The sequence below is a fragment of the Melopsittacus undulatus genome, chromosome 7 (genome assembly GCF_012275295.1).
Source record: "Melopsittacus undulatus isolate bMelUnd1 chromosome 7, bMelUnd1.mat.Z, whole genome shotgun sequence".
Lineage (NCBI taxonomy): Eukaryota > Metazoa > Chordata > Aves > Psittaciformes > Psittaculidae > Melopsittacus > Melopsittacus undulatus.
Window position 1 is genome coordinate 15775349 of NC_047533.1, and position 114401 is coordinate 15889749.

The 114401-nt window shown below is 39.9% G+C and overlaps 3 protein-coding genes across 4 annotated transcripts; all 3 read right to left on the reverse strand.

The window, feature by feature from the left end:
• Positions 1 to 448: 448 nt before the first annotated feature.
• On the reverse strand, positions 449 to 3013 carry FGFBP1 (fibroblast growth factor binding protein 1). 2 transcript variants are annotated; one of them, XM_031048469.2, is made up of 2 exons: positions 2864 to 3013; positions 449 to 1549 (listed from the first exon to the last, which is right to left on the reverse strand). In XM_031048469.2, the coding sequence occupies exon 2, from the start codon at positions 1522 to 1524 to the stop codon at positions 808 to 810; it is 717 nt and encodes a 238-aa protein (XP_030904329.2). In that variant the 5' UTR covers positions 1525 to 1549; positions 2864 to 3013; the 3' UTR covers positions 449 to 807. The 2 variants fall into 2 exon arrangements, with proteins under 2 accessions (XP_030904329.2, XP_005148535.2); XM_005148478.3 differs by having other exon boundaries at positions 449 to 1545; positions 2864 to 3002.
• Positions 3014 to 18433: 15420 nt separating this feature from the next.
• FGFBP2 (fibroblast growth factor binding protein 2) lies at positions 18434 to 19775 on the reverse strand. The gene has a single exon (XM_005148477.3). It carries the CDS (start codon positions 19752 to 19754, stop codon positions 19128 to 19130), a length of 627 nt encoding a protein of 208 aa, XP_005148534.1. The 5' UTR covers positions 19755 to 19775; the 3' UTR covers positions 18434 to 19127.
• Positions 19776 to 22368: 2593 nt separating this feature from the next.
• PROM1 (prominin 1) lies at positions 22369 to 88953 on the reverse strand. Its single transcript, XM_034064912.1, has 25 exons — positions 88832 to 88953; positions 81332 to 81742; positions 63268 to 63326; positions 57528 to 57733; positions 51919 to 52039; positions 49664 to 49727; positions 47307 to 47396; positions 45780 to 45997; positions 45291 to 45365; positions 44062 to 44125; positions 42110 to 42269; positions 39925 to 40077; positions 38411 to 38534; positions 37881 to 37984; positions 37480 to 37564; positions 35747 to 35893; positions 35412 to 35483; positions 32700 to 32792; positions 31333 to 31386; positions 29794 to 29874; positions 29632 to 29700; positions 29004 to 29096; positions 27364 to 27479; positions 24060 to 24100; positions 22369 to 23829 (listed from the first exon to the last, which is right to left on the reverse strand). The coding sequence occupies exons 2-24, from the start codon at positions 81549 to 81551 to the stop codon at positions 24082 to 24084; spliced, it is 2487 nt and encodes an 828-aa protein (XP_033920803.1). The 5' UTR covers positions 81552 to 81742; positions 88832 to 88953; the 3' UTR covers positions 22369 to 23829; positions 24060 to 24081.
• Positions 88954 to 114401: the final 25448 nt, after the last annotated feature.

The window sequence follows — 114401 nt, forward strand, 5'->3', positions numbered from 1 at the left end:
GAGCTCAAGTGCTTTAGCTGCTCAAGTAAGGGTTCTGATTCTGGGTCTATGTACAAACTATATGAGTGATTTTATCTCTGCAGCTCTGTTTAGCTGCCAGAAAACGTGTAATATGTGCTTCATACTATAGGAGAAAAGAGAGAACCAAAGTTTGCAAAGTTTTCGGACATCCTTTGATGATATTGGAAAGCTGAGGTTCTCTAAAATTATGGAAAAAATCTGGAAATCTTGTCTGTCTTCATTATCACAATGACAACAAACTAACAATAATGTAGTTCCCTAGCAAAATGTTGCTTGCACTGCCTGAGAAAGCTGAAGTCCAGAAAGCTCTGGAAGTCTTTTAAAAACTGCTTTATAAGCAACCCTGCCTACATCCTGTGAGAGATCAATCTTTGACAAAAACTTTCTTAGCACTTATGGAGAAACAAAGTTAAACAGAAAGAGGGAATATTTTGAATATATTTTTAAGTTTATTTTTCTTAACAATTTTTAGGTCAAAATATATGGTACATAACCAAGAAGTGCATAGCACTGAATTCATCACTTTGGCTAGCACAGCTCAAAGAGGGGCAAGGAGGTTACTTGTATACTTGTGGGTAGCATATGTAACATCTGTCGGTAACACCTGTGTAGTAATCTATGTGCAAATAATATCTATAACATCTTCAACTATGTGTATATACAAAATCAGAAAAATATATTCATTTTTTTCTTATATACACTATATAACATGAGAATAAAATGTGCAGTTTGCAGTAACTTATATGAGACCAGGCTTCCATGACTCAGAGCTTTATAAACATTTCCTCAGCACTTTTTGTCTTGGACCATTGTGATAAAAAAGTTGCAGAAAGAAAGCAAGCTTTCTGGACAGTATTCCTCAGCCACCTTTTTCTGATCGATATAATCTATGTCTTCTACACAGTCTTCAGGGCTGTGTTCTAGCTTTTTTTTGGTCACAGAGACAGCTGGTGGAGTCTGAACAACTTCTTTTGCGTGATGCATTGTGTTCCCATTTGCAGGACCCACTGATGTTAGTAGGCTTGAGCTGGTCAGCTTGAGATGAGCACTTTGTGGGCCTTTTCTACATACTTTAGATTTTAGGACAGTTTTGGGGTCTTGGCAGATCTGCTTCTGCTTCCTTAGGGATCGGGAGATTTGCTTCCAATAGGATTTCTGGTTTGCTGCATACTGTGCACAGGTGGATGGATCTCCAGAGAATTCGCACCAGAACTCACTATCACCGTGCTTGCATTCTACACGCACAGTAGGAGCATTCACATCGGTCACTGCCCAGGTGCATTCAGCATTTTCTTTGGTTTTAAACTTGCCTTTAGGAGATGATTTCCCTCCTCTTGATTTTCGCCCTTTTTCATTCTCTTGGTTAGATTCAGTTCGTTTTTTTCCACTGTCTTCTATGCCTTGTCTTCTCTTTTTTCTATCCTTCTCTCTTTCACAGTTGGTCAGTACCATCTGGGAGACCAGAATCAGCACACAAAGAAGTCCAAAGCTTTTGATCCTCATGGTCTCTGTGTTGCTTTCTATCTGCCTTCAAAACAAAAAAAGAAACTCACTTAATGCTAAGCTCCATTTGACAGTTGCAGTATTTCAGACATGGTATTACACTGCTCTTTACACCCATTAAAAAGATGTTACCAGCAAAATCCTCGGTCTTTTGCTTAGATAATACCTGGTTTCTACAACCATTATGTACTATGTTTGAGAACTGTAGATGGCTGTGGAGTCAGTCCTTCTGTTCCAGTTACTTAGTTATCTATACAATGTGGAACAGAAGGTAGTCACTCCCAGGACATGTTATAGCCCAGTGATGAAGGTACCTTGATTAAAATCTCTTCTGCAGTCAGAGAAGGAATTTGAACATGGGCTTTGTCAGTCATCTCAGATGGATATCTGAAGTTACAGCATACAAAGCAGTTGTGGTTCCCATGATCTCCTATTTTATAAATGGCACATAAGTGATTTTGACTTCAACCTCTTGTTATTTTTCAAAAATATGCCACACAGAAAATAAACCATTTGGTTCAAGTTAAGCAAAATTATATCTTAGGCATCTTGAAAATGGCTTTAATTCCCTGGTTACGCCAGCATTCAGTTTAGTGGTAGAAAAAACAGGGTGGAAGTCTTTCCAGACACCAAAAAGTAACTATTGATGCTTTGCCGCCTTGACTGTTAAACAAACAGAATTACCTTTTGTTTTTGAAGTATCTGCAGTGTCTAAATCTCCCAAATTCAAGGGATAAATATGTAACATCCGTTTAGAAATGTAGCTGGTTAGCGCTGGCTAACAAACAATTATCAAGCTGATCCCTGTGTCTGCACAGAGCACATTTGTTTCTGTAGGTGTTTCTCTTTAGGAAGCAGCTTTCAGGATCAGATCATAGCATAATGGGGGGGGAAGGAGTGGAGTAGGGAGTGGGTTAAATTTGTCATTTAATTGGTTAAATCTGTAAATGTATGTTTCAGATGTTTCCATCATAGCCATTTCTGTGGCCAAGTTTCCCTGTTAGAAAGCAGAAAATCATGTGGAGGCATGCTAATGAGGAACCTATTTCAGCACTCAATTATCTGCAAATATCTTTAGTTACAGAAATTTAGAATCTAGGATGCATAGACAGCAGCAGATGTGAGCAGGTCCTACTCTTGCATTGTTCTTACTTGACTTCCTTCATGCCTTATACTGCACAGGGATTTTCTCTCCATAAAATCCTCTTTAGAGAACATCATGTAGTATTTACAGTTCTGTTGCAATTACAGCAATTAATATCATTAAAATAAATAATGATGTAACATTAGCCTTCTGTTGCAAGCAAGACAGTGCAGAAGTAAGATAACTAAGACATACCTTGCACAGGGCTTGGAGATATCCAAATGCAACTCCTGATCTTCAAAAGACTCAAGAACTACTTGTAAAAGCAGCGCGGTATTTATAAAGGCAAAGGCACACCTTCAGGTCTCCAGCAAGTCTATTACAACACAGTAAGGTACTCCAGTGCCACGCTCATTTGCCTCTGACACACCTTCTTGGGAAAGTGCCAGCTCTTATTCTTAGCACAAAAAAGGCAGCAACTGGTGGAGTACAAGGTATGCTTGCGTAATTTGGATGGTGCTTTGGCCAAGCCCTTCCCTCTTCATAAGCAATGATAAGAACTTTATTAGATCCTAAACTTCTCTACAAGAGCTTTTCCCAGCCACTGAGGGATGTATTCTGCAACGCCCTCAACAAGTTGCACCACATTGTGTTTAGCAGACTTTGGGTAGTAGAGTTCAGTGATTTTTGTGAAATTAAAACAATTCCACAATGCATTTCAAAACTACCTTTTGAACATTTTGTTACCTCCTGTCACAGCAGCGTATTGGAGAACATTTAAAATCAATGTAACTATGAAGTATTCTGCATTAAGGACAGCATTCATTACGGTGAGATGCTTATGAGTGCAAAGCTCAGACACAAATTCAAGCTATCTGAAAATTAGTGACTCTCTGGGGTCTAAGAGCTGGGATCAACTGCACAGCGCTGATGGATCCATGCTTCTCCCTCTCTCTGCCAGCTTTTGCACATGGAAACAAGCAGGTTACCTCATGAGATCTCATTATGGGACTATGTCTAATGAGTATTAACGTGAAAAAGGTGGTGACAGCAAAAGAACAAGTATTAGACAAGTTGGGAATAGGTGTCCCTTAAAGAATGGATGGAGCACCTAGTGCCTTGCTAGTAGCATCCTACTAGTAGCTTCCTAGCACCTAGTAGCTCAGTTGCTTAAGGTGGTTTTACTGGAGAAAAGTAAGTGGGACATTTGTTACATATACTTGGGAAATACAAGATTAAAAGGTGGGATGCCAGAATCCATAAAAGTAGAAATTGGTGTAAGATACAGGCAGGTCTTCCTCTTTGACTCTTTCCCATCAGATAGAAATGGAACAAGACAAAGAGACAAAGCTATAGGCAAGGCATTGTCTGGACAGGTTTGGTGATGAGGAGACTGTTAACTTTCTGTAAAAAAAAACCACAGAAGCCAAAGAAAGAAGAAAAGTGTAATTCTGCAGCAAGTGCAAGACAGAAATGTGGGATCTGATCTGTATGCTGGGATTACCTCCTTATCTATGTATGTTCAGCTACCTTTGATGCTTTCCAATCGAGTTCAGCCATCAGGTCTGTCTTGTGCACCTTTAATTGGCATGACTTGGTATGAAACTACTCACAACAGTCCCCTAAGTGTGAAGGATTTGTGATTAGCCCTGGCAAAGACTAATGAATAAGGGTAAAATGATTCAAGGATCTGAAAATATTTAACGGTGTGTCAGGCAGGACAGGAATCAGAGAATGAGGACAATATAAGAGATAAGCAAGAGAGGGACTATCTTGCTCAGGAATCCTACATTAACACGACATAGTATGCAGAATATCATCTGAAATATCAGCATTTAGCATGGATCCTCAAAATTGTGCAGCTGCACTAATGTGGCTATGTGACCTACTAATCAGGGCTAATTACTTTGGGAACAGCATTAAGCCAAAGTGGTGGCTACACTACCTCAGGTTCTGGCTTTAATTCATGTATGGTTTTATTGTGCCATATTGTCTTGTGTAAGCAGATAAAAATCGACTTTTTTGCGACAGATTGAGGGTAGTTCAGATGTATCACAAAAGAGCCCCAAACAACCAACACCAAACCACCAGCACACACCTACCTCTATTGTTCTGTGGCTGAACAATAAATATCTACAAGTAAGGAAGAGAGGTAGGCTCCAATGTAGGGAAACAGGTTTACAGTGAGGAATTCCTGTCCCAGTTCTGCCACAGACTTTTTCAGACGTTCACTAGGAGATGCCAGATGTTCTTTACCTAGAAAGGCAATATTCTTGTAGATAAAGTTGCAATGATTTTTTTTTGTTTTTGTTTACAAAATGCCATTTACTGGTCAAACTAATCACAATGTTTAGAAGATATTTAAGCCCTACATCATTCATCACTTCTAAAATTACCTGTTTTGACAGTTTTGTAAAGCAAAATCAGTTTCAATGTCAGTCTCAGTTCAGCTGCTGATGCTCAGTTCAACATTATTGATGGGACATATCAGCCTAGCCTTCCTACTTCATAAAAATAGGGGAGGACAGGGAGAGAAAAGGCTGCATGAGACAAGATTTGCCTTTCTGCTGCTTTGATATTCCTTTCCTGAGGCCATGGCAGACTGGACAAACATTAACTATTTCTGTCTTCAGCATGCAGAAACCTCTATAGAGAATTCTGCATTCAAGTGGTTATTGATATGGGTGATTACATCTTTGAGATGATCCATCTTGGCCCAGCTGGAATTCTTGCCTACTCAGATTATTTCAAAATCACAGTAAACTAGGATTTACTTATTTTAGTAAGTGAAGTATCATCTCAGAAGGGGGAGGCTGGCCGGGATACACTGCAGGTTTTCTGCTATGTTCCCAGAATATCTTTTTGTTTTGTTTTAATTAGACATGAACTGATGTTTTATGGATGTCCTTTACCTACCTGGGCATAGAGTGTATATTCATGCTGTACCCCGATAATCAATGCTGGGAGTTACCCCATCAGATGATCAGAACATCCCTTTTCTTCAAATTTCATCTTGAAAAGAAAGTACACACAGTTAAAGTATGGACCTCTGTTTCATAGGTGCTTAATTAACACTTAAACATCACCAAATAATTGCTGCAAAACCAAAATGAACACTTCTTCATACGGTGGTTACATATGGGTGAAACTAACAGCTTAATCATTTTATCCTCATCTGTAACCCCAGTCTGACTGATTACTTTCTTCATCTACAAAATCAGTAGTTTTTACTTGGAGTGTTATTCTTAATTTACTTGCTGCATTATGTTGGCAACATGTTGATTAAAATAACCTGAAATTCATTACTGCCAATGTATAGTTTATCTTCACCAGAGATCTAACCCTCTTGACTCCCAGCTCATACCTGGCAGTCAGCAGCTGTTAATCTATTACCCAGTTACATATTGAACAGTCATAAAAGGGAGAGTTTGTTTTCAGGCCTGCAGAGTATTGCTTTATCTTGATAGGCAAGGACAGTGGTATTTTCAGTAAGTGGCTTTAATTAATCCAAGGAGATCCAGGCCAGTGGTGGAACACAACCATTAGGAACATGTTTCTGAGACGATGAGGAAACCCCTCTTGTTTTAATTGGTTAATACAGATAATGACAGAGTCACCAAAGAAGAGATGGGATTTGATAAATACAAAAAAGAACCTCAAAACCCAAACCCAACCCAAATCCAAAAAAAACCAACTGTTTTTTCTTCTTTAGGATTTAGCTTTGACAGAAGACAAAGGCTATATTCTATGAAGGAAAAAAATTTGGAAGAAAAATCATGTAAAACAGAGGGATGCTATACTGAAGTGCGTGTTTCATACTGATTTTTCCAATATCAGGAAGTACTTAACCTCAAAATCAGAGTTTCATGTATTTTCATTTAATTTTGGCTCTAATGGAAGTTGGCATTTGTCTGCCTCAGTAACAGCTACAGACTGTACGAGCACAATCATTTCTTTGTCCTGTGGTTTTATTTGAGCAGGCTGCCTGCTTGATTTATTAGCATAGATATTCCCTATATTCAGGACATATCAAGTTGTTTTGGCAGCCAGGGGAAGCAACTATTGACTAATTGCCATCTTAGCCTGCTAAAACTTCTATAGCTTAGAGCAGTGCAAGAGCCCGTCTGTCTGACCAGAAAAGCTCCAGGAACACAACCAGACAAAGGATTCTTCTCTTACAGAGAGATAAAATGAGTAAGATAATAAAAGATGTTATTATACATTACTGCCTGCCACTAGACTAGCATCTACCCAGGGTAACAGCGTCATGCATATCTATAAGAAGGAAGAATTTGACACATGACATGAAATCATCAGACACATCTTGCTAAAACACAAGGGACTCTCTTATGGACAGTGATGTTTACCAAAAACTTCTTTCATCTGTCATGGATGCCTGGTCTCTCATGAAAGCATTGCAGTAAAAAATTCCCCATATGCTTATTCAGAGGAGCAGCTAAAAAATGACTTTGCATCAAGGCAATATTGGTAGATTTACTACAGGCAAACAGAGGTAAAAAATGAGATTCAGCCCTCTTCTAGTTCTACTCCACCTTCTCACAAAGGTAAGATATCTTTTCCTAGTGGAAACTTGAAAAGATTGAGGCACTGTTCTAGGTTTTTTTTCTGGTGTATACGCAGTGGTCTCCACTGAATTACTTTCTTTACATGCATCAAAAATACCAATTGATCCTGTACAGGTGAAGGGAACCAAGATCAGCTGAGGCTATAGTGCTGTTTGGAACATCTAAAATATTGCCTAGATCAGTGGTGAAATTCTGCGGCACCTTGCTGTGGTTGCAGACTGATACAGGATGAACATGAATGGAATTGAAGAGTATGAAGATGTTGTATATTAGAAAGTCAATCTTTCCTAGCTGCTGACCACATTTTTGAGGTTGTGTCTGGGCTTTTGTAAACCACATCTGATCTGAACTGATACAATCAAGAGTATTTTTTTCCAAGGAAGATGCAGCAATTGTCTTTCCAAATTTACTTTAAGAAATTAAGTCAACTTAGACTTCAAGTTTTTCTCCGATGTAGACCTGGTCAGAATAGATGGACTTTCAGAAGTCTGGTTTTGATATCAGTGATAGCAGTGGTCTTAGCCTGCTCTCATAAAGTTTAAAGCTGCTCTGTAAATAAATTAAGCTGTACCAGTAAATATACATGCGCATATATACATAGATGTATACAAAACAGGTAAACATTGAATAGCTTTCTCCCTTCTGTTATAGTTGAATGGATCTGCCCTAAGAAAGTATATTGTGTGAAGTCTAACAAGTTTACCAGTGCCTGGTAATTTTGTGGGGTTTAGCTATCACAGCAAGATGTTTCTAGCACTTGTTATGAAATAAATACTCATTTCATGTACACTTTTTAAATATAGTGGGAAAATGGAAGCACAAACCAAGAAATTGTTCCAGGAAAACAAAACTGGGAACCAGGAATGGAAACCCACAGATTTTATGGTGTAGGAGACTGTCCTGGGTCTGGCTGGGATGGAATTATTTTTTTATATCAGCCCATACCGTGCTGTGTTTTACATTTGTGACTAGGACAGTGCTAATAACACACTGATGTTTTAGCTAAACAGCATCAAGGCCTTCTCTGATCCTCAGTCTGCCCCATCTCCAGAGAGTAGGCTGCAGATGGGCAAGAGACTGGAAGGGGTCAGATGACCCCAGCTGATCAAAGGGACCTATAGGATATTCCTTACCACATGATGTTGCATGCAGCAATAAAACTGGGGGTAGACTTTCCAGAACAGCTGTTACTTGTTTACTGGGTGGGCATCAGCCTTCTTGTGAGAGGTGTAGAGTAGACATCTCTGCATCACTTAGTGGGTGTTTTCTTCCCCTCTTCACTTGTTAAGATGTCTTTATCTTGACCAACATATTGTTCTCTCTTTTGCTGTTCTGATTCTCTCCTGCATCATGCTGAAAAGGAGGGGTGAGTGGCTGTCAGGTGCTCCATTGCTGTCTTGGGTCAACCACCCAGAGACTTCAATCCTGCAAATAACTAACAGAAATCTTTATTTTTGCGGATTTCAGTTGGAAATAAACCAACAGGGAGTTCAGTCCATGTATAGAACTTCCCCTTTGCTAGAAATACTGATGGCCAAGCTACAGGAACAGTGCCTTGCTCCATGCCTTTAAGCCACAACAGTTTTCACAGTATGAGCAAAAAGAAGGCACAGTCACACTTGTGACAACTCCTTTGTTGATTTAGATTACTATCTTTAGAAGAAACTATTCCAGCTACATGGAAAAGGTAATCTTGGGCTAACACAAGCTATTCCTCTACAAGTCATGTCAGCCATCATGGGCTGACCTATGCACTGACATTATTAGCCGTAATGTCTATCCTCCATCATTTTATGGGTTATCCTTGAAACATAGTATAAGCATCATTTAAATGCACTTAGGCTGTAAGGCTCAAGAGCTCACATATGGAAGAGGCTCTGAAGAGTCCTGCTGAAAACTCAGCAAGTCAGAAGAATGACTATATAGGTGTGCATTTCACAGCTACACTGTGAACTGGTAGCTCTCAGCATTTTCACATCTGACATAGGTCTCTGAAGGCACAGAGAAAAGACAAAGAAAATGAACAAATCTTATCTACCATTTTCATTGTACTGAGATCAGCGTGTTTGGATATATAGCAAAGAGAAGACATTAGCAAAGAAAAAGGTTTCTTGGCCTTTCCAGGTTCTACTGCAACTCGTCATGGTTACCAAAAGCTGACAGGACACGCATCCTTCAGCATTTATGATAGACTTGGGGTTTGACTAGTTAACCAAGAGGAGATACGCTGTCTCTGACTACTTTGTTCTTTCAAGGTTTGGTGTTTTTCTTGGATCATTTCTAACTCCACAGCTCCTCCATGTGGAGATCGGTAACAAATAAGAAATCAGTGATTATAAACACCAGGTGTTAATACTTCCCTTATTTTTAGTAGGTTTGCAGAGGACTAGCAGTATTCTAATTATTTAGTACATCCTTTAGAAGCATTCAACCCTGTTTAGCCAGAAGCCCATTTTCTGTAATGAGGTGAAAAGTAATGCAGTAGTTCTGTAGATCGTGATGCTACTGCTCATGCTGCGGCGTTACAATTCCAGTTCTGGTTTAAGTTACTGTTTTTCCTCTGCTACCACTTAAATTACACAAACTAGCTTTTCAGTCATGTTTAATTCCATTTGTTCCTGTGTGCCTGTGTAAGAATCTCATGTCTATGTCCTACTTCATGCTATTGGGGAATTTGGGGATTTTCTCGAGTACTTTGGAAAGAGGACCTAAATCCTGGTTAACTAACCTGCTGGTTGGGAACAGAGCTGAAGGCTGTATTGAGCAAAGAACAGCCTTCCCTTATCCCTTCCCACACTGTCTGTCCACAGCCTCTGGAAACTGAGTCCTAGATTATTCAATATCTTGTATTATCTGTGTGCTGATGATCACACAGTCCAAAGGACTTCATTAAACGCTAATAAGCACTAGGCCTGGGGCAAACAGTTGCTGTTCAGTAGTGCTGCATGAAGAGTATAGTCAGTTGCCAGTCACGATCAGTAAGAACTGTCATGACTCTGTATTCACAAATAGTGCAGTTTATTGAAGCAACACAGGTTCGAATTGCAATTTGAATTGAAGCAACACGGGTTCGAATTGCTGTTGATGCATTCACTAACCACATTAGTGCTAAAATCCAAAGCCCGCCAATGACTGAGCTCATCTAGATGAAGAAAACAATTGGCGATTCATTAAAGTTAGTTCCCACCTAGTCAGAGGCGCAAATTTTGCCAAAGAGGCATCCCTGCTTTGTGGAGGGGAGAGGAGCGAGCCCCTCGACTTGTCCCAGAGTGGGGTCATATTCTCATCCTCTGCCATGGAGGAGTTCAAATGCCCAATTTATACTTCTGAGAGAAGTGGAGATAAGGCTGCAGTCAAATTACCAATTGCTGCCATCACAAATGGGGAGGTAAGGGGAAGGGAGGAGAACATCCACTGCCTCACTTGGTGTATTTATTACCTGTAAATGAGAGCTAAGAAGTGTGCCAATCACCTTTGGTCATGCTGCTCCAGGGCTGTGGGACTTGGGAATAGAACCATGAAACTTTCACATCACTCCCTCTTCCACCCCGCTGAGCAGCCCATCATCCCCATCAGGGGGTTGTAACTAGCACACCTCGTTAATGCCTTCACCACATATCTCAGGGCCTCAGGTCTCATTCCTACAAGCAGCACTCACCTTAACCAAGGACTTTTCTGTGTTTCAAGCTCTGCCAGTGAGGAGGGGCACAAGGAGCCAAGAGAGAGCAAAAACAGGATACCTGACCCTAACAAGCTGAAGGCATATTCACAGCACATCATGCCCACACCATGCCTTTCTTCTCACAGTGGTTTTGTACACCACTTTCTAGTGCTTGACAATGTATTTCCTTTGCTCATGTAAATGTTGCTGAGTCTGCAAAGGAGTCCTGTACTGCTCTTTGCTACTGGAGTTCAACAAACACATAGACGTTTAAAAAGGGACATGATATACCCAATAGAATAATTTGTCTGGTGGTAAGGATTTAAGGTACTATTTAATTTTGGATACTGGGTTCTTTCCAAGTCATAAACACTTCTAACACAATCCTCCCCCCAGAACAGAAAGATTAATAGTAAGGAAGGGAAAACAAGTTTGCCTGTTCCATCAGATCCCTGTGATTTATCAATTGGATTTCATTTGAAGTATGCTCCTGCTGAAGGGCACTGCTGCTGCTGATGTGAAATATTTAGCGTTCAATAAAATGTTTTATAGTTCCCTAAGCTGAAGGAAAAGTGTTTCTGATTTCTTTCAGTTGTTAACTCACCCTGAGCCAACAAGATGTCCAGACGCCATGCGATCAGTATGAAGCAAAACCAAAGGTTATTGAGTTGATTCCAACTGCACGAAAGGCTTCAGGCCCCAAAAGGCAAGGGGAGGCAGATGGCTACAGATGATGTTCCTTGTGGGTGCTACTCCACGGCTCTTAACTCTTCTGGTATCCTGTGAAAAACATCTCCTGGCATCCCAGTGTAGCCTACATTCATGGCAGATAAAATACAGGTTTCTATGGATGGATTTAAGCAACAGATCTTGGAACATCTTCCTGATAAAATGGAGTGGAGCAGGACAGGTTATGTGGACAGCAGTGTTTGAGGCAGGTGTTGGGGAAAGATGGAGATCTTGCCTGGTGAACCATGTCTCCAGAGCCTGCTCCAGCATCCACCCCTGGGCAAACCCACCATCTCATGGCCTGAGTTCACCAACATGACATGAAAGTCATTGGTGTCCATCCCACTCAGGCTGTGGCCCCTGGCAGGGTCCTGCCAGATACACTCCCTGAGCACTGCTGCTCCCAGCTGGAGTGGGAGCCAGAATGCCTGCATTCTGCAGAGCAGTCAAAATGCCTGTATCTGCAAACCACCCTCCTCAGCACTGCCCAGAGCCCCAGCCCAACCCCAGCACTGCTACATGGCCCCACCACACAGGAGCATGCACTGGGGCTATGGGCACCTCACTCAGGAGATGACACTCACAGGGGCCATGCAACTTTTCCCCCATGTAAAAACAGGCACTGCTCAAAAGCTCGACCTCCAGCTTCAGTGATGTTCATCTGAGGCATCAAAGAGCCTTGGTGGTCTCAAGCAATACTTTCAGCACACAGACATGGAAACTGTTCTCTGTGCTTCCTCCTGTCACCTTCCCTCACAGACCAGGTCTCTCACATTATTGCAAGGGCACTAGATAACCTTCCCCACCTGCACACATGAATTTGTGGATTCCCATGTTAGAATCATTGAATATTCATGGTTGGAAAAGACCTTAAGATCACCTAGCTCCAGCCCCCTGCCATGGGCAGGGACACCTCACACTAAACCATGTCACCCAAGGCTTCATCTAACCTGGTCTTGAACACTGCCAGGGATGGAGCATTCACAGCTTCCTTGGACAACCCATTCCAGTGCCTCACCACCCTTACAGTAAAGAATTTCCTTCTATCTAACCTGAACTTTCCCTGGTTAAGTTTTAACCCATTACCCCTTGTCTTATTGCTACAATCTCTGATGAAGAGTCCCTCTCTGATACACTTGTAGGTCCCCTTCAGATACTGGAAGGCTGCTATGAGGTCTCCACGCAGCCTTCTCTTCTCCAGGCTGAACAGCCCCAACTTTCTTATCCTGACATCATACAAGAGGTGCTCCAGCCCCCTGATCATCCTCCTGGCCTCCTCTGGACTTGCTCCAACTGCTCCATGTCCTTAAGTGTTAACTTTCTGGAGTACAGAAGACAGGATCATCTTAGTGCCTTGGTGACAGCACCCATACAGCCTGTGCCTGCCTTGAAGGGGTTTGAGAGGGAAGAATGGTGGGCAGCACTCCTGCCTGTCTGCTGATAAGGATTTTGGCAGAGGAAGTGGTGAGGCCCCTCTGGCAGAGTTTGGGGCCAAATTCTGCTCACCATTTCCTTAGGCAGGAAGTCTCTATCCCTCTTAAGTTCCTAGGCAAGTTCTTCATTTTATTCCAGCCGCAAATGTGGGGAGGGCTCCCTCACACACCACATGACGCTGGTAAGACAAATAGAGGGGCAACCTATTTCACCATCTGCACATTAATTTTTATGTATGGCGGCAGTAACAACAGAGTCATGCAGTTTTCTACATCTGCAGCCAGCAGACCTGAAAGCACACCTCTGTTTCCCCTCCTGACTATGAGCATTGTAAGGCTGGAGGCAGCAGCATGCCACAGGATGGATGCCTATAGCGAGCTGCTGGTTGTGCAAACAGCTTTTGAGGGAGGTGAGGAGGGGAACACGGACTTCCACTCTGCATCAGGCATCAGCTTTGTGTTTTTCTTGCTCTATTCATACTGTATTATAGCTACTTTGGAAATTCAGCACCTGGCCTCCTGCCTAATGTTTATGCAGTTAACTTTGTATACAAGATGTGAAAGTGAAATGAATGGATTCTCAGTACATCTAATATGAAGTGTACATGAGATAACACTGATGTCTTGTCACCATACTAACTTCATCTCTTCCACTTTGCTTTCTTATTCCTGTTTTGTATATATATCACATACTGTAATTCTAAAATGATCTGTGAAGTCTCATGAGAACAATTCTCCTGTTTGAGAGCCAAAAGAAACCTCCTGTGCTGCATCTGACTCCTTTCAAGAGAAGAAAGCAGAGATTGGGAAAAGTAACAGCAAGAGAAACAGAAAAAAGAAAACAATACTAAAGTTCCTGAAAAAGAAGGAATGGCAATGGGCAACTTTGGGAAATTTTAGCTTTTCCTTTGTCTTCTTGGTTTTGTGGAATATCTCTGTCCCTATAATCCAATCCATCTATCAACTATAACACCTACTGAAGTCAAGAATGCAAAACATAAGACTGCAAATCATGCAAAAATAACCAGATAACACACCTAAACAATTCTCTCAGAAAACACCAGAGTGCACTACTGCATAGTTGAGATGATTTACGGGCAGAATAAACATTATTATTGTCATGTGCATTTGGTCTACTTTACACACTGCAAATGGTGATTTTCTTAGTTTTGGGTACTTGCTTTTAAAGCAAACAGACCTGATGCTCAGTGTTCCTTCACACCTGAACTTCTTGGTGTTTTTCTCTGCTGTCAAAACCAGACTAAATGAAAATAGGTATCAAAAGAGAGTGGTACTGAACATGAAGTTATCCAAGATGATGCACTCGACTTAATGGTATTTGCCATCAGAAGATTCGTAAGAAAATTGTCTCTCTTGTTTGATAGATCATCCAAGAGCATTTTTCATACTCTAAGGAGACATGGAAGCTAACAGAAATGTTCATTATTAAATAACCAGAACTTTTGGTTATACAAAATTAACCATAAAATTATACAAATTAAACATAGAAGAACATTTCTTCTATATTTCCACTGTAAACCATATAATCATTCAGGCCAGAAGGCATCTTGTGAGGTTTGTAGTCCAACCTTCTGCTTAAAGCAGGGTCACAGTGAATTCAGACTATGCTGCTTAAACTGTGTCTAGCTGGTCCTGAAAATCTCTGCAGACAGAGATTCCAGAGCTGCTCTGGGGAGCCTGATCATGTATTTATCCTCCTCACAGTGAATGTTTTTCCTCACACCAAGTCAGAACCCTACCTGCATCAAGTTGCAACCATGATTTCTTTTTCTCCTATCACAAAAGCCAGTGAAGACCTCATCATACATATGATACGTAGGATACACCTCATCATACATATCAGGGTGTAGCTATAAGGTCCCCCCCAAAGCCTCCTCCAGGCTGAACAAGACACACCCCCTTGGCTTTTCCTACCAGGAGTGTGCTCCAGTCCTGACTATTCTGATGGCTTTCCACTTACACTCACTCCAGTCTTTCTTGGATCATAACTATGTGTGTTACATACATATCCTTTTACACACGGGTTCTCCAAATGCATAATTCTACTTTTCTTTGAGGCTTAGTTTGTCAAAGTGGTGAATATTCATGATGTCTCTGTGGGAACCTAAACGTGAGGCTCTTGAAGGAGGTGGACTGCCTCACATTGCACCAAATTAGCAGCAGAAGCAGTTGGGTATCAGGGCTCCCTGGTTGCAGGATTCCAGACAAATGTTTTTGCCTGCTGTTTCTGTCAAATAAATAAAGACAAATTCTACCTCCAACTTGAGCGGATTTCCTGAGGTGCTTACGTATATGGGGACTAACAGGTTAAACTAAAATGAATGGAACAGCAGGTTTCATTCATGCATGAGGTACTGGAAGGTTGCATTAGACTCGCCACAAACACCTCTCAATTCATTCTTTCATTAATGAACAGCACTTTCATACCAAGAAGGTTACTGAAATGTCGTAACTGTATGTTTCTAGTGCTAAACACAATTAAATAGTAATGTAGCTGATACAGTCACAGCACTGTTACAACTAATGTGGGAGACTTCACATACCATCCAGATTTTAAGCATTTTTAAAGTAAGATCATAAAACTGACTTGCTGAGGGTGCATAGTATCACCTAATGAAATGCAGTCCAAGTCATGCATCACTTTGGTCCCAAAACCTTAACCTATTTGAAAAATTTAGTGCTTGTATTTTGGACCCTGAATGTTTTACAAAAAGTATTTCATGAAAGAGGGGCCTTTGGTGCAAGTCCGTTCGATTTCTGGTTCTAACAGTGAAGCTTCAGGTGGTCATTTCAGACCACAGAGTGCCAAGTGCAGAGCCCTGTGCAGCAGAACTCTGCTCTAGTGAAATGTGATAAAAGTTCCTCAGGAATCACAGAATCCCGAGGGTTGGAAGGGACCTCAAAAGATCACCTAGTCCAACTCCCCTGCAAGAGCAGGGTAACCTAAAGTACATCACACAGGAACTTGTTCAGGCGGGCCTTGAATATCTCCAATGTAGGAGACTCCACAACCCCCCTGGACAACCTGTTCCAGTGCTCTGTCACTCTCACAGTAAAGAAGCTCTTTCTGATGTTAATGTGGAACCTCCTATGCTCCAGTTTACACCCATTGCCCCTTGTCCTATCACTGGATATCACTGAAAAAAGCCCAGCTCCATCATCCTGACACCCACCCTTTATATATTTGTAAACACTGATGAGGTCACCCCTCAGTCTCCTCTTCTCCAAGCTAAAGAGACCCAGCTCCCTCAGCCTCTCCTCATAAGGGAGGTGTTCCACTCCCTTCATCATCTTTGTGGCTCTGCGCTGGACTCTTTCAAGCAATTCCCTGTCCTTCTTGAACTGAGGGGCCCAGAACTGGACACAATATTCCAGATGCGGCCTCACCAAGGCAGAGTAGAGGGGGAGGAGAACCTCTCTTGCCCTACTAACCACACCCTTTCTAATGCACCCTAGGATGCCATTTACCTTTTTGGCCACAAGGGCACATTGCTGGCTCATAGTCATCCTCCTGTCCACCAGGACCCAATAGTGCACTAGCAGTTTTGATCTCTACTAAGTGGAATCAACAATGGCCACATACTAAGGACTGTATTATCAAGAGTTCTACAAGTGTCAGACAACTTTGCTGCCTTCTGTGCTCCATGCATATACATAAAAGAGTCTTCTGTTCGTAAACCAATGAAACCTTCTCTTTTCTGCTGCTATCAGTACAGTGGGTGACGGATTCTGCCAGACTTCTCTAAATGCAAAGCACTGTCTCATTTTTGAGGGCATTACTGTTGTAGTGGATACTGTTGCAGAACAGTCACTCTCTAGAGTCGGTATGCATCATACAAGAAAAGTTTTAAAATGTTTTAAAAGCACATCCCAAGGAAATCCTCAGCCTCCCCTTAGTGTTTCCAAATAGTTCCAATTGTAGCTGAAGAATGTAACTGATGTTTGCAAATGGATTACGTTAATTTCTATGACAAAAAGTGAATAGGGGTACTGCTACACTTTTTATATATTCACTGCACAAGAGCCTGGCAAGGCTTATAATTGAAGTTATAAATGAAGATCAACCACATTAGATTTAAGGCTGACAAAAATACAGACTTGAGTTTGCATGTTATCAGCAGCCAAGCTCTATTTCTACACTGATCCCGTGTTCACTGCTTGCTGTTCCTTTTCATATCTTTTCAAGAGGTTTGGGAACTGAAAATTATTCCAGTTTTGGTATAAGGTACAAACTTTAGTGATTTGACAATTACAATCTGGAATTATCAAGTGAGAATTACAAATCTGTGAGTAAAATTGGAGTACTTTAAGTACCCTGCAGAAACTGTTAACGGTAAATATAGAGCACCACTAATTTGTGTGGTAGGAAGTTTTTCCAGTTATATCCCTGCTGTGAAGCTCCCTTGGGAACAGAAGGGATTACTCTTAAAAAATAAACTGAATATAAATCTCTGACAACAGGCTACTAGGTCTGTTTTGAGTTTTGATGAGATTTATGCAAGTGCCCAAGTGAATAGATATGAATTACCTTTCAGAATGTTTACTGAACCCAAACAGTACGATTTCCACTAACAGATGCTAGTAACAGTGAACTCTGCAGATGCATCACAGACGAACACTTCTGATCCACTGTGTTTGGAAATTCTTACATTACTCTTCTATTTCTCCAATCCTTCCTCCCTGCTGTCTGTAACTTATCATTGCAATATAAATGTAATCACACTGAAATATTAATATTAATGAAAACATGTTCACAGTGGGAAAATAATGACTCAGGCTTGTAACTTCTCTTACATATTCCACCAATGATCTCTTAAGAAACAAGCATCAAATACTATGATTTTATACAAGTAGCACCATTTAAAATTGTAAGAAAGCACACTGCATATGTTTTTATACATTTTATTGCTTCTAATAACTGTAGCATCGTTTACAGCTTTCATCTCCAACACATTGAAGAGAATCAGCACAAAAAACTATTCAAGTTCAGCACTCCTGAAGTGGAACTTTGGTTACAGAAGCGCTGTACACCTTGGTGTGTAACAGACCTAAGAACAGTCAGCTCATCCAAACACTTTAAGTACAGTCACTCCTGCTTCATGCATTTTTCAGGGCTGTCTGAAGCTTCATTTTAGGGGTGTAAAAAGAAGAAAAAGCTACAAGATTTACAGAGATGACTAATTTTTAAACCAAAGTTCTTATATCTAAATTATTAAACTACAGCAGGGGCCCTTCTTCAGCTGTAAAAATTTTGCTCTGCAAAACAAAGAAGAAAACAAGATTATTCACTTTGCTGTATCAAGTACAAGGAAGATCAGCAGCAGCCTAAAGACTTGCTGGTTCATACTGCCTCTATTCCCATTTCTGTCAAAATCGGGCCAGATTCAGCCACCAGCTCCTGAGCTGAAATGGAAGTGGATATAAACCCAACCAGTTCTGCGAGGGCTTTGCCTTTTTAAATCCTGGCTGAAAACCTGAGAAGTGCCAGACAAGCATCTGCATGCAATCCCCTATTGTCTCCACAGAAACTTGCAGACTCACAAACCAAGACAGTCCATTTGGTTTTACTCATTTCTTTTAGTTGCTTATGAACTACTTCTTAAAGTGAAAATTGTTAATAATTAACTAGCCATTGTGATGAACAAGCTTTATCCTCTGAATTTCTGAATGTAGGTTTAAATTGTTCTAGCTGATGCATTTGTTATTTGGCTTACTTCACTGGCTTAAATATGAAAGCACAAGAGGGAAGGAGTAACAGAAGGCAGAAAACAAGCCCAATTTAAACAGGTAGAACTGAAATACCATAGAATTAATAATACATAGAACAAACATCTCAGTACACACTGAAAACCTCACAGGAGGCTGTGAGGTAGTCCTTAAGTAGCAACCATCACTGAAGTTTAAGTTCTCCAGCCCCTCAGAAACCACAGTACAGGCTTTGCCATGTTAGATTTCAGTAAATGAGCCTAGAACCTCCCTCCACAGCCCTGAAAGACCCCCGGGATCAAAATAAAACAAAATTACAACAGGATTATGCTTAGGTGTATTCTGCTGTGCTTCAAGGTGGGAGTTTTACCTGAAGTGAACCCTTAACCTCTGAAGAGTCCAATAATGTAGGAGCAGAAACCATGCAGGGATTCCCAGCAATGTTCCCGGGCCAGCTTCATTGCTTCTGTTTCATTTTCAGACCCTTGACTATGTTGGGTTGGTTTTATAAGTGGTAGTATTGGAGGTTTTAGTATTTTCTTAATAGAGCTTTTCCCTGCTCCCCTTCCAGAAGTGGAAGTTCTCTGGGCTGATTTGACCTGGTTTGCTGCATCTCCTGGTTCCATACCAGCAGCTATTTGCTTCATGAGAGCTGCTGAGGGAGCCTTCTGGCACATGGTGATCTTCAACACCTGTGTGGATTCACAGGCGTGTGGGAGCTTTCTAAGTTCCATGGCGATCTGGTTCCAGTAAATCTTTGGGTTGTTTATGAAAGCACGACAGACTGATGGCTTGCCAGTGAATTCACACCAGTAGGTCATGCCTTGGCTTTTGCATTCAATTCTAAGTTTCATCTCCTCATCCCCATTCATGGTCATTGTGCAGACATCTTTGGTTTTAGTCCGAAAATTGATTACTTCACCATTGCTTCTTTTCTTTGGCTTCAACTTCTGTCCCAGTCCTCCCGTGCTACAGATCACTACTAGGAAAAGAAGAGCAAAACTTTTCATGGTGAGAGGTGACTGAGATCCTTGAGCAACACGATCCAAAATAACTGAAAGCATGAAGTGGCTGCTCACAATTTAAAGGCTTGGTGCACAAAGGAGCCTCTTACCAGGGGAACATGGGATGGAAGGTTTATTTTTTTTAAATAAAAATAATAAATCACACTTCAGTAAGCATGTGCCATAATTTATAGCCTGAGGGAGTGTCGAATAACCTGTGAACTCCCAAGAAGGTAACAGGACAAACCTTGTAAATGCAGTTAAATATAGAGTGATAGTTGTATAACAGAGAAGCACATTCCTATCCAGGATGAACATGTCATATTTGATTTGAACAGATATTTTCCATTTTCCACCTGCTTTATAGCCAGCTATCTTCATGCCAGAGCTTGTAAGACCATATTGAAGTAAAAAAAGATAGAAGTGCCAAAGCAATCTATACAGCTACATCTGGGTGATTAGAATGTGTCTTACTAATAAAGGCTGATTTGTGGAATGGGTTTTCTGTGGATTTGTACAGTAAGGATCCAACGTTAACACTTCATCAGAACATGACAAATGTCAGCACAGTGGGGGACACGTTGAAGAATCAACTACACATACTTTGAGCTGTGAAAGACTTTTAGACTTGCAGTTTTCAAGCATGGTAAGGAATAAAGGTTTAGCAAAATAAGGTATTACAGGCCTAAACATAAACCAAACATTTGGAAGTGTATCATCATTGTCACACCATGGGTTGTTTCCAGCCAACAGAGCAAGACAACAGAGCTAGCTTATCATGGGTCTCAGCAGCAGTGAAGAGACCCCAGAGTATGTCAGATATTTGTGTTTCATCATCTTCCACTTCTTTTCCTAAACAGATATTTTCCTCCTCATAATAAATGTGCTGTAAAACTGCCATAAAACAAAGGCAAGAGAACAGAAATGTATTACTGCAGAGTCCTGTACTAGCAGTTTCTGCTGTAGCAAGTAAAAGCAGAGCTAAGGAAAATCATGGTAACTCTCTTGGCATCCAGGAGGTCATGTGAAGAATCCCTTCCACACTTCTGCAAGTCACAGGACATTTCTGACTAATAAGACCCCAGCAGACATGTATGATACACCAAGTCTGACCTGAACAGCTTCCGGAATGGTGAGCATATAATTTAAGTATGCTTGAATAACTGGCATGCTAGAAACCCTGAGTGTAAGAATGGCCATACACAATGGAATAGAACACCATTTTGTATACCTACCAGTTCAATAGGCATCAATAAAGAAAATAACAAGGTAAAACCATTCATTTAACACAAACAGCGAAGCAGAATGGAAAAATAAAATTGCAAAAGGGGCTTCTCTAACACTTGACAGTAGAGTCCCTGGCTGCTGTGGCATCCCAGCTTGTCCGGGAGTTGTCTGCTTGAAGATAGAACCACTTGGAACAGCCATTTTGGGTAGCCTGAACCTCATTCTTCCAGTAAGCGTGCCATGAAGTTCCCCATGACTAAACACCATTTGTCAGAGAGAACAACATAGCTTTCTTTCCATCTCCTCTCTAAGGTGATTTTAATAACATTTTTAGTAGAGGTCTCATTTCTAGCTTCTTGCCATTTGTTCCCCCAACTGTCTCTTTCAAAGGACAATGATGAGCCTCCCCAGCCTTAGAGTCTCAAGTTTTAGAAGAAACAGCAATGGTACAAACCTACTTCAGATTCACAATTCACTCTTCTATTGTTTTCTGGAGGTCTTCTCGCCCATCATCCATCCAGCCAGAAGAATCTTGTTGCCTACCTCACACTTCATTTCACCGCACCTTTATTTCAAGAATTTCAAATCCCTACTGCAAGCAGTAAAATAACTATTAATATCTGACAAACAAATGTATTACTTACACTTGGTTATGCATAACAGCAGTGACAGTTCCTAGGTTAGAAACTAAGCCATTCATCTCTCTTGTTCTAATAATTGTCAGAATTCAAAACTACTTAAAAGTTACTTTATACCAGTTTCAGATCTCTTGTTCTGAAAGTTTTTAAAGTGCAATAATGGAAATAAAACAGACTACAGGGACAAATACCAAAGCTTGGACTCAAGAGCACTGCTATATTTATGTATTAGAGCTAATATGTTAATGCTCAGTGTTTGTCTTGCTCCCATCTGGCATGTACGTCCCCTGTCTGCCTGTGCATCACATGAAACAGCTCACAGTCTGTTGTATCAGTGGAAAACAACTGTCCTTTTAAAGTTAAGCCAGGATGCCAGAAGTGAATTACAGGAGCAGAAGAACTGGCAAATATTTAATTCTGCTGTCACTGCTACAGCACCACCAACAACAGGCAAGTGGTAACACCTTGAACACTTGCAGGTTATACCGGTACCCTCTACAACTCATTAGCTCAAATCCTTCCATCTCTGCATAATCTCTGTGGAAGCTGGAAGCTCCCCCACTCAATATTTTTTCAGTTCTTCCTGTTCCAGTTCTTAGTCTCTTGTGTTGCTTAAGCTAAAGTCATTAAAAGAAGTCAAATATAGCAGAAATATTTAATCATGGTAAAAAAAATAATTTTCATAAGAAGTTAACTCAGTGCATGTCTTCTGAGACAGGTCTACGCAACAAAACAATTGAGAACCAAACACCAGGTAGTTAAGCAACTTCTTTTTTATTTAAATGAACTGGGAAACTGGGAATTTTCTCAAATTAAAAATAGAAACTTTTAAAAATCTGCAGTTCTGAACATTACATATACACATATGCTACATACTGGCAATTAGAAATGTTTCCATTTATGACCTAAAACTGAAAACTTTAAGGTTATTCCAGGTTAAAGACTGGTATCACTTTTCAGCAAGTCTTAACAATTACATGACTGTTTGACAGAATTACCCCTACTTCAAGCCAATGAAACTTGTTGGTGACAAAGTTAACAATGCTGATATATGAAGAGACAATATTTTAGATCAATATGTGCAATTAATTCACCCACCTTAATGTTTTACTCTAGTAACAGAGATACTTTTGGGCCCTGTTGATGAATTCTGCTGTTAATTCACCAATGCAACTGTATGCCTAAATTCAAGGCAGTAACTTTAGTAGTAAACATGTTAACTCCAATTGTGAAACACATTTGAGTTTCAGTATTAGAAATCATATTTTTAAATTATTTAGCAAAAAAATAATATTGCTGCCCCCTGAAAGAGTCACAGCTTAACAGTGGTGCTATTAAGAACATCACAGAAGTGAGTGTGAATGAGGAAAAGGGAGGCAGAAAACGTAAAGCATTATAAAAATCACCCACATGTGGCATTTCTCATGCTCTTTTTGAGTACTACTGAACTCTAGAAAGCTTAGCTTTTGCACTATATTATGCATCACGGACACTCCCAACCCTCCCACCCAAAGAGTTTCAAAACAAACTTCTCCAAAAAATTCCCTTTTAGGTCTACACTGTGAAACCCACTAAATATTAAATAATTAAAAAAAAGAGAGGAAGCAAAACAAAACTGCAACTGAAGTTTTCAGAGACACAAAGAGACACTGTGGATCCCATTACACTTCAAATTTAGTCCAAAGTGATCATTCAAGAGCACCAAATAGCAACACTGATCATGCTGGTAAATTTGTGAAGACCACTATACAAGATTAAAATCTTAACTAAACACTTAAGTCTTAAGAAAAATGTATATACAAAAGTCTCTGTATACAAAATGCATTTTTATGTAAACGTGTATGTACTGTGTTTAACACAAATCAACAATTTAAGATAAGAACTTGACCAGTTGTCAGAGGATTGCTAGGCAAAGACTGTTAATCTAATTAATTTATATTCTGTGATGTAAGGTAAAAAGCCCAGTGTAAAAAAGTAAAAAACAAAAACTGTTTTAATTCAAGCTTTGAACAGTGGTATTTAAGAGGCAGTGCCCTGATTGCAAAATATTCTGTACAGTAGTTTATGGCATAACATTCAATAGTACAATTGGGATTTACAGTACGGGCGACATAAAACAAGTGGCTCAGGATTTAGAAGATGAATGCAAATGCCAGTACACTTGGAAGAATAATGATATATTCCCACAGAAGAATCTCGAGCCTCATTTATATAGCCTGGAAATAAACACAAAAATAATTCAGGGAATCTTTATGAAGACAGAATTATAATGTAATTTAAGTAGAATTAGGCATAGGTTTTCACATGGATATCAATATGGTTCAATAAGTAGCTTATTTTTTACTTTTACAACTTAAAATACTCATGTTACGGAAGGCAGAGAAGCCTTCTTAAAAATAGTAAAGTAGTAATAACCTAGAATTGGCTTTAAAAGCTCATTACTTACCCCTTCATGTTTCCAGTATGTGTTACCACTGTTCCACAGAGCTATACAAGAAAAAAACACAAACCAAAACCATCATTTTCTTTTGCCCGCCTTTGGAACAGAAATACGGTGTCTGACTTAGGCGAGACAAGCTCAGTTGGCATGAACTGTTCTCAAACTTGTACCCACTTAAGCAAGAATTGTTCCAAAGAGGATGAAATAGATTCATGGTTTTCTCGACCAACCTTTCTTTGTTATCTTTATTTCATGATAGAAAGAAATGCTTGGATTACTATTCACCACCACTACTTTGAGAACTTAACCTAGCCTCCCATTTTGCTCTCATAAAAACGATGGCAGTATTTGAGGTTATTTGTATCTTTGGCATGTATATAAAAACACCAGTGTGAGATACATATATAATAATAAATATACCTTATAGACATCTCATACTTGTATTTACGTATTTCATATATATAAAGAAAAATATTGGCTTCTCTTTCCAACAAAATAATCCATCTGATTCTGAAGGACAAAAAACCCCTATGGGATTCTTCACACCTGCAAAAGTGCAGGTGTACAGAAATCTATTTGAATTCATGTCTCAAAGTATCTCCCAAAATAATTCATAGGAAATGAGAAAAAGGAAGGGTAGCATAAGAGTGAAGAGTTTGCCAAAATGAAAATTAGAAACAAGACTCTATTTGCTGTGGGAATCCCAGATTGAGGAATTTAAAAAGCATGGTTCTCTCAATTAGCAGTTTTTCAAATTATCTCAGCATACAGAAGTCAGCATTGCTGAATCTCTACATTTTATTATGGCAGCCCATTTTGAGTAACTTAAAACTTAAGATTTAGGAAAATAAAGTCAAGACTGAACTAGTGGGTCTTTGTTTAAATTATTATTTTAGGTTAGTAATTTTTAGCTAGTAATTTTTAGCTTATTCAGAAGCACTGTATTAACTATTCATCAACCACTGAAATATCACAGAAAACATACCATGAATGTCAAGAATATTAACATTCATATTAAAGATTCAAAGATCAGAAAGGCACTTCTAAGACCTGAACAATTATTAGTTTCCTCTTCTGTAAAATATCTACAATTCTTTGCACTGAGAGCCCTTAGATATGCCAGAAGAAAGTATTCTTGAATTAAGCACACTGTAGGTTTTAATACCCAGAGAGTACCCTTAAGTTGAGGAACATATCATGACAATTGTAACCGCAAGTATCCCTAAAAATATTGTTATATATAAAAATTTCCTTCAGAAGTAATCAAGATTTGGTCAGCAAATTAATTATTGTTAAATAGAGTTCTAATAAATAATAACATACACTTGATTCAGCCATAAAATATGGCATGACTTCCAAACTGTGAGTTCTCTTGGTATTTTACCCATTATGGAAGGAACTTCTCTACCAATACTCAACCTATACTTTCAGTCACAAGGTAACAAGTTAAGGCACAGTGAGCACAGATTTCAATTGTAAGTTAGAGCCTTCCTTAAGCAACTCAGATATTTTGCAACCTTGAATATCAAAGCTGTGGGACCCGCTATGCTATCCCTATGGAAACTGAAAGTCTCACAGTAGCTAAGGTTTTACAGCACAGAAGTTGCAGATAGAGAAAAGAACTCACACCCCTCCTTTGTAAACAAAACTCAACTTTCTTATTTTGTGACATTACACTAGTTCCACCCATGCAGAAACACCCACTTTCTCTGTTCATGCTTTCTGCATACCCTGCATCACTTGCCTTTTCCACAGGAAAAGCTCCTCTTGTCACAATCCAAGAACTGAAACAATTTGGGATTAAGAATGCACTCCATCCTAACACTTTCAACGACTATCAGAGTATTTTGATGTGTTTATCAATTTAGGACCATCCACCAGTCTAGATAAATACCTAATCACCTGTATTTTAAGATCTAATTTTGGCAATTGCTTTGTTAAGTTGCTAGAAATGATGGCAATATCTGCTGCTATGTAAAGAATATTGGAGAAATATAAATCATACAGCATTTGCTATAGTGAGTAACCATGCAAAAAAACCCCCACATAAATAAGTGATTCTCTTTAAAACGTGCAGAAAAGTGGATAGGTGATTAATATAGTAGATTAAGTAAGGACACATGAAGGCATGCAGTTTCAGACTTGGTTTACCTTGTAAAAACAGGATTGTGTATACCATATAAATGCTCTTTATGATAACCATTATTACCATTTTCCGTACTGTAATAAAATAAATACACCAAGAAAGACCATGTTAACTATAAAATGTGCTATATACAGTATGGCTTCTAAGACATGTACATGGATGTCAGTATTATATGCAAAGATAAACTGTGTCTGTACAATAGAGCATACTTTTCCTTTATAACATTCAGGAGTTGTGGCATAATTATAATTTTATATTTTTTAAATACTTTTATATATTCTCCAAAAATTAAGTATTTTGGTATTCTTGAGTTGGAAACTCTAATATAATCTATATTGTCTGGTGAAACAGAACACGTTACCTCATTTGAAGTAACAAGTTATGTGAAAAATATAAACCCTCCCACCAGAATAATATAATTGTAACAAATACCAGCAAAAATGTCTTACGTTTTCATGGGTATAGTTTCACCACTAAAAAAAACACAGAAAAGGAGGAGTAATTAACTAGACACTAATAAGTGAGTAATTTTAGCTGTACATGCCTGTTTCTGCTCCACTGACTAGTGAATGTGTAATGAAAAATGACCAGTGTGAAAACTGAAAAATGCAGTGCACAGGCTAACTGAACAATGAGCAAAACCAAAGAGCAGAAAACAGTGAAAACAAAACTGGTGGGAAAATGTGCAAGAACAGTTATCATAAAGTAAAATGCCAAGTCCCTGAGACAGAGGAACTGCAATTGAAAAAGGAAAGACTCGTTAGGAATAACTAAGACAGAAAGAAAGCAAAAAGTTAATTCAAGAAGATTACAAAGCAGGCATAATTCACCTTAACTGGTTGCTTAGCAAAGCTAACCACTTGTACATTTAGAATACATTTATAAAATCACTGCATACAAAACTCTGAAAACCTCATTCTGAAATAAGTTTCTCAAAGTCAGGGCTGACACTATCTGCACAGAGTCATAGCAAGTCAAGGCAACCACATCCCACCTGCACAAAGCACTGTGCAGGCACCAACCCAAACCTGCAATACTTTACAAGAACATTCAGTCCTAATCTGACCACGCAGAAGGTTTCAGGATTATAGTGCCTCTATGTGAGATACTACAAAAATATTTCAACCCATGTGCCATTTAGCTTACTTAGGAGTATATACTTACTCATCATATACATCCTCTGTATCCATTCTACGATAGTATTTGGAGAGTTTCACAGCAAAAATTATGGCAGGAATTAAAAATATTGAAGAGCCTCCCAAACCAAACCAGAAGGTATTCTGAAACAAAGCAGAATCCAGGAAAAAGACATTGATATTCTAATCATTATTACTGGAAGAACACAGCCAAAATTAGTGGCACTGGTATTATGGATTAACTGAAGCTCCTTATACTAGCATTGAGCAAGGCATGTTAAGTATCCTCTACTGTCAATGTGAACTAAAGTAAGAACAGCACTGTCCTCAAATGTAGCCAAATAGAAATGTGTCTGAAGTTGCTCTAAGCTATACAGCCATAGTGCCCCAAGAAGTTATTTCAATGTACTCAGCCTTGGGCGAGAAAGTAATTTTGCGTCTCAGCATTAATTTACCAGTCACATTTTTTATTTCTCCATTCTTGGTATTTTAAAGTATTCATCTTTCTCATGGTTGTTTCTCAAAATCCAAGTTTCCAGCACTTTCTCAAGGTACTTTTAAACTTGCTAACTGCAGCCTGTTTGTGTAACTCATTTCATTATCATACAGTTGAACTGAGTTATCACCAGATGTTAAAAAGATAATTTTTCAAATTTGATTTGTATTGGCTGGAGGCATTTTGACTTTTAAGTGACTCAGCTAAGTTCTATCATCAGGAAAATCATGGTCCATCTCCCACCAGATGGCTAGTCTAGGGCTACACAAAGAAGAACAGAAGCTCTGTAATGTGCAAGATAATCGATGATTCTGCCAGGTTAGGAGGTTTATGTGGTTAAGCATTATCAAGGTTAAGCATTTTGTGGTTAAAGTACTATCAGGGTTTGAATGCTTTGGCTTTGATTTATTATACACATTTACTCTTGGTATAATTAGGACCTTGTTACTAGTGCCATAAAGCTAAGCAATAGCTAGGAGATATTTTAGGTAGTTTCCAGGCATGTGGCTTCTTATGCTCTCTTTAATACATACTGCCCTCTTGCCAAGGTCTTTTGGCACGATGAAAAGCCAATACTGCCCTTATATATTGCAACCAGTCACGCTCCAAGTCTCCATTGTATACAAATGAATCAAGGTCTGCTACATGTCAAGTGATAAAACCTCATTCAGGTTTTCTAGATTCCAGGGAAGATACCTGAGAGAGTTTTCCCTTCCTATTTCTCACTTCCTTCCCCCACTCCCTCTCCTTAAGTCAGAAACAGTTACAGCTGAAACTTCAGATCTTTATGCTTTTCCATTTCAAGGTCATTCAGAATCAAGTAATCAAGCAATCAAACAGAAACCCAGCTATTTTTTCCATAACTTTTATTCCAAACCAGTAGTACTGTATTTACTTTGCAATTCAAGTTGTAAGAAATTTAATAAGAACAGTTAATTTTACAGCATTCTCGCTAATAGAAGCCTAAGTTTACAGGGAACATAAAACAAGTCCAGAACTGCTTTGGCTTTGGATTTGATCCAGATCTGAACATTTTTTCCCCCCTGCATAACTTCGAACATGACACTTTATTATCGTACTTCAGAACAGTCTAGCCAGAATAATTAAATGCAGATGTACGTTCAAAGAATTTCCCACTGCCCCAATTCTGAATAACAGAAAATATTCCTTACCACAGAATCAGTTATATAGCTGCATAGAAAAATATCTACTGCTGTATCTATCACATTGGCAATAGGCTTGCATGCTGCTACCTCCATGGCAATCTGAAAGACATTAAAAAAGTATCTAGTTCAAAGTATGTAACAGAATAAAATAAGAATCTCAAAACTTGCTTATAGTTACAGATGCTGTTGATTAAATTGTTTTCCCTCACCCCATCCAAACTCCAGTGGGGGTATGCTATCAACTGAACATCTCTAAAACCTCAGCTTACTTTCTTAAAGGCTACAGCTGAAGAAAGAAAAATAAAACAAGATGCTAATGACATCAATTTGAACTAAGCAGGGACATGCTCAGTGCAGTATTAGCACAAATGCTAATGGCAGATTTCAGACTAGCCCTGGAAAAAAATACAGTTTTTACATCTTATTCCAATCAACACAACTCATCATTTCTGTTCTATTTCAAACACAACAGAACTATTTACAGAAGACAAGTTTTCCCCTCCATAGTACGTACATATCTCTTACAAACTGAAACTATAAAACATACTATTAAAGTAACACGATGATTATTATCATCCAGATTTTTCACATTCTTTCAAACACAGCTTCTCTCAATGAAGTTAATGCATCTTACCGACTCCTTGACCCACTCAACGTACTGCTCAAAGTAGCCAACAATGGTATCCATGTACTTTTTTGTCTCCTAGGAACAGAAAAAAGTGAAGTGAATAAAAGTAAGTGAAACTTTATCTCCATAACATCATAAATTAGTGTACTTTAATTAACTAAAGCTCACCTGTACAATAACTAGAGAAGCGTTGTTATTTATGAGAAGCTGGGCAGCATTAACAGCACTTATGACATTTTTCACCTTAACCTGGAGAGGAAGAGTCAGTGTTTAACATAAATAATTCCTTTTCAGGCTGTTACAATGGCTCTGCAGACATTTTTGGGACCCTATTCTCTTTAAAAACCAATGTTACTGTCCTGTCAAAACATGCAAATCCAGACAGAACATGAGCCGGCCTATAGATTCAAGATCACCTGTCAAAATTCTCTCACTACTATAAAAGGAAGACATTGGTGGTTATAAACAGTATCTTTTCCTGAATCCTATGTTACCAACTTATACACTAGATCAGCTTTCTCTTTCATTCTCTTTTCTTTCTGTAAAAGTAGAAACACATACACTGCACAGCAAGAATACAGTGCCCATATACTATTACAACTCTTATTTACTACAGTATGATTCTATACAGCTAGAACATAATCAATATGTAAAAGAATGGAGACACTTCTTCAATGCATGTGTAATCCTATCAAGTCTCTCAAAGAACACACACAAAGTATAATGTACATACAGCTTGAAACTGCAGAGGTGTTTCCCAAATATACTTACAGGTCAAACACTTTGTTATCAGCACCTGATTTCATGGCTTCTTAGCATCACCTTCGAGGTTCAAATCACAGATTCTAGAGGAAACCTAGCTCACCTGCTACTGTGGATGGCTGAAAACCATAATGGGAAGAACTGGGGTAGGTATGGCCCATCAAGCTGTTGCGACTATGACTTAAATGCTAGCTAGTGTGGCTGGATTCTTGCTAGCAGAGTCAAGGGAGGCTGGTGGCAACAGAAAGCTTTGCTGCCAGAAAAGTAACCATCCTGCTGCTTATTCTCCCAAGTCTAGCAGACTGTGAAAGCAGTGGTCCCATTATGTGGACATGAGCTGCTACCTAGAGGGGAAACATGGCTGTCCTGGGGAAGCCTCTACACAGGTCCAGGCTCCCAGCAGCAAGGCTGAAGCTGCAGAAGCAGGAAGGTAACAAGTCCAGTGCTAAAGAAACAGGCCCTTGGGAGCTGGATGTTGGACAAGAGGTAGCTGGACAAGACATGTTAAGCTCTCTTTTCTCAGCTGTATTTTTGTGGCTTACTTCTTGGTTGTCTTCCCCCCCCCAACTCCCCAAGTTTTGCGTTCAAGGATTCTAGAAAAAACAACTACAGTTTTAGGAAAATGAGTAACACACCATATGGAGCTGTGCTGAAGGCTAGTTTACCATGTGACAATTCAGTTTACAACTCATGCTTAAAAAAAAAACTCCCAACTTTTTCTTTTCTTTTTTTTTTCCCCTCTGTAAGGAAGGGAAAGCCAGGGTAGAAAAAGCTGTGCACAAGAAATATCTGAATCCCTGCTATTACCTCAATGCATTACAATCTTTCCCAATAACAGAACAGCTAGAAATAGAAATAGCTGTACTGAAAATATATGCCCTGCATATGCGGTGAATGGACTTAAAAGACATTAAAATGTTCCCATTGCCAGAAAGAAAAGTCTACCATAAGTTCAGATGATGTCCTCTTCAGTAACCGGATGCTCTGATTTAAAGTGCTCTATTAGAAAGAAGGGGAGAAAAAAACAAACATTCAAGTCATTGCTACGGGTAAGAGCCCATCTCTTTTAATGTTATATGCATACTTTGATCTTCTCTAGATTACTTCATATAATACAATATATCACACTATATATAGTAACAACAGTTGTATTAAAATGAATATGACTTTTTATAAGAGCAAGTAGTGACAGAACAAGAGGTAATGGCTTTAAATTGAAAGAAGGTAGATTTAGATTAGATATAAAGTTCCTCCCTGTGAGGATGGTGAGGCACTGGCACAGGTTGCCCAGAGAAGTTGTGGCTGCTCCATCTCTGGAAGTGTTCAAGGCCAGGTTGGATGGGGCTTTGAGCAACCTGGTCTAGTGGAAGCTGTACCTGCCCCTAGTGGGGGGTTGGAACTATATTATCTCTAATAATCCCTTCCAAACCAAACCATTCTATGACTCTTACACACTGTGTACTAGAAGACTCTAGATTTAACTAAGATTTATTTTGAGTGAAAACAGTTAAAATCAGAACCAAGCATTCAGAGAATTCTATAATGTGCAATTTCAGAAGGGAAAAAGCACTTACCCTAGCTTTAACATATTTCTTGACAGTCGGTTTTGTAAAAGGAAAAAGAGATGAGAATAATTAGGAGTTAAGTCAGAAAGAACAGCATAGAAGTAGACTGGAAGATAAGACTTAACACTTTTCTACCGGAGGGCTTTGATAGGGCAGGAACACTGTATCAGATGATAGGATAAACTAAAAGTCATCATGTTACCTAGAAGAAAAAGCAGCACCTAGCATCTACACAGCTTGATACTTAAAAGCCTGGGAAAATAAGGCAGAAGCAGCCCTTTCACATCTTTTATGGCATCAATAAAAAATACTTTTCTTTGGCTCTAGATACTCCTGTCAGGATTTTCCAATTCTAATTAACACCATTAGGTGATTGCTAATTCCAAGAAATAAAGTGTGAAAATGGTAACTGCTTTTAGTAATGAAGACAAATGCTAAGCAAAAAAGAAAATGAGTGAATTAGGTTAAGGTTTTGTAAATTTCTCCCATTTCCTACTTTATTCATATATAATCAAAAATAGATATAGAAAAAATATGGGGAGGAAAAGGTCATTATTTTAGAAAGCATTATAAAGTAGTAGTATTACAAGTAGGAAAACTATTTATTAAACATGTACTTTAACGAGATTACTCTTCAGTGACACAGTCTGTGCTTATGTACTAGCAAAAGTCCAGCTTTCTGTATTTAAGAGAATTAAAGATTCATATTTTCTGTAACTACATTTTAGTATTGCTTTAATATTTTACCATAGCTTGCTCTAGTGGAATGACTTGCTGGTTATGAATCATTCGAATGTTGTTTGCATGTCCTTTTAAGGCATTTTCCAGTGCTCCTTTTGGCTGTAAAAAACACAATTATGCAGTATTGTTCACTAGTCTCAAAGCTTCCCAACAAAGCAAGAAATAACGAAAGTTGCACATTATCCTCATCCATTGCAGAACAGCTGATGCTAACAACGAGATATGGCAAATTGAATTCCGCAACACAAAAGAAAGGAAAAATCACCATATTAATAATTCAAACCTTAGTAACCAAACCAGATACATTATATTGCTTTTCTGGCTATAACATTATCAGCACAGATTTAACTGGAGAGAATTTTCACATGGTGCACCAAGTCACTTTAAATACAGAGGAGCTAGCACATCCCCGTCTAACTCACTGCAAGAACCCTGCAAGCATGACACTGCAGCTGGGATGAACATTGCCCAGGCACAGGTACTTGCTTTTGTTTTAGGCACTGTGGTCATCACCCTGAGGCACACTCTTCTTTCTGAGGGGCACAGAAGTTTCCCAGACGGTAACTTGGAAATGTGTCTGTGGAAGTTATTCTTCATTTCTGCAGCTCCTGCTTTTCAGCCAGAAGATACAAGTTTGTGCCCTCATTTTCAAGACTGACTGCCTGCCTGGAGCTCACACTGGCTGCAAAATACCATGGAATTTGATTTTATTCTCAGAAGTACATTTCTCTTCCATTTCCTTTTGATGACAAAATCACTTGGCTCCCTGCATACACTCTGAATACACACTGCTCACTGTTTTGAAAGGGTACTAATGGCATACCTCAGACATGTGTTTGCTTCCCGTGTTCATGTAAGTGGTCAGCTGTGGCACTGAGCTTCAGGATGCTTCATGTGCTGCACTGACAAGCTGAATTCCCTTACCTAACAACATCTGTGGGTTGTAGCTCCCTCCTCCATACCCTGACACAGTGTTTTGATACAAGTTTTATTCCATTTAGTCCTTCCAGTATAAAAACATACATTTAATTTCGTGTAAGGTGCCAGAAAATGTAAACTATAACCCCATGGTTAATTAATTCCAAACGGTTTTAGTTTATTCTTTAATGGATGGTTCTTGCAAACTTTAAAAGTTAACACTAATAACAAAGCGGGATTACAAAATATTCTTTGAAACAATCGAATTTGTGCACTATGTCATGTTGTGGAGTTTTGGAGGGCTTTTTTTCTTAGGTATTTCATAGATTACACTAAGGAAGAAATAAAAACATACATTGTGGCAGTGAACACATTTAATACTGTGGTTTCCTTTGTCTTCTATATGAAGAAAATATTCTGCCTAATTATTCTCAATTCAAATACTTCTTTTAGATTCTATTACCAAAAATAAATAAATAAATAAACCTCCTATCTACCACCACAATAAATTTCCCTTTATGGAGCTATGTAGAATATACCTTTAAAGAGACATCTCAAGCAGTTTTATGTAAAGCATAACACATTTGAAGAACCTCAGCTTTCACTCAGAAAATAACCCAAAACATCAGCAGAAACTCCCCACCTGTATAAGGTTCAGAATGGCACAGTAAAAATTGAAAATTGAAGTGTGGCCGAGGCTACTGGTATCTGTTGAATTTAGCAGACAAACTACATGAGTAAACAGTCAATATGTGGCTCACTCATGGTGCTTGGAGAGGATGCTAGCTACAATACAAGAAAAGCTCTGAGCAGCCTAAACCTGACATGAGCGCACAGGTGGCAGAAAAAAGCACTAAGATGCGTGATCAAATTATATGGAGTAAGCACACCAGCAACCTCTACTGTGCCTTCTCCCTACAGGAGGGATGGATATCTGATAAATTCCAGACAGCATGGTCTCACTCTGCTCTCTGTGTCCCTTAGTGCTCCAAGCAATAGTAGCACATACACAGCATAACTCTATCCTACACCACAATGCAGGCATTTGTCTTAGGCCAGTCTCCAACCTTGTGGTCAAACTATGACCCTCATTTTGAAAAACAAATATGAAGTGACCTTGATATTCATACAAACATATTAGCTGACTATTCACTAACTGTTAACACAGCTGATTCATCTGCAAGCAGATTCATCTGCAAGCAATGCTGTAGCTGCACCCTCTGACCACTGTCCATATGCCTACATGCAAAAAGCCCTTCAGAGCAAGACAGGATCCCTTTTGTGTGCCCTCCTGTCACAGTGGAACCCCAGCCCTCATAAGAGCTCTTATGAGCTGCCACAGTATTAATTTTATTGCTAACTGCAAAACATTCTGCTCAGTAACTGAAACAAAATTAATTCAAATCATCATCTTCATCACAGTCTAACCTATTTTTTTTTTTCCCAACTGGGGACCTAAAATGTAGACATCAGAAACAGGAAATACTTGGAGTATTCCCCTCATTTCTTAAGCAAACAGTGGAATTCAAGAAATTATACTTTCAAAGCAGAAATTATACTTCCAAAGCAGAAATTGTACAACAGCATAGAAAAATTGGTAATTAGCAATATCTAAAATACAGTTCATATCCAATGTTGTTCTTGAAAGCTTTTCCTTACGTGACAATGCACCATGTATATAAGTGTCTGAAGTATAAGAATACTCCCACAGCAAGTCTAAATGCTTGGCTATGTATTTATACTTACAAAGTATATAAACGATACATTTTATGTATTACTGTATTAGTGAATTAAACTTACCAGCTGGTCTGCTCTTGCTTCTAAGTCATTAGCAAAAGACAGAAGATCAACTTTTGTAACACTTTTATTGATCTGAAACAAGATGTGAACAGCAGAAGAAAGAGTGTATGTTGTTACTGGATACAACCACTGCACACCACCTACTTTGTCTACCCTTTATTTCTTTAAATGTTTGCTGAGCTTAACTTCTGAAGTGCTTTTGCTCCATGTTTTGTGATTCTCCAAAACACACCCCTTCACACAAAAGCAGATTTTTCTCCATTTTGCCCACTGTTATAAGAAACATTTCATTTTATGCTTTGTCCCAGTCAAATCTCAGTTGACTGTCATCTCACCTCTGCCAAATACGCTGCAAAGTTTATCCCTTCTATTCCTGAAGAGCTGAAATTCAAAAGATTCTCCTTCCCAATTTCATCCAGCAGGATGATTTTGCTGAGGTTTATCTGAATATGCTCAATTTTAAGAGCTACATCTTCTGTATACTGAAAGGAAAACAAAATAAAGCATATAAGTGGTTTGTGCCCAGTGAATATTAGTCTATAGCTGCCCCTCCCCAAGCATCTTGCTTTTGCTGACTCATCACTTTCATGAAGAAGCACACACTGATTCTTGCTTAGATCAGTTGAATTCAATTAACTTCGATGGAATTCACCAGGTAATGTTCTTCTGTTCCCTGCAATATTCACACAGTTTAGCCATGCCATGTTCTAACCTAGCCATGCATCTTTCATACCAATGAATTACTTGCTTTTCATGAAATTTATTTAAGCAGGCTTCCCTGAATAGATGTTACTCCCTCCTAAGTGGAGACCGAGATAAAAAAATTTCTCTTTCCTTTCCAGGAAATCTTATGTTTAAATATTTAAGCTCTACCCCTGGTCCTAACCAAGGAAACCTAGAGAATTTGGTATCTGTCGCAGCCAGGACAGACACTGTCCACTCTTATTGGCCATAGGACTAAATGAGACTCCTCTAAATATGTTTAGTGGGAACTAAAGATGACCTGTTTATCATTATCTGAAGTCCTACTGCATGGCATCCAAATCTAAAATGTTACCTTTCCTGCACAGGCCACAGAGCAAAAGGTGAGGAATCTGGAAACCTGACTGCTTTTCCAGCCTCTACCTCCTTCCCAGTCTGCTGTGGACACTCAAAATAATCTTCCCTGTTCATTTTGTATATTATTTGGGGGGTATTAAGTGTGGGTACAGTGCCTGGCAGACCAGAATATGGATCCCCTAGGGGTTGCTGTAATGAAGATCAGTATTATAGGCAACCCCAGAATTAGTACAGTCATGTGATTATAGAATCATAGAATGATTTGGGTTGGAAGGGACCTTAAAGCTCATCCAGTTCCAGCTGGGCAGGGACACCTTCCGCTAGACCAGATTGCTCGAAGATCTGTCCAACCTGGTCTTAAACACTTCCAGAGATGGGGCAGCAGCAACTTCTTTGGGCAATCTGTTCCAGTACCTCACTACCCTCACAGTGAATATTTGTTCTACAGCTACCCCTCTTTCAGCTTAAAACCATTCCCTTTTGTTCTATCACTACATGCCCTTGTGAAAGTAATGACAATGAAATCGTGTATTATTACAGCTTAACTGAAAAGATTTTATTTTATCCCAACCCCTTCCCACTAAAATCAGGAACCATTCTTAGGAGCACAGTATATCATATCCTGGACCAATATAAATCTGACTGGAATCAGAAGAGAACACACTAAGAAAGGCATTCATCTAAAGAGCAACACTCTCATTACACACCATAAGTAGTGAACCTTCTTGAAACTTCCATGCATGTTTCAAAATTAAAATCAACTATATTTTTATTATCATAGAAAAGCATATCAGAGAACCTTCTGTGGTCCACTGAGATGGGCAAAGAACATCTTGCTCGTAAATAGATTCCTTTCTTTCAAATTAGCTTGGCCATTTTTTGCCTCCTTACAGGATGTGCTGCATATAGAAACCAAAATCCCACAAACCCCAGACATGCCATACTGTGTTCAAACACCTCTCCAGCCTTCCCAAGTAATCATGCACTTGCTCATACTTTCTTTACTTACCATACTAATGTTTAGGAATTCATTGATATTGAACAGGTGTTCTAGGTGAAGGGAGGTATAAATTCCTTTGTTTTCCTTACAATCACTGTAAAAATAAAAATATATCAGCCTAAAAACCACTTTGAGGACTAAGCGTTAAGAGAATGATTCACAATGTTTTCATATTCTAAGAGAATCAACCTGATGCAAAATATTTTATCAAAGAGTTCAACTAATATCGTTATACGTATTGCACTAACACTACCTCTAATAACTCATGCTTTTGCTACGGATTCACTGGAAAATCTGAACGTCTTCTGGAACATGTATCATTTTTGCATGTGCTTTAAATATCAAGCAGGGAAGATACCACAAAATTAATATGCATAAATTGAACTAAATCTTGACCATAACTTTAGTACCTGTACACATTTTCGAAAGTCAAGTTAATATTTGGATTTTTAAACAGGATGCCAGAAAGATAGTTTTTCCAGTGCTGATTTAGTAAGTAGGGAGTATCCAAAACCTAGAAGACAAAATTCAGTAATGATACTTTAATTCTGACTTTTCAATTAATGAATTTATTCATATGCAATCTTTTGACACATACCCACATATAAGCTTCACCCACTAATGGAAACACAAGCAAACCAGCAAATTCAACCTCTCTGGTACAGAAAATTAATATTAAAGTTGAACTTCACCAAGAAATGATGAATTCACAAAAAAAAGTATCTCCACAAGATGACAAACATGTAATATTTACACTGCAAAGCAAATTAAACCAAAAGAAAGGATGAATGTCTCTATTCAGTGCATTAACGGGAAAGTAAAACCAGATCCAAACTCACTTCAAGTATCCCGTAAAAAAACAGTATACCATACATAACTGACAAGACCATCAGGACTCAGGGGGATTCCAGTCATTGTTTAATAACATGAATAATTTTACCTTGAATAAAGTTTTATCTTCAAAGGGCTCACAGACCAGTTTTTCTACATTTCCACCTGTGACAAAAGTGAGCACGACTACAGTCATCAGCACCCAGGAGAAAAGAAAACTGAATCCAACACCACTGAAAGAAAATGAGTTGAGTAAGTTTTTGCTTTTGAAGAACAATGTATACATACTTGGGGCAACAGTGAAGCCAACAGTTAGCAGCTACAAGATGACAAGTGGCAGAACCTTGAAATACTTCTCTTTTCCAGATTTGGAAACAACTTACATGTTTCAGCTCTGTAAAGTCTTCCACTAAATCACATTTAAAATGCCCTCATCTGCACTAGGTGAGCAAACTCTTTCAAGAATTAAGTTTAAGAGCCACAAAAGCATACAATTTTCTTTTTAAAATTCAACTTTCTAGCCTTGTGCTCTCAAAAGAATTTTAAACAAATTTCAGATGCAAGCTTCTCTTGCACCTAGCAGAAATGACATTAAACCACTACTAGGAACTTCCAACAGCAACCCCCAAACTCCTGAAGTGCTCTGAGAAAGTCAAGTGTTTCTTGACTCCTTGCATGGCTTTTTTTTTTCTTGATCAATTGCTCAAATGTACTAAAAACCTATGAAACCCTCTTTATATTTTTCAATTATCTATTCCCAGTTTTTGCAGTTTCCAAATGGGCTGTCCTTGTTTCAGCTGGGTTAGAGATTAATTTTATACTTAGTAGCTGGTACAGTGCTTTGTTTTGGATTTAGTATGGGAATAAAGTTGATAACACACTGATGTTTTATGCCGTTGCTAAGTAATGCTGACCCTAAATCAAGGACTTTTCAGTTTTCCATGCTCTGCAGTGAGGAGGGGCACAAGAAGCCAGAAGGGAGCAGAGACAGGACACTCGACCCAAACTAGCCAAAGGGGTATTCCATACCACAGCATGTCATACCCAGTACATAGACCAGAGGGAGTTGGCTGGGAGCCACTGATCACTGCTCAGGGACAGGCTGGGCATTGGTCAATGTGCGGTGAGCAACTGTATTGTCCATCACTTGTTTTCTTTCCTTGGGTTTTATTCCTCTCTATGCCTCTTTTTCATTATAATTGCTATTGTTAGCATTATTTTATATATCCCCCCAATTATTAAACTCTCCTGAGTCTTCTCCCCATCCCATCAGGGGACGGGGTGCATGAGTGAGCTGCTGTGTGGTACTTAGTTGCTGCCTGGGGTTAAAAAACAACATTACACAGAAATGTATCAGTTACAGCACTTGCCTTAGAACAGCAGATTCAGAGATTTTTATCCTTCAGCTATAATCATTAATGAAAGAGAACCCAAAATTCCCAAGACCCTCAGTGGAAGTACATGAGATCAGTACTTATTTTTGTTCAGATTTTTTTTTCCAGCACATACACATAGAAAGCATCAATTCTTTTCATGCACATGCCCTTCAAAAAAAATAAATCAGTAAAAACAACCTTCTACAGGTACTTTTTTTTTTATCTTTCACCAATAAGTGAAACTTACGCCATGAGGAAGTTTCCTCCAGTGTTGGAGATGCAGCCTCTGGTTGTTGGAGAAGCATGTTTATCATAACCACAGGTGCCACATAGCAGTCCAAGACAATAGAAGATCAGAATCAGTACCACCATGCAGCACAGGATGAGACAACCCAGCCACCTAAGGAATAAAACCCAAAGTGTTTGGTTATTAGTATGCAAAGAATACACCAGAGACCTGCAGAATATATCAGGCAATATTATATTCCCAACTGGCCCACTCATAATTCTGTTTGAGCAACAAAGATTAGCAAAAATGGTTTTCCTATACTTGAATATATTTTGGGACAGAACATGATCACTGTTGGATAACAGACAGCTGCTCCTGAAGGGCTGGGGAACAAACATCACAGGAACAAGGTGTTCCCACCCCCTTACTTCAGGTGAACTGTACTGTTCTAAAGTGCACCAAGAGGAGCAAATAATGACTCAGAGGAGGCAGATGCTCAAACAGTAATTTATTCAAGAAACAATGGAGAAATTTATGAATGTGCACTCACCATTGGTCATGAAGTACATTACTCTTACTGTAAGGCTTACTACTTTTTGCACACAGTGTGACAGGACTGCAATAGTAAGTAAATATATTTAAGGCTATTAATACCTAGCTTTATGTGTCTGTGCTGGAATGCTTTCACTGTACGCAGCATTTAACAGAACTTGATCAGAAGGAAGATCCTGAATAGTAACTGAACCTCCATTTTTATTAATTAAATCCCATAACAGTTCTATCTGCCCACATATTTGGAGCACACCCATTTATTCACACATTTTGTATTTCATTCTAGCCTTTCATCTCCTCCCAATTCCCTCTGTTCTTCCTTTTCCCTTTTGTTCCCTTTCTCCCAGCTTATATTTCTTATGTTCCATTTTCTCTTCCCCATACCTCTGTAGAAGGAAAGTGGGAACCAGAAAAAGGAATATCATAATGAATACATGCAGCCAAAACAGAAAGAAAAACATTAATGCTGACAGGCACATTTGTAAAAGAATACTTATTAAGAACAATGCATCTGTAATTAAGGAAGGGACAGACAGAAAATAATCTGGACAGCAACAAGCTTTGGTTTCGCTTGTACTTGGAAATACTACTAGGTCGGATTCAACAAGAATGGGTATTAAAGTGCCATGCAAATAAGATATTTCTCCACTTCTTTGAATCTAAATACAAGATTCACAGAGGCATACTGCAGCAGAACAAAGCAATGTATTTATTTGGTTAAATGTAATTTGAGCTTCAAAGAAAATACTAATAAATTTGACACATCAAGGCTCACCACAAAAACTGCCTGACAAAGAATGAGTTAAAGATTATAGATTGTGAGTAAGGTTCTTCAAGTTCAGTCTGCTTATTTTGATTTAAAATTGCATTAATGCCATCAGCACGCATTCTGCAGCAGTGGAACTGATTATGACACACAGATAGAAACAATTATTGGTTACGGGAAGAACTGAAGTTTCAAAATGTATGGAGAACTTGATGAGCTTGAGGACTGAAATGACTAAATCTGCACAAAGCTAAATAGTATGAAATACATAGCTTTATGCTTCAAACTGTGAGATTATTAATTATAGGAGTCACACAAGTCTCAAAGAAGAAGAAATGGGATATGTTTTTTTCTCAAGGTACAATTAACCTAAGCATTCACAAAGACAAGGACTATACCAGCAGGAACAAGCATGGGCGCACAATGATTTGTAAGGTGTGCAGCAGAATCCCTACTACTCTCTGCAGTAGAAAGGGTGAAATAAAAACGGATTAGCAAGGCCTCTGCATTCCTCTGCTCTTACAACTTAGCTGCAAACTCAGCAAAACTAAGCCCTAAATAAGAAATCACCCTGGCATTGTGAAAAAAAATCCCTTCTTTTATGCATTACACATTTGACATCTACCTCCACCTATCCTTCCTGAAAAAAGACCTGAGGGCCTACACAGTAGGAACTACCTCTTGCTCTGTAGTGAAATAGCACCAGTTGTTGATTAGATGCAATTTTGACTTTTACCAAAATGCCAGTAACAAACAAATGCCTTATAGCATCTTTGTTTCACTGTGTTCATCACTAATATTTTAATTGCTTTTACAGAACATTAAAATATTCCGAAGTATTACCAACAGGTAGCAATTCACTCTTGATTTACTTCCTGTACATACCTGTAGAAATCATACTGCTCCACTACTGGAAAATAATCTTGAACATATGCTTCACTTTGTGTAAGATATATTGTCAGATCTGCTAAGATCTTCTGAACAGGGAGCGTTTTTGCAAAGGTAGTAATATTTGAACCAATGGATTCCAGCACGTTTTTGATATCTAAAAGAATAAACATAGTGCACTGTTACAGATTCATAGAAGAAATTTTCATTCCATGTATGCATTATAAAATGCTATTAAGCCATTTGCCACATGAAACAAGCAAGCCATGAAGACAAGCATGAGGAAGAGACAAGGAGCAACAAAAACACCAAGCTTCAAAGTAACACAATGGCATTTTAAAACACATATTTTATTTTTAGCATTTAATTTAATGATGAAAGATGTAGATGTCAAGACAGAGTTCTCTCTTTCCTTTTGTTATAATTAATGTGTCACTTCTAATCTAGTCAGCTTAAATCTTGCTTTTCATGCAATATTGCATATGGTAACACTGAGCAAGACAATTATCCACTAAGTTTACAGAGAACATGATCAAGATCTATTTAAATTCCATCCCTTGGGAATACAACAGTGAGAAAGAAATTAGATTGCCTATATTGAGAATCTATACTAGTTATTTTCAACCTTCTTAACAAAGATTACATAAATATATTCATTCCAATTAGTTAGCAACACTCCTGAGATAATGATCAACTAAGCCATTTTCCCCCCTCAAATTAAGAATGAACATGCTACCCTATACTTACAGTTTAGATACGCACTATTTAGATACACAAAGACATGATTAATTTACTTATTATACATATTTTCTATTTGTAAAATGCAGTTTCTATTCATTCTTCCCCTTCTTTCAATTTGGAGCATGCTTGAAAGAGCAGGACCTACAAACTATAGGTTGCTATTTGACAGGAGGCAACAGTCCCTTCTTTCTCAAACAACTGGACAAGTTTTGGCTGTTCGTTTAGATGCTTACTCCTCTAAATTCAACTGGATTCCAAAACACTCTTCTTTTGAAAGTCCATAGATAAATGTTTTGTTTTTTTTTTCCCCTAGCAAGCCTAGGTTATTTGCTTTGTAACTCAAACTCAGTGTTTATAAAACAAAATCCCAGCAATTTATAAATAGATAAATCAAGATGGCTTGTCTGTGTTTATGTGTATCAGCAGACACCAACGATGAGTAAGTCTGCATTGTATTTCCTAATGAAAAGCATAATATAGCTCAGTTCAGGCAAGTTCACACAGTATGCTCTGCTTGTATACATACTGTGTTTCATTTTGCCCAGGAGGGGGAAAAATAGAAAGAAAAACTTACAAGGAACAGCTGTTTATATATGCAGAACAGGTCCACAGTGCAAGAACAAAAATTAAAATAGATTAGTATACACACACTATACTACATTTTATTCAAATGCCAAGTATCCAGGTACCACCAGAGAGTAACAATGTGTCATGGTTTAAAAACCAGGAACATAGTGTAAACCCAAGTACTAAAATAATTAAAAAAGACATTTAAATTATCTTTAAGGCTTACTTTTACCTCCCCTTTGCCATCCACTACACTTTAATACAGCAGCAGGCAGGTTCAGTTTTTTTAACACCACACTGCTAAATATGTTACAGGCACATTGGTCAAGCAAAATGAGCTTTTCAACCAAAAAAAGATAAAGCTTCAGTGTGACTTTGAACAGTAAAAAGCCTAACAAATAAAACTCCTCCATAAAATACCATATGCTCTATTTTTAGATTTAATTTTGGATCCTCATTAACACATGGTGGCTTTCTATGGGATTTTTGTGTCACCAAATGAAATAAAAATACCCCAAATTTTACATTTCCATTTTCATGCTCTTTAGCACAGAAAATATATTATCAGTAAAACAAAACAAAAACATCAAGAAGTTTCATCAACATTAAACCATCAAAATTAAAAGACAGTTTGTTCTCACCTGATAAAATATTCCGTGTTTGATTCACCACTAAGTCTGGAGTATCATTAAATGCCGCATAACCCTAAAAGTTGAAAAAAAACTGTAAGAAATTTCTCACTGTCAAATTACTGTATTTTTCCTTTTCTACAAGGAGTAAAACTGTACACATTCTAAAATTTTTGTGGTAATACCATCAAAAATACATTTTTATTACTGCCCATTATAAAAGTTCAAAGCAAAACAGGAACTCAATTCTGTTTCAGATCCAGTTTGCTCTCCAGGATATTCCTTAGGAAAAAAAAATAAAATTATTTAAATATACATGCATCAGTCACATCTCAGACTTTATAGCACTGTTGCCTGTCAGATCCATCTGATATAAAACTGAGAATGCACATATGAATATTCATTAAGTGAAAGGAGCTGCTGTGCACTGGTCAGCACCTCCTCTTTGCAAGTGTGTGACTTCTTAACATGAAATGCATGTTACAAACAACAAAATCCAACTGCTTTGAAAACACTGTTAATGCTTTATTCATTGGAAAAGGGAAAGAAAGAGTCTAAACCATAGGGACCAAGCTCAGTAGCTCATCTGGACAGAAAGAAGCTGCCACTGCGGTGGGTATTTGAAGTTTTACTTCCTGCAGACCTGATAACTTCAGAAGTAAGCAAGGGTCTAAGCCCCCTTCACATAGCCTTTGATTTCAGAAAATGCCTGCTCTTCCTAGCAAACACTTTCAGACTGCTAGATTTTTAAATTGCTCAAACTAAGCCTTTTTATAGGTGAAAATCATTGTGCTTTGCAACACAAACAGTAATACCATTAGGTCCACTGCACCAGATTTAATATCAAATATGCATATGAAGAATTTGGAAGACATACTTCAAAATAGCTGGAATACAACAAAAATAATTTGGAAAGAGTGGACTTTTCTTGAATTTGAAGCAAAAAATATAGAGCACACCAGTAGATTCACGTTTCTGCCTTTTTGTTTCTTAAGGATTGTTCTGTCAAGCAGTAAATCAGCAATACATTTTTGATCTGTAGTACCCTTGAAATATAAAGCACTACATTCATACTTTCAAATCTTGGCCAAACAATGGAATAAGAATAAGAGATGTCCACCATGAGGCAGGATGAGGTGGGAACAAGAGAATTCTGCTTGAGAAAGCCTAGGAAAAACAAGCGATACACAAGTAATCCCAGTTTATTAATTAACAGTTTACTAGCCTGTCAAGAAACATACCTTTTGAACCAGACTAGAAAGGTCTATTTTAAGGACATCATTGACCTTCGCAAGCTGCGAGCTCACTCCCGGCAACTAGAAAGCAAAAAACATTCTTGACTCACATCAAAGCAGTAGACTTGTTAATTTAGTAAACTTCTCAAAGGTATGAGAGAGGGTAAAGAAACTAGAAACATGATTTGCAGTAGAATTTTTGTAGCACACTCCTGAAACCTTTGCTGTATGGCAGCAAAGCTTAAGATTAGCATTTTTGGGAGGACATACTGTTTCACTGCCCAGAGCAGCACTTTAATGTAACTGCTTGACACACATTTTATCCTCTTCTACACAGAAGATGAAAACAGTGACTAGAATTACCTAGAAACACAGGATATGCGAAGGTCACTTATCTCACCAGTGACAGCACACACCAAGTCATTAAGTTGCAGAGATACTATTGGGCTTATTCAAGGCAATCACACTGTAGGAGTCTGAAAAGCATTTTCTTACCCCACTAAAATTGGCATTGATGTTCAGTTGATTTAGTGAATTCCTGATGATATTGCAAGTTGAGGCAGCCTGAGTCGCAGAGCATGCAGAATCATTGAGGGTGTTGCTTAGGTGCATTTTAAGATCTGTCAAGTTTGCATGGAGCCTCTCTGTTCCCTCCTGCAAAACCTCTACAGAGACGCTCACATTTTCCAGTGCTTCCTTTGTTTCTCTGATGGCTGCAAGGATATGAAGTTTAATAAAACCCTCCAGTTAGAAACCATGCTACAGATACAGATATGAGGAGAAAGTGCACGTGTGTGACTGCTATATTCTTAACAATATTGATTTAAATAACCCTGCCTCCCTCCCAGAAAAAAACCCTAGCACAGAATATGTTTTTATTGCACATAAAAATGCATCACTTACATCTTCTTACAAACAAATGAATACATTCAGGCTACTTTTATTGAGATTCTCAGATTACGCTCTTCTACCCTTTCCCTACCTCTCCTTACTCAGTGGTTTCAGCAAAGACCTTTAACACTTGGTCACTAGAAATTAGAAGAAAGCCCATATCCACAAAACAGTATTTTCAGTATTTTGTTTATAATCCAACTCACACATTATACAGCTACAAGATGAAAGGGAAAGAGTTCATGTTGCATCAACCAAGCATTGAGTGTTCAACACTGTCTGAGCTTTAGATTTCATTCCAATCATCCCAATCAGATGAAGAAACCCAAAAAACAAAACACTGAATAGGTGTTTAGTAGACAAAAAAACACACATATACAACTAAAAATACACAAGTTACAAAGATAGTGCACTTCACATGACACAAGGCTTTATTGATTTTTACCTTTGATAGCCCTTTCCACTTTGACTTCAAGACAAACAAGAGAAATAAATCAAAAAAGGACAATGACGACGAGTAAATGGAAAAGAATTCATGGGTAAAAAAAACAAAAGTAACTCAGATTCATGGATGCCTTTTTCTCTATGAGCTGTACGCGACTCCTGAAAAAAAGCCTTAGATAGAAAAAGTAATAAAGGAATATCTTCTTTGAAAGGAGACAGAACTAAGCATGAGGAATGCTAAACACAAAGACACAATGAAGAAATTACAGACAGCATCTCATAATAAGCTTGGCAGTGTACAGGATGAGGCCATCATATTTTCCTGACCTATTAAAGACTAACCTGCTGGCCTATGGACACTCTTAAAGCACAGTTTTCCCAGTCCCCCTTATATTCAATGGAAAAGAATAACAACCTAGAGCAAGGAATCTGGATTTCATCTCTCTTCAATGACTGATAAAACTAGGTATCAACAATAGCACATAAATCTTGATTTAGTTTTAAAATGCACTTATAAACTTCAAAATATCTGAAATCCTCAGTTTAAAAGAAGCTTCAAGGCATATAGAAAAATGGTAACTTGAACCATGGTACTGCATAAAGTCATCCCATACTTCTGCACTAGAAAGACGATGTCTGTTTTACCATGGCAACATAACATGAATATAACAACATGTACATCTTTACCTCCTGCCATTGTCAGAGCTGCATCAAGTGCGGGACGCACTTCTTTTCCCAGCTGTTCTTGAACTCTAATTCCAAGCAAAGGTCCAACATCTGTAGCATGGAGAGATTAAAAAACAAACAAAAAAAACCATTATACACTAGTTCAATTCAAAATACCTCTTAGCATAGGTGCTGTCAGACTTAAAGAGATAATTAAAATTTCTCTAAGGCCTGACAATCAGAACTTAGTGACAGAAGATACTGCAGGAACACAGCTCTCCTTTAGCTAGCTATAGGCCTAAGAACAAAAGCAGTAAATCAAAATATGACAGAGAATATTCACTAGCACTTGACCGTATAGGTAAGAACACAATAATTTCAAACTCAAGATTTCATTGCATTTACTACTCTTTTTTTGACATTTTTTCCCACAATGTAGTCCAACATCTGGACAGGAATTTTATGGCATACTCTTTTGCTACATGTTGTTATCTTCATAGCGTAAGAGAAAATGGATTCTTTTCCTTTCTCCTGCTCCTCATGTACTCAGCACAGTCAAGGTCACCTGCAACCCAAATCTGCCAAGTCATCTCCACTGAAATCCCTTAAGCGTGTTAAGCACATGTCTGTAGTCCCTGTGCCCTCATACAGTGCATGCAGCACTGATGCTCACAGCGCTGTCTGCATGCTTACCCACAGCTATCCCCACCTCCCAACTCTGCTGCCCACAAACAGAAATGAAGCTTAAATGACAAATAAACACCAAGTAGAGTTTGGTGAAGCATCTTAATTTTACACATCCTTTAGGCAGTTGCTGGGTCCCCTCCATTTCCAGATCATGGTAAACAGCTTTGAGTTTTTTGTTGTTGATGAGATGGAAATACTGTGTGGTATAGAACCATCCATTACTGTCAGCACTGCCATATCTCGCTCAGGATGAGAATTTTTATCAAGCAGAAAACACTTTTCAGCACTTCCTTATGGTGGGCAAACTGAAATAATCTCAATTTCTCTTGAGATTTATGCTACTGTCGATTCCCTTAGAATGAAATCATTTTGTTCCCATGTATCACACACTTGATTCTGGTATTTCACAAAAATAAAAGCTAACTTTATTTATTGATGAGACTCTGATCACAGATCCCCCTACATCCCCATTAGCTACTGTATTAAACTGGCACCGAGGATGAATAAATATTTGGAATTTCAGTTTGGAGTAGCTGAGAAGTTACAAGCTCCTGGAAATGCAGATGTCAATTTATTAGTTTTATAGAACTAAAGATGACACACTTGTTTTTTTTTCAGACCAGGGTGTTCCTGCCTAGGCTTAAGTAAGAAGACTGGTTAACTACAACTGCTACTAATGCTTTTTAAAGCACATTCAATGTGCTTTAGTAGCCTCAAATAAGACACACTGGCCTCAGGGTATGCCTGAGGTAGGCTCGCTGCCTTGAAAACTACCTTTAAAACACATTTTAAGTCCAGACAGAAGCACGGATTCTTGGCATGGTAAGTCAATTTAGGATAAGTGGCACGCTGCCACAATTGCATAGTCTGATCCCAGGAACAATCCTGTTTAAAACTGGTTTTGGTATTCCTATATTTCACTTCAGTTTGAAATGCAGACACATTTATTAATGCCCACTAACAATGTATCTTGAATTCTAATCTGCACTGCATGTGGTTGACCCTTTCTGTATCAGTTCTGGAAAGTGATGCTTACGTTAAAAGAATAAAAATGAAGAAATCAGTGGTTTGGTTGCTTCCGTTTTACCAAAAGCTTTAAAAGGTAACACCTTTTATTGTAACTGTGCTGAAGGGGATAGTGCAGTTGTCCTATTTCAAGTGCTATCTCCTGCTCTTCAACTGGTCATTCTGAAATGGTAAATACGTTAAGCAGCTTTAAAAAGAAGACAAGCTTATACCTCAGCTGTGTAGAGGACAAAGATATAACAACAAAATAAACAGATACAGAGATCTCTCACTCATTGGAACCACACCACCAAAAGAGCTAGTAGCTCTGTTCCTTGACATTTGGCTCCACAGTTAAAAACTGGTGAATAATATTCTAAAAAAGCATTAGGTCTATGTGGTTATGTAACTATAAAAATGGAAAATAAAATAGTAGCCTGACTTACTGTATAAGCAATTTAATAAAATACTTTTATTTCAGGAAGTAATAGGCATTATACCAGCTCCAAGACATGTTACATGAAAAGAATTTCCATCTTTGGTCTCATTTATCACTGAGAATAGTGCTTCTGTCTGAAAACTCCATTCTCATAAACAAATTTCACTTTGCATTATGACGTATTTGCATCATCTTATTGAAGTCTTTAAATATACATCACTAACCCCCTTTAATTCAAAGTACTTACTATTTAGGTCAGAGAGTGCTTTATCCTTAGTTGTGTTGTACTGGCTCACCAAGTAGTCGATTTGCTGAAAAGATGATTAAAAAAAAAGCCATGTTATAAGAGTTAGAAAAAAGTAATGCTTTTAAACAATGAGTCAAACTGCTCTTTTGAAACAATCAAATTATTTGTATAAACCCCCAAAATCCTGGCACTCTACTGTTTTCTACCTTGCTGGGCAGAGCTACACATAATGAAGATGTATTTAATAGGGGAATCTATTGGGAATCTACCTCTGGGGTAAATGATTCAGCTTGTAAGTGTTAAGTAGCAGGAGCCATGTTCTCACAAAGTCAGTCAGCCCAATGAGGTTTTGCATGTCTTCATCTCTGTTATTTTATTTTCTAGTGGCATTAGCTCCTCCTTCATGGAGACACGCAGGAGGTTAATGGGGTGGTAATTTTTAGGCAATTCACCAACCAAACTCGCTTATAGCTGAGCAGCCTCTTAGAGCTTAACTTGCAGAAAGGAGCTGGCTGCTCTCTCTCAATACAAATGGTTTTCCAAACCCCCAAGTGGCCCAGTTCAGTCACAACTTCAGCTCTATCAACACACCTTAATGACATAAACCAACAACTTAGTTATCACCAGATCCTGGCTTAAAGGCTATCAAAGAACCATCCCAAATGGTTCCTTTGAAATGACATTAAATAACCTTCAACTGATTTCTGCATGTTTAAAATAATGTATTATAAATCCTACCCCAATTGAGTTAAAGTAAAGTAACACCTTGACAAATGGGTTTGCAATTTTAAATGTGTACCAATCTGACATTCAGTCTCATGCTTTCTGTGAAGAAAAAAAAACCCCAACAGACAATAAAGCATTCTTAACCAACCTATTGATCATACAGCAGTGGACGTAATTAAAATACAAAGTATGAGGCAGACCTCCTTTTTTTTAAAAGAAGAGAAAAAAAGATCCTTACTAATAAGGCTTTAAGTATATTTTTGTTTATTTGTTTGTCTTCCTGGTGTAACCTAAGGACTAACAGTTTGCAGGGTTACAGGTTTTGCATTGTCTCCAGCAATGTCACAGATTAAAGGTAATTCTGTATAACTAATGGTGTTATCACTCAATACTCATAGTCCGCAAATCTTCTATGACATGAACTCTTTAACATGGGACTTCTTTTTCCAAATCCTCTTATATGCTGTACACCTCATACTGATGAGTCAAGAACATCAGTCAGGATTTCACAGCTTTACAGCCAATTAGTTGGATTCTACAACTTTTTGCAAGAAGCTGAAGTCCTTCTCCTATCCTCAAGAAATTCTTACGTGTGTGTGTGTGTGATATTCATGTACCTTGTCTGAGAAAATGACTTAGGCAGATGTCTCCTGTTCTCATACAGTTCTGTCAGCAGAAAACCAGCCCAGAGTTACCATGACTGGGATACTATCATACTCATGGATCCCTCATAAGTGTGGGAATGCCACCTACTTCCAATTTATCAGCCATGTGGGAGTAAAACAGTTTAATTAAATTTAATTCATCAAAATGAATGAAAGCCAAGGTAATAGGACTGTTAGACTTTTTTCTTCCTAACCAATAAAGAACTAGAATTTGCACAGGAGAAAGTTTACAAGTCCTCCTTGCTAGAATTTCTTTTTTCTTTCAATGCAAAAAGGATATGCAGAGGACCGCTTCTGGGACTCCAAGGAAAGCTTGAATGCAGAAAAGAGACAATACTTCCTGTTTGGTATGGCACAGTATAACACTGCTTTAAAGAAAAAGCAGTCAAAAATACTTCTGGAAAAGAAGTTACTGTAGCTCAGTCCCAGAGCACATACAAGTCAGCCCTTAATACAAGGAAACAGGAAAGAGCAGCAAGAAGTCCAAGTTTTCATACAATATCTTTTTTATATGTATTCCTTTTAAAACAATACTTTCCCAAATGAGTCACCTTCTGCTAGTGATCTACAACAGTTCAGTAGGAGGAAAAGGGCCTACAAGTATCATCACAGCATATCCCAAGAATACAGCTCAGAAGTTGCTCAAAGAATGCTGATCCATCAGGATAACTCCCAAACATTTACTGCTGTGTGAAAACATCTTACCTTGCATCATTTACTTCGTGAGACTGACACACGAAGGATAAACAAAATACTGCAGATGTGATTTATACTGAATAGAAAGAAACAATTATTCTCTGCAACACTTCTTTCTTACCCCTCTTCCCTCCCTTCCCCATTCCCCATAGAGAAAAAATTCTTTACCGCTGGAGTGTCATTAAGGAAAATTTTCAGATCTTTAAAATTACTGTTAACCAGTTTCTTTGCTCCTCGGACTTGGTTAGTTAAATGCTGGTTGGCAGCATATGCACAGAGCACTCCAACACTACAAAAAATACAGATAATGGGTATTTATTATTTTACAGAACAACAACAACAAAAAAATCACAGCAAATAAAAGGTAAACATTATCAAAATAAAGGGCTTCATAAATTTACATATTCTCTTTTTCTTACAAGTTCTCACATGCACCATGAGGCAGGAGGAGAAGAATTTGCCATAAGTGCTGATATTGTACTATTAATTAAAAAAAATGGGAAGGAAAAAGCAAAGTTAACCCAAAGTCTTCCAAAGTTAGTTACTTATCCATTTGCACTGATTCTGTCAGAAAACAGCCTAGGCAAATTATAGGGGACTTTGAAATGTTAGGCTTTTTTACAAGTACCATTAACCCTCACACAGCTACAAGCAAATGCTCCTAAGTTAATTGTGAAAAGGAATATTTTACATTTGAGAACTTCAGCAACATTTACTCATAATGGCCCAATTTATTTACACAACTACACAGATCGTTTAAAAGCACTTGAATAGTCGCTAAAATAATATATAAGGATTTCCCGATGGAAAGTGAGCTAGACTTCCAGTCAGCACTGCTGATTATTTTCTATTTGATCATTCCCCACTGTGAAATTCTAATTACAGCCCAGAAGATCTGCACAAACAGTAAGTAAAAAGGCAATTAAAAGTCCTATGAGAGGCTTCAAAAGCTCTCTTAGTGTACATGATCCTCAGGTTTTTGTTTAGTTCAGGTGTAAAACAGGCTTAAACAGAAGGATGACTTTTTGTTTTTAAACATCTCACATTAACAGCTAACCTTTCAGATAAGCACCAGAAAAATCAAGAGGGACCATCAAAGTGGCAACAGCCTCAAAAGCAGGCTGACTACAAACCCACTTGTGTTCAGCACTGACTTCCCACAGATTTAACTTGTGAGCAGCACAGATCCACTCAACACAAAAGCACGAAACACCCCCAGTGGGTAAAGACTGCCTAGAAGCTGCAGTCAGGTGCATCACAGGCAATTCCTGGATGGCACATTTATTCAGTCTCTTACTTTGCATTGGAGCTCAGTACTCTGAGAAGCCATCACAAAAATCCAAGCCACAGGAGAAGGGAGTCACTAACACAAATGGTACTGTACCCTTCCCAGACCAATAATTTTCCTGAGTTGGAGTGTCAAGACCACTAGTAGTAAATACTACTGTTTTTAAATAAGGCTTAAAGAAAACCCATACCAGGCTCCATACAGAACAAAATACACATGGTAGGTATAATTCTTGATCCAAAGGTATGTTCAAAGCCATAATACAGCCACACAAATGAGAAATGAGATGGTGGAAAGCAAACGGGGACCTAAAATGACACAATTTACGTATTTTACCAGGGCAACCAGGGCAAGACAGGTGCAAGCACCCTTATGATGCTTGCCTCCTCTTATCAGTTCAAAAAGCAAATCTTCATCTTTATTTTACTTTGCCTACTTTAGCTTCCCAAAGACTTGTTCTCCCTGTAAAACTGGTCAAGCACAAGAATTTTTGCTGCTCTGACAAATAAATACTCTCAGTTGGAAAATTCTGAGTTCAAAGCATGAGAAAAGGGAGATATGGCAAGGCCACATGCTACAGGTGCTGGTCTACTAGGATTTTTTCACTAACATTTTTCTCAACATCCAAAACTATTCAGAACAGGATGACAGAGCTGGAGATAAAGAGGTTGTTCCTCTACCCAAGATTTCAGTTATGTATTCAGAACTGGCATTAACTACCTTCCCAGAAGTCACTAATGAATGAAGGGACACCAACATTTTTCTTGCTACTTATTTAACTAACAGCAAATGGCATAGTTTTATTTCCACTATGACCAACATTCAAGCAGCCAATCATCGGCTACTGCCCATGGAATGAGAACTCTGAATGCACCCAAGAAACTAAGTAACTATTCAACCCAAACCATTGTACGATTCCATGATAAGCAGAAGTGAGCAGTTTCATTTTAGACACATGCAATATATTCTTTCTTCTACAGTTATAAATGGTAATTGTTTTTAAAACATCTTTTTTTTTTTTAATATCCGAGGACAAACTGTCTCAAGCTATCAGGAAAAGTAAACATTTTTATATCGCTCTGAGATTTGGAGTCTGTAACAACATCCTTGTTCTTTGGACAGCCAGCATTTTTATGTCTTTTCAATGTTATGCTCACAGAGCAGAAAGGTCAATTGGAAGCTAACAAAACAGCACTTTGTAAGACTTGAGCATGCTCATTTTTCTTTTCAGTCTTCTAAATGGAAGGAGTAGGAGGACACAAGACAGCAGAGATGCTTTAAGCAGACAATTGCAGCTACATTCCAAATGTAACTAAACAAACAATATGAGAAAGGAAGAAATCTATTTCTTATGTAGCTGAGGCTTGAGTCAACATTCAGTAAGCAGCTACAAGGAGAAAGTCATAAAGCAGTAATAAAAAGGACATGCTTTTTTTTGTAACAGAGTATAGGACTGATGAAACAGTCTCTTCAGGAGTCAGATATTCCACTCTCAATTTCTTGTCAGGTTTCACAGGCTGATACAAATGTTACTAAACCCGTTGCAGGAGGGGGACCCAAGCGTTCCCTTTAGCTGTGCTTGCAGAAAATTTCAAGTCACAGAATGGAAACAGATTTACATATTGAAAGAATGTCACCTCCTTGCTGCTAGCTAATGAATTCAAGACAATGGTCCACAGATTTCTGTACCAACTTTTTCATCGATTCTTTCACATCACGTTGATTCCCAGTTTCTGAAAAAGCATTAACCAATCTCACAAAGCCAAGAGGACTCCTATGAAGCCTGCATGAGGTACTTGCCACAATACCAAGTATCATTCCCTTCCTTCAGACTTGGGTTTCCCTAGCTTCATATATAACAATTTCAAGAAAGAGCTTTTAACACAAGCTCTCTTGGGAAGGACAGAAAACTTGGCTACGCGCTTTTCTGTCCAAGAGCCACGACGCTTTCTACCACCACTATTAAATTTGGTATTTTTGGTAATACAATGTACACTTCCTTAAAGATCAAATGTCCCTTCCTTGCCTTTACAATATAGAGGAATTGATGAAATTACATTTCTTTCCCATTTCTCTGCTGCTAAACTCTTAACCTTTGAAGAAAAAAAGATAATTGTTTTAATGATAAATATGGAATGTCAGATCTACCCAGCTATCTATTTGATACATTATGTCTACATTCTGTGCTCTTTAGCAATAGAATCCTACTTTGTAGGACAACATTCATGTATAAAAGTTGTGAATTACCAAAGACTCTGAGTGTATTTTTGACTCTATCAAAAGAAATATTTAAAGCACAAAATACATGTACTGGAAAATGACACACTTAAGGCCTATTTACTTTAAGATTAACAACTATGTATGTAATCACAAGTCTTCTGACTTGTTTCTTATACCTCTTCCTTGAGGAAAGCACAATTCCCATGTATATCTCACCTTCACAGAGCAGATCTAAGGTCTAGCAGATCTTTTGATAAAAAATATGCCATCTTTATATATTATTTACACATCATTCCAGTAAACTTTGTATTAAAACCTCATCCTAATTACCAAAACACTACATCACTGGAAAAGTAAGAAGAAATGTTCTTTGTGATTAAATCTACTAGCTGAAATCTTCCAAAATCTACATTAACAGCATACATATGTAAGTCAGTTTGAGTCTGCATGCTGGCACACAGAAAAGTCACCCATAACATAACTTAGACAATAAACCTGAAGAAGTATATCCCCTAGAAAACCTTCCCATTCCTTCCAGCACTTTCCTTGTTTTGCTGGGGCAATGGCTACCAACATACTGTCCTTTCATGTTTCAGCATAGTGGTAAGAAAGCTGACATGGGCTTAAATAGCACAGCATCTTCTTTCCCTTGTGAAAGAAGATCCAGGAAAGACAGCAGAATCCTGCTTTATACAGAGGTGTACTGGAGACCAGAGCACTCAATCAGACTGAGGTCAGTAATATTAGCTTTGTAAAGTCCCATCTTGCCTTACACAGCACTCACAGCATTAGAGACTTAGCCAGGGAGTCATATGAGATTATCTTCACCTGTGAAACCTGCAGACAGAGCTCAGGCCAACACCTCCCTTAGGGTAAGCATCTGATACTCCTGATGTCTTATACAAGAGGGAAAAGAAAGGGTGAGTTAAAGAGGTAGTTTCCCTGCTCCTGGAAAGCATGTTACTATGGATCACTGATCTGCCAGTCATGACCTGAGAAGGAACATTTGCCAGTGCTGGGATATGCTTAATACCACTAGAATAGCTGGCAGCAAACACACAAGTTAGAGAGGCCAACTGGGAGAATGATCTCCTAGTTTCTCAGCTGGCAGGCAACATTCCTCAGCCATTATAACCAGATTGTAGCATTCTGCAAGCTGGTGTAAAGACAGCAGGCAAGCTCTGTGAATCAACTTCAGTTTTGGCACTAATTTAATAACTTACTTTGACTTCATTGTCATATGAAGAACTTTTGTCCTTTCATCATAGCAGGAATGCACCTATCACCCACAATACCATACAGCTTCCTGTTCTTTAGAATACTGAAGTGTCATGTTTGTTAGTGATGCCTGGGAGAAAAGAATGTATTCTCATCTCTTATATCAGCATGGCCTACATTTGAGCATAGGCAAGGTCTCAATTTGTCATGACAAACAGCAGTAAAAAGAACAAAATTCTAGATTATACTGAACTGACAAAGTAAATCCCATCTGACTGAACAGTCATACAGTATAGAGCAAAACTCGATTTTTTAATATATAAAAAAATCACAAAATAAGAATAGGAGGCAAGTGAAAATATGAAGAAGTTGAAGGAAAATAAAAAGCTTGAAGCAAACGATGTATTTTGAAAGCATCTAAAGGAAAAAGAGAAGTCTAGACTGCAGTCCCTCATCACCCGTTAACACACCCAGCACAAGAGTACGTATGCTCTGTACATCAATACTGGAAAATGAGCTCCAAACTCCACAAATTTACAGTGAGTGCGTGCATGGTTTAAACAACTCAGTGCCCCAAAGAAAACCATTGTTTTGAACTAATGAGAAAAATCTCAAGTATGGCAAATAGTGAAGGAAGTCACACAATTGCTTTTCTCCCTACTACTCTATCAACAGCAAAGCATTTTTTGTGCCTCAGATTCTCAACGGGGTTGTAACTGAACATAGGACATAGTATCTTATGTTCATAAATTTAATGTAACATTCTGCAATTGCCATTTTAAGACTGGCAAAAACTTCATTTGCCAAATTCAAGCTTAAATTTTGTTTGGTTTCATACCTACATTCCTCTCGAGTATACAATGACCTGTGGATAGCAATGGTAGCAGCATTTTCATAATGCAGTCATATTTTCTTTAATAAGCAATAATATTACTTTGTCTAATAAAATCATTTCTGCACCCATAGGCCAATACAGTAACATTATTTGTCATATGAAACTGCAAAGTTAGTGCTATGCCAAGCTTCGCATTTTTCTCTTTATTACACTTGCCTTATTATTAAAGAAGCAACAAAAAGAAATGTTGCAAAACAGCTCCTCTGACAGTCAGCATTTTTCTTCTGTCTTTGATGCATTTCCCCACCACAGTTGTCACAGCAACGACACATACAGAAGCAAAGTCCCACAAGAGGCAGTAACAAAATAAATACGAATCCCAAGGCTGCGGAGACTATAAAACCGATTTCATAGTAGATGGCCTGTAATTCAGACAAAGATAGTGGTAATAGCAGGTATCACAAAGTAACTGCAATCAATATAGAGCAAATAATTAAAAAGCAAACTACAGACTAAACCACCTACTAAGTTACCCAGGTTATGGAGTTGGTATATTTCATCAATTGACAACTTTTCTAACAAAAGATACACAACATCAAATACTGATAGCTAATAATTATTTAGCTAGAATACTAGCTAGGTAAACTACAGGAGTGAATACTAGGAGAAAAATACACTCACAAGAAACAAACGTGAATCAGTGCAATTGAAACAGGTTAAAGATTGACACATATGATTTCCCAGACCACAAATTTACTGTTTCTCAGATCTGTTTCCAAAAAGGCTCTACAAATGCCAGAAAGACTGACCAGCTCAACACTTCGTCTGGGAGTGGGGAAGGAGGCTTAGCTTGTTCTCCATTTTAATCAGTTATAGCAGAAAGATTTGTATGTATGACCACAAAGTCCACTGGGTGATGGATTGCAATGGCAGAGGTTTCTCCGAAGTGCTGAAGTTAAAAAGTGCATAGGGATTGGAAAACATGGAGGAGTGGATTTTAAGCTCTCCCAGGTAAAGACATTTGTTCTGCTGCCAAACAGCAAAGCAGCAGCAACTACAAGGATGCTTTTAAAAGCTGGAAGGAGTGAAAGGGAACAATGCAGTGCAATACCCTAACTAGCTTTTACACTGGAAACAGTGCAAGTGTTCCAGGACAGAGAAGCTGGGGCAGACAACCCTGGCACAGTTCTACACGAGGCAATAAGCCCTCAAGGGGACAGGCTGTGAGCTGGACATGCATTTTTCCCTCTGTTGCAGACACAAGCCAGCACATCCCGAACAAGATCAGGCAAGTGTCTGCACACAGTGCAGTCTGGGCATGCCCAGGTGAACTTTCTTCCCTCTCTTTTCCTTTCCTTTCCCAATTTTATGAGAATGAATTCTCACTCTAGTACTTAAGAGTCTGCTTCCATTTTACAAATCCACCAGCCCAAGGGTAACTTGGCAGTAAAAGGATGAAATGCAGGCTCTGTGTTGTCCTGCAAAAGAAGTTACAATTTCTCACAAGCTATCAGTCATGCTCCAGTTCCAGCTTTGCTGATGCCCTTCCTCACAATCCTTAATTACCAACTGATCCACATACAGCAACCATCACCATTAGCAGAGCTGCAAATTTCTGACCCAATTGCCAATTCTAGTTTGAAATCTGGGGGGGTGGGGTGTGTTATTATTATTGTTGTTATTAACTGCTGGTTAAAAGCTGTTATCCCTTCTGAAGAATATGAAATAGATGCTTGGAAGAAAAATTTGGCTAGACCTTGAGGAAGAATTACTGGGGTTTTTTTCTAGTTAGCTGAACACCTCAGAAATTATTTGAAAACATACATTATTTTAACACAGGTTAGATGGAAAAATGCTATTTAAAATAACACAGAAAATAGCTACTGATGTTTTAATAGAAGTAGTGCATACAGACATGGTTAGTTCCTTTTCAAAGCTGCACCTCTACCATAAGACATTACCTGAAGAGTCAGGACAACATTCTCTGGCTGTGGAAGTCAAAACAAATGGAGAATGTGTATAATACACAGGCAGCATGCACAAAAACAAATCACATGAATAATGAATAATTAACCATGACCAAGACAACTGACATAGAAACAGTAACAAAAAGCCACTGAAGTAAAAAAATGCATAGAAACACCAATAAATAATTATGGAAAAATATTTATGATAAAATATACAACAGGTAATTTCTATTTTTCTCGGTAAATGAAAGGAATCTAAGATTCACTCAACAAATATTTCCATCTTAAACCAACAACAGATCAGTTATTTCCACACTGAGAATCTGTTTCATATAATTCCAAAGACATCTCTCAAAAGAGAAGGCCAGAGATCGCATTACTTTGTGGTTCAGCGATTTCTTCACAAATTCCACCTGTCATAACAGATATGATATTCCTGACTAACTTTTTCTTTCCAGCACTTATTTCAGCAGCTTCAATAGCAGTTTTAGGTTCTTAACACACTACAGACAAAATTCACCCTCACTTTTAACTAATTATGTAGAGGTTAATTTTAAATTATTCAAAGGTAAAAAAAGAACAGGCATTCAAGAACAACTGAAGAAGTTTATTTAGCAGGTTCTTAATTGTTTTCTCACCTGTAATTTCAGAATAACACTGAAAACTAAATATTCAGTGACAGGAATTTCAGAAGAACCCAACTTCTCCTTTGTTTCCAAAATGGAAATAGAATTTCTTGTATTTTTCCCCTTCATCTCTGTATGACAAGTTTACAGCTGATAACACTTTCACTTTTCTCATAAGTGGAAGGGAAAAGGGAAACAGACAAGCTAAAGACAGCAAAACCACTCAACCCAAGGGTCTGATGTGTGCAAGTCAGAAATGTTCTCAAGTCCTGGGAAATTTTCTTCAGTATCACACACATCCTTATGAAACATCTACTGTACAATATACTTTAAATGTTTAAAATCAGAACTGTATTTTTAATGGGAGGAAAACCAGTGTTTACTCTCCCTTATAAACCTGGTTCTAAGTACAATTTTGGACGTCTTATGCAACACACCTCCCAGCAGAGGTAAAGTGATGGCAGCAGCCACGAGCTGGCTCCCCCTGAGCAAGCACGGCAGCTGGGCTGGCTTGCCAGACTGCATGCCCTGGCAGGGGACAAGGACATGTCACTGGTAAAGAGTCCAACTGGGAACACTAGGGGACACAGCACAGAAGTGGGAAGAGCCTCTTGGGCCACTGACACATTCTACATATAGGTTAAAAACAAGCATGAAAAAAGATAGGAAGGAATGATAGCAGAGGCAGGTCTGTTCTTGCTATTGCAGGGCTGTTCCTAATGCTTGATGAATGGGTCTTCTCACATGGAATTACACATGGCCCATTTCTGTCCCTTTGCTTCTGTGATAGCACCATCTTTTGCCCAAATAAGAGTGCTTTCTTCCTGGTGTTTCCTCTCCAGATATATTTAAAAAGGTAAATCACACCCCTTATCAATTCTTGAGTGTGCCCTCAGCAAGTTTGCCGATGACACCAAGCTGTGTGGTTCTGTTGAGACGTTAGAGGGAAGGAATGCCATCCAGAGGGACCTTGACACACTTGTGAGGTGGGCTGATGCCAACCTCATGAAGTTTAACCATGCCAAGTGCAAGGTCCTACACCTGGGTGGGAGCAATCCCAGGCACAGCTACAAGCTGGGCAAAAAGGAAATTCATGGTAGCCCTGCGGAGCAGGACTTGGGGGTGTTGGTCAATGAGAAAATGAACATGAGCCAGCAGTGTGCACCCACAGCCCAGAAAGCCAACCGTATCCTGGGCTGCATCAAAAGGAGCGTGACCAGCAGGTCAAAGGAGGTGATCCTGCCCCTCTACTCTGCTCTCATGAGACCTCCCTTGGAGTATTGTGTGCAGTTCTGGTGTCCTCAACATAGAAAGGACATGGAACTGTTAGAACAAGTCCAGAGGAGGCCACGAGGATGATCAGGGGACTGGAGCACCTCCCATACGAAGACAGGCTGAGAAAGTTGGGGCTGCTCAGCCTGGAGAAGAGAAGGCTGCTTGGAGACCTCATAGCAGCCTTCCAGTATCTGAAGGGGGCCTATAGGGATGCTGGGGAGGGATTATTCATTAGGGACTGTAGTGACAGGACAAGGGGTAACAGGTTGAACTTAAACAGCAGAGGTTTAGACTGGATATAAGGAAGAAATTCTTTACTGTTAGGATGGTGAGGTACTGGAATGGGTTGCCCAGGGAGGTAGTGAATGCTCCATCCCTGGCAGTGTTCAAGACCAGGCTGGATGAAGCCTTGGGTGATATGGTTTAGTGTGAGGTGTCCCTGCCCATGGGAGGGGGGTTGGAACTAGATGATCTTGAGGTCCTTTCCAATCCTAACTATTCTATGATTCTATGATTCTTTTCCTAAGCAAAGCAAACTCTTCCAGTCTCCTCTGAAGAACTGCATGCTTCCCAGATCACCCTACTAGACACTCTCTGAACTCATCCTAGTCTGAGTTCATTCTCCCCAAATTTGAGTGATCAAAACCACAGTCATTTCTAACTACTTACCCACCCCCTTCAGCAACATTCACAATTCCATATTCCCACTGGAAATTCATCTGGGGTACATTCTACAGCCACACTGACCTCTGCACAGCTATCTCTCACTGATGCTTCTGAGGGACCTTCTGTTTGACCTGATATAGTCTCCTTTTCCAAATTTGCTTTCAAGTTTTGTCCTGTAGTCAGGTCACATTTAGGACCTACGTCTGTTTTGCTTTTTAAGCACACCTAATATTACATTTGCCACCCTTTAATTACACTCTTTTTTAACAAGTGCCTCCACCACACAAGATTACAGCTGTCATTCATCTTAAATTTCTCATGACATAGGTGCTAGTTACTAAACACTATACTTGTGCTTATGTATACCACGTATAGTCTGACGGTTTTGTCCATAGACTGCCAATCAAGTCCACCCTACATTCCTTCATGGGTGTGCAGGCAGTGTTTGTGGTGCAGCACTCTCACAGAGCCCCACCAAACAAGCACATGGGATCTGCAAGAGTCACTTCATGCATCATAACAATAGCCACACTCTTCAATGTCATGCAGAGGTTATCACTGGAGCAATAGGCTCATTGTCAGGAAGACATGGAAGCACGTGACTTTTCCCTTTCAAATCCCAAAATCATTCAGGTAATCCTGATTTACAGCTGAGTGTCTGTATGCCAAGTGCCATACTCATCTTCCTGACAGGTACACCACATTGCAGGGACTACAAGCAAGTTAATTCATACAAAGTAACTTGTCCATTGCATGGTTTTGGTTAAGGTTTCTACTGCAAGAACTCAACCAGTGACACTGATTCAAAATTAGCTACTCTCCTTGGGAACAGCCTGAATCAGAAGGACATTACATTCTATCTTCTCTTGCTACCAGACACCCTATGAATTTCAACTGTTACAGGACAATCACAAACCAAAAAGAGAAAATGGAAAATATCCTTGATGTGATTAGCATGCTACATAAAATAAGACATACTTTATGAGTAAGGAAACTTCCAATTTACAAAGGCACAAGAACCAGCATATAAATTCAGCTTTTTAAGGACAACAGCTGAAGCTAACATGAAAGCTGAGCAGTAATGGTTCCCTCTAAGTGTTTTTAAATAAAAGCAGTATTTTTCAGTACAAAGAGCCTTCAACCTTTGTGCAACAGACACCATAATCACATTACAGCTGGAATTTATAAGTAAGCCTTAACTATGATTAGCTTCTTTATAGCATCTTATGAACTTTTCTTTGTAATATTTTTTGAAAGGATTTTGTACCATATTTTCTATGAAACCATCAGACTTGTTATTCACAAATTTGATTCTTGCATCCTGCTGTTAAAGCTTTAAAATCCTATTCTCTGCTTTAGAAACAAAACTAAATTTCAAAGTCAGTTTTCATTGTTTTATTCAGAGATGCATAAAGAATTTACCTTTTGATAATCGCCCTGCGCATTTCCAAACTTCTGCTGTGCTAGTTTTCTGACGAGATCTGAAAATAAGCAAGAATATGCCCGTTTTAAACAACATACATTAAAAAAATGGGGAAAGAGAGGAAGGTACAAATTCCACTGTTAAGATAAGCACGACAAAATTAAGAACAGATATCAGCAGGATAGTCAAGCACATAAGCCTGTCCACTAACAAGATTTTTAATTAACTCTGAGTGCACAGGAAGATAACCAGGTGATCTGTCAATGAATCAATTCCCACTGAAATACAGTGAAGGTTTTTCTGTGGCCATCCTCTGTTTCATAAAATCATTATTAAAAGTTAATCACAAACTAATCAATTATTTGGACAATGTTCAGCTCTGCTTCATGTTTATGCCAAGTACATACATGAGTACATTATAGATACATGTAAAGCATTAGATACAAAATGTGTAAAATAAGCATGTAAACAATGACTTCTTGACTGAATGGTACAAGGAAGAAGGCCCTTATCTTGCCAGCATTATCTCAATTATTTGGTCTTTGCCCTTTCATACCCCCCTTTTTTTTTTGGTCTTTCACCAACAGACTTTGCATGAGACTACACAACACTACCAACAAACCAGAAAGCCTAACAGATGACAACTTACTGTACTTGCAGGTCCATCTAACACATTAATCTTTAACTTGTTCACAATATGAACCAAATACAGCAATCACCAAAAAGAAAAACCAAACTCAATTGAAACCACAAAGTAGGAATATAATACAAATAACACCACTTCACATTGTAAATATCATTTCACCACGCCAGTTTCTTTCAATATACCCCAGCAGCTGCAATGAACGGATCTCCTTTTGAGGACATCACTAGCCCACCCTTATCAAGGTTTTGACAAACCTATGGGAACTATGCTGGGAACTGTGGCTTTTCATTTCTGTGACACCCTGCACTTGAAGAGGGGCACCACCAGTTCTGCAGACCCTCTGGCTGTGTAAAAGCAGCAATATTTGGATGTTTGGGAGAAAGGATTGACTGACCTTCTGATCTCTGATGAAGAGGAAGGACATTAGGAAGGAGCACACTACACCTCCAGGAAGAGCACTCTGCCCCCCATACTCACATGGAGCTGGACTTCACGGTACTACTGACTGCCCTGTCATTAGTGGCCCCATACAGAAATGAACATACTTGATAAAACCCTCCAGTAAGTTAGCTATCCTGGGGATCAGTAAAGGACCTGAAGGTTCAAAATTGACTGTGGACCTCCCAAAAACCCAAGCCCTCTGAGAAATTACTGTAGCACTCATGAAATATGTTCAGTGAGCTCACAGAGGCTGCGATCTCACTCCTCTCTAACCCTGTACATGGCTCAGGAAACTATCGCCTAACAAAACAGCACCCCTCTCCCTCCCTCCCCAACACCGGGCAGAGGGGAATATGGACTCAACTGATCTGCAACTTGCAGAGATCCTGAGGAGTTCCTCACAAAATACTGTGTCCAAGGAAAGAAAACAGACAACGACAAGTCCACAGTTGCTGTTTTAGGGAAGATACTCCCAGCAAGGAAGCTGCAGCCAGCAGGACTTCCAATTGAAAAATGAAAATCTGTTAATGGATCACAGGAGTGTCTAGCCACAAATCATCCACAGAAGGGAAGCATATTCTGTACCACAGAAAAGGTGCTAGCTGTAGATGATCAAGGACTTTCCACAGTGAGGAAACGTCATTTTGGAAAGACCATACATAAGGTAGAAGATAAAGCTGAATCCTACAGTAACAGAAGTAAACCCAAAACACGTAGAATAAAAATCCAGGAAGAACAAAAGAGTTACGATTCCAGCAAATCTTTACAAGCTCTACGTCTTGAGAGTTACGAGACCACTGAAGGGCATATGCCACAGTACAGGCAACACACAACTGATCCACTGCTGCAGCTCTGAGACATCTTGCACACTATGATCAGCAGTCTCCCCTGTATCAAGATCATCCCAGGCAGCATCTGTGCTTCTCTGGGTATTTCAGCAGCAGGAAGGTTTACAGGCAACTGAGGCAGAACTGCACAAAACCCAAAGATGTTGTTAGACAATTCTTCCTCAGCAGAAGTAACATTTCATTTTTCTTGCTTATATACCAACCACGTAAATAAATTTAAGAAATATTGGTGCACAAAATATAAGCACAGTGAATTTTCTCTACAGCAACATGCCTGTTAGCAAGTAGGAAGAGAAAAGAGGTAAACCAACCCTCTTGTTTATGTATTTATTCAACCATTTTGCATTGTTAACAACACACTGAAGAACTGCCACTGAAGAGAAACTTCTACCAACTTAAATGAGAGTGCAATGAGACGGAAGAAAAAGTGGTAACTTCTGTGATCCTCAGTGGCATGAGGTAGTACAGACCATGGGTGTGCAAGTGGTCAAATGCAAGATGTGACTGCCCAGGGTGCTGTAGCATCACCCTCCTTGTTGCTACTTCAACGCAAACCCAGGAGACCCCCCAGCAACCTCACTTCCAGACTTCTCCTTGCTCCGGAAAAAGGTTGGACCTGATGACCTTCAGAGGTCCCATCCGATCTGAATTACTCCAAAATTATCCTTCAATCATTATGACTTTTTATTATAAACTATTTAATGGAGGAGTGAAGGCACTGCCAGGAAGCATTTTAGAAAGCTGAATTTCCAACCACTGGGAACTAGTACAAGATAAAATTTCAAAAGCATTAGCCTTTCCTGTTAAATAAAAGTTGGAAGTTTTTAACCATTTTTCTAGCTGAGTGTCTGTCTTACTCATTTTAAAACAAAAAATCCCCAACAAACACTTTACATAAAGCTTTACATATATCTATACACACATATATTTAAAGACATCTGTACAGATATGTACAGCTACTCAAGAAAAACAAAGGATGGTTGAGGCTAGAAAGAACCCTCCTAAGATCATCCAGTCCAACACCCCAGCTCAGTGCACACTCACCCATCACAGGTTACCAAGGACCACATCCAGTCAGGCTTTAAAAGTATCTCCAAGGAGAAGAGACAATACTTCAAGAACAAACAAACAAAAACACCAACCAAAACTGTTGCAATTACTTGCAAGATATTTAAATTGCTCAGAATGTTCCTGATTGTTTGTTTATGTTGTTTCAGTAATATATAGCATGCCAGTCAAAAAAAATTACAGAAATCAGCCTGAATACACTGACAAATTGATGGAGAAAACAGCATTTTCAGTGTGTTTTTGAAATTTAGAGGTTCTAAATCCTGCTCATCAGAACCTAATAACTTTAAGGTTTATTATAAATAAGAAAGCCTGAAAATAGGTACATAAAGTTCCCATATGGATTGAATAAGTCAAATTGTGAGAACAATACAGGTTTCATACACAGCACAATGGCCATTATTACATAGCCCATTTTTCCCTTTAATTTCCCAGAATGTGAGATTTCCCTGCTGAATAAAGATTTACTACTTAGATTACTCTGCAATGATTTTTCAGATGTAATGTGATGCTTCAGGGTGTTTTTCTCACTAGGCAGCACACAGTGATTGACCAGTCATTGCCATAAATTTACTATTTCAATAGCCTTCAGTATCAACTGGATTAGACATATTCCCAGTTAATTAATTTCAAATGAAATGTGGCAGTCATATTTCTCATAAAAAAATTTGGGCTATAACTGAATCATAGAATAGTTAGTGTTGGAAAGGACCTTAAGATCATCTAGTTCCAATCCCCCTGCCATGGGCAGGGACACCTCGCACTAGACCAGGTTGCTCAAGATCCTGTCCAACCTGGCCTTGAACACTACCAGGGATGGAGCATTTACGACTTCTTTGGGCAGCCTCCTCCAGTGCCACCCACTCAGTAAAGAACTTCTTCCTTATATCTAACCTGAACTCCCTTTGGTTAAGTTTAAATCCATTCCCCCTTGTCCTGTCGCTACAATCCCTGATGAAGAGGACCTCTCCAGCATCCTTGTAAGGCCCCCTTCAGATGCTTCTCTTCTGCAGGCTGAACAGCCCCAACTTTCTCAGCCTAGAATGTGAGATTACCTGCTGTTACTCACCCACACATTTGTAAGTACAAACATGCCTTAGGGGTTTTGCAGCATCAAGAATCTCCCTTCTCATTGCAGAGGGCATTGGACTTTAAAGAGATCTGTAAAGGTCTCTTCCAAGCCAAACTACTCTATGATTCTACTGGGGTTTATGCACATTGATAGCAATCACAGCTACTACTGCGGCACATAAGTGTTAGGCTAGGCAATATTCTGTGTCAGGTACTCTGCAAACAGAAGCACCATGTTTTCAGGTATGGCTACACTGCTCACTGTAGCACAGTGAAAAGACACCTCCGCTCACATTTAATTCAGCCTATGATTTTGGTTTGCTTTTATGAAGCATCTTTCCTCCCTAGCTAGTACATCTCATGTCTAGTATTGAAATAAGATTTTATTTAAAATCAAATTAAGGTGACTCCACACAACTCTTCTGCATTATTGGTAGAGTAGCACCTTGAGGCTGATTTCTGTTTCAATTATAAAAGTGCTAGGAAGGTGTGATAAAAATCAGTGTCCTCTATTTTCAAATGAACAGGATTATGTCTGAAATCTCAGCTTGACCAACTGCACACATTGTTTCACAGAACCAGTAATCCAAGGCTTTAGCACAGAACATATTTTATTAGTGGGGTTAAAGAGATTTACTTAGTGAGGCTCATTTACACGGCTAATTACATTACTGTTTTCTCTGTCTCCTCCCTGCTCCCATCACACATGCAAAATGCCATCTGCCCTAGTAAATCTAACTAGCCAGATGAACTGTTAATTTACCAATGCAATTTGTGATGAAATATTAAGCACCTCTGAGGAATCCCAGTTAAGAAAACATAATCACTGACTCCTGCACTGCATGAGTATTGTGTACATACATTCAACATCTCATTACCCAAGCAAGAAAATGAGGTTATCACTAGGCTTCCCTCTCAGAACTGCTCTACAAAAAGGGATAGCAAAAATAATAAGAGATTTAGAAATAACCTGTCTGGCTATTAAGTACCAACATAAATTAGTTACAAATTCTTCTTCCAAGAAAGCTTTTCAAATCTAGGTGACAGGAAAACAGTTGAAGTAAAACCTTTGGGAATGCTATGCTTCCTCTTCACTCAAACAATTCCATTGAGCCGGTTCAGTTATAGTGCAACTCCAGCATTAATCACAATATACCAGAAATTAATTTATCTTTTTATGCATAATATGAGCAACATATTGAGCTTCTATTCTGACAAGGACTTCAAATAAACCAGTAAGAACTATTGATGAAGCATTCATGTCACACTGAATGGAGATTTCTCAGAGCAACAAGGGAGAATTACATAGATAATACACATGATAAATTAATAACTGTTTTAATGATATCTCATTCTAATGCATAAAACAGTGTTTCACCCCATTCCCTTTCATCTATAATAAACAGACTCAATGGACTACACACATACAGAAGAGTTCAGCATTTCTCTGAATATGGGTCAGTTTGACCACATTTACTGTAATAACTAAGTAGCGATAATTAGACTGAAATTTACTAATTAAAATTACTTCAGGCTTGTTTTTTAACTCTCTAATTATGACTCAGACTAACAAATAACTCTTGCAAGCCCAAGGAAACCAGGAAATCTATATTAGCCTTTCAGACTTACCAGAGATAAAAACTTTTCAGGTAAGTTTTACTGCAAGTTCAGTTTATTGTCATTTCACAAAACTTGCTTTGCCTTGAGTGGGGACATGTTTACTTCCCCAAAGGTAGACAGCCACGAGCCATTAGCCTTTACTAAGGTCAGATTCAGCTGCCATTGACAAGGTCTCCTTCAGCAGGTATCCCAAGGCCACCTTTGGTCCCCTTCACTGCCACCACCTACTTAATGGCTCTGCTCTCTCTCAGTGTCCCTAATCCCACAGAGATCACTTGGCTCTGGTTCTGCAGAGTCAAGAATTCAGTGATCTTGATGGCCACAGCACCCACAATGCTCACTGATACAGAGACTGCAGAGAGGGTCCTGCCACACTGCTCACCCTAAGCAGTCTGTCCTCTTTCCACAGAGCATCAAGAAAACTCACTCTAAGCCAATGCAAAGTCTCACAGATGAAATCTTCCCACTTCCTACACAGTTATATACAAAGATGAGGAGTCTAATCCATGTGTTCACTCATAGCCTAGTCTTTTCCAACTCCAGAGTTAACTCTCTTCATGTCTCCCTCAGACATGGGTTATGTCCCTCCCCCAGTTTGCGGACATAACCTTTGTTCCCAGACTAAGAAAAAACCCTACCCTTCTTAGATAAATTCTCACCACAACTTTCAGGCAAGCTATCTCTCTATACAATTGCCATCTTTTTCCCTGAATTACTGGGAATATCAGGCTGGTTTGGCTTCCACCCTCCCACTCCTTGCTGAAGGCCATTCTGGCCCTCTTCCCTTTCAGCACGACTCCTGAGTGACCTACCTTCCCCTCACTTCTGAAGTCCACACACAAGAACACCTACTTACTTTACAGAGATGCTGAAATGAAATTCTGTTTATTCCCCTACACTGAAGAAATAATGTGCAAAAACTATAATCTTAAACCATCAGCCGTGCCTTCAGACAAGAAAAAAAGGCAAGAAAGGAGCCTTTCTGCTTTACCTCACCACTGTTACACAAAATGAAGCCCTGGAACCTGTTACTGTACAATGGCTGGAAGAACATGTTTGAATGGGAGTAAAAAACAACAAATACATACCAAATTGTGTAAGTATATTGACTCATCTCTATTGCAATCTTTTTTTCACCATCTTTTGACTTGCATATGCTGTTTCCTCTCACCAACATGATCATCATCCATTCCCACTGTGTTTTTTAATTACACCCTGATCAAAAGCACTTATCCTGTAGTACTTAGGCTCAACCTCAAAGTCCAGCAACATATTACACAAGCAAAAATACAGCACATGCATTTTTAAGGTCTCATCAGACCTGTAGAACACATACTGCTTTATTCACTATTGAATGGACAAGTTACTAGATCACCTAGAAATAAGTCTTAGCTTATACTGGATGCAGTGAGGAGCAACATCAGAGAGGGCAGAGCTGTAATACCAAGTAGGTAATGTATTGAGGAGCAGCTATGAGCAGTATTGGAACTGTAGAAGTAGTCTAAACAGGGTGAGCTTTAACCACAGCACAGGTACGACTAGGCATGTTGGAACTGCTGAACACAAAGGAACTATAGGGCAGCCACAGCTGCTGAAGGAGCCAGGCCATGAAATTAAGGAGACCCCCTTTGATGCTTCCTGACAGAAAACATCACTGATCCATTGAAAAAACTAAACAGCAGAGGATCAGATAATAGTAACAGTCCATGAACTTTATTCCTGCATGCAAAAAGTTCCCCAATTTTCAAAATATATGGATAAGAGAATGGAAGTTTTCCAAGTTTAGCTTTCTCAGGGTTGTTATTAGTCAGAAAGATCAAACAGACAATTTAAGTTTTCCATAGAAAATCCTCACACCTTATAGATGCCTAAATGTGAGGTTCTTCCACTAGTGCAGTCACATTTTCTGTTTAGGCACATTCTGCTTTCCATCAACATGCACAGGCAACATTAAAGAGACTGGACAGGAAAAGGTTTGGAGAAAAAAAGAAAGAGCCACAATATTGACTGTTACAGGACACCTAGAATGAAAGCTTTCTCCTTTGAAAATAACCTTTGCAGGGGCTTTCTAGCTGTTCTTTGCTACAAAGAAAGTTCTGTTCTTGCTGAAGTTCTGGAAAAAGAACAAAAAGAGAGAAGCCTTTAGAAAAATCTTTGCTTAGGAGGCTGTAATAAATTTGCATGTATCACCCAGACACAAAGTCAAGTAGAAAGCTTTGAAGAATTATTCCACACAGAAACTGCATTCTCTCACTTTGTGAAGGCAACAAAACTTCTGTAGCACACTATGCCACAGCAGCTATTTTTTACCACTTACTATGTCTGCAGTAACTACCTGAAGTTCTCCCTAGGCCACCATCTGGTAAGGATTTACAAGAGATTACAGGCAAAGATTTAACTTGGTGCACTTTTTTAGTACACTGCAGACACTGAGCAACTTGTTGATAGCATGGACAGTGTAGACATATCGGACTTGTAACCTTGATCAAAGCAGTAAATATTTAGACTGTAGGAACAACGTTTTTCCTACCCCCTTCTCTCCTCAGAAGTTGCTGTAAACTGAGGAAAGCACAGAAAATCCTCTTACATTGTGTAACTTGAATTATTTGAAATAGGAACAGAGATAATTGGGAATGACACACTGGAGCCCTGCTGCTACCAGCTTTTTAATTACCTCAGTGACTGGTGTTCTGGCAGCTTCACTGAGATTCCGTAGAATTCCTTCTCTCTGTTTTCCCATTTCTGCAAGAGCCACAATTTTCCACATATGTTCAGTATCTGTGCCACGCATACAGGCTTAAAGTATTACAGAGATCACTACTTCACTAAAAAATCAAAGCAAAAGTAAAGGTCACTACTTTGAAGTTAATTAGGCATCAAGTTCGTGTTTGTTCTATATACAGGCATCTTTCAGCTGAGTTAAACAGCCAAAGCCATACTTAGTAAGATATCCACATTCACAACTGTAATCACTGTTAAAAGTACACGAAAATAAACTAATTTTGTGTATTTTCAGAGAAAAGAAAGATCCGGACACAATACAGATCATAGTTTAATCTTAGAACTGTTCCTAGATGAGAAAAAAAAAAATCCACATATTGGAAAAAAAAAAGTGTCAAAACTGGTTCGGTCTGTTTTTTTTTTAACTGGTAGCCTTACACTAAGATTATAGACTGATAGATTAGTCAGCTTAAACTACAATAGCTGACACTTGTGGCAGCTGGTTTCCCTTCTAACAAGGTAACTTGCTTGTGGAAAAGGAAGAAGTATACTCAAAAGCTTTCGTACCAATATGAAAAGATTTAATACTGTTGAAAGAATGACAAAACCCACTAAAATGAATGTTTACACATTTATTTTTCTCCAGCAACTTTTGAATAGTGCATATTCACTTCAGAAACAAAAGCATAACTTTTGTTGAGATCTAAGAGTTATAAGAAACATCTTGAGAAGCAAAATGAAACAGTGAGAAAAAGGGAGAGGAAAAATTCTAATTCTCAATCTTCACTGTAATTAAACACTGAATATGAGGGCAGTGGGAAGAGGATTTGTTGTGAAGATTCTTATTACTTCAGTTGATATCATTCAAGAAAATGCCATCATTGTATGAGACATAAGAGTTTTTTGTTCTGTAAAAGACAACAAACCAAATAGACAAAAAATGAGAAGGCCAGGCTAATCTTATCTGATTATGATGATCTGTAATAAAAAAGTCAAATGACTGCTTTTCCAATAACAGGCAGTATCTGTAAGTATCTCACAAAATACTCCAAATGCTTCATAACAGCCAAAACAAATGAAGTAACTGAGAGGACCCTTAGAGGCCTGTGAAAACATTATTCAAGCAAGTTCAGAGACATCCCCATCAGTTCCATGAACTACAAAAGCTGCAAAAGAGAATGAGGTTCAACACTGTGCAGATAGATAAGATTGTAAAAATTAAATGGAGAGGGACAATGCAGGTGCCATTGTTAAGCTAGGAAACTCATGAAGCCTCAGCAGAGTGGCCTGAAAACCCATAAGATGTCTGAAGTCACAGATACTTTTCAGAGAGGTTCACACACAATGTAAGTTACCAGAGAGTGTGGCTGACCCAAAACTTATTTAAATCCCACTTCTCACCATACAAGATGCTGCAGGTATGTTCTGAAGTCTCAAATAAGCTTTCAATGGCTTAGATTTCCTGCTAACAGAGCGAGGGACACAAAGAACTGCCTTCTTCACATGGCTATAATCTGACTCACTGGCACCCAAAAGACAAAATTTAGGCTTCAACCAAGGGTTGATGCCCAAGGTGCTTATCTCTTTGCTACAAGATACTAAATAGGATGGACAATCTTTTAGAAAAGAAAAATGAATGCACACAGAACTTAATTCAGTGTTTTGCTGTAATTGCTGGCACACAGACACCACACTACATTCAACATATCCAACATTACCACTCCTACCCCCAGTACACACACCACCCAGTAGTACCAGTTATCTAGATACATGGATTTTTAGGACATGGTGCCTTTGCTTTTTTCTTTAAGTATACAAACCCTATAAACAAAGCTTCTTTATCTAGAATAATAAACAAACAACAAGTACACCTTCTGTCAAAATACCACCATGTACCTTCCTTCCTCCCCTTCCTTGTAGGCAGCACCCATGGATTTAACTGTGCCCAGAACTCATCCCCTGCACAATGAGTCAGGAAATGCTGCTGATCAGCTCTTTGTGTCTGAGACCTTGTATCTCCCAGTAATGTCCACAGACAAACAGAACAGGGTTGGGACAGTTTCAAGCACTGGCCTGGCACTGCCATGCTGTAACTACTGCAGGTTTCCTCAGTACCTCACCCAGAAAATGCCCAACCTGCTTGCCAGGAAATGTTCCAAACAGACTGAAGGGGTTCGAAAGGGGTGGAAGGAAGGTTAGGTTTGAGAAATATGAGCTGAGTCTCAATACCACACAACTGTAGGTCCATTTTATTTACTATTACAAGCTAGCCTCTAAAAGGCACTACTGCTTGAGGCACCCTCCAGTCTATTACCACAACCATCTGTGGTAATGCCACTTCTGAACACCCTCTCCACAGAAAGTAACTCAATTCCCTCAAACTTTGCTTAAGGTTGATTTTCATTAGTTTTTCCCTTCTGACCTAATAGTGTTGAAATTGCAAAGCTGGACTGTCATTTTCCAATTGCTGTCAAAGCATGTTTTTTCCCTGTAGGCACAGCTGGCAGGCAATATTAAACCAGATTAGGGCAAGCACTGTGGGTACTGTAGAGAAATGATTCCAGATGTGTGTACAGTGCAAGACTTTCAAATGACCAGCTATATCGCACTGATTAAAATATTACCTGCATATTTTCCACATCATACTTGACTGCAAAAGAGATCCCTTGTTTACATAATCCAAACGAGTGGGCAGGAAGACATCAAAAAGTGTCAATGACTGCAACTGTCGTTTTCCAACACTCTCTAGTAGATAATGTGTATAAACCTCCCCTCCCCAAAACCTGTCTCCTCCCTGTCCACAAAAAAATCCCTTTGACACACAATCTGTTAGATAATGTGCAGTTTGAAGTAGTTAAGGGAAAGAGGCATTACTCTTCTGACACCTAAGAAAATAAATCAGACCTTAAAACTGCTTCAGAAATATTCTCAGCGTGTTCCTTGTTTACATGGGTATGCCATCAAGTAGAGCATCTCTTAACTTCCCAGCATGAAACGAGCAGTGATTTTTTTTATAAACTCTATTTCCTTAAATGCATATGAGTGGGCAGAGAAAAGCGGCTAATTTATCTTGTATCTTTCTGCTGCTCCATCTTCCCCAGTATTTCCAACATTAGATACATGAAATTTCTTTCAATGTGTACACCATATTACCAAATAAAGAAGCACTTTAAGTTCCCCTTATCCCAGTTCTACCCAAATGACACCACAACTACTTGCTACGTACAACTCTTGTCACTGAAACCTGTGTTTTTATTGTACACACTTTAGCTAATACTGTACATTTATGCCACAGCCCTAGCTACACCATTAGAAAAAAAGGGGAAAACAGTTATAGAGGGACTCTTCCTCAGGGATTTCAGAGATAGGACAAGGGGTAATGGGTACAAACTTAAACAGGGGAAGTTCAGGTTAGATACAAGGAAGAAGTTCTTTACTATGAGGGTAGTGAGGCACTGGAGGAGGACACCCAAAGAAGTGGTAAATGCTCCATCCCTGTCAGTTTTCAAGGTCAGGTCGAACAGAGCCTTGGGCAACATGGTTTAGTGTGAGGTGTCCCTGCCCATGGCAGGGGGGGTGGAACTAGATGATCTTAAGGTCCTTTCCAACCCTAGCCATTCTATGTGGTAAAGGCACTGACTCTATAGATCATCAAAAATGTCATTTCACAATACAGCTTAGCCAGTCTAACAGCTAACTTACTGAAGGGCAGGTCTTGCTCCTCTTCCCTTCTCAATTCCTGCACCAGCTATTACATCTGTGCTCCCAGCCCAGCTCTAGGATGGAAGCTTTATGAAAACCAATGCCTAAGCACAAGGGGGCAGCTCTCAAACAAGTCACATCAGTGCTGTTTCACACTGAAACTGCACACAAGAGAAAGCTCATTGTAATTATGTTTTTACAAAATGTCATAATTGCTTTGGGGGCTGGACTCCAGTATCTGCATGCAAGTCAGAGTTCAAGTCAGAGCCAGAGCACAGTCGTTTCACCACATGCTAGTGTGGTTATGGCCAAAATTCCTGGGAAAGTCTCAAGTTTAAAAACAAAGGGCATTACCAACTATTCATTGCTGAGTTTAGCTCCAATGACACAATATCCAGACACATGCACTTTTTTATGTAGTGGAGCTGTGGAAGATTTATTATTAACAGGAAGCAAAACTAAAATAGGAAACCGGCAGCCAAGAACTAAATAGTTACAAAAGGCAAAGATTAAAAGAAGATTAAAAAAAGATCTGACTTACTAAGTTTTTCACTGAGGGGTGATAAAGCATTTTGATTATTTGGTTTAGAACATCACATCCAACACAGCTAATATATTAAAAATCAATATTCTAGGAGCTCATTAAACTTACCTTCAACAGGGCTTTACATATGCATTTTTTATTACAGCTATAGATACAGTTTATTCTCACAAAGTGATTATTTTTTACTGTAAAAATATTTTAATTGCTGAATACACACAGGTATTAATTACAGAGATAGTGAACACAGGATAAACTTGCTGAACTCCACAATTCGCAGCTACTTTAAAGGCTGGCCAGGTGAGGAGAAAGACAACCAAAATGGTCAGAGATAGGACTTTGCATTAAAATAGTCAAGTTCTGATCCTCAGTCTTCTGCTCAAACTCTTCAACAAGCGAAGCTCCACAAACAGGAAGAGTAGTCCAGGTGTGAAAAACAGCCTGTTCTTGCTCCCCACAGGCCAATAATATATTTAACTCTTCATCTTCTATTCTGCCCAGAAAGTACCTGCATTCAACAGTTGATTTTTACGTTAAAGTTTTATTCCCACTACAGAGGAAACAGGTTTATCCAGAATAAAAACCAGAAACTGGAAAAAAGCAGTTATAACTCAACTTAAGTGGCAGAGTTGTTCTGCAGTATGCTCAGCTACAGCAGTGTGAGGTAAACAGGCCTGTAGTCTTTGTCTTACTTCACCTAAAAATAGAAGCAGGAGCCTTAAGCCCAGCTTTTTTGCTTTGTAAACTCTTCACATTCTCATTACAAGGCACAAGCTGGGAAGCTGAAGATTTGCCATACACATCCTGCTGGCAAGTGGAATCTCAGATTAATATTGTCTTACTGCAACTAACAACTGGTTTCCACAGGAATAAAGACAAAACCATGATAAGATATTCACAGCTGGCAGGGGAGCATATTGACCATGCTCTGTCTACATCTTTCTTTCTTTTTCTTTCTTTTTCTTTCTTTCTTTCTTTCTTTTTTTTCTTTCTTTCTCTTTCTTTCTTTCTTTTCTTTCTTTCTTTTCTTTCTCTCTCTCTCTCTTTCTCTCTCTCTTTCTCTCTCTCTCTCTTTCTCTCTCTCTCTCTTTCTCTCTCTCTCTCTTTCTCTCTCTCTCTCTTTCTCTCTCTCTCTCTTTCTCTCTCTCTCTCTTTCTTTCTTCTCTCTCTCTCTTTCTTTCTCTCTCTCTTTCTTTCTTTCTCTCTCTCTCTTTCTTTCTCTCTCTCTTTCTTTCTTTCTCTCTCTCTTTCTTTCTTTCTCTCTCTCTCTTTCTTTCTTTCTCTCTCTCTTTCTTTCTTTCTCTCTCTCTCTTTCTTTCTTTCTCTCTCTCTTTCTTTCTTTCTTTCTCTCTCTCTCTTTCTTTCTTTCTTTCTCTCTCTCTCTTTCTTTCTCTCTCTCTTTCTTTCTTTCTTTCTCTCTCTCTCTTTCTTTCTCTCTCTCTTTCTTTCTTTCTCTCTCTCTCTCTTTCTTTCTTTCTCTCTCTCTTTCTTTCTTTCTCTCTCTCTCTCTTTCTTTCTTTCTTTCTCTCTCTCTCTTTCTTTCTTTCTCTCTCTCTCTTTCTTTCTCTCTCTCTTTCTTTCTCTCTCTCTCTCTCTCTTTCTTTCTCTCTCTCTCTCTTTCTTTCTTTCTCTCTCTCTCTCTCTTTCTTTCTCTCTCTCTCTCTTTCTTTCTCTCTCTCTCTCTTTCTTTCTCTCTCTCTCTCTTTCTTTCTCTCTCTCTCTCTTTCTTTCTTTCTCTCTCTCTCTCTCTTTCTTTCTCTCTCTCTCTCTTTCTTTCTTTCTTTCTCTCTCTCTTTCTTTCTTTCTCTCTCTCTCTCTTTCTTTCTTTCTTTCTTGTCATCATTCTTCATTCACATCTGAAGATCTCCAACACAAGAGGTGACATGCACCATGTCACAGCCATGAACTGATTCCACTTTATTAATAAACAAACGCTTCAGTTTGTGACATATTCTAAGTGAAAAACTGACAATTTGCTTTGCTAGATGTCCTCTTAGCTGACAGATGGAAGCAACTAATAATTTTCTTATTACCATCTATTTATTCTAAGTGGAGCTATTAACAGGAAAGAATAATGATGCTCTATACTACACAGTCCTCAACAAAAGGAGTAGTAGAACCATCATTTCCATTTTATAGATGCAGAAACCAAGGCACAGTAAGATTAAAGTGACCTACTGAGCCTCAAGTAGCAAACCAGTGACCAAACACAGTCTTTTGCACTCCAGTGTATCATTACTCTAAGTAGAGGCTGCTTCCCTGCATAACAGCTTATGGTTGGGAATAAATTCACTCCCATTTACACCAGTAAATAATCTAGTGAGGTCAAAAGTACTTGAGTGGTGGAGTTGAAACAAGAATCTACTTATGCCCACTGAAGCATTGTAATCAGATATCCTAGCACACTTTTTTAAACTAGTTTCTTGCCATATCCAAAGAGCACAGTGTCAGTCCGAAAGATTCAGCAATGTAAAAAAACTTCCTTGCCCTGGTTCTGTTACTGTGCTTTACATGACCACTATATTTAATCTCATTAACATCTTACCTATTAAATCTAAACTTAGACTAAGTTTTATGCCCATGAACTGGATGGCATGGAAAATTTTTACTCATATTGAACTCAAAACAAGCCTTGGAAAATATTTGATTTTTTTTTTCCTTTAAATTAAATATTCCCTTTCAACTTTCAAGTAGCATATAAGAATTTTTAAATAAACACTAAGGCTCAGCAGCATGCAAATACTTTAAGAACAGTGTCTCCCAAAGACTCTAACGTACTTCATATTCTGATTTATCATAACAGTAGAAAGCTCATACTAGCTTTCTTCCTAAAAGGCATATGTGGGACTGAAGGGGTATGAATGTTATATTGTATATATTCTGCTCCATCAGAGTGCTACTGTAAACGTAAGGAGGATTTGGAGAGGCAGGAATATCTACATGCAGTTAGACAACCCTGACGCTTATCTTCCCAGCTAAGAGTACTAGCAGTAGATTGGAAAACCAAACATCCAGTACTTCCAAATATTATGAAAGAAAATATAAGACTACTAAGATTAGAGGTCTTAAGTGACTGATGCCAAGTCCTGCACACAAATAACACTTCTCTGTTATGGTTATATGCAATACACTGGGGCATCAATCTGGAGCTAACTCTTCTGAAGCACCAGCTCAATCATAATGACAAAGTTTTGAGCTAGAAGCATCAAAAGGTTTGCTTTCTGTGCACATTTGTGATTACGCTTGTTTTCACCCCTGAAGCAGAATTAACTCCGTGTCAATTTTGCAGTACAAAAAACCAAAACCAAAAAAAAACCAAAAAAACCCCCACCATTTTCAATATATAGCTACATCATTAATACACTTGATGTGAAAATAGAACAGCATATGGCAAAAGAGATTACGGGGATTAACCAATTAAATGGTATGACTCAAACCAACACAATCCATCAGATCCGTATTTTGCAGTGAAGAAAGCCGGGCCATGGGAAAAGGACTTCACCCAATCAAATAATGAAAGCCAAACTTCTAAAAAATAACTGATTTGGCAAAAGTATCTACCAGGAAGGAAGGAGAGATAAGAAACGCTAACAAGCAAAGAACAGACTTTGAACACTTCTGGATGTGTCCTTTTCTCTTTAAGGCTGGATTTCACAGCACCTACTTGATGCAGAATTTACTACAGGAGGTCCCACAGTACTATAATCATGATGATAAACTTGATACTCAAGAATTATTTACATGCTTAGGACACATAATATTAAATTTGACATACAAGGTTACAGACCAAATTCCTGTTAATATAAAGACACACCAAATATCTCTTTGAAATCAAGTTTCCACAAACCTAGAAGAATAAAATATTCCAGCATGGCTTCACGCAGAAAGAAGGCCTGCTCCTAAGAGTTGAATGCAGATGACAATCCTATCAGGTCTCACAGAGAAGCAAATCATCTTCATCTACATACTTATGTAGTATGTTCATCTAGACATATGTGTGTTTATATATTTAATGGAAGGGAAAAGGCCACAAAAAAGCAGAGGTATCTGGAAACAGTTCCTCTGAAAGTTGATACTACTTTCAGCTTCATGCAATTGCCCTCATTACACCTCGTGCAATCCTGCAGGAAACAGGACAGGATTTTGCTCTCAACACCTGGGACACTGGGCACTTGTCTGAACAGAATTCATTCGTTCAAGTTCATTTGAGCTCATTCTTCTACAGCTATTGAAGAAATGTCAAAAATACAAGTAAATAATAATTCACAGGTATCAAATCGGTACATGACCAAAGGATTTAAGACTTTAAATTATTCAAGGGTTTTATATACAAATTGAAAGGCACACTATAAAATAATATAAACACCTATTGTATACACTTATGGCTAAACAAAAGGAAACAGTAACAAACCAAAGCCCTTCTTAGATTTTATCAAAGTTTCACCTTAATATAATTTTAAATGGCAGTATTATACAAACACATTAGCATTTTCTTTTCATAGAATCATAGAATTGTAGAATGGCTAGGGTTGGAAAGGACCTTAAGATCATCTAGTTCCAACCCCCATGCCATGGGCAGGACCACCTCACACTAAACCATATCACCCAAGGCTTCATTCAACCTGGCCTTGGAAGCTAAATGAAACAAAAAGCATGTTGGAAACTTAAGTTCATACAACTTAACTTTCACATCCACAGAGAGGTTCCAATAGCACTTTTTAATCAATGCAACCTCAATAAGCACACATTTCTATATCTTAATGTTTCCTTCGAAGAAGGGACAACTTAGTAGGAAAGGAGTGGAAAAGTCTCAATAAAACAGATGTAGTTTCAAGTCTTGACCACTTACAAAGGAATAAGTTATGCACAGCTGCGTAAAGGAACTGCCCTTATATAAAACCTCACTGCGGGTCCACAGATATGGAAGCAAATGAAATTTATTTCAAGTTGCTAAGTTTCCATTTCCTAACCTAAATTACACCATATTATAACCACCTGACTGTTTATCATAACATAAAAATCTAAGAGTTGTCTCTTACGGATTTAATATTAAACACAAAGTAGTTTATGCTTTATTCCTATCTCATGCTTCTGAGCAAACATTAAAAAGTCAGTTAAAAGAAAAAAAAAAAGTCCTCAAATGCATCAGTAACAGCTTTGATATATGTAAGCAAAGGTCTATGAAAATCAAATGTTGGAGAAATTTCATTAACAACCTTCCCCCCACTAGGCTTAGCAGAAAAATGTTATTTTATACGGAACTGTACACACTTCCAGGCCACAACATGTGCTAAGAAAGCCCTTCATACAATTTGCTTCTAGATTATGGTCTTGGTATCTACAACACAATAAATACATCAATTTAATTAAAAGAAGAAAAATTAAATAGTAATTTATCTGCTTACCTTGTGGAAAAGAATTTGGTTGCACTAAGTACAGATATGCATGTACTATTTTAAACAAAATTCCTATTGGCCCAGGTTCATGGTATGCACCTGTATCATATGTCTTGGCTGGTACAAATCCAAAATCCAAAGTCCCAGGAGGCGGTTTGTATATAGGCTGTACCTCTGAAACAGTACTTCCACAAAACAGTAGCAGCAGCAAACAGAGTTCCACAGCCATAGCTAGCAGTATTCATAAATTGGAGGTAGAGATATTTGTCCCAGCAAGTCTAGAAATCTTCAATACATTCACCGGGGAGTTAGCCTTCCAGCCAGGAGTACACTGCGGTGCCCTCACACAAGGTTCTTTAATGTATTTTTGCTTTAGATGGGTACAGAAGCCTCTTGTGGAAATCACTCAGCGCACCATCTCTGGCAAAAACAAGAAAAAGCTCATTAAAGTGTGTGCAAGCAAATATTAAAGTGCAAGATAACCTGCAATCTTCTGTGAAAGCTAAACACACTGATAGTTGCAAAAGAAAGCCAGACTGGACAGAAAAGGAAAAAAATAAAATCAAGATTTGGTAATAATATGGTCTAATACACACACTGTACTTGAAAGAGGGGCAAAAACCAATTATGCATAGTTCCAGGTCAGTGAGTTTTCAAATACAAACAAAGCAGAGCACTGGGACAGCTCCAAGGGAAACAAAACCAAAGGAACCATGTCTGAATTGCACTTCCAACTAAGTACAGTATGTCATATCACAACAGTTACACAATGCATTTAATCAGCCACCTGATGTTACCATAGTTTATGGCAATTATTACAAGTCGTATCCCGTAGCTTCTTTAATCTCAGCCTTTCAGTAAAACCTTCCAGATGCCAGCTACTCCTAATCATCCTCTAAGACTGAGGAAAGAAATTATGACTGAAAAGTTAATACCACAACATAAAAACTTCACCTTCCTGACAGGTGACAATAATTACTTTCTATTAACTCAAGCTATCTCAATTCTCCCCTCAGGAACTCAAGTCAACTCAACAATTTCTATCCATGGCTTGCTAAAGCCAAGTGTCATTAAGGTGAGTTTGGATGCTTACACATTTAAGAAGGTTCTGAAACTACAAAATCACAGCAGTCTAATCAATCACCACCTAAGAAATGTAAACAGAACATACATACACACACCCTCGGGTTCCAACAACACAACTGACCACATCTCCATCTATCTGGGGCTAGGCAAGATTTCTTCACCTCAAGCATGGGCCATGGTAGCTTCCAAGGAAACAGGTCCAGAAAAACCCCATTAAGTAAAAAGGAACAGAAAACTTCTGCCACTTTCTTACTTCAGAAAGCTGCATGTACTTGAGGAGCATGCACGTGATCACACTGACTTTCTCACCCCTCAGACTGGCTTATCTTTGTTATGTCTTCAGTGATCTACCAGAGCGTTGCTGCTGGGAATACCTGGGAACGCACTTTTCATGACAAGCCACCCACTTCAAACTGGGGAGCACCAAGCACAAACTGCCTTTGCTTAGCATAGTTGTGCCTCCGTTGCCTTTTTCAGCAGCACTACCCAACAGCAATGTTTTAATTTCCACCGTATTTTTCAGACTATTCACTTACAAGAATGACAGTAAAATAACACAAACACCTCACAGCCTCAGTCAGAACAGTCCTACACCAACACCTTGACTTCCAAGGTGCCTCCAGGTCAGAGATGCTGAAGGCAAAAGACCTGAAAAATCAGCAACAAGGTAGGATGTCTCACCCATGCTTTACTGTCTCTGTTAAAACACAGGCTACCTTTCTGAAAACGAAGAACCCATGTTGCAGGCTTGTTTAGCAGTCTGTGCTGCACTCAAAGGATAGTTCAAGATCAAGAAATATGGAACAGAGGAATACAAGACTACATCAAAGAACTAGAGAAAGTTTTGTTTCCCTGAAGTCCAACAGAGTGAAGAAGAAAAATTCAAATCTATTTTTCACCCTCATGGATATTGAAAATCAGGAAGAATGAACAGTAATAATGCTACAAATAGCAGAATTATCCAAGCCTTACTCAAAAAGGTGATGTCAGTAATCACCCTGTAATATGACGCTCAACATGGGAACATGAGGATTTAGAACATACCAAACTGAGTATTTTCCTATCTGGAAAAGAACGTTTTGTTAAACAGTAACCAAGGGGGGAGGAAAAAAAAGGTAAAGCTCCAAAATATTTTTCCTCCTTTCATTTTTTCTTGAGACATAGTTTTTCAGCTTAAAAGTTATTTTTCAGTGAATTTTTTCTTTATGTGCCCATTACTGTAGGGCTGAACATAGACATGGTAAAAAACTGAAAACTGCTTATGCTGCAGTTTATTATCAAATCTACAGAAGATCTAAAATCTTGTCAGCGAGACCTGGACAGGCTGGAGAGTTGGGCAGGGAGAAACTTGATGAAATTCAACAAGGGCAAGTGTAGAGTCTTGCATCTGGGAAGAACAACCCCATGTACCAGTACAGGTTGGGGGTTGACCTTCTGGAAAGGAGTGAAGGGGAAAGGGCCCTGGGGGTCCTGGGGGACAGGAGGATGACCATGAGCCAGCAATGTGCCCTTGTGGCCAAGAAGGCAAATGGCATCCTAGGGTGCATTAGAAAGGGTGTGGTTAGTAGGGCAAGAGAGGTTCTCCTCCCCCTCTACTCTGCCTTGGTGAGGCCACATCTGGAATATTGTGTCCAGTTCTGGGCCCCTGTGTTCAAGAAGGACAGGGAATTGCTTGAAAGAGTCCAGCGCAGAGCCACAAAGATGATGAAGGGAGTGGAACACCTCCCTTATGAGGATAGGCTGAGGGATCTGGGTCTCTTTAGCTTGGAGGAGACTGAGGGGTGACTTCATCAGTGTTTACAAATATGTAAAGGGTGGGTGTCAGGATGATGGAGCTAGGCTTTTTTCAGTGATATCCAGTGATAGGACAAGGGGCAATGGGTGTAAACTGGAGCATAGGAGGTTCCACGTTAACATCAGGAAGAACTTCTTTACTGTAAGAGTGACAGAGCACTGGAACAGGCTGTCCAGGGGGGTTGTGGAGTCTCCTACATTGGAGGTATTTAAGGCCCGCCTGGACAAGTTCCTGTGTGATGTACTCTAGGTTACCCTGCTCTTGCAGGGGGATTGGACTAGATGATCTTTCGAGGTCCCTTCCAACGCTTGGGATTCTGTGATCTATGGGACAAAATATCACAAGACCAGAACTATGTGTAAAAAAACAAAGTATTTTGTATTAATGACAGAACAGTGAAGACTGGGCAAATTCAATACTTTCAGTTCAACTTGGCTTTCTTAAAGAAAAAGGTTTAAAGACTTTTCTAAGTAAAGTTTAGCTTTCTAAAGATTTCTCAAGTACAGTTGCAACACCTCATTGAGTCAAGAAAAAAGCTCACGCACAGTTCTTGAGCCTTGCTTCCAAGAGTTATGGAAGCAGAAACAAAACCATACAATACAGGGAAACATTAGGTGTCTCTGAGAAAGATGAAATTGAAAGGAAAGTGGCCTCCCTAACTGGTGTCTTAAGGCAAAGCTAGAAGACAGGCCATGTTCTCTGTAGTGTGTTCTGTTATACTAGAGAGATGGCGTTGGAACAGAAAGTTACATTCAGCTTCTTCATTGCTGCTAGATTTTAGGTCAAGGACAATTTAAATTGCATCTAATTGTACAAACAGACAAATAAAGCAACGTCAAAACATCCTCAAAATACAGGGAAATAATCACTATGTCTGCTAGAAATGTGAAATCATGTATTAACTAAGCCAGAAAGTTGGGAGTTTTAAGACAAGGATATTACTGAAAGTGCAAGGACACTACCTATACTGCAGATACAAAAACATACCCTGCTAAGTGGAGATACATAACCAGCTGAATTCTCCAACACAACATAATTTTCAGTTAAGCTTTTATAAAATTCAGATTTTTTTCAACAGAGCCGTGAGTTTCTCGCAAATGAATTTGCATAATTCCAACCATACTTTCTTCCTCTCCCTTTGTTGGCAAATATATCATGATAAACACACTATACGTAATCTTACTAGGCAACTCCTCCAGGCTGACACCAGATCTTCTCTATATTACATAAAAACCTAATATATTTTCAAGGTTACATTAATAATGATCAGGAACTCACAGAAACACTACTACCTCCAAGCATTCAATACATACTCAACCTACCTAAAATAACTCAGATATAAAAAGCTCTCAGCAGTTACCCTGCATATTAGTAGTTAAACATGCTAGACAAACAACATTAAAGAGAAAAAAAAACTCAACCTATCCATGAAATTTGTAATTGTGAAAACTGCAAAGTGACACACACAAGTGACACAGAGAGAGACATGTAGCAGTTTATGGTGTTCTTAGCTGCAGCATGTGACCATCACATTTCCTCAAAAACAGCATGGCATCACTGCAGTCAGTGAGCTACAGCAACTGCCAGCACAACTCTCCCCAAATTCAAATAAATAGTGAACGAAAAGAAGCCACGTGCACCTTTGAAGAGCTTGCATTAATCATCAAGATAGCTATTTTATTAGTATGCTTCAATTAAAAAAGAAAAAACACACAAAACAACATAAACCTGGAATACTTTGTAATAGTGAAAGCGTTTATTTTCTGTGTGGTTTCCCAGTGTCCAACTCTAAAATACTAGAGCTTTTGCTTTTTATTTTGTGGTTGTCACTAATACTCCACATGTACAAGCCACTGAACATAATTCCTGTGGTTTTAAACACTATCTGTGGAGAATACCATCACCCTTTTACCAAATATGCCGCACTATTATCATATCTCTGATATACCCTATCTGTTATTAAAAAGACTGTAACATTTTCCAAATCAAATAAAGCTTCAGAAACTCCACTGTAAGTTTCAGAGGGGGAGAGGAGACAGAGCAAGAAATGCATTAGTTCAGGAACTGCTTCCATGATACATCAACTCTAAATAACCAAGCTCAGAAACAGCATGGTGTCCAGCTCTTTGTTTCAAAAGGGCTGGCCTCCTTCTGTTTAACACTGCAATCCATGCAAATACAACACCGCAGTGCAGTGATGCAACGATGATTAACCCTGTGAACTGAAATTCAATCAGCCAAAGGCTTGATTGTTAAAGCTCAGTATAGGAGCCTGCTGGCCATGAAGCACGATGGCATGGAATACTGGAAGATGCAGTTGTACATAAGAACACAAAGGATCTGGCTATGTTGGTTACACCTTTTAATTAGTCACTTGAAGAACCCAACTCCATAATCCCTCTTGAGGCTGCTTCAGTGAGAACAACTACCAGAAGAATAAAATTAATTAAAACATTCAAACAGGTAGCTACAGTACACTAAAATTCCCATGCAAGTATCAAAAAAACCCCACACCACCACCTTTCCATTCAAGAGGCATGGTGAACAAGCCAAGTTAGATACCAGCAACCTAAAAATGCAGAGTTTTCTGTTACAAAAGTCTGTCCCAAGCCTATCAACAATTACAACCTGTTGCCACAGGAGTAGTAGGAAGCAAATAAACCTAATAAGCACTAGGGACTGCAGAACAGAGTGGCAGCACTGACAAAACCCAAACAAACAGAATCTTCCACACAAGATAGCCTCAGTATGCATCTGACGTGCTTGTTACATCTCAAAATAAGTAAATGTTCAAATCAGGAAAAAGCTGGATATTCAGAAGCTGGTTCTATTTGAGCAGCTACTTAATAATTTGAAAATAAATAAATAATCCAACACAAAAAAATTCCCACTGTTTTACAAGTCATAACCATTTGCAAACAACAGAAACAGATCTGTAATAAGTCCAAGTGAGGTATCTTCCCCAGAGCATCAGCAGGTCTGATTTTTAGCCGACTACCTGGATGTTACAAGCATATTTTCACTAGCTGAACAACAAAAAAACATACTTAACTTGATTTTAAGTGATGCATTTACCCTAGCATTCATAGAGCTTGCCTTGTGAGAGCACTTTTCAGCATCACACAGAAGATGCTGAAACATAGTAAAGCCAACCCATAAAGAGGCAGGGTTTTTTGCTAATGTGAAGCGATGAGGGCCGAGTACGTGTCCCAGTACCAACGTACTGCAACAACAGACCACACATACTCGCACTGGCAGCAGAGACCAAGTCTTTCCTCCATCATCTTTCCACTTACTAGAACTGTAGAGATCTCTTCCTCTACCACTGTGCTTAGTCCTCGATCTGCAAGCTGCATAGTAACACGGTACCGCAACTCTGCCCTGCTGGAACACCGACCGCTTTAGTAGTTTCTTCAGTTGCTGCCCTGCATAGCGTGCAGAGGGAGACACAGCCCATGCTGCCTGTCGCAACTGCCCCTTCTCCTCCTCTCTCGGATGAGGTCCCCAGCTCACCGCAGAGCTCACCCGTGCCGAGATAAAGGTTTGACCACCTGGGGTGAGCTGTCGCGATGTGCCCAGGTACACACGGAGCAGCAGCCACCAGCACCACAGCCTCCATTCACTCCCCTGGGGCGGCACCACCGCAGCGCTCTGCCGTAGCGAGCAGGGACCCCCGCCGGCGGCGGGCGGGCCCGTTCCCCGCTCACATTCACAGCACCACCGCAAAACCAAGGCAGTGAAGGCTTTGCCCCTGCCTCCTCCGCCTCTGACGAGCGTATTTCGAGGCCAGCACCGTGTCCCCGTCCCCCTGCCCCTCCCGGGCTGCTCAGGCCCCACCGCCCGCCTGCCCGCTCCTCGCCCCGGGCAGGTGCCCTCAGCGGGCACTTCCTCCCCGCGGAGCGATTCTTCTCTGCTGGAGCTCTCCGCGGCTCTCCCTGCCCCGCTCCCGCCTTTCCTCTCTCTTCAGCGGGCAAACGCTCACAGCCGAACCCGACCCCTCCTCACCCGAACCCGCACACACAGCCCCCGGGGAGCAAATCCGCCTCCCTCGCAGCGCCTGCAGCCCTGCTCTCGTCAGCCGGCGGGTCCGCCCTGGCTCCCCGCGGACCGGCACACACCGCTCGGCCGTGCCGCAGACCCTTCCCCCCAGCCAAATGCGTCCCTTCCGTGGAGCCCCTGCCCGCAAGCCCCTTCCCCGGCTCCGCTCAGCATAGACCCGCCGGCCGGCCCCTCTGTCCCCACCTCACCCCGCGCCTTCTGGGCTCCCTCCTTCAGCGCTTCCATCCCGCCACTCCTCGCTCCCACAGGTCGTTCTCCCAGCCCCGACTGAGCCCGCCGGGACCCACACCGACCCCTTTCCCACAGGCACCCCACTCCCTCGGGCACCCGCTTCCTTCGACGGCCGCTCACCCCACCCCTCACCCGGCTTCTCACAGCAGCCCCGGGCCCGCTCTCATCCTACGGAGAAGGGGCCCTCCTCTCTCGGCCAGGACCTTCCGCCGCCCGCAGCGGGAGCAGCCGGGAAGGCGGGGGAGCCCCACCCCCACCTGCTGCCAGCCCCGCCGCAGGCAGAGCGGTACCGGGGCAGTGCTGCCCCCGGGATGCCTCCCCCCTCCCGCAGCACTCACCGGCCAAGCAGGAAACGCGAGCCAGGGGCGAGGGGCGCTGCGCGGCGCGGTCCTGCCCGCTCCGCCGGCCGCTCCAGAGCGCGGGGCCGGTGGTGCTGGTGTTGGTGCTGCCGCCCGCGCACGGATTACGGAGGGCGGGCTCTGCCCCGGGCCGGGGCTGCGGGACCACCCCGGCAGGCTGGGGCTGAGGGGGGAGGAAGAGGAGGAGCGTGAGGGGTTTAACCCCGGAGGGACCCACCGGCGAGCGGCAGCTGGAGAGGGAGGAGGTTTCGTGTCGCTGATGTTGAAGCGGGGCCGAGCGGGTCAGGCTGAGCCCGTTCTCGGCACGGCGGGAGCATGCAGCGATCGGTGACCTGTTGCTCCGAGGCTCTCTTGCCCTCGTCCCGCCGGGAAGGTGTCCGGGAGTGTCGGGACCAAGGGCCGGCCTCTGCAGAGGTGCACCCGGCCTTTCTATCCCAAGCGTGGCTGTGCCTCACACCCGTTCTGGTGCTTCTCCTAGGGCTTGGTGTGAGTTAAAGCGGGTTTGTTTTCCCATCAAGGTGACTTACCCCATTAGCTTTTGGAAAAACATCTTGTTTTACCATTCCTGAGGGGTGCCCTTAATTTCTAATGGGGTTATCATTCCTTGTCAGGCAGGTGTCCATGTTTCATTTTCCTAAGCAGTTTTGTTTCTGAGGGCGTGTGATTTATAGGTAAAATGAGAAGAACCTTTCCTACAGGTTACAGTAATAGACACTTCTAAAGGCTCCTGTGCTTTCCTCCTCCTGCCCTTTGCAGGTTTTATTTGAAACTTTAGTATTTTAATACGGTCTTCCCCATTGCAATGTTAAAACAACCATGGTTCTTATCTCTGTTACTAGACCCTTTATTTTTCGGCATCATAAATAAGGCAAAGCAAGAATTTGCACTGGATATCCAATGTCATACTGGTTCCTTGGAAGTCTTGAAAACACTGATGGAGAAGGTGTTTAGTCTCGCTTTTGGCAGGCAAAGAAATAAAAGCTGTGGCAGCAGTCTTCATTGCTAATGTGAGTTTGGCCAAACATTGAACAGCTTTCCCATAGATGTTATTTGGTATTGCTGAACTCTACCTGTATTTCAGCTCAGGGCGTGTGCCAGTGATGCACATCAAAGAACAAGTTGCCACATTGGCTGCCCATAGAAAGAACAGTTATTCTGACTCCAGCTAATCCTGGATTTGTTCAGCAGGATGACACAGTGGCACAACCCAAAATGGAGTGACACAGAGCTCAAAGAAAGGATCTTGACCTAGTTCTTTTTATAGTTCTCATATGCACCCTAAGCCATGTGTCAAAGAGGGGCAATGCTGTAGTCTTGGGGAAAACACAGAACAGCTTGACAAAAGGACAAATGTGTTACACTAGCAATGTAGTCCCCAGATCCATAGTACAGGTCCTGTCTTAAGCTTTGGATGAAAATTGTTCTAAATACAAGAGAATATTCTTTCCAACTAATGGGCTGTGAGTGCCCAACACTCACAATCATAGAATCACAGCATCAACTAGATTGGAAAAGACCTTTAAGATCAAGTCCAACAGTTACCCTGTTACTGCCAGGACCACCTCTACACCATGTCACCAAGGGCCTTGTCTACATGCTTTTTAAACACTGCCAACAGACTGTGATTCCACCACTTACCTGGGCAGCCTGTTCCAACACCTGATCACCCTTCTGGTGAAGATGTTTTTCCTAATATCCAATCTTAACCTCCCCTGGTGCAGCTTGAGGCTGTTTGCTCTTGTCCTGTCACTTGTTACTTAGGAGAAGAGACTGACCCCCACCTCTCCATCCTCGTTTCAGGTATTTATAGAGAGTGATAATGTCCACCCTGAGTTTTTTTTGATTTTTGCAGCTCGAAGACTGTAAACCTGTGGAAAGGAATATATGTCTCCTATTAAGCAGAGATACCTGAAAACCTTACATAGCACTGAGATGGTCTAGTGGATTTGATTCTCTTGCTTCCACATAGGGTTAAAACAAAAAGGCCAAATCAAAATGGCCTCATTGACAGAGGCAGTGTCAAGTTTAAACTGCAGTGTGAAGGCATATGGCTACAGTAATAAATAACTGCAAGGTGGAATAGTCTGAAGGAACTTGAAGAGAATCTGGAAATGTGGAAGAGAACAGCATGGAATGAAGGTTCAGGAAAACTCGCCTTGTTTGAGCCAGAGATATTAGGATTTTTGTTTGGATTGCTAATTTATATAAGTTATAGATTTACTACCATTTATGGTCGTTTGCATCAAGAAGATCATGCAAATGGAGTTACAGAAAAAGGATATTAGCTTTTGGAGAAGAACTGAAACTAAATCAAGGCAAACAATAGAGGCATTTCTTCAGTAGACTAAGCCGACACCTGTTTTCTGATTAGTATTATCCGTGTGTAACAGCTTTCCTGTTTTTTATGGATGATGCCATTGTTACAAGAAAGCTTTCCAGTCACATCTGAAGTTTCTTTGTACTACTGGTATCTAGCCTGATACAAGGAGTTTGCCTCGGATCTCTGGAAGTGACCGAGTTAAGATAATTTATATTGTATTAGGTACTGCAAATGTGCTCTCTGAGTAGCACGTAGTTAAAATGTCAGAGCTTGTCACTGTGAGAGGGTAAATGGAAGCATGACCTCTTCAGCTGCCTCCTACTATGTTGCTGGCAACTCCAAGTAAATGTCTGACCTGAAAGTGCTCTGAGCAGCTGTTGACCTTTCCTTGATGCTTCTTCTCCACTAACTGCATGTCAGGTAGAGGCGAACAACAGTGAAGTGGGAAATACTGCACCAGTTAGCAGCCCTTTTCTTCACTCCCTGTCTCCCTGCCATCCAAATTACAACTGAGTCAGAGCTTGCTTAGCTGCACTTACCTGCTTGGCATTTTGCTGTATGTTCTGCAAACGATGTATTGGTATGTGGTTTGCATGCACAATGTAACGCAGTCACATTAGAGAAGCAGAATGTGTAAAAACCGTGTGGTCTTGGCAGGCTCAGAGAGCATCAAGAAAACTTGTCCTCCAGGGACTGCAGCATCTTTGATATGTGGTCCTTTGTGCCTCAGGACAGTTGGGCTAAAATTAATCAAGATGCCTCCCAGCTTTATTCTTCCTGGCACAAACTTTTAAATGATCTCAGCACTCAGAGCTGTGGTCAGGTTAGTGAGACAGCTAAGCCCCTAATTGCTCACATAAATGAGGAAGCAGTCTTTCAAACCACAGCACAGTAGGTGCTAATGCCTTTGAAAACCTGCTTTATAAGCATCCAAAACAGGAACAGCTGGATGATAAAACCTGGCCTGTACTCTGTGGTGAGCATTTGAAAATCTGTCTGCGTATCAATCATCTCTGTTATCTCAGAGGAAAATCCGCAGATAACAGGAAGATACATGAGATTTAGAGCTTAACTGTAATGGTTGTATCACGTAATTGATTTTTAAGTAGAGCTCGTGATTAAGGGTCTATTAGATAAATAGCCTTTTTCATTAGTTGGAGTTAAGTGAAGCATAGTGTTGCCTGAAGAGTTCTAAAATCATAACTCCAACCCTTCCACCTCCCCAGAAGAAAAAGTTTGAAGTAGAAAACCTCTTACATTGTGTTTAGTTTTCCTCTGCCTGTCCCTTGATCATGTGTTCAGAGAAAGAAAGGTGCACAAAAGTAGTGGAGAGGAGCAGCATGCTTTCACTGCGCCATGACTATGGAGAAAAAGCGATTTACACCCTTTGTCAAGAACACACCAAAGAGTGAATTCTGCCCACACCCCAAAATGCAACTTATCCCTCTTGTCAGCTTTAGCATTTAGCCTGATGCCTGCCTACTTTGCCCAGCTTCACAGTCCTTCCATGCCCTCTGTTTAGCAGTGCCTTCCCTCCGCCACCTGATGCCCTTCTTCCCTCCAGGTCTGGCTTAGCCCTTTGGATTCTGCCAGCCCTCCCAGTTAGCTAATGCTGCCCAGCAGCACCCACCAGCTAGTCACATACCCCATCTCCTCCTTCTTCTCAGCTCCCTGTTGACACTGTTTCTCTGACATCCACAGCTGTGTCCCTTCTTAATTCTCCTATGGGATGCAAGGCTTAAGGGATTAAGGGCTGTGTGAGTTCACGACCTGAGCACAGATTTTTCCAGGCTAGAACCAAGGCTAGTCCAGGCTCTGCAGGCCCTCAGAGAGCAGGGGACTAGGTTTACAGCAGGCAGGAGTTGCTGTATTAGACATAAAACACATAAAATTCGAAAGAATTATTAGGTTCCATAAAAATGATGGGAAACATTATAATTACTGTTTGCTATAGCCTGCCGTGTAGTCGCCTAATTTCTTACTCCTGAGGGAAGATAAAAAAAGGAAATGGACAATCTTACTCACATTCATTCTCAAACCTAGAAAACAACATGACATTTCATTGTAGACCTTTGATTCATGCCAGTTTAGGATATGATTTCAGTGAGCCTTGCCTTCGTTTGAACGGAAGATTTATGCTGCTGTATATCACTTTAGGATGCCTTCAGAGAGTTGATGTTTTGTTAGCTACACATGTCTTGCCATTATGCTATGCTGTGCCCCCTTCTCATGACTGTGATAGATCTGCATGACAACTCATCAAGGAAGTTAAAAATTACATTCATTGCTTTTCATCTGAGGAAACCACTAGTAGCTGCTATAACATGTTTTACAGCTAAACAAAGATACAAAATGACAGGGATTACATGATGCATGTACTTGGAACTTGTAGCTTCTTTTATGAGCTCCTCCCAACTCTGTTTTTCTATCATCTCTATGTTTTATTTCTGCTCACAAGCTTTGACACTTGCCATCCTGATAAATTACCATGTCAGGAATGCTTGAAATTAAAATGGGAAAGGCACATGTCTTTTTGACACTGGAACCAAAGGAGCATTACTTGGTTCTTATGCTATTTGATAGCAGCTTGAGGAGCAATGGCCATCTGCCTCCCCAGATTTTGGTTCACACTTGTGACATAAAGATATTGAACAGTAGCTCCCAGGTTCTCTCTGTGGGAGCTGTATGTAACGAGCTGCCTGACAGAGGGCTGAGAGAGGTGAGCTTCTTCAGCCTGGAGAAGGCTCAGGGAGACCTTAGGGCAGCTCCCAGTGCCTAAAGGGGCCTACAAGAAATCTAGGGAGGGACTTTTTACAAGGGTGGGTAGTGACAGGACATAGGGAGGAATGTCTTTAAACTGAAATAAGGTAAATTTAGATGTGCTATTAGGAAGAAACGTTTCACTATGAGTGGTGAGACACTGGCACAGGTTGCCCAGAGAAGCTGTGGATGCCCCATCCCTGGAAGTGTTCAGTGCCAGGTTGAACAGGGCTTTGAGCAACCTGCTCTAGTGGAAAGTGTCCCTGCCTATGACAGGGGGCTGGAACTAGATGATCTTTGAAGTCACTTCCAACCCAAACCATTCTGTAGTTCTATGATTCGGTGACATGGCCATGTCATCAAGGGCATTTCAGTTTGTTAGAAAGCAACTTATAACCTGAAATAAAAGTTTTCAAATGAAGTCATGAAACGTTCCTGCACAATTATAATGTTATAGAAAAATAGATTTTAAATAAAGTTGCGCCTGTTTACCAAACTCACACACACAGTTTGGTGCCTTTCCCCTCAGAAATGAGGGTATGTCCCTGGAGCACCTCTGTTCTAAACTACTGGTAATCTTTGCTTGTGACCAGATAATTGCTGACTATCACTACAGCTGTTTCTTGTGGTATACTGGTATCTTGTGGCTGGGTCCCACAAGAATAGTCATGAAGTTGAGTCCTAACTAACAAAGCCACACGTGCACATGATGCAAGTGTCCAGGAGCTGTATGTGGTACAGCACTGAGCTTAGCCTGCTGCCTCACTTCACGCTACAATAAGGGACACTTGGCAATCAGGACTGACAGATTCTTCGTTCTCTCTTGTGGCTTATTTATTTGTTTTGGTTTTGTTTTAAGGAATGCATTTATCATCTCTTCTTAAAGGTAGGACCTAAGCTGGACTGCTTGGACAGAGACAAGAGAGACTGCGAGAAGTGGTTTAAATCAGCTATGCATCTAATAGGAGTATCTGTATATCAGTAAGAACAAAACACTGTAGCCAAACTGAGTACAGTCATGAAAACTAGCACAGAAACAAAGTCATTGATCTTGGCAGTCAGTTGTCAGGAAAAAAAAAATATCAGTTTTCATCTGTTTTTTTGACCCTATGATAAACAAAAGTCCACTTAGCACAGGGCAACCATCCCATGCTTCCCACAACATGTAATCCTACCTTAGAAGCTTAGCTGCTGCAGTGACCTTCCTTTGTCTGCTTGCTCTAGTGTAAACTCTGTCTGATGTGAGTGAAGAAGATTGGAAGAAGTTTATTTTTAATATCAGTATAAAATAATCTGTAGCACAACAAAATACAAGAAAGGAAGGCATCCGTTCATTATGTTTTCAGGGAGAATGACACCACCACCTACAACATCTTGCAGGAAGCACATAAACAACACACACTGCAGGATTAACCTGACAGGGCCCCTTCGCTCTAGTTTCTATTATTAACTTTACACCTAGTGTGTCTCCTCACATGAACTGGATGAGGTATAATGATTTATCTTACACAGACTGTACCTCAGCTGAAAATTTATTACCAGAATGGTAAGAGGCCTGGCTTTTATATGCCCTTCACAGAGGTGTGCCAGTTATCTGATCCATAAGTGTAGGTACAATTCTTATTGTTACCTTGTCCAGGCTTCTGGTTTAGGTGCGAACTTCTCTGTCCCTCTCCTCATGTTAAACTGCATGCTTAAAAAACCCCAACCACTTCTGTCCCTTCCCAGCCAAGCCCCCACTTTCCACTGGATGACTGGGACAGAAGCCTACTACCCACAAACTGTTACCATGCAAAACAGAAGTGCAGCTTCTCCCCTTTGCCACCTCACAGCTCCACCTCCCTCCGCGGTCTTCTCTGGTTTGGTATAAAAATGATCATTATGGCTGAGCAAAAGATTGCAGCCCCAATGCTAACATGCTCCAAGTAAATGCCATTTTATCCTCGGTAATATAAGGGGTGTGAACGAGGTGTTATTGATTTGTTTGGTTGGGTTTGGTCATGAAACGTTTTTTTTCAGTATTTTATGGAGGACATTGACTTTTTCTTCTCCTAATGGTCTCATTAATTCATTATCTCCGGTGTTCTACCTCCCACCTCATTAAACTATGAGAGACCAAGTAAGGGAAAAGTATTTCCATTGTTGAAGCCTGCAAGATATAAAAAGAGAAGCTGACCTTTAACTCTGCTCTCTTGTTCTTCTGCACATCTGAATGTTTAATGATTTTCCATAGTATTCCATGGCAACAGTAAGCATTTGAGAACAGGGAACATTTATACTCTCAGAGGACACCTGAGGTTGGTTGCTTCACATTTAAACTGTAGGTTTAAAATCCAGCCTGAGTAAAAGGTAGCACATAGCTATATTGGTGCAGGCAGCAGAGCAAGAATCACTCTCATGCTCCAAGAGCCAAAGTGTGCCTCTTGGTTCTGCCCTGCTGCAGGCTACCTCTTCCCTCCCTCTGTGCCTGAGTTCACAACCCAGCTGAGGAGTACAGCAGGGCCTCAGCCATGCCATCATGCTTGTTTGTTCTTTGCTCAGGTTTCCAGTCTCTGGCTGCACAAGTGTTAGTTCATGTGTAGTCTCCAGACTGGCACAGTTTAAGGAGTAGTGAAGTCTGTGGTGCAGGTCATTCACTTAAGCACATCCCTGCTGCATCCTTTGGCCTGGGAATTGAGGACCACACAGGCACAGAAAACAGAGATGTTGCACACAAGATCTGAGCAAAACAAAGACTAACATTCATCATCATACTTAACTCATCACATACTTTCATGAAAGGGACTGCACTAAGTCATGTGCTCTTTGGTCTGCATTGCGTCTGATGAAGAATTGAATGATCAAGTGTTGTTTCGTAAGTTCCTTGACTCATGAGGTTTTTCTTTCTAAGTCAGAGAGAACTGCTGTGATTACTTTGCATGTTATTTATATGCAAAACATGCATGAAAACTCACATGCTGGTTTCAACATCATGTTCATTAGTATGACAGACTTCTGGAGTACTTAGGTTTCAGATGACAGCAGACCTTGATTGCTTTGTGAACTGTTTGAATGACCATCTTCTCTCATATTAAAGATTAACATTTTAGCCTTCATTTGAGGTATCTAGTTTCAGTTTCCAGTTTCTTTTCTACTCCACTGAACAGCCCTGTGATAGTGATAAACAGTGCAGTGGCTCCAGAGTACCAAGCAGTACCAAATAATTAGACATGGTACCACTCAGTGGTGATACTAGTCTTCAAGCCTAACCACTGTTGGCCCAACACTGGTGCCACTTGAGCTTTATGTGGTTATTTTAGTCTTTTCCATTGACAAACAAAAGCTGTTATGACAGTGTAGCACTATTCTGGAAGACAATCTTGCAAAGCAGAACTTTGATGCTTTTCTCCTGCTTTCTGAAAAACATATTAATAAAAGCCATGTTAAATAATACATTTTAACACCCACCAGCACTGGTCTTGCCTGGTCACTTGATTAAATTAGTGCCTGTGATGGAATGTTACTGGCTTTGTGTGCCATCAAGTATGGTACAATCTATATTGCATAGGAAAAGAGGATCTGTGCTTTGAAGAGGCAGCAGTCGAAAATGGACATGACAGATAAAAGATTGGGATTTTGATACCAATTCCAACTAGAAAGCAGCAGTACTTTCTTCAGCATATAAAATCTGCGAGTCCTACGTAGTTGCTAAGGTAAAAAAGGTCTTTTGACAAATATGGAAACCGTTGTTTGTTACTCTAATGCTTTATATATAAATCTGAGCCTGACTCATATTGTGGCATTCTACCTGCTCTTCAAGTCCCTGAACATTGAATTACAGACATTTGAAGAGCTGGAGGTCTAATAGACTGAGCTTAGATTGCAAAATCCTTTTCCCTCTCCTCTCACTAAATGGACACTTCATTTAACTCCTCTGCTTTTCATCCTGCCTGTCTGAAGAGGCAATCACAGAAAGGTGGTACAAGACCATCAAGGGCAGCTTCCTACAAGGCAGATCATTCCCATAATCTTAATGACTTTGTGTTGTTTTGCTGTATCTAACTTTACAAGTCCTAACAAGTCCATGGTAATTTTCACCATATTCACCAAGGCCACCAGTTATCTGTTTCTGTCACACCCTGTTCATCCGACCATTTACCTCTGTACAGGCTTGAATATTTGTTTTTGCATATTTGTAGTTTTTACCCTCTGCTATTTGTAGTAAGGAAAAGGAATAAATTCCCAAATCATGCTGTGGTGATAGAAGCAATCATCCTATAAAAAGTAACCCACAATTCCCTGCAGTAAAACATGCTGGTTTATATATTCTATAGGAGCAATCTGAGAGTTGGTACAGTAAAGGCATGCAATTAAAAAATGCACATCAGATGTATTTTGAGCTTTCTTTAGCAGCTGTTTCATATTGCCAAACATGCACATTGCAGTGGTTTTGTAATTGGATTTAAGTAGCTGGCAGAATATCTCAATACTCAGAGCAAAACCCAGCAAAACATTATAAAGAAGCATGCATAGTAATTCCACCCAGGAGCTGCCAAAGCAAGAGCAGAGAGATCACATGCAAAATATTTCCTGCCTGTGTGAAATCTGTGAAAATTCCCAGAAAGACTAGGAAACAAAGCCTGCCCTGGGATGGGAATACAGTTTACATTGAACCCAAAAGAGGAGATATATGTGTGTGTAGCTGTCAGCCAAATCTGAATTCTGGCATACATCAAATGTCATTAGTTTGTACTTAGTGGCACAGCATACCACATACACTTGAGAAAGCCTTCCAGTTGAATTTCCAGCCCAAGTTTCTGCATATTATAACCATTCTGATATTTATTTCTGCAGTCACTTGGCAAACAGTAAAATCCTGACTTTTGCCTTTGACTGAGAAGCCCAATTTCTTTTTTAAAGTTCTGCCATGGGGGGGGGGGGGGGGGGGGGGGGGTGGGGAGGTGGGGAAGGGGTGGGGTGTGTGTGATATAGTATTTTTCTAATTGGGTTCTTAAATCATGGAATATCAGGTTGGAAAGGACTTCAAGGATCATCTGGACCAAACTTTCTCAGCAAAATCACTAAAAGATTTTAAATATACATTTTCTCATTGATTTTATAGAGGAGGGGGGAAAAAAACCTGGTTTTGCTGCTGAAGCAAGATTTGCAATACTACCAGCAACTGCTGTTCTATTTGTGAGCTAAGATTTCTCTCAGTGAAATAAATGGCTCAGCTCCCCGAGGTTCTCAAAATTCCCGTTATGCCTTTGCCAGATTCACAATAGTCTCATATTTGTTATTTCTGCTATATTTTTTTTCCATTATATTTCCACTAAAAGGAAAAGCATGCACATGGCTGAAAAGCTTCAAAAGCATCTCTGTAGAGCAGCTATGTGCTGAAGAGCTCTGCTCTTTAACCAGAAGCTGTGCATCCAAGGGCTTGGAACAAAAACCTAGGGGATGGACATTGTAAAGCTAAAACCTATCTCTATGAATCTGTTTGTCCCACTTTCTCTCACCTTGAGTAACACAGTGTACTTGCTGCAGTTCACTTTACTGGCTGGCAAAAGCAAAATGGTTATAATAAAACCTGCCTTTTCTCACAGCTTTCTGTCAGCACGTATTTTGTAAGTGCCTCTGGAGCCCTGTTTGAAGAGCACTGTATGGTACAGTACAGTGTCTTGGGAAATCAGGCAGATGTATGCCATGTTTAGAAATTATTTGTCTGTAAAATGAGATCATAATTGGTTAAATTGCAGGGTAATTAAGGAATTTTTGCTCTTCTTATTAAATAAACAGACTTTTTATTGCAAGCAGTTCTCAGCTTTCTAAATCAGTTCCAGGAAACCCTATAATGTCAGTCACTATTAGCATTTGGAATAGCATTAAGAGCTTTATATGAGCTCATATTAATCTGTCTAGGTTAACCTTTGTATCCAGGCTGCCTCAGTTGCTGTATTTCAAATCTGCAGAATGTCAGTTCTTCTCAGTGGGCAGGAAGAGGTTTAGCACAGATTTAGCAGTGCTTTGATCGTAGTATGAAGTCATTTTGAACTATTTGTGACCAAGAAATTTCCTCTGGAGCACTTTCATTCAGTCTTATCAACTGAGTTGTTTTATCAGGTGAAGCAAACTTTTAGCTCTATAAACTGCTATGAAAACCAGATAAACGTTAAGACAAATAGTAGTGTCAGGAATAATACATTTCATTTGGGCACTGCATCTCAGAACTTCACAAATACCACTTAGACATGGAAGCAGAGCAAGAAGGGTCACCAGTTCCTCTCCCAGCAGCAAAGTCTGCCCAGATCATCTTTGCCCAATCTGCACTCCTGCACCTCCAGTGAAGGCAGAATCCCTCAGGCAGTCTGGTCCAGCACTTAATTATGCTTGTAATTAGAAAATTTTCGTAATATCTAACATAAATACTCTTTTCTACAAAGTAAGTTTGCTTCTGCTCACCCTTCCCTCAGTGGACATGGAAAACAATTGATTGTCATTGTTTTTATAACAGCATTTGAAATACTGAAACATGCACTGGGACAAGTTACCATGTCCTTCTCACAGTCTTCTGTTTTCTGGATTGAAGACCACATCTTCAAAGCTATCCTAAAAGTCATGTTTTAATTTCTGTCTTGTGACCTCTCTCCAGTTTGTGTATGTCTTTTAAAACATATAGTTCTCCTGTGTAAACATGGAATTCCAGCTGAGGACTGTCTTACTCAGGAAAGCAATTTGATGACATCCCATACCATACATCACCTCTGTGCACTGCTGAATGCCTTCTTGGTAAGAGCATCCTGTCCTTGGTGCATTATCAGTGTGTGTGTCAGTTCCTGCAATATCCAGAATCTCTTATGCAGTAGTGCTGCCTAGGCAAGTAATTCTGGGGGTTTCTGTGTGTGTTTGATTTCCCCTCCTTTTTACTTTGCTTTCTTTAACTTCATATAGTCAATCTAGGACTTTCTCAGTTTATAAAGATTATTTTGAATAATCCTGGCTCCATGGTACTTTCTGTGTCTCAAATTGGCATCAGTTGCATATTTTATAAGGACACACTCACCTCCCGCTGAACCATTGAGGAAATTATTGTGAGGCACAGAACTGTGTCCCAAAAAGACCCCATTTCAAATGCCTTCAGAGGTTGGCACTGACCCACTGAAACCTAAGTGCCCTGTTGCATACAATGAAAAGAGTGACATGCCATCAGTTTGCTTGTTTGCATGTGGTACAGGGTTAAGGAAGGTTTTGTGGTGATAGCCCAAAACTAGGAGTCAGACAGAGTTTAACTTTTTTTGTTTGTTTTTTTTCCCAACTTTTAATACGTGTATAGGAAAGTTATTATAACCTCTCTTTTCATTGATTCCCTCATCTTTAAAAGGGAAACAAAGATGCTCGTGAAGTGCATGGCTTCTTGGGGGAGGATGGTATTGAAGTGCACAATATAAATGGTTGCGTATCCAGCACTGACATCGCTCATGCTAGTGGAAACTAATGTTGATGAAGCCAGTGAATCTGTAGGACTTACACTCTTGGTATCAGAACCTAGGTCTATACCGTGCTGGGGTCTTGTCAGGACACTTTGTTTTGATTCCCTCTTCTAACACTGGTCAGCGGGATGTGCGTTTGTGCTTGGCTGGCACCAGTGCTGTGTGACAAACAGCTGGAAACAAATTCTAATTACAATTCCCTGCATGCACCTGGCACAAACCTTCTCACCATTAAAAAGTACCAGTCACCAGTGGAAATGGGGTGTGGGACGAGGCTGTGTTAGTGGCTGTTGCTATGATTTTGTAATTCATATTAAAATAGCTGACTCCTTTCCTTTCTGCTTTTAATCTTTCTGTCAACAATGCAAAACAGCTTTTCAAAGCTTATTTGCAGCAAAAGGTTATAATAACACAACAGTGTGAAGCCGCAGTGAGGTTTGGAATCGCAGGGGTAAACAAAACCCATTCCAAATAAAAATGTGACAAAATGCCTGCTCAGTGCCACAAACAGCACCAAGTAATCCATTGAAGTGGCTGAGCCAAGTACTAGCCCTGCAGCTTGGGTAAAGGGGATCTGCTGCTATGCCAGGGACTTGAGTTTCAGCCCCAAGGAGGGGTCCCAGGCTCTCTCTCAGCTCCCACACAGCCTATCAGACCCTGCCTGGCTTGTCCCCATGCTGTGGCACTAAAGTGATCGTGAGGCTGAGCCTTTGAGGGGAAAGAAGAAATGTAGATGATCCTGGAGGGGTGGTAAAAAAACATGTTGATGTTTATGACTGGCTGCCTGCTTGCTATTTAAGCATGCAGGGAGACAGCTGATAAATATTTAAGTAGCACAAATTCATTTAGTGCTGTACATGTTTAACAAGATGAATGCTAAAAAGGCTAAACAAATTAAGATTTGCCAAATGTGTCTTTTTTCCTTCAGGCCTCTGTGTATCAAGGATGTTTCCACCAGAGTATTAATATATTAATAAATCTTGTGCTTTGAAACCTCAGCAAACATCCTGCACCAAGGTAACCACCCTGACTTAAGCAGTATTTTGTGCCACTGCTACACATTCTTGATGTGTCTGTACAGACAAAACATCTGCAGGTCAGACCAGGCTGGGGCTTCTGCGCCTCTGCTCTGGCTGTCACCTTGAACATCTTTGTTCTCACCTTGAAATGCTTTGCTTTTGCATGAAGATGGTTTAAACATTTAATATTGCCCTTGCACACATGCACACTAGGCTCACCAAACTTACAAGTAAATATACATGTATATACATGAAATATGTGACCCCCATGTATTTGTCTCAGTCACATGTGATGGGGAGTAAATTTGAGTGTGGAAGAAGACATATAAAGCCTCAGTGAATCTCACCTGATCACTTCTCCTGTCCTGACCCCAATACAGAGGTAAAAATATTGAACGACCTGTACTAAATTAAGTAACACAAGACCATGACTCAAGTATGCATGACTAAATCTAGTTTAGTGATTCTGTGCTTGAAGTGTGTCACCAAGCTATCCCCCAAAGAGAATGGCTTAGGTAAAGTCACCATGGGATCTGCTTGCAAAGGAAGAATCACTTTTGAATACTTGTTTATATTAGTCACGACCATACAGAAGCCCTCTGGCAGTGCTGAGCTTTTGTTTCAGATAGTAGAAGACCCATTAGAAATTAAATTACGGCATTGGCATTGTTGTGTGCTTTTTCCTTTTGTCGTATTTGAGAAAAAGCCTGCCTTCAGCATGACATCCTGCAGCTCTCATGGCCATTGACATCAGTGCAGAAGACTCAAAATATATCTTAGCCACCATTTCATGCTTTTATTTGCTCTCCTGGCAACACTGGAGAAGCTCAGCTGAGATCAGAGTGCTGTGCTGCAAACACAGGTTCAACTTCACACAGGCGTGGATGGGACAAAACTGATGCAAGTCCTCTTGGTGGAGTAGACAAAGCTGAACTTCTCTTTCTTTGTTGTGAACATCTCCTCAATACAGCTCCCACCAAAAAATGGGGGCAGAGCTGCCTCTGCCCCACCAACTGGCACAGCCTTGCCTCACACAGCCAAAACCCTCACCACCAGCATCAGTTCCCCTTCTAGCAGGCAAAGGAGGCAGTGGCTGCCTGTCATAGGGGTTTGGCTGTCCCTGCCAGGCTTCTGTCTTCAGCAACTTCCTGGTTTACCTCTGTGTTAAACCACTTACTGGAGGGGGAGAGTTTCCACACAGTCTGATGACTTCTCTTTTAAGCAGAACCGGAGCTATAAAAACCTTAAAAATGCTTTAGGAGTTACACTATTATGTAAGAGAAATACAGCCTATGTGTCCATATATAAAACAGCATTTCATATTAAATACGTTTATCCTCATTCTGTCACCCATGCAAAGTTATTTGCACCATTAAAATTATGCATGACAACTTGTTTACCCGTTCTGACTGCACTGGACAGGAGCTAGCTTTCCATTCCAGAGCAGAACATACATCACCTCCACACACAAATATCACATCTATTTAAAATGCTTGCTGGAAGATTTAATTCCTTTATCAATTTTGTTAGACAGTATTTCAGACAGGGATAAAGTTTACTATGGAAAGATCTTCCTTCAGTCTTATTAACATGCAGTAAGAGGCTGCTGAAGCTCTCTCAATAAACAGCAAGGAAGGGACACTTTGCCAGTGAGGCAATAAAAGCCTAATGGGAGGCTACCAAAGCCACAATATTGCTTCATTTGGGAGATGTTTGCCAGGACAGCAGGAGTGCTGGTGCCTCAGAGGCTGGAGTCTGGAATAAAGACCAGAACGTTGCTGTCGACTAGAGGAAGACCCAAACCTTCAACTAAGTCTTCCTGGTTAATCTAGTTGATCAAGGACAAGGCAAATGGGGTTTTCTTGTCCTCTGTAATTCAGAGGAGTTATTTTCTCTGGATTTCACAAGACTTTGTTATTTTTACTTAACAAAACATGTTGGGATGTTCTGAAGGAAGACTTCCCAGCATGTGGCCCTGCTTTGAGAAGGCACTCACTGGGCAGGGTTGCCTGAGGCTCTCTTTACTGCCAAGACCACTGCAACTACCAGAACAGAAAGGCAGTAGGTATCAGGATATACAAAAGCTAGTTGCCCTCTGCCTTCTCCATTTACAATCATTTTTCCCCAAATACAAACACTGATCTATTGCGAAGAGCTACTTAGGGATGTGAAAGCAGAGAAAGGGCTCAGGATAAATTTGTACTCCTTCCAAGTGAAGATTTCAGTGGCTCACAAACACTTGCAGTTCTTGGTCTCTTGCTGCGAGTATCTTTTTTTTCCCTAGTCCTGGGGTGAATTGCAGTGTGAGATCCAGCCTTTAGAAAAACATTAATTAGTATTTCGGATCCACAGCATCTAGCTTGAGCCAGCTGTTCTTTCAGGTTCATCTACACACCACGTGTCCGTGGTAAGAACACGACCATTACAATTTTATAAACAAATTAGACCACATGCACTTGTTTTCAGCAGCACACAGAGAGGAAACACGATTTATGTGAATTTACCCCCTAGCAGCTGTAAAGTTCAGTATTTGAACAAGCTATGTGTCGGAAGCCCCCATTCATATAGTTGCAACAAAATCCTTGTGATGAATGGGGGCAGGAGGGGAGAAGGAATCATGAAATACAGTTCCCAAATTGACAGTCTGCCTGGGTGCTGGGAGCTGTATGCATCTATGTGATTTAGAGGTTTATTTTGAGAATTTTTTTGAGGCTCTTCCTGGTGCATTCTCCTCTGTTTCAGAACTAAGTGGTCAGAGCTACAAAGCGTGCGCGCATTATTTACACATCAGTGCTGCAAAATTTCCATCATCCACCTACAGAAAATACCCAAATTCAAGAGCACACTTACCTATTCACATCACATAGCTTCCCAAGCCTCAGACACACACTTCAGGCCATGCTTTCCTACACAAAATGCATTTTTTTTTTGCTAATTTACTCCTCCTTTGCCCTACAAGTATCTATAATGCATTTTGAATATTTTATGCAAAATGCAATACTAATGGGATTTGAGTCTTGTTGATAAGGTTTCAGTTCCGTAACCGGTATTCATACAAAACTTAGTCTCTGGGTTTCAAAATAGATGTGATTCACAGTGCAAAGCTGCTTAAAGGCACAGAAATAATGCTTAAAAGGGGAGTTAAAAAAAAGGAGTAAGGAAGAATTTCTTCTTCCCCAAGCAAATGATAGTGCTGAAACCTCTCCCATTACCTGTTTGGAAGAGCACGAATAAAGAAAATGTCCATCCTTAAGCTGGCAGCTGGGTCATGCTGCAATAGTCTTGTTTTCAGTGTTTGTGGTGTTCAGTGTCCATTCTGCAGCCACCTTAAAGCGGGGAAGATGTCACCCTCCCTCCTGCAGTTTGGAGCAACATGCATCCTGAAGGCAGTTCTTTCAATTTCCAGTTGCAGAGAAACAGGGATATTTTTATTCAACCTGGAGCATTCTCTCAGCAGTTTCCAGGTGCATCCAGTTAAGACCTGAAGGGAAATAAAAAGTATTTGAACTATTGGGAATCTCATCCTCTGGGGCTGTTTCTTTCTCTCTACCTGCAATTTGGTTGACTACAGACATACAAGTTTTGCTTGCCTCATGTGATATTTCCACTCAATGCAATGGTCCATAGCATACCCTACCCTCATCACTCAATATCCCTCTATTAACCATAAAGGGTGAATATTGCCTTTCTTATGGTGTTTATTGGTCATGGAGAGCTCTTTCATGCTCTCAAAGTCAAAGGAACCCCTTCTTTTCATACATTTGTGCTCCACACAACATTTTTGGACCAGGCTCTCCAAATCTACTCATGCTAATAACCAAAGCAAAAATAAGGACACATCTAAGCAAGACTGACAAATGAAGCAGGGTCGACACCAGTATTAGCCTGCCACATTGTGCTACCCTTCATTCACCAGCATGAAGGAATATCTGACATCCAAAAACTGTCAGCCCAGTGCTCCATCAATACGTTTGACAAGCACCTAAGAGACAGGCAGAGCTTGAGCAGCCTTTTCTTGTGCAGGGCTGCTGCTTGATGGAATCCAAGACCCTCATTCAGACAGCTGTGGCTGTGTGGACTTACACTGGAATCACTCACAGGGCAACTGTAGCTTGAAAACAGACAAGTTACCTGACAGAAAATTATACATCTCAGATGCAAAGAGTTAATTTTTTTCAGGTCAGAATACATATAAAACCATTGGGAATTACTGGGCTTCTTTTCAAAATAACATGCAAGAGGTTTACTTTGCTTTCTTTTTAAATAGAAACCGCAGAGGAAATAGTGACCCTACTAGAAATAATTCTCAGATACTCATCAGAAGAATTTCTGGTGACAATAGCGTTTTACATTTCCGAGCTGGACATCAAACTGGACAGCGCAGCACATAATGCTGGAAAATGTCTCCCTGGAGTCCATCACAGATATCAGATTCCAGTTCAGTCTCTCAATTACTGAAGATCTGTGGGGATTATACAAACCATGTGTGTGTGCAAGTGTCTTCCCTGATCATCAGAGCTATCAGGAATATTACAAGGTCTGGGAAACACAGAGACAAATCCAGCAGGATGGGTCTGGAGCAGCCTCCCCTGGCTGAACTCCAGCAGCTCCGTTCAAACGCTGTGACAGCTTGTGCAGCACTGACTGAGCCTCCCTGCAGAGTTCAGGTTTCCAGCATATGGTGGCCATGAAAAGGCACAAACAACTTGCACTAACTGTGTGAGAGAGAAATAAGCAGTAGAGAAGTGGGAAGATCAGAGAGAGAGCGATTATTGTATGAACACCAGATATTATGGAAAAGGTGGTCCTAAGTGACTGGAAATGAGAAATTCTTGACAACCCTGTTTGTGCCCTACTTCACAACTGCATTTATCTCAATATCTTCCCTATTACCAGTGAAACAGGGCCTTTGGAAAGGCAGCTGCTGTTCAGTGTGCTCAGACACTCTCTGATGATCATCGTGCTCTGCCACAGTTGGCTCTCCCATAAGCCCACAGTGGGAACCACTGGGTTAAATAAGACATCATTAGGTTAAATGAGATTATTCAAGTGTTGAAAGGCCTTGTAACAGGAAACAAACACATTGAAACTAGAAGATGGTTGTTAAAAGGAGGGTCATTGTTTAGGAAGGAAAGCATGGTGTGAAGCCCCACAATAAGCCTTGGCAGTCTAATTCAAACTCATTTCTTTCCACTAGTTACCAGGATTTACCCCATTTAAACCATAACCGACAAGGGAAGAGTACTGCTATAATAAAGTGGATGTGTTTTCAGAAGTGGCATCTATTTAAAGAGGAAACCCTCTATGAATCTTACTAAGGGCAAAGCTAAGCCACAAAGTTCACTTGGGTTTTGCTTAAATAGGCATAGATATGTGCACAAGAGAAGGAAAAAGAGCTCAGAGAGGAAGCCAGAGGGGACTGCCAGGGGTACAGCTGCAAAAGCACATGTAGCAGGACATTAAAAGAAAGCCTGTGAAGACAGGGCTTTGGGCCAAGGTGCTGGCTGCAAGGCTGGTGAGATGTTAGAAAGGAAACGCCATCCTCTTTGATCTTTCTCAGGCTCTTCTAAACACCACCAGAGTCTTTGTCAACAAGCAGCATCACATTAATGATGCATCCCACGTTCAGTTTCCTCCTGCAGTTAAACAGTTTGAAAGACCTTTCTGAGCTTTCTCCATCTTGGTTCAGTTGTGCAGCAATCTAGAGTGAAGATGGTGTGTAATTCCCGTGTGAATTTTGCACAGTAACCTCTGCTGCTCTAGGGCTTCTCATTGCATTAGCATGAGCAAGACAATGAAGATGAGCATTACTCTACTTTCAGACTCTCTTAAGAATGCCTCCTAATAAAGCCTTCTGAAATTAATGGAACATGTAGTGTGTTTGCATTGAGGAACATTTGAGAAACTGTCTTTGTTTCGAACAGTGCTACTATGTCTTTGATCAGTTCTATATGCTAGAACCATCCAGGCTTACTATGTCTGGATTTTGAAACAGAAGGGTTTGATTTACATTTTGTGATTTGTCTTGAAAACAAATAAATTTGAACTACAAGTTTGAACTTTACAACTGAAAGAGTTTGTTGAAGAGACTCACTCCATCACAAACTCCAACCTGAAGCGGAGTTAGATAGTTTCAATTCATTTTTCAATAGAGTAATGAACAGATGAAAACTGCCCAGTTTAAGCATGAGAGACATTGCTGTGTTGTTTTATTTTCCTGCTCCCATTCAACTTCTGCAGGGGAATACTGCTAGAAGAAATGGTACTCAAGTCAAATTAACAGATCATCAGTTAATATCCTCAACTGTCTACACAGTGATGATCATTCCCTACATGTTTGTAGCTTCTCTAACACAATGTGATCTGAACTGTAGCAGAGTGGTTGTCCTTGACGCAGTAGTTACAGCTGTCAAACAGAAAATACTGATGCTGGTGAAGGAAATGTATACAGAGCACATCCTCCACACATGGGAGCATAGTGAATGTCATTGCATTCTTAAGAACAATTTATAGGCTGGGATTGGGCAACAGGCACACAGATTGATGTGCTTTGGAGGATGCTGCTTCAATGGAATGAAAATAGAGAAAAAATATTTTTTCAGCCCTTACCCAATCTGGATCCCACTGTTAGCTTTCTACTACAGCCAGTGACACTTCTGCCAGATGAACCGAGAAGCTCCAGTAGAGAGCTGCTGCCACAGTCACAACTTAGGTAGTAGATATCATTGATGTATGTGTTACCTCACTGAAGCAGTACAATCATTTTGAGATTGTAATACTAAATTTGGTGCAGTGGTACATCGGATCTGGAGCAGACCTGCCTTCTCACCTCTCATTGTACCATTCAAAGATGCTGAGAATCATGAGGTCAGGAAAGAGGAAGACATATTCTATCTCAGACATACATTAAAGAAGGAAAAAGTGTTCCCTGCGTTATCAGAGTATTATTAGCTCAAGAGCTGCATGTGACTGCAAACTTAACACCTTCTGACAGCTTTTCAGTCAAATAAAATTGTTCTGCAAGCCAAATATCAGCTAGCCCTGTTCCTAAAAGGGTCTGCTGTAATTGCTGCCTTGAAATGAAGCTGCACACACAGCCAAGGCAACACTCACTAGTGTGCTCGTGACAGCGATGGGAATTAGGACTTGTTCAGTTCTTACTATGATTGCTCTTAATAAGCCCATATAATTATATGGTAATACAATGCAAAACTTCTTCAGTGGGTTCTCTGCAGTGGAGGAGCATTTTCCCCTGGGAGAAAATGTTTAGTTAAGGTGGCAAGCCTCATTTGTGCACTGCAGTCCTGCCAGTCTCACAGTACTCACACTTACTGTATTTCCTAAGGCTGGAATTCCTGGGGTCTTCTGATTGTCTGACAATCTGCAAGTTATGTATCTAGTTTAGAGAAAGAGCCTCCAGCTCTCAGAGTTACAGACAAAATCTTAAAAAATAAAGAATAATACTAATATAAAACATGTCCTGGAGGTCCAGGGAAAGAAAGTGGTATCCAAACCTTTTTGTTTTCCACATCTCCTGGTGTGTTTCAATCAAGGTGCTTCAGAGCAGGGTGAACCTGCTCAGAATTTATCCACTAAGAATGGATAATCCTGAAGCCTAGGCTTGAAATACCCTTGCACATTCCCTTGATGAAGCCCCATGCAATGACAGTAAAACAAATGGTTTCCTCTGCTTCAGGCAGTGCTGCCTTTACTGTGGACCAGTGCTATAGATCCTTCTGGAGCTGTTCCTGATCATAACACAGATTTTGGGTCAGCAAGCTAGATTCGCTGTACTTCGGTTCATGAATTCCTTAAGTAGAAATAGTCTCTTATGTCCCACTGTGGGAGAATGTGCTGCTGTGAAGCTTAATAGAGATTTATTGGTTTTGAGATTATGGGCTGAAATGTGGAAGCATGATGCTATATTTGCACAGGGATTTATTGTGCCTTTCAAAAAGCAGAAAGGATTCTGACTTAAGTGAAAGCCATTATAAGAAGCTGAGGTATACCTTTTAATATGTATATCACTTTCAAGCAGACACAGGCTTTTAAGTAGCACCAGTTGTTAGCTAGGGGAGTTGCCTTGGGGAACTATAGTATGTTTCCTAATTAATTACCTCAGATTAAAGGTATCGTTAAGTGTTACTGCATTGAAGGACAAGCTATATTGGTGCTTTCAACTTACAACCTAGGAATTATTAATTAAATATTTTAATTAGGAAAAGTCAGCTCAAACTGAGGAGCTGCCCCACATCATTCTGAAGATTACTGCAAATTGCAGTGCCCTGGAAAGTGCTATCGTTTGCTTTAAAAAGACAGTGTGTATGGGTATGGGGGGGGAGTAGGTTTTGTGAGGTTATGGTTTGGGTGGGTTTTGTTTGTTTTTTTTTTACAAGTATTTGACCTCAGATTTTCTTCATTCAGGTAAGAGTGGGGTCTTTACACTGAATCATCACTGTATAAAATACATTCATCAGATGGGAAACCTGTCAGGGTGAAGTATGTCCCTGATTCTTTGCGATCTGCTGGTATTCCACTGAGAGTACAGGCTCAGGGACTTAACTTCTTGCCTGGAGCATTTTATTTCAATTCTCCTCCAAAAATATAACACCCAAATCTTTGACACCTCACTGGAAGTGGAAGCATAAAGAGAATTGAAGTGCAAAGGAAATCAGGCAAAGCTTGCACCTTTCATCTCTCCTTCACAGTGCTACCTCTAGGATTTCATGTCAAGACAGTGACACTGTAAGTGAAGCTGATATTGCATCTTAATTGCCTGTTTCAGGTCTTGAAAAAAGGTGATTTTTGATTATCTGTAACCAAGGCATCAGGGTACCAAAGCAAAACCATTCATCTGTATTTATGGCTACTAACACCTTAATAAAGAGAAAAACAATCTCAACAGAATATGCAAGAGATCAGTTTCCTAAAAGTATTTAGGAAATAAACAAAATTAATTACCACCTAAATCCTTTCAAAATCTAGCCCAGACTTGGTGCAGCTGCTGTACTGCTACATGGGAATGTCCAAAGTTTATGCTGACAGAGACAAGCTTTATCAGCTCTAAGATACATTAATGGGGCATAAAGTGAAAGGCAATAATTAGTCTGTTTTTGTTCCCAGCGAAGCCTCAACAGGAGGACTGCCTCTCCTCTTGGGGATGACACTTCAAAGATGCAGACAAGTTATGGAGAGTCTAGAGGAAAGAACATTAAGCAGCTTTAGCCTAGAAAAAAAGATGATAAGGAAGAGGTATGATAACAGTCTTATATTGTTATAGAGCAAGTGATTCATTGCTTGCTCTATCTGCTAGGGTGAGGAGAAAGGAAATGAATATATTGCAGGCTTCCTCTGTTTCTGCCCTTAACAGGTAGCCACCAGACTAGAGATGGTCCAAATTGCTGCTCCAATATCCTGCCAGCAAGTAAGAATTTGCTCTTTGTTGCAAAAATAACACATGCCTTGCTGAAAATCCATTTCACAGTCATCACTGCAAGGAAAGAGCAGCAGGGACTGGGGGACTTCCAGCTGTGTGCGACAGAAGAAAGGCTCCTGCTTGGAGGCATTGGAGAGGCACAAAGACAGTAAGAGTTATACCCAGTGACCCTGGCTGCTCAGCTAAGATACTTTCAAGAAAGGCTTGAATAGTAGAGAAAGTAACGGTGATGTTGTTCCAGGCTTGTGAATCCTTATCCTTCTAGTCAAGGATGAGGTGGAGCCAAATGCGTCCTGGAGACAAGTGCACAGATGATGTTTGCAGGATGGCTTTGTCATTCTCAGGCATGGGATAACATTGCATGAGCTGCTGAGGAAGATGGGAACCCTCTTGACAGGAAAAGCCTCTTTGTCTGCCAGCTTTCCAGGATGTGGAGGGTTTAAGTGAGATTTGAGAGGAAAAGTGTAACAGGAGCCCATTGGTAAGCTGTAACAGCTCAATTTGGACTAAAGTCTAAGGAGTAGCAGGAATCAGGTAGCTGTTGTAAATCCAAGAAGAGGATAGAAAGGAACAAAGGGAAAGCCCTTCCCTGAATGTTTTAGTTACCTGAATACTGCCTGAGCTGCACACTGCTGCTTCTCCTGCATGGCAAAGGACGGGACAAAGCTGCAGACCTCACCCAGTGTTTGAGGGTTATGATGACACACTGCCCTGCCTTTGACAGGGCTTTGCTTTCTTGACTCTCATCACTGTACATTAGGACATCATAAGACACTTCAGAGGTTTATCCCATTTATTCCCTGTTCTTCGTTAAGGCCCTTTGATAAACATGGATTCTGGTGATAGGTTAGCACTTTCCTCCTTTTATCCCTGTAGGCACCTGAAGGCACATTAGTAAGGCTTTGCACAACATATAATGAGAGTTTAACTTGAGTCGTATCAGCCTTCTTTGTCAGAACACCACACGAAGACAAACCAGACCAGTACAAAGCCACCATTTCTCCCTACCAAACATCATCAGCAGTTTCATGGGGACTCATACAGACCTTGTCACATCACTACTGAGGGAGGTGAGGTTTTTCACTCAGATCAGGTCTTATCCTTGGCAAACCAAAAAACCAAAAAACCCCTCAAAGTGGCAATCATTAGCGGTGTCCTTGTGATTTTAAAGAACAATCTTTAGAACAGGGAAAAAGGAAATGTTTGAGCAAACCAATTGCAGTGTTCCAGAATTTTTCTGGGCAAGTAATCAGATCTGGGTTTTGTTCTTTTTGGTGCTTGAAGAGTAACACGATGATGAATGAAAGCCAGCATAAATTTGTCAGATCATTTCAAACCAGTGCATTTCCCTTCAACAGCGTAATATACCAGAAGGTGAGAAGCAGCAGATAATCACATATGTTGATTTTCAAGAGGTTTTTGATACTCTTTCATATGATATTCTCAAACTAAGGAAACATAGAACAGATTGAAATTGCTTGGAGCAGTTGACAACTCTTGTTGGTTAATTCTGCTCAGGGAGTATTTATCACCAGTCCATCATCACACAGCAGTAAGGTCCTGCAGAGGGCTCTTCAGGCTACATTGCTTTCAGTGTTTTTAATTAGTAGGATCGAGCTGATACCAGAGAAAGGCAAGGGAAGGAAGGGCTGTGGATACTCTGCATGACAGGAGTTCAACACAAACTTGACTAACCACAGAAACAGACTGTAAAAAATTGAGCCGAAGCAGCTCTAATACAGGATTTTACATTTTGGCAGCACTGCGCTGCCAAAGTGCAGGCTTGGGAACAATTAGGCAGTTCCATAGTATGGATATCAATCTCACAGCACATTCAAACTCTCTGGGGTCAGAGGTGATATCCTGTTTTTAAGAGGTAAATCCCGTACCAGGATATGGCAGCTAAAAGCTGGCTGATGAAATCCTTGAGCTTGGCTCAGCTGGGTAGAAAGGCATCAGCTGGAGTTCTGTGCCCAGGACAAGCATGGGACAAGCATATCAGGGTGGTTTAGCAAAGGAGCCTGAAGGGAAACATGAACCAGACTCAGCTGCCAGGATGTAAGACAGAAAGAGAGGGAGAGAGAGAGGTGAAATTTATTCCCCATGCCCAGGGCAGGTTAAAGTAGTGGAGGTTAAATTTCAGTAAGGAAGACTTAAAGCAGACAGTAGGAAGGTCTTGCAGATAATAACAGCATTTGCAGTGTCAAGAAGGTTGTGGAATCTCTGTCATTTAAGACTGAGGAAGATGTTAAGCAAATAAGTATCAGGAAGTACATGAACTGGATGCTGCAATGGACAGGACCGGAGCCAGAGTAAGCTCTCTCCAGGTTTTGATACTTTGATAAACAAGGTTAAAACAAGTAAAACAAGTGAGTGCAGCAGTGAGTACTGCAGAAAACCAGGCAGAAAACAACTAAACAGCTCACAGGACAAACCTCAGCTCTGGCATCAGGCTGCTCTCTACCACTCTCATGGCAGGGAACCCAGCCACCAGGGCTGCACTATGTGCTGGGTGCCAACCTAGAGAAACAAGGAGGAAATGAGA

Bases quoted from the DNA above. Each gene is read 5' to 3' on its own strand.
- FGFBP1 (XM_031048469.2), bottom strand. From the start codon at position 1,524: ATGAGGATCAAAAGCTTTGGACTTCTTTGTGTGCTGATTCTGGTCTCC.
- FGFBP2 (XM_005148477.3), bottom strand. From the start codon at position 19,754: ATGAAAAGTTTTGCTCTTCTTTTCCTAGTAGTGATCTGTAGCACGGGA.
- PROM1 (XM_034064912.1), bottom strand. From the start codon at position 81,551: ATGGCTGTGGAACTCTGTTTGCTGCTGCTACTGTTTTGTGGAAGTACT. The intron at 57,734-63,267 runs GTAAATTCTTTA...TCTGAATTACAG, and splicing joins CGCAGGGCGATTATCAAAAG to GCCATCTACTATGAAATCGG. The intron at 44,126-45,290 runs GTATGTTTCTTG...TTCAACTTTTAG, and splicing joins TTTCTAGTCTGGTTCAAAAG to GGTTATGCGGCATTTAATGA.